Source organism: Lissotriton helveticus, chromosome 2_2 (assembly GCF_964261635.1).
Source record: "Lissotriton helveticus chromosome 2_2, aLisHel1.1, whole genome shotgun sequence".
Taxonomy (NCBI): Eukaryota; Metazoa; Chordata; class Amphibia; order Caudata; family Salamandridae; genus Lissotriton; species Lissotriton helveticus.
The window spans coordinates 486647916-486792094 of record NC_136060.1 but is presented as its reverse complement, the minus strand read 5'-3'; the positions used below and the strand labels follow the sequence as shown (position 1 = coordinate 486792094).

The 144179-nt window shown below is 45.5% G+C and overlaps 2 protein-coding genes across 4 annotated transcripts in view; both read right to left on the bottom strand.

The window, feature by feature from the left end:
• Positions 1-598, bottom strand: part of LOC144821906 (uncharacterized) — a 545035-nt gene extending 544437 nt beyond the window's left edge. The window contains exon 1 of one of the 2 annotated variants that reach the window (XM_078679053.1): positions 501-598. The gene's annotated coding sequence lies outside the window, so the exon portion shown is untranslated. The remainder of the gene's footprint in view (positions 1-500) is intronic. The other variant, XM_078679054.1, reaches the window with a different exon arrangement.
• A 38769-nt stretch (positions 599-39367) lies between these two features.
• On the bottom strand, positions 39368-130189 carry LOC144821556 (uncharacterized). Of its 2 annotated transcripts, none has more exons than XM_078678741.1 (4): positions 130046-130189; positions 117966-118018; positions 83738-83794; positions 39368-41790 (listed from the first exon to the last, which is right to left on the bottom strand). In XM_078678741.1, the coding sequence occupies exons 3-4, from the start codon at positions 83757-83759 to the stop codon at positions 40109-40111; spliced, it is 1704 nt and encodes a 567-aa protein (XP_078534867.1). In that variant the 5' UTR covers positions 83760-83794; positions 117966-118018; positions 130046-130189; the 3' UTR covers positions 39368-40108. The 2 variants fall into 2 exon arrangements, with proteins under 2 accessions (XP_078534867.1, XP_078534868.1); XM_078678742.1 differs by having other exon boundaries at positions 117966-118152; positions 130046-130120.
• Positions 130190-144179: the final 13990 nt, after the last annotated feature.

Sequence of the window (144179 nt, the reverse complement as noted above, 5' to 3'; positions counted from 1 at the left end):
TCAAACGCTGGTATCCCAAAACTGTGAAAAGAGAAGAAATGCCTCACGGTTCAGCGCAGTGCTACAGGATGACGAGGTTTCCAGGAATGCAGTAGCAGATCAAAATTGAGGTTAGCGCGGTGCACACAAAAATTGAAGGTATTTAAGAAGGATGCGCAAAAATGGTGAAATGCTGGTAAAATCGCCGGAGTTGCCGAGATGCTTGTCGCCAATATGTGAAGAGCGATTGATACAGGAAGCAGACGGTGAAAGTATTAGGAAATACTTTATTTAAGTAATACACAGCAGAACACAGGAGCGCAGCCTGTTCAAGTTAATTCCAGGTAATAACTGACACAAACCACTAAACATAAACTGTATACAGGATTGACTCGAGGGGACGCACTTTTGAAGAGAAACATTCTCTTCAAGAGTGCGTGCACAATGATGGAACACTGAGCGGGTGCTAAAACATGAGTGCGCCGTAGCGTGCTATGTTGACAATCAAATAAAGAACTTACGTGTACTTTACAGGGCGACGCGCAGTTGCTTCCCGGACGCGTGTGCGCTCTTCAGGGTGGGGGCAGAGCTGTTGACCAATCCGTGATTTGAATTTGTCTGACTCCAGACATGCGTATTGTGCGCGCGCAATAAAAAGTGCGTGTGAGGCATCCCAAGAAGACCAAGCCACGCAGCCGCTCTTAGACCGGACTGTCGAAGTCCGTCACCGGCGGCCATATTTTAAATGAATTTATTAGCTACCCCCGCCCCTGCCTGGCTAACCCTGCCCTGCTGCCTGGCCGTCCTGCTCGCGCCTACTGAAGTAAGCCCAGCCCCAGCCCTCAGGTCAGGTGAGTTAGAGTCTGCGCTGCGTCCGAGACCGAGCCTAGTAGCAGGAGAGTCCATGGGTGGCGACCAGCCTAGCCGCCTCTGCTTGGATGAGACGTGCGGGGTGTAGAGATATGTGCAAGATTTGTGAACGTTGAGAGACGTGTGACCTGTGACCATGAAGTCCGTGTAGAGAAAGGTGCAGGCATAGCGAGAGTCAGGAAGGGCCCCAGGTTGGGAGAGGGTGGGCAGGTAGAGGCGCGGGAAGGGAGAGAGTAGAGGTCAGCGAGGTGCAGCCTGGGAAAGGTATGGAGAAGGAGTCATGCAGGCTGTGAAGGGAATGGGCTGCAGACTTAGAAAGGAACGGCCAGGTAGAAGTGCAGACAGAGATAGCAGAGGTGTGGGCAGGACAGATGCTGATGGGTGCAGGCTGAGAAGAACTGGGGACAGGGACAGACAGACTGTGTAGGACGGCAGCTGGCTGAAAGATGTGTGGGCAGGGAGACGACGTATAAGCAAGGAACGAGCAAGAAGCAGGACGACCAGAGAGTTACAGGCAAAAGATGTGCAGTGGAATGAGCAAACTGCATATTCAGAAAAGAAATGTCAATAATAAATACCTAAAAACACTTCATTGCTGAAATGTATCACATACGTAGAGTGTGATGCTTCGAGGTATGCAAGCCACATTAGCAGCGTTTCCACATAAGCTGGAATACAAAACTATGTTATTTTCGAGAAAACTTCAAACAAATGGCAGTTTTGGTGCACTTTACATGAGTCGAATTTGCATGCTCCTTTTTTTTAATTAAAAAGATGTATGTTTGGCTTTTAATTTTGGTTTAGTAGCAAAATCAAAATGTGGAAATCGTAATGAAACACAGACCAGAAGCCAGTTTCTGATGCATATTTCAGAGATCCTGTGTAGCGTCTTGTTATAAAAGAACACCAAATATTCGTCTTTTTTTAAATCATCAAAACATTTATTATAAGCATTTCTTCCCATCATACTGTGGTATCCTCAATATGCCCTTATCTAGCTATTTCCATTCTCCAGGGTACACCAATTAAGGAAAGATAAACCATGGCAGTGTCTTGCTTATCCAGTATGTAGCACCATTACAAGCTAAGCTCAAAAGTTTAAATTGGGTGTTGAACTTTGATGTACTTTAAATTTCGAAACTCCAAGTGCATCAGTAATTACCGCACCTCCTCTAACTCTCCGCTGGTTTATTTCCGCAGCTCAAACCTGGGGAAAACGTGCAGTAAATAGTCATGCTTTCATAATTTGACCTTTTTAATGAATCCCCTGTGGTCAAAGATTAATTTCAGAATATTAGACATTTAAGTACGCAATAAATACCTCCTAGCATGTTGTCAGAATTTACTGGATGCTGTAAATGCCTCCAACCTATCTCAAACCCTTGGAATCGGAGGCAATGTTCCATCTGTGTGACACATCCGGCGCAGACGAGGAGCCGTTTCCGTCACCTCCAGGCACATATGTGCCATCAGTTCTTTCTGGATTCCGTCTGACGCCTGTGGAATATTCTAAGGTAAGAAAAATGCAGTGCGATTGAGTCTCTACCAGAACAGGCGTTAGCAAAGGTAAGTAACTTGTTTGTTGTTCTGCTTGTTTTCTTGTCCTGTGTTTCTTCTCTATTTGGCATATGAATTCTATGTAGCATTTTACCGTATTTTTGCAGGGGGGGGCCCCCTCAACTTTCATTACGCCACTAGCTAGCCTCAGGGGCCACTGTGCAGCAGTTGTGAAAATTGCGTACCATTTAATAGATATTAGCTTCTGAGGCCCGGCGGGGGGCCAGGCATGCATGCATGCCTTGCGCACCATTTAATTTGTTAAAGCTGCCGTGCGCACTGCGCACCACGCACCATAACCATTCAATTCATGATGAAGTAAGTGAGGAGGCCCCTGGAGCGTGGACCCCCTGCAACGCGGGAGCTGCAGGGGCCTGTGTTACGCCCCTGGTCATTGCACGTTTTGGAGTGTGATGGTTTGTAGTTGTGTTGTTACTTTCATTGGCAGCCTGGCAGGGGCAATGGGTGGTGCAAGTTGCGGTGTCTTCCTGACAGGGCCCAGGAACTTCTTTTTTTTATTTAATATTTTATTGAAAAACAAAAAGCAGAGTCATCATCCAATAATCAGTCCATACTTTTCTTTTTTTAATTTTTTTTAAATGTATTTATTTTTTAAATCTAGCACTGCGAAGTTCACAGCATCTTCTCTGTGCAGGGGATGGCGTACTGTGAGTGAGATGGATTCCGCTCTGCACCATTTCCTGACTCCACATTGACACATGTTTAATAGTGGGTGAGAAAGATTCATTTCTTTTGTCACCCTGTCTGTTTTCTTCCTAACAGGCGAGACTTCCCCCGAATAACAATGTATTGATCAGGTTTGTTCAGATCGTTATTGTAGCGTGACTGACGGCTTGAAAGCGTGGGGTTGATGGGTTCGTTAAAGTGCTTTGGGTTGGTCTAGTTTGATTCGTAACTGGAAGTTCCCACTTTAAAGTGTGATAATGCGGAAGAAGAATAACGTTGATATGCAGTTTGAATGGATGGGATTGATCCAGCGCGAGCAAAAACTCGGGGACACATTTTTAAATCTCAACAGCAGAGTTTCTCATGGGTAAATAATCAGTCACCAAGCCCATCCGCATGCGCTCACACTCAATGTCCCTGAATGATTCATGTGCTGGATTTTTGAGTTGACACTGAATGCGGTTATCAAACTAAGCAAACCTTTTTTGTATCAAATAAACCTGCAGATCAACTCTTATTTTTTATTTATTTATAACGTTTTATATAGCGCTAGCTAGACCCGTGGGTATCAGAGCGCTTTACATACACAAAGGAAAAGAAAAAGAATTGCATAACATCGTTGTACATGCGGATGCATAAAGGCAAAGACAAAGTACTTATGTATCCAGAGAGGGGGAAAGGACTCGGGTGGCTGACACAGTCAGAGAATCACCATCCTGGAAGGAGTCTACTAGGTTATTGATGCCTGGAACGGTTGCCTTGATCAGTAAAGTATTGGTTGAGAAGAAAGAGTTTCAAGTCCTTTTTGAAGCAAGAGAAGGAGGGGTTGCATGTGAGGTCAATCGGAAGTGCGTTTCACATCCTCGGTACGTTGCCAGAGAAGGACCGGTACTGGGTTGTTTTCTTTTTCAGTTTCGGAGGGATGAGCAGAAGTGAGTTGGCGCTTCTCAGAGTTCTGGATTTCCCTGCTTCTACTAGTATGCTGTTTAGGTAGTTTGGGAATTGGGTGTGAAGGGTCTTGTGAGTGATGCAGGCCAGTTTGAAAATACATCTACCTTCCATGGGAAGCCAATTGAGTGCGAAGAGGGTTGGTAAGATGTGTTCAAATCTTTTTACATCAGTTATGAGTCGGGCTGCCATGTTAAGGACTGACCTTAGTGGGGCTAGTTGAGCTTTTTATGTCCCTGGTGTCTTCCTTTGGTCGATGGACCATTAGTTGAGAAGTTGATGGCAAAAATATGAACTCATCTAACTAATACTCATCTAAAATAAACAATTTAAGCTAAATAATCACAGAATTGTATAGTAATTGTATACGTTTATCTCATTAATAGTCAGTTTGTCTCATTCTACATTTACTTAATTCAATGCAAACATAGGAGATCACGAGAGAATTTCATTCATTTAGAAGATTTCAGAAAACATCACAATTATAAATGCATTGATTAGTGGATAGATAAAGAGACATAAGGTCCAATGACTGCCAAATCCCATGGTCGGACTCTTCAGTTAGCAAGCTGTCAATGGCTTCCACGGGTAAACCTTGACACTTCCTTCACCGGGCGCTTTGAGTGTTTCACCACTTGTCCAGCGCGCTCATGCGTTTCAGATCCTACTCATTCTTGCTCGTGGTCAGGCTAAATTAACGAGGCCTTTTTTCTATTCTCTATAATAAAATTAACAAATATAGCCATTAATATTGTAATTTTCACTGTTAAATCACATCTTCCATGCTCACCCATGTTATTCTCTTTGCAGTGTTAGTTTGCCTGCAGTATTTTCATATTATTAGAGTAAAACTCAAAATGTGCAACGTACTACATAGCTTATTCATGCACTGTTATGTTTTTTCGTTGCACAAAGTAATAAAATGTGCTCTAGTGTTCTTATACGGTAAATACATTATTTGCACATATTCAGCAATCTACCTACGTGTTTGTGTTTGCTGCAAGTTAGTATCACATCACTTGGATCAATTAGATTACGTGGTTTTTTTTTCAAGCAGGTTGCTTTTCTGCATCCCCGCTCCATCAATCCCTCCTTTGATGGCATATGCCATCATAAAATACCCACCATACCATGTGCCTTCAGTTTTAAAAATTAGTGACCTTTTCTCTTTTAGACTCTAGATTGTTCATTGTTTCATAATATTTTCCTATCACCTCTTCTTGTTCTATATCTTATATCTTCCTTTTTCTTGCCTTTTGTTTATTTGTTCCTATTATTCTTTTCCTTTCATGTTTTCCCTTGCAACATTTGTAAGTCGTCATTATCATCAATATTAATCAAACTGTTGAGTCTACTGGTAATAATAATGAACTACCAAAAGTTGTAACCCATTTACTTATAGACGAAAAACCTTTACTAAGTCTGTCCATTCTACCATCAACCTCCAATTGGGTTAAGTCTTCATGCAATATTCGTAATATTCTTAATGTATCCTTCAATACCTTTGCTTTTGTCAGGTATATAATTAAAGCAGTGTTGAATTTTCAACATTCCGCAGACTCCACCCTCTTTTGCCAATAATATGTCAAGGGCAAGTCGATTCTGTAAAACCATTGATATAATAGCAACCATTTCAGTATCAATCATCAGAAATCCTCTAGCAGTATCAGTTGATAGATGATTAACTACTGTAGACAATTTTCGAATGTTAGATATTTTTGGTGCCCTGATACCAGCAATAGGGGTTACTCTGAATGCACATATTATTTCCGTGAAACTTGCTCTTTTCAAGCGTTAGTCCTTGTCATATTTCCTTCATTCCTTTAGTTTTCTTGTCAACATGGTATATCTTAGGAAAAACAATCCCCAAATAACAACTTGGATAAAAGTGATCAAGCAATTTGTAGTATGCTTTCTTACTGCACACAAAATAGATTCCTGGAAATACAGGATCATGTCCCCCTTTGAATCCCCACCCACCTGTAATTTCGTAGGTGTGTTCACATTCACTAGAACCAAGGAAATAATGATCATAAGCAGTTTCTTTTCTAAGGAGACAAAGCTTTCCTCTCTGTGCTCGATCTAAAGACATTGCAGCATATTTCTCTCCTTTTTAGGTCGAGCCTAGCGCAGCGCGCATGCGCTGCCCTAGGAAAAATGACCTCTTGAAATCGCTCTAGACTTCCAGCCTATGGTTTGCCCACATTGAAGTGATTAGCTCCCTTCCCTTACTCTGGTCAAGTCACTATGCTGTCCACTTTGCTATTAATATCTTTAACACTGCTCTGTGCCGTAGGAATAGACCTCCTTTGGTCAAATTGCGATTGTGGAAGAAAATATCTCAACAAGAACTGACCACGCCCTTAAAAGAGAAACCTATCAGTAGTACAGATCCCAATGAGGCAGCAACTGATTTTAATAAGTAGATTACTCAAGCTGTGAATCTTCTCGCACCAGTAGTGACCAAGATGGCCAGGAAAAGACTTGTATCATCTCCTTGGTACCGTGCAGAGCTTAAAATAATTAAAATCAAATGCAGACTTAAAGAACGCATTTGGCGATCCACGTATACTCTGGCGCATAAGAGCGAACACTGCTCAGCACTAAAAGAATAGAAGGGAGCAATAGTATCGGGTAAGACAGCCTATTTTACTTCCAAAATTCAGGAATCCACAAATTCCTCTTAAAAAACTGTTTAAAACAGTAACCGCCCTGTTGCGCTGCCCGCGGATACCATCTTTGCCCCATATCAAACTTTTGTTGATAAACTTGCGGTCTTCTTTCAGAACAAGGTCCAGATGGTTCACGAGGAACTTCTGAACACATCGGAGGCTAACAGCACAAACCAGTTAGAGACACACTAAGAACTTTCTCTCCAGTGTAGCCTAGCTCAATTCGCCGTCCTTAGCGAAGAGCAAGTGGAAGATTTACTCTCACTAACCAAGTCTGGGTCCCCACTTGACCCCTGTCCCCCATATATCTTACATCTAGCTATGGATGAGGTTAGTACATCGCTGAACCCTCTATTAAATCTAGTTATAGGATCAGGGACCTTCCCTTTGGGCTGGAAAATGGCCTGTATCAGACCTATTCTAAAAAAAAACCTCGCTGGAGCCCTTGGAGGCTAAAAACTACCACCCGATCTCCTGTTTACCTTTACCCTCTAAAATCTTGGAGAAAGCCATAAACCTAGAGCTGACGACCTACCTTGAGGCTAATAACATCCTTGATTCCACCCAGCATGGTTTCAGAGCCTGGCATTCAAAAGAATCAGCCCTAATCTTGGCTACAGAGAAGATACGTAGGGTGATGGATAAGGGCGGTAGGGCGGCCTTGATACCGTTAGACCTCACGGCAGCTTTTGCTACTGTAAATCATGCAGTGTTAATAAATAGGCTGTAGTCCGTGGGAGTCAGTGGCAAGGCCTTGGCCCTTTTAACATCTTTCCTCTCCCCTAAGGACCAAATAATATACTGGGAGGGTATGAGGTCGGTACGGTTTACTCTTCCAGGTAGAGTCTTTAGGGCTCGGCCATGTCCCCTACCCTGTTCAACATTTATGTGGCCCGCTGGCTAGTCTAGTCAAAAGTCATGGTTTAGCGCTCATGTCCTACGCTGACGACACGCAGCTAGTGGTGTCTGTTACCCAAAACTGTAACATGTCAGCTGAGCGGTTTTGCAACTGTCTCTCCTCGCTGATGTCATGGATGAACGTGATTTTTTTAAAACTCGATACTGAAGAAAACGAGATCCTAGAATTTGGTCAGAAAGCTTCAATCTGGAGCCAACTTTGGTGGCCCTCTGAAGCCGGAACGTGCCTGTTGCCGGTTTCTAAGGCCAGAAATCACGGTTTTCTCATTGATAAAGATCTCACGTGTGCCCCCCAAATAAATCAAGTGGCCTCATCCTGTTTTTTCACATTAAAGGTAATGCATAAGATTCTCCCATTTATCCTGTTCTCCTTGAGGAAAACGGTGGTTGGAGCTTTAATTCTATCAAGGATAGATTATTGTAATGCCCTTTATCTTGGCGCTGGAGTCAAACAGCTCAATAAGCTTTAGTCACTGCAAAATGTACCAGCGCGAGTCTTGTATGGTTTACCCAAGCACCATTCCACCTCGCCCAGTAGAAAGAAACTTCACTGGCTTCCGGTGAGACGTCGGGTGGAGTTCAAAGCACTCTGCCTAGTGCATAAAGCCCTCTATGGAGGTGGGGCGGCAGACATTCAGCCACTACTCCCGCCGCTACATCCCATCTCGCTGTTTAAGGTCTATGGACATTGGGCTGGTTCTTCTTCCTAGGATGAAAAGGGTGAGATGGGGAGGGAAACTTTTTTCATTCCTAGCAGCCAAATTATGGAACTCCCTTCACGCCTCACTGCGACTTCAGCCCTCGCACACCCTTTTTAGGAAGGGTATAAAAACCTGGCTCTTCATGCAATGTTAATCTTAGGGCGACTCCCGGCTCACTCTACCTAGCGCCAAGACGCCTCGGCATAAGTGCGCTCTATAAATATCGTCAGTCAGTCAGTACACTTCACTTTGCTCCAGACTCATGCAAGTAGCTGCTACTCCTTTCAAACACCCAGGCAATGCCGCAGCCACTGAATCTAGTGTGGCGGAAAAGTATGACACAGGACGTCTTGCTATTCCATGATTTTAGGTTAATACTGAAAGTGCACATCCATCTCTATCACAACAATTCAATGCAAACTCCTTTGCATAATCTGGTATTCCCAACGCAGGTGCTTGACACAGACTGCTTTTCAGTTGGACAAAAGCTCTCAAACTTTCCTCATCCTTTATATTTGGATCTTTCACATCTTTTCTTGCCAACCTCTACAGAGGTTTTGCAATCAGTGAAAATCCACTGCCCACAATATCCCACTATTCCTAAGAACATTCGCTCTTCTTTCTGAGTTTTGTGGGGGATTCATTTCCTTAATTACACAAATTTGTTCCGGTGTCAGTTTTTTGACTCCCTTCTCTATTTTGTGTCCTAGATATTGGACTTCTTTCTTGCAAAATTGTAATTTCACTGAGGAAACCTTGTGTCCTCGTTCAAGATGGTTCAACAAGGCAACAGTATCAGTGACACATGCCTCCTGTGGCTTTGATGCCACCAGTAGGTCAGCAATATGTTGAACCAATACAGAATTTTCCGGTATAATGAAGCTTTCCAGACATTTTTTCAAGGTCTGGTTAAAGATTGAGGGACTCTCTGTATACCCTCGAGGGACTCGGCACCATGCCAAGATACGGTCTTTAAACAGACACCATCTTTCACTGGAATCGTGTATACATTTCATCAAGCCATACAGTACTGACCATGGCACTTCATGTTCGCTATGATCCCAAACACAGTACCTGCACACATACTGCCCAGACCCCGCCTTACTTTGTCAAGGGTGGTGTGCCTCAGGAATATTGTTCTGCCCGGTGCGCCGTAGGTACCAGGACGCAGCCTTCATGGTGCTGCCTTTGAGTCTCTACTTCTGTCATGTGGCCGGGGGCACGTGACGTCATGACTCTGACGTGTCAACACACGTTTAATAAAGCTGAAAGGCTAACACTCTCGGCCTTTCACTGTTGTGTGTGCGCAAGAGGATATCGGCCATAGGCTTATTAACCAGTTCGGAGCTCCAGGTCGCCGTTTCATTAAACACGATCCGGTAATTGTGAGATATCGGCCTGGTATATGCTGTCCACTAATTAAAGTGGGCACCTTGCACCAGTCCAAACAACCCTTATTGATGATTAGGTTAAAGATAACCTTTATTGAAAGCTATCCTAGTGGCAGCTATGGAGAGCAGCCTTCAGGCTAAGTCTCGAAGGAATGTAAAGCAGCTTGTTTTACCAGTATATAACCTCATGAATGACCAAATGAAAGGAGAACCAGACCAGGTATATATATAAAATATATGTATTTATTTCTAAACACTCTCTACTAACCTCTTTATGAGATTAGTGTACAAAGCACACAATATACAATCACTAGAACAACAGTAAATAGCACAATACACAATGGGCCCCAGGGGGAGACCAAACCATATATTAAAGTGGTATCACAACCCCGACTTGACTAGACCTAGTGCCTAGAGCACGTAGAATCGCTGGGACCCCAAGGAACAACCCAAGGTAGTGACACAGGGGACCCACGAAGGACGTGTGCAGTGTGAGAACACAGACACGAGTTCTGTACAACTCTATGGGAAAGTCACAGTTGGAATTTTAATGATTAAGGACACTTAGGAGAGGATTTCAAGCAAACCCAGCTAAACATAGAATGTTCTAAGGCCAGCACCCTTGAGAGTACAGAGGAACCGGTTACCTATCCCAGAGGAGCCGGTTGCATAGGGGTCAAGTGATGTCAGAAATCTTTGTCGTTTTCTATGCCGTGTTGCAAGAGAGTGTTGCTGCCGGGAAGGTTAAAAGTGTCTGGTATGATCCAAGCCTGGATCGGAGTTGAGAAGAACCTGAAAGCAGAGGGGACATAGTCTGGGTCACTTGCCAGTGACCAGGGACACATTAGATAAATGCCCACCGATGTCTGGTGCTTCAGGTACGAAGAGGTGAAGATCTAACTCAGGATTGAGATCTGTTGTTTTTTTTACTTTTTGTTTTTTGTTATCATCGACTTCTTTTAAGAAGATGTAGGTGTCTGCTTGGATGTCTCCTTCTCGGGACTACCCATCAGTTGCTGTTCCACCCAAACTATCCCTGCCTAATTCCGCATATGCAGTTTGAAATATTTTTGGTAATTCGTGTTCCTGTTGTAAAGGACTGAACTTCCTTAGGCGTTGGATGATAGCCACTGATGCTGCCTCCCCTTTAAAATTTGCTAATATTATTGCTGATACCTGGGCATAGTTACCTAGTAACTTCATCCCTAGGTTCAGAGCAGGCTCTTATCTATACTCATTTTGTATTTGCCTCAATACATCTGGTATTACAGCTAATGACGGGATACCATGAGTTCTGGTATATATGACTGCGAAAACTGTACCCCACGAGGTACAATCCTCTATTTGTGGTGTTATCCCCGGGGGCAAGCAAATTGTCAGCATTTTGTGTTTTTCATAAGTGCTAGTATTTGGGAATACTTCTAGCTGTGTTATTTCCTGAGCTATCCAGAATGGCATGTGTTCATGTTTTGCGGGCATCTTACCCATTACTGTATGTAATGTTTGTGTTGTAATTTTAGTTGCTGTGTTTTGAACGTGAGCTGCATTTGTTGTTACCATCGCTGGCTGGACTGTAAGTGTCCTCATGACGAATTGTGTCATGTTTCTGTAAAGTTTTATTAATTCTTTGTGAAGTAGTATTAGTAAGTCTGGTCCTGGCATTGTTTCAATGTCAGGATGTGGTGTGTAGGCTGCTAATATTGGCCATTTTGCTCCTTCTCTTCTGAGCCGACTGAGTCTTACTCTGCCTCTTATATGGGGTAGGGTGCCTTTAAACTAGTATAAGTGTTTCTGGTACGGGAGCGGAACTTCAAAGTCCTCATATGGACAGTATTGCTCTGGTGCATCCCCTTCTGTGTAGAAGTGAACTGTTTTTGTCCTTGCATTTGCTGCTGGGAATGTAACCCAAGAATAAAATACCTCTGTTTGGTATGATTTGTGTGCCTCTATCACAAAAGCTACTATGCCATCCCTAGGTGTTAAACCATGCGCAAGCAGTTTTAGGGTGACTGCATTTCTAATATTTTCTGCAATGTGAATTGCATTTACATTTTCGTCTTCATCCAAAAGGTGCAAGTTTTGCACGACTCTTTCTGCATTATCTGATTCTTCAGTCATTGTTTTAGAGAAGAACTTTTCAAGGAAATTTAAGATAAGGTGTTTTCCACAATTTTAGGAACACTGTGTCCTTCAAGCTTGATTAACCACCAACCAATAAATAGGATCTTTCACCTACTCAGCTGCGGCGGAGTTTAGCTCACCTGCTCCAGACATCTTGGGTGTTTTGTGAATAGGGATTTCTGAGAATGGCACAACTGAACTACTCAGATTCTAATGTTAAATAAGTACCCAACCAATGTTGGTGGTGCCATATTGTGTAGTTCCTATAAAAAGTATACAGGATATGCGTGTTATGAGAACATATACTGTAGGATTGGTGTCAGATGAACTCTGATCACCCCCACCGGGTATGTTGGCCCTTTTGTACCAACTAGCTCCCAGTGCCACTATAATCTCCTCTTACCAAGGAGAGAATAGTTCTTGGCAACCATCGAACATGACAGCCCTGATCCCTCAGGACTATGGAAGCAATCTACTACCTTTCGCTTCAGTCACTCGTGCTTACTTAGTGTGTCTCAGAGAGATACACCGAATAAAACAGGCTGGGAGTTTTCAATAAGCATTTATTGAACAGTTGTTATTCTGGTGTAGAATAGATGTGCTACAACAACCATTAGACAGTATAAGATATAAATGATTAGCAGTACTATAAAGGTAAAAGGATGGTATAGTTCCATCATCTTACTATATTCATGAATATAGTCAAGTATATAAAACACATGATAAATGATGCATACTCCAAATATGCCTCCCTAACTAGATGTACCTAAGTGTACCTAGCATGGATGTAGGTGTTAAGCCAAGAATCCCTCTAGGATTTAGTCAACACTATTTCCTGAAGTGCTAGACTATGGGACCCCGTCCTGGTCTCGAGCTGAACACCCTGCGAGGGATGTTAGACCACTGCGAGCTGGAGTGTCTGCATGCAGAAACCTCAGCGTCTCTGGTCAGTGTGTCGGCCGGGAAGTCTCGGTCTCCTCTGTCTTTCTACGCAAGATGTGATGTTTATATACCGATAGGTCTACCCAGGGTTCCTACATTGCTGTATTACTGTGTCTGCCTAAGGATGACGTTGGGCATGAACTTTATTCATAGATTTTATACAGGAGATGGCAGTCTTGCTGTACTTCCAAGAATCCTTATGCATAATGTATGAGATATCGAACTAGGGAAAAACACGTTCTGAATGCAGTGTAATATCTAGGTAAAAGGTCAGTGCTGTAAACCGTGACAAGTGTAATGTAGGTAGAGAATATAGGTGAATGGTAACAAGTTTACCGAGGCCTATATTATGGTACCTATATGGAATTTAACAAGGGGTCATCCTCACCCTCCACTTCTACCTCTTCTGAATCATCCTCTGTGTCAGAGGTGATCTTGCCTACCTGAGCCACTCACCAGGTTACTAGGGGCTTCACTAACTCTGCATTCGTCTGAACACCTCAACACCACCCTCTTCCACGACCCCCCTCCATTACGACCGCCGCCAACTCTGCAGCCAAAGAACTACACAGCTGGATCACCAGCTGCGCAGACAATCTCGCACCCCTCTGCCACCCCCCCAGACAACGCCCCCTGAAGGGCACCTGGTTCACCACCGACCTCCAAGAAGCCAGGTGCTCCTTCAGACGCCTCAAGATACTCTGGAGGAACAGAAAAAGCACTGAAGACCAGAACACCTACAGTAACGCCATGACTGAATATCACCAGCGCCTAAGAGCCACCAAGAAGACCTTTAGCAAGAACAGAATCCACACCAATGCCAGTAACGCAAAATAACTCTTCAATGTACTAAAGCAGCTCACCAAACCTCCCAGTGAAGCCACGGATGTCACACCATCCCAGGACCTCTGCAACAAGCTCAGCTCCTACTTCTACTTGAAAATCAAGGCCCTCTATGTCAACTTCAGCGAACAGGCTCCAGACACCACCCTCTTCTCCACCACTGACAGACAGCCCACCCTCACCACCTGGAAACTGGCTACCACCGAAGACACCGCAATGACTATGAGGAATACCCTCTCAGGAGCCCCCACAGACCCCTTCCCGCAGCACATCTACCACAGAGCTGCTGCCGCCATAGCCCCCGAACTATGCCGGACCATTAACACCTCCTTCAAATCAGGCATTTTCCCCGACGACTGGAAGCAGGCAGAGGTCAAGCACCTCCTCAAGAAACCCTCAGCTGACCCGACAGACCTAAAAAACTACCGGCCCATCTTTCTCCTTTCCTTCGCGGCCAAAGTCACTGAGAGATTTGTCAGCACTCAGATGACCACCTACATCGAAAAGACCAGCATCCTTGACTCCTCCCAGTCCAGATTCCGCAGCAACCACTGCATCGAGATTGCCCTCCTTGCTGCCATGATGATCATGCGGCATGCTAGTCGACCAAGGCCACACAGCGGCCCTCATCCTACTAGACCTCTCCGCAGCCTTCAACACTGTCTCCCACCACAATCTTGCCGCCAGACTCCACGATGCCTGCATATGGGGGACCCACACTCAACTAGATCCGCTCCTTTCTCACCAGCAGAACCCAAAGAATCAGACTCCCACCCTTCCTATCTGAACCCACAGAGATCAACTGTGGAGTACCCCAAGGATCCTCGCTCCGCTCCACCCTCTTCAACATCTACATGGCCCCCCTTGCTATCCTCGTCCTTGGACCCTCCTCTACCGCCTGGGACAACACCTTGTGGCCTTCCGCCCTTGGAAACCCACCCACTCCATCAGAACACGCCAGAAACCTCGGCATCATTCTAGACTCCTCCCTCTCCATGACCCGCCGGATCAACGCCGTCACCTCCACCTGCTTCAACTCCCTCTGCAAGACCTTCAAGTGGATCCCCCCTGAATGCAGAAATACCCACACACTCCTAACCAGCAGACTGGACTAAGGTAACACACTCTACGCCGGAATCAACAAAACCCTGCTACATAGACTCCAAACCATTCAGAACACCGCAGCAAGACTCGTCCTCGGAACCCCACGAAATGAGAACATGACCAGCACCTACGAGACCCACCGAGAAGAGAATAACCTTCAAGCTACTCACCCACACCTACATAACGTAACATGTGTATTTGTAAAGTGCACGTTTACCCAGAGGTATCTTGACGCTAGATAACAGATGTTTCTCGTTACCAAACTCAATGGTACTCCTTTTATCGACCTCAGATGGATGAAAGGCTGAGTGGACCTGCCGGGATCTGAACCTGTGACCATGAGGTTGAACACAGGCCCCTGCAGTGGATGCATTAGTCCACTGAGCCACCAGCCATACAAATCCCTCCACAACATCTGACCGTCAGTTCGACCCGACGATGGCCTCTACCTCCCCCCGTCCACGGAAGGGGATGGGTCACTCACCTGAAGGAGTCCCTGTTTGGGTGCCAACTACAGGAAGTGACTCGTTTCGGGTCACCCAGGTCACACAAAAGACCACCTCTCAGCCTTCCACACAAAAAGAAGAGTCAATCAGACAGTAGAGAATATAAACCAATAATTATTTATTCACGCACCCTCAGAGTGGAGCCCTGTCTGCCCTGTCGCTAGGACTACTGCAAAGGGCCTGACATCAACAAGCATAACAATACATTATGTGCATTCAGTACTAGGTGAAAACACGCCCACTGTGGAATTTTCCAGAAAACTGCAACTAACAAAGAAATGCAGAGGATACGTTTAGATTCTGAGGCCGGGCACACATTATCTACTAGCCAAGGTCATTCTTCCTGGGCCTTCCAATAGACAAGTGAGTGAAGGCCTTTATCTAGCTGAAAACTATGCACTAATGAGGATGATCAATTCACTAGCAAAGCAAAACCTAACATCTGGGAAATGAAACTCAACTTGGGTCCTTTCTCGGAATACACGTGATATTAGTTTCGAGTAGGACTTACAATGGCGGCTCTACATAAAATGGTGCGTCGAATGCTAACTTATATGAAACAACATGCAAATATACTTTTTCTATTCTACACAGTGGAGACAATGAATAAAGCCTAACTGAAACCACCTGGAGTCTGTACTTCTTCCACCTGTTGACCAACTTTGTAATTCCGCCGACGAGCTGGCTTGCGTAGGGGGGCAACCTTCGTCTCCTCCCCTTCTCTTTACTCCACGGGTAACATGCTGTTGTAATTGGGGGGGGCGGAGCTTGCCGGCAGCTAAAATGGCTGCTTGAACCCAGAGCTCCGCGTTGCACCGCCAATCATCCTCCACTATCCTGCCCCAAACCCACTGCCCCTGAAGCAGGAGCACACCAGGTCTGCAGCGACCTCAAAACTGCGGCGAGCTGATATTCCAGCTCCCGACTGCGTCCGAGTGTAGGGCCCCGCAGGCCGGGCCAAGAAGCCGCGGCCTCTGGTGACGGTGCCACCAACCGACGTAACCTTGCGTGCGGCGGGGGAGGAGGCGTTGGACCCGTCCGGCTGTGAGGGTGCCCCGGCAGCCGCTGTGCCCCCCCCCCCGCTGACAACGCCTGGACTTCAGGGGGGCTCAGCCCGGACTTTGGACTGATCGCGGAGGGAGACCCACCTCCAACAGCACCCTTGAACTAAAATTCGGGAGAGAAGGAGAGGCGCCGACCGAGTCACGCTGTGGCGACTCGTGGCAGTGGGGGCCCTGTGATCAGGACAGCAAGGGAGCTCACTCAGGACATTGGTGGCCACTGCAGGTGAGCGGGTGCCATCCTGCAGGTACGTGGGGAGCACCCCCCCCCTCGGGAGCATGACTGGGACTGGCAGCGTTGCAGCCCTGTGCCCTTGCAGGGGATCACGCGAAATAACAGCGGTGAGGGGGACCCAGAGAAGTAGATTTGGCATCCAACTGTGCCCTTGTGGGAGTGACGCTAGCCCCGGACATGGGCAGGGTACCCCCCGAGTGCTTACCACCTTGCCGAAACTTGCCCGCGTGAAGGTGCCGGAGCGGCCTTGGCCGGCTAATAGAGGCATCACTCAAAGAGTGGAGGGGGAACATCGCAGTGGCTGGGATTGGCGGCGGAGAGGCCCGGGCGATACACTCATCCCATCGCTCCTGTGAGCTGATCGCTCGCTGACGTGCTTCAGCGCCGGGGCAGACGTGTGTGTGCCGCAGTGGACAGCCGTGCTGTTTACAGATCCCCTGGCCTGGTCAACATAGAACCAACACTCTACAACAGGATCCCCTGGGGTACTACTGGGTGCCATCTCCTGCAGAAGTGCGACTACACGGCTGCGACGATGGGGAAGGGGGACAAAACACAGAGCAGACTCCCATTCGCGCAGAGGCGAATACAAACGCAAAGCTCCCCAGTGGAGCATGGAGAACCTACGTCACCTGCGGACGAGCAGGCCCCTGACAACGATATTAAGAATATGCTGCGCTCCATGGAACAAAGCATACAAACCAGCATATCGGCGCTGGGCGCTAAAATGGACGCCATGACCTACAGGATGGATCGGATGGCAGAACGCCTAGATAAGCATGCTGAGAAACATGACATGGCTGAGCGTAGGATAACGGAAGTCGAGGAGGCGCAGACCGAGTTGGACACCGCGCACAGGAAAATCGAACATGATTATGCGCACCCTACAAGACAAGTCGGAGGACTTGGAAGCGCGCTCGCGACGGTGCAACCTTCGCATAACGGGGCTTCCGGAAACCACGCAAACAGGCAAGATGGAACTCTTCGTTGAAAAGTTGCTCACTACACTTCTGGGAGATGGTGTGTTCTCTTCGATGTTTGTGGTGGAGCGGGCGCACCGGTCCCTGGGCCCTCGTCCGAAACCTGGAGCGCCCCCCCGTCCGATTTATAGCGAACTTGCTTAATTACCGGGCTCTCAGGCTTGCCAGATCACAAGCTTCACTCCAATTCGAAGGATCGGCAATATCCATCTATCCTGACTTTACGGCGAAAGTTCAGGAAGCGCGCAAGCATTTCCTTCCTCATAAGAAGAAACTCAGAGAACTAGGATTGGACTACGCCATGCTGTACCCTGCAAAGCTGCGGGTCAACAGGCAGGATAGTTCACACATATTCACAGACCCGAAAGGACTTACGCAGGCGATGAAGCGGTGGTCCAGGGACCAGAGAAACGAAGGCGCGGATAAGTGTTATAACCAGTTGGTACATTCTGTCCACCCCCGTTCTCTGACCCAACCTGGTATCTTCCCCATGAAGCTGTTGATAGAATGTTGGGAAGAACCTTCAGTGAGGAGAGTGGATGGCCAATTAAAGAAGTCTTAAATCAAGCTCGTGTCTTACCTCTTCTTCTTTGCTTCATACTTCCAACACTGGCGACGGACCTGTGCAGGGGACAGTTGTTGGCCATCTCCCCTTTGAGTACTCTCTCCCCACGGAAGCGCTCCTTGGTGAGGAAAATTAAAGACAGAGATCGCTCCCTCTAAGGTACACTGCGTGGCAATTGTGTGGTTGGTGTTGCTCTTATGAGAGGGGTTTTGACAAGGAAGCGCTGAATACTACATCGTTTAACACCTCGGAGGACTTACTTGGTGATGTAGTTCCTGTACATCTGAGGAGATCCTTTGTCCATCTCCGGTTCTGAAGGGGCCATCTGTTGTTTCCGTCTGTGGGTTCCTTATCTGGGCTATCGTCATGGCCGAATGACTGTATTTGGGTTATCGTCATGGCCGATGGATTAACCTCTGTGCCCCGCGCTATGCCTTGGTTGTGCTGACTGAAATCCTGTCAGCGCCCGGCGAGAACGTGCTGTGTGGCGCTTTTGTGGTATCACCGGCCCCCAAGTGTTCCTGCGATCTGCTGTGGCCTGTCGGAGAACTTCTGGCATCGTCCGTTGTGGGTGCGCAAGGAGTTGTCAGTGGATTCGTGTTCTGCCCGGGACCCGTGTGAGAATTTCCTGTCAGTGTCCGACGTGTGCGGAAGCAGCTGCGCTCAGGCGGCAGTGTCTCGACTCTGCAGCGCGCCAGGATCGTCATCTGCTTTCTGTGTTGAGGCGGTAGTGTCTCATCCCTGCAGCGCGCCAAATCGTCATCTGCCTCCTTTCTGAGGGAGGAAAGCAAGAAAGTAGTGTTCCAGTCACGCAGCGGCCCCATTACATTTCACCGCATAGTGTCTCAGTTTCGCGGTGGTTCAGTGTGTGTGCTGGCAATTCCTTTCAGTTTCCAGTTGTTTTTTCTGCTGGGGTCAACAGAGTGTTTTTGGCCTCGCATTCGACTGTGTTTTTCACCTGAAGGAAGTAAGTGATATTTAGAGTGGTCATTATTTCCGCGCTTCGCCGTCATTTGGAACTGGTTCTTCACACCTTATTGCCTCAAGTTTTGAACAGGAAGGAGAGTCTACGGAAATTGGTACTGTAAGAACTAATTGGTAAAATTTGTGACTGGTTGCTCCTCCTTTTTGAATAATTTTTTCATTTACAATCTTTCATTAATGCTATTACAATAGGTATTCATAGTGTGCTGTTTTTCACTTTTAGCTAATTCAACCTTTGTATGCTTCACCATAGGTAATATATAGAGTCTAGTTTAGTTCACCATGGCAGCTGCAAGCATGAATCAACCACCCCCTTTTTTAAATGACATAGGGGAACCTGAAATAAGCTGGAAGGAATGGGTGAAACTTTTTGAATCCTACCTTATAGCTATTGGGGGGCAAAGGTTCAATTCTATTAGGAAGCAACACATTTTACTCCACAATCTGGGGGTGCAAGGGCGCAAAGTATATGAAAATTTACCCATACCTGAGCAGGATGCTAATGCAGTGGGTGAAGTGGATGTGTTTGTACAGACTATGGAGAAATTAGAGAAACATTTTGGGGATAGAATCAATGTAGTCCTGGAGCGTCATAAATTCTTTAAAAGATGTCAAGGGAAGCAGGAGTCAGTACAAAACTACATTGCAGTCTTGTGGGGGTTGACCCAATTATGTGAATTTGGGGATCTCACTGACTCCCTGATAAGAGACCAATTGGTGAGGTGTACTAATAATCCACGCATTCAGGAGAAGTTGCTGGCTAAGAATCCAGGGTTAAAGGAGGCTGTTGAAATAGCTAAGTCAGTGGAGCATACGGCTAGATGTGTCAAAGAAATGAGGCCTGAAAGCGAAGTTGTAGCTACCATAAGTGATACTGAAGAAAGTTTAGATGTCTACAAAATAAAGTATAAAGAGAATATTAATACAAAAATAGAGCACAGGGAAAAAGGTCCGAAATGCTACCGTTGTGGCAGTAATAACCATTTTGCCACTTATTTCCAATGTCCTGCTAAATATGTCACTTGCAAGAAATGCAATAGGAGAGGGCATTTCGCCAGGGTGTGTCGCGATGGTGAGTTACATTTAAGAGACAATGATAGAGGAACTGAGAGGGGATCTAACAGAGAAGTAAAATGTATTGAACAAAAAATGGAAAAGTTTATTTTGCAAGTAAAAGATGTGGATGATTCTGTAAACTTTATTTACCCTAAATGTGATGTACTAATTGATGATGAATGCATTGAAATGTTCGCCGATTCATGTTCTCCTTTCACTTTGATCAATAAGGATGATTATGTTGCCATGGAGGGTAATAAGATGAGCGATCTTAAGAATCCTGATATTTCTCCTTCAGGTTACAACAAGGGCAGTATACCTATGCTGGGAATGAAGGATGTGCGGATTCAATTTAAAGATAGGAAAACCTATGGGACAGTTTATGTGGTCAAGTCTGGTTCTAATCTGTTGGGGTGGGTTCACCAGAAGGAGCTGGGAATCATTTTGGACCCAAATAGTCCTGAGCAAGTTTTGCTTACTGCGAATTTTCCAGGTAGTGAAAAAATTTGTGATGAGTTCTACCCCCTGTTCAAAGAGGAGTTAGGTTGTCTGCACAATTTTCAGCATAAGATCAAGCTTAAATCAAATGCCAAACCCGTAGTGCATGGCCTGCGCACTGTGCCTCTCAAATTGAAAGAACCTCTAGAAAAGGAGTTGCGTAAGTTATGTGATCTAGATATAATTCAGCCGGTGAGTTGTTCTGAGTGGTTGGCCCCTATTGTTCTTGCAGCCAAATCCAATGGGGATGGTATCCGCCTCTGTGTGGATTTACGCAGCCTAAATGACTGTATCTGGGTGGAAAGACACCCCTTGCCAGTTATAAATGAGATGCTAAGTACCATGGGCCCTGCAAAATATTTCAGTGTCATAGACTTATCCATGGCGTACCACCAGATAGAGCTTCATCCGGATTCTAGGCCACTCACGGCGTTTATTACGCCGTTCGGAGCTTTCATGTTCAAAAGAATGCCGTTTGGGCTTGCGTCAGCGGCAGCCATTTTCCAAAGAGTCATGCAAAAGATCCTTGAAGGCGTGGAGCACACTATGTGTTTCCAAGATGACATTTTAGTTTATGGTAAAGACTCTGAAGAACATGATACCGTTCTAAAGCAAGTGTTCAGGAAACTCATGGATGCAGGGCTTACGGTAAAAAAGGAAAAATGCAAGATCAAAGTGACACAAGTGGAATACCTGGGACATTCTATTACAGAACAAGGTTTCAGACCAAAAGGCAGTTTAATTCGCGCTGTGAAAGAGGCTCCGAGTCCTCGTAACAAAGATGAACTAAAATCCTTTTTGGGGCTCATGGAGTACATGTCAAAGTATGTCGATAATTTTGCAACTAAGTGTGAAACAATGAGGGAAATGTTAAAAAAAGACAAGGATTTTGTCTGGAATGAAGAGCAAGAGGCTGTAGCCAATGCACTTAAAGAAGATCTAATCAATTCTCCAGCACTCAGTACCTTTGATCCTACAAAGAAAACCATTCTTGCCACTGACGCATCAAACTATGGGTTGGGCGCCACCTTAGTCCAGAAGGATGGCAACGAAGAAAAAGTGGTTGCCTATGCGTCTAGAAGCCTTTCTGCTCCAGAAAAAAACTACTCAGTAATTGAACGTGAGGCTCTGGCATGTTTTTGGGCGGTCAGACATTTTAAATTTTTCCTATGGGGGGTGAGATTCACTATAAGAACGGATCACAAGCCTCTCATATATGTATTCTCGGTGAAAGGCCTGGAAAACTGTACTCCACGCATCAGCAGGTGGATTTTAGGTCTCGAACACTATAATTTCAAGGTCGAACATGTGCCAGGCAAAGAGAATACCATTGCTGATTTCCTTTCGAGATTACCATTGCCAGAGGAAGAAGGATCTGAGGAGGTTCTGGACAGCCCTATAATGATGACATGTTTTCCTGCTATCACAGAGGTAGAGTGGGGAGACAATATCAGTAAAGACAAAGAACTTAAGATGTTGATGGAGCAGATCAAAGGAGGATGGCCGAATAAGAAAAGAGATGTACGTGCAGAACTGGAAGAATTTTGGGAAGTACGTAACGAATTAAGTACTATCGGAGGAAAAGTGTACCGGAATAACAGAATAATTCCGCCAAAGGAATTACGGAAGAGAGTCATCGATTTGGCGCATGAAGGTCATCTTGGACGCAGTGCTACTAAAGCTAGAGTAAGAATGAATTTCTGGTTTCCCAAAATGGATACCATGACTGAAGAAGCTGTAAAGGAATGTGGAGCGTGCGCCAAGAGCGACAAGTCAAAAATTATACACAAAGCGCCACTTTCGCCAGTTGAAGTTCCGAACAAGCCCTGGAGCAAATTGGCTCTAGACATCATTGGACCCATGCAAATGCTAGGTGTGCAAAGGAAGTTCATGTTGGTTCTGGTTGACTACACCTCTCACTGGGTTAAACAAAAGTTTGTGCACAACATCAACACCAGAGCTGTGATTCAATTTTTGAATGAGGTGTTTTGTGAGGAAGGTTTACCTTCTACGTTAATCACAGACAATGGTGTACAATTCACCTCTGAAGAAATGAAAAGTTTTCTGGAGACTTCTGGAATTAAACATGAGACCACTGCTCTCTACTGTCCCAAAGCTAACGGCATGGTGGAGAGAGCTAACAGAATTATTAAAGAAAATATTCAGCTAGCCTTGGTTAATAGACAAGATGTTGAGGATTGTCTGAGAGAATGTCTATGGGCCTATCACACGGCACCCAACAAAATCACAGGGGTCTCTCCTTTCGTGTCTTTACGCGGAAGGGAACCTAGTACCAAGTTCAATCCCTGTTGGTTAAAAGGGGGTGATGTCAGTGTTGTTGATTGGGAGGGGGCAGGTGAGAAAGTTAAACAGCATCAGGTGAAATATAAACAGTGGTATGATAATAAACATGGTGTGAAGTCTCAAACATGGAAGGTGGGAGACATGGTGCAAGCCAGAAGGAATGTTAAATTAGGGTCAGACATCAGCAAGTTCTATTCTCCCAGCAGGATTGTTAAAGTGTTAAAAAATGTTGTACAATTTGAAAATGGTCAATGGTGGAGTTTTGATCATATTGTAAAAGTACAGCCATAATCCAGGTTGTGTCTGAAGGACTGTATTGCTTTTATGCCTTTGTTTACCGTTTCTTATTTTCACTATAGGAAGGGAGATGTGTTATAACCAGTTGGTACATTCTGTCCACCCCCGTTCTCTGACCCAACCTGGTATCTTCCCCATGAAGCTGTTGATAGAATGTTGGGAAGAACCTTCAGTGAGGAGAGTGGATGGCCAATTAAAGAAGTCTTAAATCAAGCTCGTGTCTTACCTCTTCTTCTTTGCTTCATACTTCCAACAATAAGACTGTAGACGAGGAGACTAGCCACCTTGATGAACAAGAATGACCAGGTCGCGAATTCACTATGGGGACCCTCCCCTGAGATGCTGATGGAAAGACTGAGAGCAGTAGCGCACTGACCGCCCGGAGGTGGTTGGTGCCCGAGCCAGCTCTTCGGACGGAGGAACTCTGTACAGATAAGTTGCGGGGATGGCTGCGAACCATGGGGGACATTTGGTTGATATAGCTGCGCTAGCGTGCCCACTGGGGCGAAATACGTAGATGTAGATTGAGCAGACCATGATTGAGGGGTTCGAGGAGGGATAGCCGCACGATAGGGGGATAGTGCGGACACATTTGGACAATTGGATGCACTGGTAGGATGCCCTATTTCCATGTACGGCGGTGCAGTGGGGGGTAGGGGGAAAGCACGACATAGTGCCTGGAGGACATTGGATGTCGAGAGCTGTTGGTCAATCTCGACCCCTGAGCGCACTGCACTACTGTCGTTCTGTTAAGTTGAGGGAGTTAGTAAGGGGGCGGCGAGGGTGGAACAGGGATCTGCATGGCCGAGTTGGGGGGGTCAGCTGTGGGTGGGGGGTGGAGGGATGGGGAAATGTTAGGAGATGTTATGGTTTGCTCTGCCTGATTGCTCTGTCTTCATTGGCCACTGTATTTTACTGCATTACCCCACCACTGCGATGGCTAACTCAGAAAGTATAACAGCGGATAGGGAGGCTGCGACGCTTAGGGCGTGGTCTGAATGATTATAGGAAACTCAGGAAAGTACTGCATTATTTACAGCGACATAACGTGGACCTGGCTGTGATACAGGAGACCCACCTTCCGCTCACGAGTAAAATGCTTCTTAGCAGGGGTCTGGCGGGCAACTGCATTGTCGCAGGTTTCACAACCCACTCCAGAGGGGTTTTGACTTGGACTAACCCAAAGTCGAAATTGACAATTGACTTCGCTGAGGGCAGACCCCGAGGGCCGATTTCTAATCACTCGATAATAATAATAATAAAGGAATTTCTAAAGCGCCTGGTGACGCCATCACGGCGTGTCCCCGCGCTGTGGAGTAAGAGTCAGAAAGGAGGAGGGGGCACCTATCCCTACATGGCAAACAGATGTGTTTTCAAGAGTTTCCGAAACATGGTTTCATTGTTGGCTAGTCTGATCCCAAGTGGAAGGCTATTCCACTGGGTGGTAGCCAACACCCGAAAGGAACGGCCTCCCATCCTGGCCTTTCTAACACGAGGAACTGTCAGGAGACCCATACCCGCCGAGCGAAGTGCTCTTTGGGGTAGATAGGGTATGGCCAGATCCATCAGATACCCTGGCGCATCTGCAGAGGCTATCCTGTAGCAAAAGAGGAGAGCTTTAAAAAGGATTCTTTTCTTTATAGGCAACCAATGAAGGGCAGCCAAAGTAGGCTTGGATGCAGTTCTTTTAGGGAGTCTAAGGGCTAACCGGGCCGCCGTATTTTGCAGCACTTGCAGTCTCCTCAGGTTCTTCTCCGTAGTACCTAATAGCAGCACATTCGCATAATCCATGCGAGAGGTGACCAGAGCTTGGATCATAATACGTCTGGCCTCCAGTGGCAGTAGGTCCAGAGTGCGATTTAGGGTCTTCATAACCCCAAAGCATTTCCCCACCACTTTGTCCACATGACTCTCAAACGAGAGTTTAGGATCTACCCAGACCCCCAAATTCTTGGCCTCCCTGCAAGGGATGGGCAGAGAGCCAAGGCAGGGCGGCCACCATTCCTGAGTCCAGCTCGCCCCATCTCCCCCTATCACTAACACCTCCGTTTTAGCCCCATTGAGCTTAAGGCAGTGTTGGTTCATCCAGCCCGCAAGCTCCTGCATGCAGGTTTTAAAATTGGCCGCAGCTAGCTTAGGTGACTGTGACAGGGAGATGAGCAGCTGCGTGTCATCGGCATAAGATACAAGATCTATGCCGTATGACTGAACAACCGCTGCCAATGGAGCCATATACAGGTTGAACAGGGTGGGACTCAGGGCAGAGCCCTGAGGCACCCCCTGTTCTAAGGCCACACTGTCGGAAAGGAACATACCTCTCTGAACCTGGAAACTCCGGTCAGAGAGAAAGTCCTTGAGCCACCCCCAAGCTGCCTTTGTAACCCCAGCTCCGCTCAGACACCGTAGCAGGGTGGAGTGTGCCACGGTGTCGAAAGCGGCGCTGAGGTCTAGCATGATAAGTGCCATAGTGTTCCCCTCATCCGCACCAATCCGTAAAGTTTCAATAGCTCGATGTGTGGGTAGGGGCCACGATTTCATGGTGGTTAACGTTTATGGCCCCAACTATGATTCCCCAGATTTTTATGGTGCACTAGCACAGCACTGCCATACATATTCTACTACACAAATAGTATGGGGAGGCGACTTGAATTTAGTGTTAGATCCAGAGCTAGATAGATCCACAGGTCCTGCGCGCAGACCTACAGCGGCAGCATTAAAAATACACTCTGAACTAATTAAACTAGACTTAGTAGATGTTTGGAGAAGTAGGCACACTACTAGAGGGGGGTTCACACACTACTCGGCTTTTTATGATATACACACCAGAATTGACTACTGGTTGGCATCATCCTCGATTATGCGACTCATAAAATCCTGTGTTGTGCTGCCGCGTACTCTCTCCGACCACTCACCGCTCCTCCTGGTCTTCAACGCCTGTGAAGTGAATTCCGCCATTCACGTGGCGTTTCCCTCCGCACTCACTGCTGGATGAGCACTTTCGGGGTGAACTTGCGGTGGACATCGATCACTTCTTCGACACTAATGTGGGCTCGGTGGACAGCTTCCAAACAGTGTGGGAAACCTTTAAGGTTTACATCGGAGGTATTGCTATGACTAAGCACTCGAGTGTCCTCAAGGCTATACGCCAAAGGCTGTTACATTTGGAGTCCAGACTAACTGAGCTGGAGAAGTCCCAATTGGAGAGCTCCAACTCCGCGGTAGCAGAAGACATTAAGAACCTCATAGCAGAATACAACGAGGAAGCTGACCGAGAAGTACAGCACATGGGAAAATATGCGATGGCCCGGTCGTATGGTGAGAGAGAATGCCCAGGCTCACACCTGGCCAGAATAATGCGTTACTCGTGACGCCCGCAAGTAATATCAGAGCTGGAGGCAACCGATGGTCGTCTCCTCATGGAAGAGTCAGAGATTATTGAAGAATTCAGGGAATATTACTCCAGGCTCTACTCTTCACGCACCGCTAATAATGAGGAGGCTATGGACGATTACCTGGGCCATATACAGTTGCCCTTTTTGAAGAGCTGTGACCGGGAATTCTTGATGCAACCCATACACAGGGACGAGATCGCGGATGCACTTGCGTCCATGCGATCGGCTAGTGCCCCTGGAGCGGACGGGCTCACAGTGGGGTTTTATAAGGCGTTCAAAGATCTATTGATTCCACATTTATCTGCTCTTTTTGACGACATTGCTGTGGAAGGACGCATGGCACGGTCTATGCCGGAAGCCCTGATAGTAACTATTCTTAAGCCAGGCAAGCCTTCTAACGCTTGCAGCTCCTATAGACCGCTGTCTCTCCTGAACGTAGACGCCAACATTTACGCCAAGGTCCTTGGGACGCGACTGGCGTTACTAACCCCAGAGCTGGTGGCACCGGAGCAGGCTGGATTCATCCCTGACAGAAATCTCACCTATAATGTCAGAACAGTCTTGGGGACTATGCAACACGTCAGGCAGGACACCAAAGCCTTGGCCGTTTTCCTAGACATGGAAAAAGCATTTGATTCTGTTGAGTGGCCCTTTATGCTCCAAGTGTTGAGACGCCTGGGACTGGGCGAACCAGTTTTTACAACTGGTGGGGGCACTATACTATCATCCCACTGCCCGGATCCGCGTAGGGGACCGGGTCTCGGAATCCTTTGCGATTGGTAGAGGCACTAGACAGGGCTGCACACTTTCGCCACTGCTCTATGCCCTGGTGGCCGAGCCGCTGGCGTGTGCTCTTCGGGAGTATCATGGCAACGAGGGGGTGAATTTCCCCACGTACAAAATTGTCATATCTAGGTACGCGGATGACACCTTGCTGTACGTCCGCGACCTTGAATCGAATCTCACCTCAGTATTATGGGAGGTGGTGCGTTACAGCGCTCTCTCGGGCCTTCGAGTTAACTGGCCGAAATCAGTGGCCATCCCCCTGACTCCGAAAACTACTCAGTTTGATATGGAATACCGGTTGCATTGGACTACGGAGCCGGTCCGGTATTTAGGGATTATACTCCACTCAGATCCGGAACTCCTGATCCGTGAAAACTATGGAGTAGCGTACAGCAAGCTGGAGGATGAAGTAGAAAAGTGGATCAACCTACCGCTGTCCTTAATGGGACGTGTAGCAATCATGAAGATGGTGATCCTCCCTAGATTCTTGTTCCTCATCCCGATAGTGCTTTCCAAGTCCTTTTTTAATAGCCTGACACAGCTCCTTGTTAAACTCGCTTGGGGGGGCAAACAGCCGAGAGTGAAATGGACGACCCTAACACTACCGTACGAAACGGGAGGATTGAAAGCCCCTGACTTGGAAAAGTACTACAGAGTGGCGCATGCATCACATATGCACACGTGGATACACGGAAAAGTGGAGATACCGCATGTCCTGTTGGAGCGACTGTTCACTGCTCCGCTCCCTGCCACGGTGTTTGGCCCGACTGACCGCAGAATTGGCATGCTGGACTCGATCAAGTCCACAAACCACGCCTGGAATACTCTACTTCTAATGCAACAGGGTGCCTTGTTGTACTCCCCCCTAATGCCCATTGAATGGACACTATGGCTGTCCCTGATAGCGGAAAGAGGAGTGATCCAAGCTTTGCGGACATTGGGGTATCGTTAAGGCGGGGGATCTCTTCCTGAACGGAGTTGCGAAGACCTGGGAGCAGGCCGCAGGGGCTCCGGCTGCTGCTACACTAATCACACGTTTTCAATATTGTAGGGTCCGCGGCGCCTTGCAGGCTCTCCTGGGCCCTGGGCTGGCGGAACCGACAGAGGTTCCGGAACTCACCTATGTTATTAAATCCCCCTTCTCCCGCAAATTGGTCACAAACTTATACCGGATGAATAGAGAGTGCGACAAGCAATGTCACTCCAAGGCCAGGACAGCCTGGCGAAATGACCTCCACATTGCAATAGATGACGGCATGTGGACATATTGCTGTCAGAACACCAGGAAATTGTCATTGAATGGCAGACATAGACTGATCCATTTAAAATTTCTCCAGCGAGTGTATTACACCCCGGAGAGGCTGCATAGGTATGGGCTCCGTCAGTCTGCCGAATGCGAACGCTGTCATGCTCCGACTGCGGACTTCTTTCATTTGTCGTGGCGGTGCCCGGGAATACAGCACTTCTGGGACGGGGTATTCACTGTAATGAGCGGGATACTAGGAATAGAGCTGCCGATCGACCCGGCCTTGGCACTCTTAGGTCACTCCAGGGGCCTTCCTGTAGCGGTGCGGCGACTAACCGACATGGGTATGCTGATGGCTAGGTGTGTTGTAGCAATGTGCTGGATGAGAGGTCCACTGCCGACCACTGCGAGATGGGAACGGGACATGCAATATTGCTGCACGCAAACTGAATACTACAGTGAGTTACTCCCTCCTACGAGTCGTCCAAAGAATTTCTGAAGCCTATACCGAGATTACCTCAGGGTTAAGGATGCGGAAAACGCATTACCCACGGAGGTCCTGGAGAGACCGGAGACTTCCAGTGGTGAGACCCCAGAACCCGAAACGCCCTGAAGCACGAGGGTGAGACACTGTCCTCTGGCGCATGGAGGTGCAGCGGTCCTAGATGGCGGATGCAGCACGCAGAGGTAGCAGAGCAGACAATATGTGACTCGCTATGGGAGCGATGACTAGCCAACCGGCAGAGCAGTTGCAGGTCTCAGACATTAGACACACACCATACTACAATTCACCACGAGGGTGGACGGCGGAGCTTAGAACCACTTTTTAGATAAGATAGAGTAGGGGGGGGGAGGGGTTTGGAACAAAGCTTATGGGTTGTTGGGGAATTATGTTTGTTAGGATCCTTATGGTTACCATAGCTGAACAGGTGACGGCTGAGCGGCCTTGGGGGCGTGTGCAGTGGGGTGCGGATTGCACTCGTGCCTTCATGGTACAGCGCATAGTGCGCGATCAAACTCACGCAGAGGCCCGCAGGGGCAAACATGATATTGCTTAAGGTGCCGCCGGACCCCCGGGTTGTCGGCTAACAGGCTGTGTATCCCCGATGTTACAAGTGACCTCGTTCCTGTTCCCGCTGCCGTCCTCCGGGTTGTGGCTGTAAGCTGTGTATGTCAATTCTGCACAATAAAGGTTCTATTAACTTTAAAAAAAAAATAAAGGGTCTAAGCTGCAAAAAAAAAAAAAAAAAACATGCTGTTGTAATCTTCAAATAAGGTAGTTTTTTTTCCTTTACGTCTGGCTGCCTAATAGTTGAACCTTGTGTCAGAGTCTTTGTATTTCGACTGACTGCCCTCTGCTGTTTTCAAAAACGGCCGATGATCTACTCCGGTCACGACTAGACAGCAGATTTATGACAACTGGCGCATCCCTGCAAATCAGCAAAGATGCGCCAGATAAGAAACGTCATACAAGTTTACCCTTGCTCCACCACAGATGCGCCGCATTTTATGGCGCAAGGATAAACAGATGGGTGATGCACCGCCCGTCGGAAGGGTGGCGCATTGCTGGAGTTGTGTCACAAGCGCGACGCAACTCCAGCAATGCTTGTGGCCTGCCCATACACAACGTGGTGCGTCAAGCCTTACGCCTGCTTCAAGCAGTTGCAAGGTTTTGACACAGCGCGTCAGAAAAGTGACTGAGTGAAATCTACAAGATTTCACTCAAGCACTTTTCCGAGGCGTTCCTGCCCCGGAACGCCCACCCTGCGCCGGAACGCCCACATGAAAACTGATGCAGGTTTCATGTGGCCCAGGGCTTTACAACGTGACGCATTTCCCTAGATGCGACACGTTGTAAATCCGTTGCAGCATGTCGCTAGCTTTACGCCACCACTGCATCACAGAAGTGACGCAACGGCGGTGCAAAAGAGGGCACGGGGCTTGTAAATCTGCCCGAAGTGTTCAAGGGGAACGTGACCACCCAAGGGACGTTGATGGGAAAGATTGATAACTAGGTCCCTTAATTACAATTGGGTAGGCGTGCGCGGAAGAATAAAGTCCAATAGCTAACAGGTTATTTTTACTTGAGTTCCTTTATTATAAATTCAATATCAGTACAAAACTTTAAAATCCAGCCTAGGTCGCTTAACCTTGAAGGTGGTACGATTTTGTCATAGGTGAGTATAAGGTTATTGCTTATACTTATTTCGTGCCTCACTTCCCAAAACGCTTTCACCACTTCTTCAAACTCACTCCTGCTGTTTGGCCACCCCTGAAGAGCATAAGCTGTGACTTTGGCAAGCACCAAGTGCTCTGAAATAGCTGAATTCCACTCATCATTGGTGGGGGCTGGGAGATTGATAGCCAAGAAAGGGTATTCACATATTTCACATTCTTCCATATCCTCTAAGGGGGATCTGGAGAGGAAATCTGCAGCCATGTGTTTTTTTTTCTTTTTTCTAAAAAGTTTTTAAAAACCTTTATTGAGGAACAAAATCATGGCAGACACAATACACCGATCAATTCCGCAGCTCACATCAGCAATATACAATTCAAGTCAGTCATTTAGTAACATGCAGAGTACATTGATAGCACATTAGTAGACCAGGAATGTTGAGATCTCAGCTCCACTGTACCAAGGACACATCTGCAGCCATGTTTAGGTTACCTGGCATGTATTCCAGTTTGTATCAAAAACTTTGTAGACCCAACACCCATCTAGCTATTCTTGGTGTGCTGTTGCAAGATCCTTTGGTGGAGAACATGTGAATGAGGGGTGTATGGTCTGTCAGGATGTCAAATTGGATGCCCCACATGTACAATTTGAAGTGTTTGACTGCCCAAAATCATCCAAGGGCTTCTCTCTCTACCACTGAGTAGTTCGCTTCTGATTTGATTAGGGCACAAGATGCAAGATTCTCTCTTTACCCTCAATGACCTGTGAGAGGGTAGCCCCCAGGCCCTTGCTGCTGGCATCAGTGGTGAGTATAGTTTTCCTGATATGCTGGAAGTTACACAATTATGGGGCAGAAAGAATGGATTTTTTGATGTTCCTCCAGCCAAATTAATTGCGCATGGTTCTTATGTACAATGAGAAAGATCTGAAAATTTCAAGACATATTTTGTCACGAACTCTGCTAGTCCCAAGAAAGACTCCATCTCCTCTTTGTTTTTAGGAGGGACTGCCTCTTGAACAGCCTACAACAGGCACATTTTTGGTTTCAATCCGTCTTTTGAAATTGATTGACCCAGGTATTCCACCGTACTCACACCAATTTGGCATTCCTCTCTTTGTAGTGTGAGTCCCGCATCTCTGAGTTTACCGAGGATCTGTCTTAGACACATGTCATGTTCTTCCACTGTGTCCCCATAGATTCAAATATCATACTGGAAGCAGAGAGGTTTAGGAAACCTAAAGCGCAGAGATACTCCTCCGGGAGTTGAATCAAGCGCTATACAAACCCGCAAATAAATAAATAGGAATTCCCTCCAGGATGCTTTGTAAGATTTTTTGGAACACTGCAGCAGCAGACGCAAGACCGAACGGCATTCTGCAATATATGAAAGATCCCATCGGAGTGGTGAAAGCCGTCGAGACAAGTCGAGTACAGAGAAGCACACTGCATCGCGCATGGTGCTCAACATTTTGTGGATCAGAGAAAGTGGGTGTCTTGTCAATCAAGATGTTTCGGTTGAGGTCACGCAGGTCCACACACAGCCTGATCCCTTTGCCCTGGTCTTTCTTAGCGATCTCAACCGGTTCAATAATCCCTTGACTCAGCCTTACAGACTGGATAGTTGACAGCATGGATCGTGGTGAGCTCTCCCACCTGTAAAGTTATTTTATTGACAGATTGAGTGACGACCTCCTTTTCTCTGCATTTCTCTTTGTGGTAGGAATCCCTGCAGACTCTTGAAAAATGACCCCTTCTGTTGCACTTCCTGCAAGTGGCGGATTTGGCCTGACAAAATGGAGAGTTGGGGAGGTCATTGTTACTCCCACAACTATAACATTTGAGTTTGCTGTTCTCGCTTTCGAATTTGGGTCTGGCACCATTAGGATTCCTTAATTTATATATCTCATCTTCTGTATTCAGCTCTTTTACTACTGAAAGCGATTCATTGGAGGACGTGGATCTGATTTTTTTCAGGCATACTTCAGTGTGCTCAATCGATTTGGCAATTTCTACCACTTCTTGCAAGTAACAATTGTGGTTGTTTTGGTAATAATTTCTCTTGGATTCTTATGTTGGTACATTTTACTATTTGGTCTCTGAGAAAATCATTCCAATCAACAAAAGCACACAAACTGCTCAATCCTCTCCGAGCAGCCAAGTAGTTCAAGATACTGTCCTGCTTACTCTGGGTGCGGCAGAAGAACTTATGCTGTTATAAAACAACATTAGTTTTGTCTCCAAATCCTTCTACAATTTGAGGAACTCAACCCTGTATTCATCAGCCTCATCCCCCTCCTCAACATCGTCAAACACAGGTTCGGGAAGAGAATTGTACACTTTTCTCCCATGTGTCCCCACATTATGAAGGAGAATGTGTTTTTTCCTGATGGGACTGAACTTTTCTCCCCCAGTTACTATTACATTTTTTAAAGACTCTTTTTACTGTGAAGGGATCCCGGCCAATATGATAACAGATAAAGGAGTGCAATTTACGTCTTCTGCCATGGTGGATTTTCTGGCCCATCTCAATGTTTCCCACTTTAAGACTTCTTTAGGTCCTCAGGGCCAATGGACTGGTGAGAGAATCAACCGCATGGTTAAGGAATGCATCCAGTTAGCCTGCGCAAATCATTTGGATGTAGAAAACGCTTTGCAGGAGATGTTGTGGGCTTACCATATCACTCCCAGCTCTGTAATGGTAGTCTCGCCCTTTACAGCCCTTAAGGTAAGGAAACCCTGTACTAAAATGTTTCCTGATTGGTTGGGCGGGGGGACAGTTACTTTCGATTCTAACCTGGTCCAAGACAAAATTACAGTCTTCCAAGCCAAGTACGAGAGCCAATACAATGCCAAACATGGCACCAAGTGTCAACTATGGAATGTAGGGGTCTAGTGTATGTAAAGAAGCCTGTTGGCCGGGAAGGGTCTATGTCCAAATTCTTTCAACCTATGCGCATTGCTGCAACTAAACTAAATTTAGCCATAATGGATAATAGACAATTTTGGAGCTTAGACAGACTGGTTCGCCACAACCCTCATCCATTGCCCTCCAGTAGGAGTTCTTCAAGCGGAAGGGAGTCTAACCTCTTCAGCAGAGAGGTCACGGCACGCCAAGAAGCCAAAGTGCCTGTCTGGCATAAAGACTATGCTATGGACACCTGAATTGTTTCCTTTGGAATTGCCAGCTATTCTCTGTGGTTACCTTCCTGCTTCTCTCTTCTCCTGTCCCTGTTCTACCCCTCCTTTTCCATTTTCAGTGCACCGAGTTTCTTCTCCTTCCTTTTTAGGTCTCGCCCTGGAACAGGGACAGAGACTCTATAGCCGTCGGATGGCGGGGAATGAGGGACACAAAACTGGCACTATTTTTAGCAGTCGGATTTGGCTGCGTGAACGCGCACGTTCCGTCCTGCGCCGCCCTCCCATCCTACTGCGCATGCGCCGCCCTCCCAGCCTACCGCGCATAACACACACACACACACACGTCGCAGACAGACACTCGCTCACACACACACCCCCTCCCTCACAGTCACACACACGCACTCCAAGACACATACACACACGCACGCACACACATACACACACATACCCAGCCCGCCTCCCCCCGCGCCTACATGCTCCTCTCCCTCCGCCCGCCCGCCGCTCAGCAACGCACTCACCGGCTTCCTCTCCTCAGCTGCAAGGCCCGGCAGCAGGACTCTTCTTCCCTCCTTCGGCACCGGGGCGCAGGGTAGGCTCCTGCCTGCTCCGGTGCTCCCTGCTCCCAACACGGCTCCAATCGCGGCTCTTCCGTGGGAGGCGGGGTAGGCTCCCGCCCTCCTACTTCCTGTTTCCGGGTGTCGCGCCGGCCTGCCTGACTTCCTGGTCGCAGGCCGGCAGAGTAACGAGGATGTTTTGCGGTATGTGTTTATTTATTTAATTATGCATTTTTATATAGCGCAGACTTTACCCGAAGGCGGTATTTATTTTTTTATGTATTTATGCATTTTTATATAGCGCGGACTTTACCCGAAGGCGGTATTTCTTTATTCATGTATTTATGCATTTTTATATAGCACGGACTTTACCCGAAGGCGGTAATGCTTGCCTTTATATACTGCATAAATAATTTTAACAACAAATACTTTATATGTAGCTTTTTATGTACATAAGAAAACTATAGCATAAAGCAAAAAACATTGCCATTTACAATAATAATAGCTCAAAGTTAAATAATGCGAGACCTATTGCATTGCAAATGCTTGTTTTTCCCCTATGGGGAAAGATATGTTGTAATTTGGAAACTTCCCACTTGGAACCTTCCTTCTCACATCCCTTTTTATGTTGAGTAGAACACTCCAACTGAGGGTTTTGAAGTGTGACTGGGAATGTTGGGAGATGGTTTGAGGCATGTAGGCTGTGACAGGAGTGGAGCAGTGAGGATGATAAATAAAGCCTACCTGAACCCACCTGGAGTATGTACTTCTTCCACATGATGACCAACTTTGCAACACCATACACATTCAAGAATAAACTTAGCTGTCCCACGTGCAGGTGCGGTCTGATCTGTAGACTTATGAGAATGTTGTCCAATATATTCAGTTGCAAACGTTTCTCTTTTGCTTTATTTTCATGGGGTCAGAATCCATGAACCATGCCTATTGCAGAGAGTGAATGTATGTCCTGAACACTATATATGAAGTGGGATTCCTTGGTGCAGAGAGAGCCCTTTCCCTTTACTTTAGAAGGGGGTTTCTTTCTCAATTCATACCTTAGACTTTGCTGATCTGAACTTTACTGAGTTCTGCTCTCTAGCTGAACATTGTATTACGATTTATTGATTATGACTATCATGATTAATTCCAATATGACAATATTTTCTTAAATAATGCATTTAAGGTTGAGACTTCAATGTCAGTCATTGTTATCTGACTAAATGTGTTCTGCATTGCTGCTATTTGAAAATGTCCTTTGAAATTTCTTAAACTGATACAAGTCCAGCTGGTAGCACCAAAGTCCATCTAGGGACTACACCGATCAAAATCCATTTAAGTAACATTTGGTGATTTGACATGCCGACGCATAAGAGATCTCTGGAATGTAAAGAAAGTTCTGGCGCATGTGCCCTTAAATGACTGATAATACAGGCTGTTTTGGGACCGAATATTTTATAATTTTGTATAAAATGTTGGGCACATGTGCACTCTCCACTACTCTTTTTTCAGTCCCAGTATGTAACCCTCGCAGTCATATTCCTCATTGTGCCTAACTGTCTTTTTCCGCAGCAATGTGGACGCTGTAGATCTGGCAGACATATGAGATATGGGAGTTTAAACAAAGTCTCTGTCATTGCCTGGGCCCTTAAAAGGTTTGGATGCCCAGTCTGCACTGGGAGGGCATAAACTTAAATGTGGTATGAAATGTAAAAATCTGAGGCAAGTGTGTGGATTTTTATATTCTTATGTGTACATAACTGCTTCTTCCCCAAAGCAATATGGCTGCCGGTAGTGCGTGACTTGGAAGCCCAGGCTGCACCAGGAGGACATGTTTATGTCAACTGTTACATGGTATTGAGACATTTGTATAGTGCTCTTGTTGTGGTTCCAAAGTGCTTGTACACCAGGTGCCAGTGGTTCTGATTCTGAAGTGCCTGGATGAGAGAAGGGTGTTAAAAGAGGTATCATCTAGTGGTGTTGAGTGCTGGTGTGGAGAATGGTATGTCTGATTTCTAGGTAGTTTGCTCCAAACTTGGCGCCTCACTGTGTGCGTGAATTTTATGCACTTGGTGGAAAGTAATGAAGGATAGGCTTGCATGCATTCCAAGGTGTTTTTTAGCACTTCCACAGGTGATAATGTTTGTTTTCAAGGGAACTGAGTCTGAGCTCATCACTAGCACCTAAAGAGCCACAGTCCATAGTCATTCACTGGCTCCTGAAGTTTTAGCGTGTAAGGATTGTTTACATTTTAAAATGATCTGATTGTCATCAGCGTAGTTGTGTTAGATGAGACAGATGTGGAAGAATTCACCAGTTCTGGAAGGCGCCTACATAAATATTGTAGAGCATAGGTGAGCCCAGAGGGACACCAACTGAACGGAAGTAGGATTAAGACATTTTGGATCAGTGGCTTGAGGAAGATGTTTATCTATCTGAGAAATGTAACTGTTATCCTTGTATCACACAAGAGTTTGCCCAATGAGGGGCCACTAGCAAGCGGTCTCTCATGATCTGAGTCAGCCTGGTCGAATCCCTGCTTCTTTAGAACAGGTTTATAAAACAAAGTTTTTCTGTCACATGGGAATTCACCAGTTGCTTCATCAACACAGTGTGGCACACCTTCTACGCACCACATCGCCATCCTTCGAGCGACGGCTCTATCAAGCCCAACGCGGCCATTTCTTCCCTAACCAGCTGCAATCGTATTGTTTGAAGACTTAACTTCACACAGTAGACACTTGTCTCTTGCTGGGTCCTCCTCATATATCACTACACACCACACCCTCAAACCCCTCACCATACTCTCAGACCCCTCACCACAATCTCCCATCCCTCACTAAAGCCTTGCCATCTGTAACAATCACATTGTTGTAGGCATCATTTCTCAACAGAGCCTCATCATCGTAATCCATCGCATTGTCACAGTTGTTGTCACTCACAAGACTAACTATTGCTACCCCTCACATTCAAATCACTCACCCATCAACACATCCCCTCTTTCACTAATCACCACAGACTCATCATCACACTTCCACATTCACTATCACTCACTATTACTACCCGTCACATTCACATCGCTTACCATCACAACACATCCCCCTCTTGCATTACTTACCACACTCATCATCACACTTCCGCACCGCAGTCACTATCACTCACCATTAGTACCCATCACATTCACATGGCTCACCATTACAGCATACACCCTTCTTACAATACTTACCACAGACTCATCACCACAACTCAAAACTCATCCAAAGTCACTATCAATCACCATTACTACCCATCACATCACTCCACACAGCCTCACTATCACAACACATCCCCCTCTTGCAGTTATTACCACAGACTCATCACCACAAACCATCGCACTTCCACATTCACTAATACTCACCATTACTACCCATCACGTTTCACATCACTTACCATCACTAACGCCCCCTTGCACTACTTACCACAGACTCATCATCACTACTCATTGCTCATCCAGAGTCACTATCACTCACTATTACTACCCATCACGTTTCACATCGGTCACCACAGCGTCACCATCACAACACATTCCATTCTTGCATCACTTACCTCAGCCTTACCATAACCACCCACCATGTAGTGACTTCACTCACCAGTCTCTCACCGATTACATCACACACGCATCACTCACACCCTCCTCAGCCCTGAACTCTCACATGATTTTTCACGATCACCAAAGCTACCAACAGCACTCTCGTATACTCACTGGCCTCCCCATTTTCAACTATTCTCACACCACTCACTGCAGTGTCACCCCTAATATTCCTCACAGTCTCGTATTACTCAGCAGTCTCACCATCGCTAACCAGCACACTCTGACATTACTCACCGCTCTCTCTCCATTGTGGTTCCTGTGCTCAACACCCTGCTATCCTAGTCCAATCACACTGCTCCTAGTACAGCCTTGAGAGTCTTTGCTGTGCCCTGCCCCCCTTGACACAGTAGTGCATTGTCCAGCCCCAGCCTACTCTGGCACCTTGATGCAATGTAACACAAGATTGCCTCTGCTCGCACTGCACAACCTCAGACACCGAAGGAGATTGTGCAGTTCACGAACTGCAGTGTAGACCTCTCGCCTGCCACAGGACCCTTGTGTAGAAACATGCAGTACCTCTGTGACCATGCCTGGCCTCTACAGGTGAGCAGTATAGCGCCTTCATCACAACTCTCAATGTTTTCAGCTGTATTAACAGTACAGCCCATTCCCCATTCACCCATTCATGCACTCAAATATTCATCTAACCACCTATCCAACCATGACGTCACCGTTACACCCTTGCACTCAGTCACTCATCCATCCATTATCTTACTCTCTGTCTAACCCCAGTGCTTCAGACTCACTCCCCAACCATGCCCAAGCATGCTTCCTCTGCCTCTTTAGTCGTACATTCATTCACCTTTTCATCTCTCCTCAAACCATGCCCTCAATCACTCATTCTAATGTGAGTCGCCCAACTACACAAGCACTTAACAAAGTAGCACTTTGCCTGATAAACCTGACCTACAGGCTTTGCCAGTGGTTGCTCACATTTAGAAGTGATATTTATTAACCCAACACCCTCCCCCTTCCCTTCCTGCTCCTCTCACCACCACTTCCCCCTTCCCCTGCTCTTCCTTTCCCTTACCACCTCTCCCTCCTCTTATCCTGTTCGGTTACAGTCAGCTTCTCCCCACCCACCCTCTGTTCTTATGTTTTGTACAACTCCTCTCTTTTATCATCTGATCACTTTCTCGTGTCATTCTTGTACTTGCATGCTACGGTCCTCCTGTTTCACTCAAATCGTTTCCAGTGAGCTACAGATGTTTAATGGCCAGTCTTGTGCCCTTCTTCATCTGTTTTCTTTTTATTAGGACATTTTATTGCTTACATAAATTAAGTTATGCCTATATCATAAAACCAAATTCAACAAAATCACTATTGGGAATTTTGACAAAATATCGGAGTATCGTTGGTGATTCTACAGGTGTAAACAAGTAATAAAGAAGACAGATCACAATTACGATACAATTTCATGTCCGATTCAATTACATGTCAGATACGATTAAATAACTGAGAAAATATGACTCAAGATATAGGTAGCAAAACAGATAAAGACAATAAGTTGAGAGATTCCTGCAGCCACACCCACGCTTCTACTGTCATAGTAAAATTAGAAATATCAGTCTGCAACAAGATGTCTTCACCTGGCTTTTCCTACTCTGCACTCTTTCTTTCCGGATCCTGCGACCCCTACATTTACCTGCACTCCAGATGTCCTTAATGAATCAAGCCAGGGCCTCAGTAACCCATGTTCATGTCTTAGAGGCAAGAATCAATAAGTGTTCTGCATTCGAGACATGTGTTTTCTGAAGCTGGACTAACCATAACCCGAGAAGCCTTTCTTGGGATGTAAGTAATCACTTTAGAGCTGTGACACTCGGCTTTAAAGTTAGCATTAAGAACATTGACAGACTAGTAATATCTATGTTGGAAAATACACCATTTCTGACTCTTCAGTTATAAAACCTTCCGGGGAGAATTTGTTTAATTTACAAATGTGTCAATACCATAACCCAGAAATCCTTATTTATAAGTTATCCAATTTACAACATTCTGGAAGAAACCCCTCACAGTGTTTTTCCCAGAGCTTGAAGGCCCGCGGCCTGTTGGCATTTCTTTCACTCCCGCAGAAACTTTGGTAATCAGCACAGCCCGCTCCCTCATGGCCTTCAGTGATTGGATGCGCTCCATGAAGCCCGGTTTGGCTTCCTCTTTTTCCGACAGAATCAGCAGGTCAATATACTCTGGTGTTGAGAGCGGGTTTGGCTTCAGAGCGATCTCTTCCAGTCTCTGGAGACACTTAGACAGCGCATCAATGAGATCTGAAACTTTCTCTTCAACGCTTTCAAGCTGCTCGTTCAGCTGCTGAAATATCCCTTCACTCGTCATCACTTCACCTTGTGCATTCTCATAGTTCTTCTTTAACTCCTGGTAAGTTCCTTTATGAATCTCAGTTACATATTCCCATCTGTATTTCTGATTGAAATGAATTTCCCAGGTGCAGCGTCCTGGACACACTGTGCAGGTCTTATTGCCATCCATTGCCGTACACCCATACTTCTGCCTGTCATCAGCAATCCCACATGGATAGTGACAGGTGTGGCGACATTTCTGACAATTAGTTATGTACTCGGTTACTACTTCTTGTTTTGCTACGGTTTTTGGCACTTCATACTCAAAGTTCTGATTGTCTTTCATCTTGTCCTTGTTCAGCTCCAAGATCTCCTTTATTTTCCTGATCGCCTCCTGCTTTGTCAGACCAGCTCTGATCTGTGGCTGCAGACCTTCCACGAAGACCTCCAGCCGCTTGCGCTCATCAAGAACTTCCTTGGTTAATCTCAAGCTTTTGGTTTCCAGCTTGTTCAGTGATGTAAAAAACTTCTGGAGACTCTTCACGCTCATCTTCCAACACATCTTGTCGAAGTTGTCATCCTCTTCTGCATCCTCTGTGGATTCATCGCATCCATTAGAAGCAAACAGGGCAGAATTGTTAAATTTGAAATGGACAGGGGCACCGTTGACCATCGGACAAGGGATCTCTTCAGCTCTAATTGCTTCCAGCACTGGAGGTTTTTGACCATCAGCAAAGGTGACCAGAATGAGTATGTTGTCGGCCACATCCTTCCCAAAAATAGAGAGGATGGAATCAAATATATATCTCTGTTTAGGAGTGAGACGAGCCAATGTGGACTGGACTACGAAGCATACTGCGTCTAGATGATCAACACCACCGGGTGTAGAAAAGAACTCTCTAATCTGTTCAACGAGGAACCTGTCTCTGTCGATGCCCCTAGTGTCGCCGAATTCTGGTGTGTCTATGATAGTGAGGCTGTAGGGCACCTGGAAACCCTCCTGGTGAATGAGGCGATACGAAGTTATTGAAGAGGTCTGGCTCTCCGCTTGTGATCGATTTGTCTCTTCATCAATTAATTTAAATCGGAAATCATCCTCCCACTTAACCCCTAAGATGTAGTTAATCATCCCATTGATTAAAGTGGTTTTTCCTGATCCTGCTGCTCCAAGCATCATGATCACCTTGTCATTGTAATTGGGTTTCTGTGGTCCAAAAGTGAACTTCTGAAGACGTCCATCCCTGTCAATCTTCTGTCTGTGAAGCTGAAGTTGGTGAATGGATGGCTTGCTCTTTTCCTTCTCAATCTGAATGCTTTTCGTAAGAAAGTCCTTTGCTGAATGGAGTTTACGACCTGTTGAGAGAAAGGAGTACACACGTTTACATACTTATTAAAGTAAATAATGCCCAGCAGATGAATATGCAGCATAAGTTGTCAAATTGTTAATTCAGTAGCTGTAGTTTCACATATATAGCTGCTTTGCTATGTGTTGCATCGCTATACCTTGCTGTATTGAGCTCAATACACAACATTTTTTTTATCATCTTAATTAAATATTGAGACACAAAATATCCCAATTGAGGGCATAATTCAGGATTTGCAGCAATTTATATCCACTGAATTTAGTGCAGTGAAACATGCGCCAATCTGGCTGAATTTTCATTGTTTGACTTTTAAGGTGTGGGCTAAGGACATAGGTGGCATCAGTGCAGGGCGGCCATTAGAAAGATACGTTGCATCTGCGGAGTGGTAATTGATTGGACAGTCACCTCATTTGTACTTCCAAAAAGGTTGGAGTGAGTGTATACATTAGGCAGAGTGTCATAAAACCTTCATATTTGAAGACAAGGACAATATAACTATAATAAGTTTTATTAGGAAAACAATGAAGGGTAGAATTGTAGATTTTAGAAGATTGCTGTGGTCACTTCAACCTTGAGAGTTCATGGTGCTATCTATCTGTCTGTCTGACTATCTATCCATCCGTCTGCCTATCCATCCATCTGTCTATCCATCCATCCATCCATCCATCCGTCTGTCTATCTATCTATCCGTATGTCTGTCTGTCTATCCATCCGTCTATCTGTCTATCCATCCATCCGTCTGTCTGTCTGTCCATCCGTCTGTTGGTCTGTCTGTCTATCCATCCGTCTCTCTGGCTGTCTGTTCATCCGTCTGTCTGTCCATCCGCCTGTCTCTCTGCCCATCCGTCTTTCTGTCTGTCCGTCTGTCTGTCTATCCATCTGTCTGTCTATCCATCTGTCTGTCTATCCATCTGTCAGTCTGTCTATCCATCTGTCAGTCTGTCTATCCATCTGTCTGTTTGTCTATCCATCTGTCTGTCTGTCTATCCATCTGTCTGTCTGTCTATCCATCTGTCTGTCTGTCTATCCATCTGTCTGTCTGTCTATCCATCTGTCTGTCTGTCTATCCATCTGTCTGTCTGTCTATCCATCTGTCTGTCTGCCTGTCCATCTGTCTGTCTGCCTGTCCATCTGTCTGTCTATCCATCTGTCTGTCTATCCATCTGTCTGTCTGTCTATCCATCTGTCTGTCTGTCTATCCATCTGTCTGTCTGTCTATCCATCTGTCTGTCTGTCTATCCATCTGTCTGTCTGTCTATCCATCTGTCTGTCTGTCCATCTGTCTGTCTGCCTGTCCATCTGTCTGTCTATCCATCTGTCTGTCTGTCTATCTAGCTATCTCTCTATCTAGCTATCTGTCTATTTAGCTATATGTCTATCTGTCTCCCTACCGATCTATTGCACACGAGGCCGTGGTATAAAAACCCATATATAAAAGGGAACCATGAAATACAGATTTTATCAGCATAACAACAATCCCCAAATCACTCTGCAGAGTTTTAACATTTCCAGGGCTACTAGGATTTTGCATCATGGAGAACCAAATTACATATCAAGGTTATCTAAATTATGAGGCAGCAAAATTCCAGTTATGCAGCACATTTTGTGGCAGTATTTTTTCATCCATTAAAGTTAGAAACAATATGTTGGGTTTCATCTGCAAATTATGTGGCAAAGGGAGGAAATCTAATTATACAGTAAATCCTGTGACCAAATGATCACATAAATCCACTGACATCACCATTGCCCATGTTTTTTCAACAATTTGTTCATGAGGCCCAGACTAAAGCATGAGAAATCTACCACTCAAAATGCCCATTTATGGGGCAAAAATGCCCAAGATAATGAACAGCGTACGCTGTCAGCGAGCGATCCAGGCATAGCCACCGTAAGCCAGCACGCCGTGGGCCCTAAACCAATGTTCAATCAGTTCAGCCCCGGCACGCATACAAGCCTACCAACAACAAATGCTAAGGAAGCCTGTGCGGCGGCAGTCGACACAGGGGGGTACCCACTAACTAGAAAAGCATCACAACTTGGGTATCAAGTTGGGTATAGGTCAGCTTTTTCGAACATCGCACGCAAACCATCAGTCTAGGCCCTTTTCGATCCCAAACTATGAAGCTTAGCAAGGGGATGCCCCAGGGCTCCTGTCTGAGCCCTACTTTGTTGAACATCTATGTGGCCCCCCTTGCTAAAGTCATCTGACAGTACGGCATTACACCGTTCTCTTACGCTGATGATACACAATTACTCCTGTCCTTTGATAAGGACATGGGGTTCGTCGTTCAGCTTTTTGCTGATGGCATGTCTGCGATAGCAGAACACTTTCTGCAGCACAATGCGGCCAAAACTGAAATCCTGCTGTTTGGTGCTGCACTAACTTTCTGGTCCCCTGACTGGTGGCCGACAGTGCTAGGCCCTGCCACTTTACCAACTTCGGTGGCAAAAAAATCTAGGGATCCGGTTGGAAGCACAGTTATCGATGAAGGATCAAGTTATGACCACTACTGGGACCTGCTATCACACCTTGAGCCTGATCCACAGAATGTTCATGTGGCTACCCCCAAACTGTAAGCAGAACCTTAGTTCAGGCTTTGATTATAGGTCACCTGGACTATTGTAATGCTTTATTGGCATCCGCAAACGAGTCTTCTCTTAGCAGACTACAGATCATCCAGATTGTGGCTGCACTCCTAGCTCTTAACAAGCCACTCCACATCTCACTGGGCCATTATTGAAAACTCTCCATTTACTTCCAATACGCCAGAGAATAAAGGTTAAGCTCTGTTGCTTTGCTCACAGAGCTATTTGTGGCACTAGCCCGAGTTATATGGCGGACAAGTTCAAACTGTAATGCCCAAATCAATGTTTCAGATCGGAACGCAAAAAGCTGTTGGTTGTCCCTCGTTATAAGAAAAAATCGATCCAGAGGCAAAACTGTTGCCTATCTGGCACCAATATATTGGAACTTTCTACCAGAGGACTTACGTAAATGTCCCATTCTTCCCCGCTTCAGAAAACTTCTGAAGATGGAAATATTCAAGGCTTGAGCTATGGGAATCTGTGCCGGACTGACCTGTTTCTGTGTTAGCGTGGAGATACCCCTTTGGGGGTGATTCCAGCGCTCGATAAATTCCCTACATGATACATACATACATCAATATCCAACAAAGCTCTTAACACCCCAGGGTGGGAAATCAACTAAGAAGCCCCATCAACAAAGAAAGCTCAATAGAACAGCCCCATTGGGCCGACACTGGATTCAGGAAAACAGAACCCACAAGAAAAGCCCAAGGGACCATTGCTTGCACCTCAGGTCACCTGCAAGATCTACAAAGCACTCATACACCAAGGCCCCTTCACAACTATTTCAGCCTTGGGCCTGATATCTTACCTCTAGGGGGAGGCCAACCATCAAAGATGATTATGTCTCAACTACACACATCGAAAGGCAACATAGACATTTTCAACAGACCAAATATCCTGAAACAACTACAACACATCCAGCCACTGTCTCACATCACCAGCAGGGAAACTTCCGAGTAGCCGCGCGCATTACAAATGCTGGCTAACATTGTGAGGATGTAATTTGTCTCTTTGACCTCGCAGCCAAGGAAGGAACAAACCATTATAACTCCAGCACAGCAGCAAGAGTGTTCAAAGAAAAAGACCAATTTGCAGAATGGGGGAATCGACATTGGGTGATCGAAAATGAAAAGTATCCATTTCTTTTACATGCAACCTCCAAGAACACACCCACAGTCTGTGTCCTGAAAGGGACCAGCCAAAAGAAACACTCCATAGATCAAGTAAATATGAATATTTAGTGCAGAGTCGACAGCCAGCATGGGGGAAGACAGGTTATTACCACCGCCATAGCCTCCACACCCCTTGGCACCCCACCCGCCACATATTCGGCTTATTGGGGTTGTCGCATCCAACTTGATAGACAAAATTCAGGCCCACCCCTTGCAAGGAACCCTTCCATCACCTCAACACAGCAGGAATCATCCAAACTTTGAACATCATGGCATGGAACGTCACAGGCATGTATAGGATCTTGCAAAGCGCGACGGTGACCACAGTCCTCAAAGGGGATGATCTCATCTTCGTACAAGAAACGTAGGCAACCACAGCCAATCCCTTAGGCTACGTGGAATTTTTTAAATCAAGCTCAATCTTTTGGGGAGACCCTCTAGGGGCATTTCCATATACATCAAGCATGCCCTAAAGCTGTGCTTTACAGAGATAAAAAAAGACCTCCGACATAGTCCTAGCCGGCATTCTGTAAGGCCTCAAGTCTGTGGACGGCCCACTACCCATACTTTTAATTAATGTATACTACAACCCCCACAGCCATTGACACAAGGACAAGCACACCCGGCTGGTCAAGCAGATCAAAATTCTGATCACACAACATGCAAAAATTATTATCCACAGGGACTTTAATACGCACCATCTAGGGATATAGGACTCCTATGTCAACACCTTTGGGGGAGTCAACATCCTCCTTTGGACGTACAACTTGGAAACAGAGAACTTCTCATCCACAGTGTCTGACCCAGGAATAACCCACGCACCTACTAATAACAACTGGACAACTATAGACTATATCTTATTGAGCAAGTAGCTACGAAAAATATGTTAAGCTATGCAGTGCTCCCAAGGAGTGAAAGTGATAATGCTGCCTTGCTGCTGCACTTAATAACCACAGCGGAAACCCGCCATATCCTCTGCCCCCTCGGAAAGTACAATGTGTTGTGTATTGGTCTCGAGACACTGTCAATGTTCCACTTTGATGTCATCAGAATGTAAAGAATGTGGGAGATTAGATGAGACAGAGCTGCTTACAGATGGTTGTACCTACTTCTCTTTGTTACTTGAAGAGGGTTTAAGTAAAGGAATAAACTTAGAAGAACACTACCCGTGTACGGACTTCCTTTGCAACACAATGGCGAAGAACAACACAGACTTCTGAGGAGAGTTAAATAGGTGCAGGCTACCATCAACAAATATCTTTCATGGAAATCCACATGTACTGGATGGCCATCTGGGCTAAATAAGCCAGCTATAATAGGCAAATGGGAAAAACTCACACACAATTGGGCGTGTTGCTCCGAGGGAGCACTATCCACAGTAAAACAAGTATGTTAATCCATACCTTATGCCCAGCTCCACTGATCAAGCAAAGCGTGCAGCAATTAAAAATTAAACAAAGGGCACAAAAAAAAGAACGCAAGCCTCCAAAAAGTAGCTGAAATCAGCAGCAAAGACTCACACACATCTCGTTTGGAAACTAAAATGGGATGCTACCGAGGCACAATGGATAGAGATCTTCAAGTTGCTGGCACTGTGCAATACCCAACTGTGCTTTGTCTAAATTGACTCTGTAAATTTAATCGTTTTTTATTATATGTTTGTATGTCCTGCTTTTATGAGTAAAACTCGAATAAAGCACTTTGAACTTGAACTTGCAATACCCAACAATTTTGTGCAATACTTAAATAATTTTATTCATGGGCTCTCCAAAATGGAGAATCTGGTCTCTGTGGAGACCTGGAAAGCTCACATGAAGTCTCTGTACACCTGAAATCTATTTGCACAAACGGACACAGCTCATGAGTAAGTTGAAAACATCAGAGCTGAGCCTCCTGGGCCACCGTCGGAATCCATAGTTCCAAGCGATGCAGTAGTCCGCACTGTTTTGAAAAGGATCTGGACAAAATGGAGCCCCAGGCCCAAAAGGCCTGTCCGGCTCTCTTTCCCAGGGAGGACATACATTTCTGGTATTCAAACCTTTCATTGCTATACGCAGAATGCAGGCTCCTGGAGGATTTTCCAAACTCCTGGAGGTCCTCACTGTTGCAACAAATTTTTAAAAAAGGTGTTAACACTGAACCAAAGCACTATCAGACGATTGCCCTATTGGACATCAAGGGAAAGTCTTACGCAAGCACACTCTTGCAGGAATTAGCAGACTGGGTACATACTGAAGGTCTACCGGCATTCTGCCAGACTAGGTTTAGACCAGGGGGCTCAGCTGTAGACAGTAGCACAGTCCTGTCATATTTAGTCCAACAAGTAGTAGCCCGATGCTCTTCCCTGCTTTTCACCTGCTTCATCGACTACTCAGCAGCCTTCAATGGGGTAGTCCACAGTACCCTCTGGAGCAAACTGGCAGGGAGGAACATCTGCACAAAATTACTACGAGCCAGCTCATCTCTGTACTCGGGAACCTGGGTAAGGATTAAACTCTTCAGGGAGTCTGCAATGGAAACAAATTGCCACAGATTGGGGGCTAAAGCAGGGATGGGTCCTGGCACCATTTCTATTTAAATTTTACACTGCCGACTTGGGGCCGGCAGTGTACGGGACGGGACCTCTCTCGCTACTTCAAAAATTAGAAATGCAAAAATCCACCTGATGCAGTATGCCGATGACTGTGTTCTTTTGGACCACACTAAAATAGGCCTCCAAAAATCCCTCTCCGCCCTGTCTGAATAGAACACCAAGAACGAGCTGGTAGCTAATGCAAGTGAATCCAAAATTGTAATATTCGCCTGCTACCCAAAGAAAAAACTCACTATGTGGTGCTTGGGTTCCTTGACCCTTTACTGTATACAAAGTTATAATTATCTTGGTGCTTGGCTAAGTGAGACCAGCTGCCCATTGCTTCATCTACAAAAAATGCGGCTGAATGGGAAGATGGTCACCTACGCCTCTGAAAATTATATGGATGCCACCCTAGATTGCCCAACAAAAGACCAATAGGCAATTCCAAGGGTATTGCAGGCCATACTATTACCGTCACTCAAATATGTGCAACAGCCATTTCCGGGAATGCTCTGGAAATAATACATTGTGCAGCATACAAAAAAAAAACTTGTTTGCCTGCTTGCACAAGAAACATCTTGATCCGCCTCGAATTTGACTTCATCCAACAGAAACTAGAAGGGCTGACCACCGTGGCAAAATATTTCTAACTGCGAACTGTGGCCCCTGAGAACTCTATGAAGGCCCTCATAAAATTCATCTTTTTAAAACCAAGTAATCCTTGCTCTGCCAATCTTTCCACAGCAAAAAAACTGCTACTGTTATGTTTCATAGTATACCCCGATATAGTCGTCTGACACTTCACCTACATTTACCATACCATTACACTGCATAACGGGTTTTGGTATTGACCTTTTAACTAGTTAAGCTCTGCATAAGATGTTGTGTGGTTTTTCCTGAAAACTAGTCTCATTAATTATGCATGAAGATTCTCAGAATCACAGCAGGATTACCATCTTCTGCATAATGACTATGTCTAAGAGTCATTCCTTCCGTCATCCTCGAATGACATGACTCCGCAAAGTAGAATCCCCTAAGGGTACCTTTTGAGTATATATACAGCATATCTTTGCCAAGGATTCAGAGGAGAAAGACTTCAGTGCTGACACACTGGCGTAAGACGCTGGGGTTCCTGCATGAATCCACTCCAGCTCGCAGTGGTCTGACATTCCTAATGGGGTGTCCATCTTGAGACCAAGTCGGGGTCCTACAGTCTCTCACTTCAGGTAATGGGGTTGGCTTCAGCCTAGGGAGATTCTTGGCTCTACACCTACATACATGCTAGGTACACTCAGGTACATCTAGTTAGGGTTGCATCATAGGAGTATGTATTATTATTACTGTCATGCATTTCTATGCTTGCATATGTTCATTGTTCTAGCACTGTGGTAGAATCTACGATCTATTTACTCTATTGGTGCCTATAATAATTTATATCCGATTCTGACTTATGGTTGTTTCAGCACACCTATTATACACTAGAAGGGTGCTGGTTCAATAAATGCTTATTGAAAATGTCCCCACCGTTTATTCTGTGTTGCTCTCCAAGACAAAGTGAACATGAGTGACTGAGCAAAAAGTACTGTACTGTTTCGACAATCCCTGATGGGAAGGGTTGTCATGTTAGATAGTTGCCAAGAACTATTCTCTCCTTGGTAAGAGAAGTTTATAGTGGCACTGTGAGGTAGCTGGTATACAGGGGAAAACATGGTGGGGGTGTCTGGAATCAGTCTGGACATCAATCCCACAGTGTATGTTGTCTAAACGCGTAGATCCTATATAGGTTTATAGGAACTGCATGACATGGCACCGCTAACGTGATTTGGTACTTATTTAACAGTCAAATATGAGTAGTTCAGTCGTGTTTTTCTCAGAGACCCCTACCCACATTTACCCAGGATGTCTGGAGTAGGAAGATAAAATCTGCCGCAATGTAGTAGGCATATCATACGTATTGGCTGTAGGTATATTCAAGCTTGAAGGACAAATAGTTACTATTGTACATAAAACCTTATCTCAGTTTCCTTGAAACTTTTTCGACAATGGCTGACAAAGACCTCACTGTGCCAGCACTATGTGCAAATGCACAAGTGGACGAAGGAAAACAAGAAGGAGAAATAAACATTTCAGAAAATGTCAGAACTGCCCTTACTTTAAAACTAGCAGATTATGGAGTCACAGCAAGGGGCAGGACACTAACTTTCGTGATTGAGGCACACCAATTATATAGAACTGAAGTATTCTATTCACTGGTTAAATTTCCACAAGCACATGTACGCACAAAAACATTTCATTATTATGCTCAAGATGAAACTCCAGAAGAATACTGCCCATTTGAGGACATCATCCGTCATCCCCTTTGGTATCGCTTTGTTCACCCTGAGTTCGCAGGGTATGTCCAGATGTGGGTCCCTTGCTCAATCTACCACTGGATTCAAAATAGCCTGGCTGATGAGGATTATGAATCCGAAACCGGTCCCAGGATGCTTGTTTCTGGTCCAGGGAAGACATGGTTTGGCAGTTCGGGCTGGACTGTTCCCATGAGGCACAGGGTCAGACTGATTTTCATATGGCCATGTCTGAACCGGGGTGGTGGAGTGAGCTAAAGAATGATGATGGATTAAACCCAGATCAGTTGACTGCGGGTGAGTGTTTGATTTGCTCAAGCACTCCGTCCGTTATCCCCTTTGGTATCACTTTGTTTGCCCTGAGTTGGCAGGGTATGCCCAGACGAGGGTCCCTTGCTCACTCTACCACTGGATTCAAGATAGCCTGGCTGATGAGGATTATGAATCCGAAACCGGTCCCAGGATGCTTGTTTCCAGTCCAGGGAAGACATGGCTTGGCAGTTCGGACTGGACTGTTCCCACGAGGCACAGGGTCAGACTGATTTCCATATAGCCATGTCTGAACTGGGGTGGTGGAGTGAGCTAAAGAATGATGATGGATTAAACCCAGATCAGTTGACTGGGGGTGAGTGTTTGATTTGCTCAAGCATTCCATCCGTCATCCCCTTTGGTATCGCTTTGTTTGCCCTGACTTGGCAGGGTATGCCCAGACGTGGGTCCCTTGCTCACTCTACCACTGGATTCAAGATAGCCTGGCTGATGAGGATTATGAATCCGAAACCGGTCACAGGATGCTTGTTTCCGGTCCAGGGAAGACATGGCTTGGCAGTTCGGGCTGGACCGTTCCCATGAGGCACAGGGTCAGACTGATTTGCATATGGCCATATCTGAACTGGGGTGGTGGAGTGAGCAAAAGAATGATAATGGATTAAACCCAGACCAGATGACTGGGGGTGAGTGTTTGGTTTGCTCAAGCACTCCGTCCGTCATCCCCTTTGGTATTGCGCCAATTTAGGACATTGACATCCGCTCACCTACCAGGAGCACATAAACTGGTTTAAAGGCGCCCTCCAGAAAACAAAAGATAAAGTAAATCTTGGTCTGCTCAGCAGACATGGAATGACTTGGCCGGTCCTAGTGGTTTGCACACCGCACCCAGACATTGACGTAATGCCAGTAGCAGACTTGCGTCCGCTACACAAAGAAATAATACAACTTTACAGAAACTGGACATAGTTCAATCTGAGAACACTTACACTTCAGCCAACAAGGGCTACACTGACAGGACAAATTTAGGGATCTATAACTAAAATAATTCCAAAAATGATACACGCATTTATGGGTATAATGCCCACTAGATTTGAGCAAATGCCATTCTGGATAGCTCAGAAAATAACACAGATGCAGTATTTCCACACAAAAGCCCTGTAGTGACCGAAATATTGGTACTTTTTGGCTCGGTTATGACCGCTGCCCACCACCATCTCAGTATATGCTACTGTTATCCGAATATGTACGGTGTTCTGCCCATTCTTGACCTTTATTTTACCTGGTTGGTAGGGCTTGCCTATAGGCTTTGACAGCTTTATGTCCCATTATATGCTGTTTTTCGCTCTTTTTTGGGCCTAGAGGCCTATGCCTGAGAGATGCCATGTTATTTTCTGCCACTCTTGCTCTGGGTAGCTTGTAGGTGAAGGGTGGTGTTTTAGTTATAACTTGTTATTCGCTAGCTAAGAACCAGCATGGACTGGATCTTATCAGAGGAATGTGCTTATTCTCTGTGCTTCAGACGCAACAACAGCTGCCCACTGGGGGTGCGTTGGTGGCGCGGAGTCTGGTGCAGGAATCTGGTGGGAGGCGGGCTGCTTGCTGGAAATTTCCATGAGAGAGGGCATTCCATATTAACGAAGGGAGAGAGGAGCTGAAGTCAGTTTGAAGTCAGTCAGTCAGTTGTTGGAGTTGTCAGTTGGAGGCAGTTGGAGTTGCAGCTGAAGGTGTTGGAACTTGGACAGTTGGTGCTCAGTTTAGATGGAGATCACTTGGTCTGCTGCTTAGTTCCAGTCAGTTGTGCAGTTGGAATTCAGCCAGTTAGTTGGAGAGTTGCAGAGCTGAGTCCAGAGATGGAGAGCTGAGTTGCAGTTGGAAGTCAGAAGGAGTTGCCAGTCAGAGCCAGTTTGTTCAAATGGAGAGGCCATGGGTAACATCAGATTCTGGTGATAACAGAGAATCCTGATCGTACCAGAGAGATGGGCCCCTTGATAAATATTGTGAGGTGTTCTAAGAATGTTTTCATTATATCTGTTTGTGCTTAATCACTTTTCCTTTCAGCTTCTTATATGTATCTGTATATGTTATGTTAGATGGGGTTTTGTAAAGCGATCAGCTACTCAGACAGAGTGTTCCGGCGCTGACAATAGACCGCCGGGGAACCCGTCCTGGCTTTCTCTGTGAGATGGTCCCTACTGGGTATCTCCAAGGTGAAACCAGGCATCCCCGGCGTATGTGGGGGGCCATTGTGGAGATGAGGCAAGCTAATGCCCAGAGTTGCCGAGTGTGATCTCTGGTTAGAGTAGGCACCGAGGTGAGAATTATCGAGTCCGCTGACCCTGGTCCACGACCCTGCCGCGTCGGGAATTGAACCCTGGTCCCGGGCCGTCCTCTGCTCCCGGGTCTGCCGCCTCTAACCAGTGAGCCACACCACTCCACATGCAAATGATCTATTATTGTGTTGCCTAATTATTTTCTTTCCTTGTCATTCTATCATTATGTAATAAGGAGATCCCAGTTTGCATTGATTCCATTTGTTTGTTGTCACTAAGAGGGAGTGTGGGCTCTTCTTAACCAGATGCTCACAGGTAACTGATGATGGGAAGGTGCGCTGCTTCTAATTAGGGATAACTGCCTTATTGTTTGTGGAGCAAGGTCGGGACCCTTTTTTCACCAAGTGCTTACAGAGGGATGGGTAAGTTCCTGTCGCGATTGTCAGCAGCGCAAGAATATCTAAAGACGCCACTAACCTGTCTCTTGTGACCATCAGAGACGATGGCAGATGATTATCCCCCCAATTCCCCCCGACGCAACTCCCTGCAGAGGAGGAAAACCTACTGCTTGAAATTGGGCCCAAGGGGAAAAGGGAAGTGGATAAAATAATAAACTGGCTGTAAATCCTGTAATCCCTTCAGGGTCTGGTCTGGTATACAGCACGGCAATAGTAGGGATGTGTGTACTGCAGGACAGGGAGACAAGTAGACAAGTATTAGGAAAAGCTCTCTTATATGTGTAACATATCTCAGCACTATCTTTCCCCCCAACTCACCAGAATTTTATACAGCTCAAGCCCATCAATAAGTAAGCAAAATACGATTCAATCCAAAGTAGATTAACTTTACTTTTGGGGCACTGTCATCAGAAGGTCCTCTCAGAATTTGAGTAAAGGCAAGTTCCTAGTAGTAATAAACCCTAGAGAGAATCATATATATATATATATATATATATAGGTATCGTTAATGTCACAACACCTAAGGCAAAGAAACATAATGGTAGGATCTCAAGGTCTTGTACTCGATCAAGCGAGAGCCAGAGGACTAACTTAGCCTATGAAATTATGAAAATGTCAAGCAAGTAAGGACCAAGTATTTCCTTCAGAGCGCTCAGTGGAAATTGTGTGTACTGGCATTTCCCACTTACAAGCGCTGCACGCACGAAATCCTTCCGTGTAAGATAAACGCAGACAATATACAAAGTCAAATAAATTAGTCGCGGAACTCCTGGGTGTTTCAGCGCATTCCGAGTACCGCGGAAAACAAACAAGAAAAACAAGATGAAAGATAGAAGGTGGAGGCGAGCCCGCACTCCTTCCTCGATACCTGGAATTCACGAGGTTCTCTCCGGGGACTTTGAAGACTCTCGGACAATGAGGGAATCGAAGGTAAGAATCGCGGCAATTGTACTAAAGAAAACTGCACACGCAGGCTCTTGATCATCCGCTGTTCTCTTCTAGCTGAAATCCGGCGGGGAAACACCATCCGCCAATTCTGAATCTGCGGGAAGATTGTCAAGCACTTTTCCCATGTGGGGGAGGTGCTAATATAGGAACCGCCCTGTGTCTTGCTTTCATGCGCCCCATGGCCTGCTGGTTATAGTAGTTTTTCATCCCTTTCTGCAGCGTGAAATAGGGAACTATTCTGGGACATTTTCTCTGCCTGTAGGAAATCGCTGCAGTACCCCCTCTCAAGGACAGCCGACTCGGCGGTCGCCCAGGTTTACTGGGGTGATCATCATGAAAACATTCAACCAATTTGGGGCAATGGAGATTGTCTTTAGGTTCCCAGGTTCTATTCTCAGGCCCGAACCTTTTCCAGTCTACAAGGTATTGGATCCTGCCCCTCACCATGTGAGAATCCAATATTGCCTGGACCTCGTACTCTTCTTGCCCATCCACCTCTACTGATCGAGGTCTATCCGGCAATCTCATACTATGAGGAGAAGGTTGAAGCAGGGAGACATGAAATACAGGATGTATTTTCCAGGACACGGGCAGGGACAACTTCATAGCTACGGGGTTGATAACCTCACTGATACCATTTGGCTCTACATATTTCGGCTTCAGCTTATTAACGCCTCTCGGATGTAGATTTTTTGTGGAGAGCCATACCTTGTCCCCCACACGGTACTCAGGTTCCTGGGACATCTTCCTATCTGCAAACAGTTTCTGAGTAGCCTGAGCTGCGGCTAGACTACGCTGCGCATCTAACAATACAGCCTTAAGATGTGCATGGTGTTCGTGTATGCTGGGTACTGGGGAGCGGGCAGGCCATTCGAATGGAAGCATGTTTGGGTGAAAACCATTGAGGCCATAAAAAGGTGAGCAACCTAGGATGGCATGTGAAGCATTGTTGAGGGCGAATTCTGCCATCCATAAGAGAGTGGTCCAGTCCATGGTGTTCTGCAGGGTGAAACAGCGGATTTACTGTTCGAATGTTTGATTTAGACGCTCTGTCTTTCCATCAGTCTGTGGATGGAAGCTAGAGGAGAGTCGAGCTTCAATGTTCAAGACCGTACAGAGGGCTTTCCAGAAACGTGACGTGAATTGAGTGCCCCTGTCTGTTATCAAAACACACGGAATTCCATTTGCTCCTACAATGTGTTGGAGAAAAACCTTGGCTAATTCCGATGAAGTAGGCAAGCCATGTAAGGGAATGAAATGTCCCATTTTCGCTAGGTGATCAACCACCACCAAAATTACAGTCTGATTTTCACAGGGTGGAATTTCAACAATGAAATCCATGGATAAGGTATGCCCTGGACGAGGAGGGATCGGTAATGAGCGAAGTAATCCCGAAGGTTTAGCATGGATGGTTTTTCCTTGTGCGCAAACTTCACAATTCTTCACGTAGTCTTGTATGTCTTTGCGTAAGCCAGGCCACCAGAAGGAGCGTTCCACACAAGCAGTAGTCTTGTATATACCCATATGTCCACCCAACACCGAATCATGTGCCCAATTTAGTACTTGTTGTTGCAGTAGCTCTTGCGGTATATACAGTGCATGGTAGTGATAGGCTAGATCCTCTTTTTCGTATCGATGTTCCGGTTCGTCCTGTATCCAGGCTTGCATATCCACATCTGCTAAGGCTATTTTCACGTCCTCCAAAAAATCCTGCGAGGTGATTAAGGCTAGAGTCTGCTCTGGAGGTTCTGCCTCCATTAGGATGAAAGGAGGTTCGGGTTGTATGGTTCCATTCTCTTCCCCCAGACGGGAGAGAGCATCTGCTTTTCCATTGTGGGATCCAGGTCTATACTTAATCACAAAATCAAAGTCAGAAAAGAAGAGGGTCCACCTTAGTTGCCGTGGAGTCAAGGCTTTTGCTGTCTTTAGAAATAACAAGTTACGGTTGTCAGTATAGATTTCCACAGTATGTAAAGCTCCCAGAAGGTAATGTCGCCACTCCTCACATGCCCTCTTTATCGCCAGCAATTCTTTGTCTGAAATAGTGTAGTTAACTTCACAGGGAGTGAGCTTTCGTGAGTAGTAGGCCACAGGGTGAAGTTGTCCTGTTGTGGGATGGCGTTGGGATAACACCCGGCCCAGGGCATATTGGGAGGCATCAGTCTCAAGAACAAAAGGTATCTGTGGATCTGGGTGACGAAGGATGGGTGCTTGAGGTAACCTTTTCTTAAGAAGTTGAAACGACTTATCGGTTTCTTCTCCCCATATGAAGGGAGCATTCTTCCGCAATAGACCCGTGATGGGTTGAATGATTTTGGGAAAGTCTTTGATGAATCGCCGGTAATAATTGACAAAGCCAAGGAAGCTTTGCACAGATTTGACGTTCTGGTATGTTTTCCATGTAGTGATTGCGTTGACCTTATTCATGTCCATCGGAAAACCCTGGGCATTGATAACATAACCCAAAAAAGCAACTTCCTGTACATGAAAAAGGCACTTCGCAAACTTGGCATACAGTGAGTTTTGTCGTAACTTTCCAAGTACTATTTTCACATGGGCTATATGTTCCAGTAGGGTTGTTGAATACATCAATACATCGTCTATGTAGACGATGCAAAATGTCTCTAAGCAGCCTCTCAAAACCTCATCCATAAAGAACTGTAAGGCTGCTGGGGCATCGCGGAGACCAAATGGCATCACCCAGTACTTAAAGAGACCAAATTTGGTTCTGAACACCGTCTTCCATTCATCTCCTTTCTGCACCCGACGATAGGCTCCACGAAGGTCGAGTTTTGTAAAGTAACGAGCACCCTTCAGTTGGTCCAGTAACACTGGTATCAATGGAAGTGGGTAACGGTTTTTAATAGTTACCCTGTTTATTGCTCTGTAATCTATACAGCTCCTCAATTCTTCGCAGTCTTTCTTCAATATGAAGAAAAGAGGAGAGGATGCCGGAGATGAGGAATGTCTGATGAATCCAGAGGCTAGATTGTCTTCGATATACGTTTTCAAATACTGTCTCTTTCTCTGTTAATGCATACACTCGACTGCAAGGGATGTCAGCTCCCGGTGTCAATTCGATCTTACGGTCATAAACCCTATGGGGTGGTAACTGTGTGGTCTTTCGTTTGTTAAACAGAGCGTGATATTCGCGATATTCCGTAGGTAGGACAGTGGCACAGCAATAGTGGTCTTGGGTGCAAGCAGTCGCCAGATACGTAGCAGGTGATGGTTCTTGGTTTGCTAACAAGGATGTCCTATTTTTGCAATGCTCTCTGCAATAATCCGATGTCATGTTTACTGTGCAAGAAGCCCAACTAACCAAAGGATCGTGCAATGTTAGCCAAGGCATACCTAATATGAGACAAAATTGGGGTGCATTGATGAGGTCAAACTGGATGTATTCATGATGGCACTACCAAACTTCATCAAGAGGAAGTGAGTATTGTAGATCACTGGACCAGAGGAAAGGACCGTCTCGTCCACCGCCTTCACCATTTCCGGCGTCTCTCTTTTCACAGGGAATCCCTATTTTCATGGCAAAGTCTTGGTCAATGTAGTTACCGGTGGCACCAGAGTCGAGTAAAGCGTCCACCTTCAAGCTATCCTGGGGCGTGATCCAGAGAGAAACACTGACATTCATGTGGGCTAATGCCGGGTGTAGGGTATTAGCAAGGACAGAGGAGACCATAGTACAGTGTTGCCCCAAATCAGAGATCTCCTTCTGATTCGGGACCATTAGTTTTCCGACGGTTCACCGGTTTTCATGGTTGCTTGTAATCGCGGAACAAAGGTTCTTCCTGGAACGGAATTTCTGGCTCGGCATTCTTTAATAAAATGTCCCCTTTTACCACAATACAGACACAATTTGAACCTCCGTCTCTTGTCCTTCTCTTCAGATGTGAGGGGCCCTCTTATACATCCGATTTGCATTGGTTCAGGCCCTTCAGGGTTTTTGGGATGTTCTTCCGCCAATACTTTTGGTCTAGGATAGAAGAATCGTTTTTCTCCTCTTGTCCCCTTTTCTTTCTTGTAGACGATGGTCCAGTTGAACCGTCAAATCTATGAGCTCCTCGCAGGTCTGTGGTAGTTGTACCACCTGAGCTAGTACATCTTTAAGTTCTCCTCTTAACCCCTGATAAAACAAGGTAATCCTCTTTTCAGTAGGCCAGTCTGTCTCAACCACTAGACGATTAAACGTGGTGATATATGTCAACAGATCTTGTGACCCTTGACGCAAGGTAAGCAGTTCTCAATCGGGTGTCATCATATGAGATTTCCTGTCGAACAATTTCCGCAACTCCAGACGGAAATCAGAAAAGTGTTGTAATACAGGATCGTTTCTTTCCATCAAGGGAATGGTCCAACTAGCTTCATTGCCACCCATAGAGGACATCATAAAAGCCGTTATAGCAGCCTCATCTTGGAAGACAACGGGCTTACATAAAAATGAAGATGGCATTGGTTGAGGAATGTCTCAAACATTTTTGGATCCCCGTAAAATCTCTCAGGGGGAGCCAAAGGAATTCCTGTGTTTTGTATGATCTGGACTGTGGGAACAGTATCTGCTGGGGTAGGGGTGTAGGTGCTGTGGCAAAAAACCCACCCCCTTGAGCGCCTGTGGAAGGGGTATTTGTTGCTGTTGTTGGAGGAGGTAGGGTGGCTGGTCTGCTGTAAGAATCCCGTCTAGGACCCCTGTGGGTGAGGCCTGCTACCTCTCTACGCAATGTGCCCATTTCTCTGGTATGGTCTGATTCTATCAACGCGATGTTTGTACCTCCTGCTGCAATGCATTGACGCTTTCCAACAGCAAGGCCAACACCTCATTGGTATTCATCGTCTGGGGTGGGCGTTACCTTGGACTTGACAATCTGTTGCGATTGTCAGCAGTACAAGAATATCTAAAGACGCCACTAACCTGTCTCTTGTGACCAGCAGAGACGATGACAGACGATTATCCCCCCAATTCCCCCCGAAGCAACTCCTTGCAGAAGAGGAAAACCTACTGCTTGAAATTGGGCCCAAGGGGAAAAGGGAAGTGGATAAAATAATAAACTGGCTGTAAATCCTGTAATCCCTTCAGGGTCTGGTCTGGTATACATCACGGCAATAGTAGGGATGTGTGTACTGCAGGACAGGGAGACAAGTAGACAAGTATTAGGAAAAGCTCTCTTATATGTGTAACATATCTCAGCACTACTTTCCCCCCCCCCCCAACTCACCAGAATTTTATACAGCTCAAGCCCATCAATAAGTAAGCAAAATACGATTCAATCCAAAGTAGATTAACTTTACTTTTGGGCCACTGTCATCAGAAGGTCCTCTCTGAATTTGAGTAAAGTCAAGTTTCTAGTAGTGATACACCCTAGAGAGAATCCTATATGTATATACTAGCAGCCCGTCCCGACATTGTCCGGGTCAGTATTGTAAATGTTGTTGTGTTGTTAATGAATAAGAAGACATTTATTTTATTATTTTGTGATAAACAACATTTTGTGTTTCATTAGAATTGGGATTTAGAGTAAATTGATTTTCTACATTCCCTGTCCGAGAGAGTGCAACATATGACTGCCCATGAGTGAAGCAGGCTTCTCTTAAGTCTATGCCTATAACTTTGTATGTTTGACCTTGCGATTTGTTAATAGTGAAAATGGTGACTTTTAGCAGCCCATTCTTCACGTTGCAAACGGTGACTTTCAGAAGGGCATTGGTCAGAGTGTTCGTTTGTGTTCGGCGGTATTGGTGGTACTATAAGTGCGTTTTTAATCCCGTGTATGTTTTTGGTTTTGTAGTAACGTCCGCGTGCCCAATTTGTTCACCTTCAAAACGGGGACTTTCGGAAGCCCATTCTTCCCCTTGCAAACGGTGAGTTTGTGAATGGCATTCGTCCGTCTCTTCCTTTCTGTGCGCCCGTCTTGTTGTTAGTGTCAGTGCTTTTTTCGTTCGTTTCGCTGAAGCACTGAAAGCTTTTTAATGCGTGTATTTAGTTTTAGTGAAGGCCATTCGTATGAGTGTCCCCCCAACTTTGTCCACCATTGAAACGTTCATTCGCTTATGCCCTGACCCGCGCCTCTTTCCGAGTGTAAGTAATTTTTGTAACGTGTTCTAAATATTGTGCGCAAGCCGTGCAAGAGTTGTGTTGCGTGATTGGTGAGTTGTCCAAGGCGCGCCCCTTTGTGTGAGGTAAGCCGCGCCCCATACATGATGTCAGCAAATGCTGTGTGAGCCACTGAATTGTGTAGCTTTCAAATACGCTGCACTGCTATTTGTACGGATTTCTCCGGTTTTACCTTACTGTTCTTCCGGTGTTAACGCTGTGGCTTCATTCCGTGATTTGTAGTAATGTTTTTAACATTTTAATATTCCCCGCAAGGCCTGCCAAAGTAATGTGGCGTGATTGGTCGGCTGAGCAAGGGGTGCCCCTTTCTGTGCTCGAAGCCGCGCCCCGTCCATGATGTCAGCCACGGTAATGCCCACGTGAAATGCTGTGTGTGCGAGTGAAGCGAGTGAATATTGCGTGTTTGAACCACGTTGCATTTCCATAAAAACGCTGTAATTATGTGTTTTCGTACTGTTGGCTATATGAACTGGTTTCTTTGAACGCTGTGAACGACGCCCACATTGCAGCAGCGTGAAGTTGCCTGCCACTCTGACACTGTTAACGCCCACATCCTGCCCCTGTTAACGCCCACTTTTTCTCACATGTCAACTCCCAACGCCCCCAAGGGACTACTTTACGAATGAGGGCGCCCCCCCTTTCTAATGTATATGGGGTCCATCTATATAGCCTATGTCCATCTCCTGGTGCTCCCCTTTCCAACGCTGTATTGGGTGTTGAGATTGGTGGTGTAGTTTTTGAGTTTACCCGGCTCAAAGGACACAGTTCTCTCTTTATAATAGTAGTATAGATAGAGGTATCGTTAATGTCACAACACCTAAGGCAAAGAAACATAATGGTAGGATCTCACGGTCTTGTACTCAATCAAGCTAGAGCCAGAGGACTAACTTAGCCTATGAAATTATGAAAATGTCAAGCAAGTAAGGAGCAAGTATTCCCTTCAGAGCGCTCACTGGAAATTGTGTGTACTGGCATTTCCCACTTACAAGCGCTGCACTTGTTCTGCGCACGAAATCTTTCTGTGTAAGATAAACGCAGACAATATACAAAATCAAATAAATTAGTCACGGAACTCCTGCGTGTTCCAGCACATTCCGAGTACCGTGGAAACGAACAAGAAAAGCAAGATGAAAGAGACAGAGGAGTCAAGTCAAGTCAAGTCAATAAATTTATATAGCGCGCTACATACCCAGAGGGTCTCAAGGCGCTTGAATAAGGGTGGGGAATTACTTGTCAAATATCCACGTTTTAAGTTGCTTTCTGAATGCTAGGTGGTTCTGAGTAAGGCGGAGGTGAGTGGGAAGTGAGTTCCAGGTTTTAGCTGCCAGGTAGGAGAAGGATCTACCTCCCATGGTGGTTTTGTTGATGCGAGGTACAGAGGCAAGGGCTTGGTTGGAGGATCGTAGCTGGCGGGTGGGGGTGTAAAAAGACAGTCGTGTGTTGAGGCATGCGGGTCCAATTTCGTAGAGTGCTTTGTGTGCGTGGGTTAGGAGGCGGAAAGTAATCCTCTTATTGACGGGGAGCCAGTGAAGGTTTTTCAGGTGACCAGAGATGTGTTCTTTACGCGGGATGTCCAATATGAGCCTGGCTGAGGCGTTCTGGATGCGTTGGAGTTTTTTCTGGAGTTTGGCGGTGGTACCGGCGTAGAGGGTGTTTCCGTAGTCCAGTCGGCTCGTGACTAGAGCGTGGGTGACTGTTTTTCTAGTTTCGGTGGGGATCCAGCGAAATGTTTTTTTGAGCATGCGAAGAATGTTGAAGCAAGATGAAGAAACGGCGTTGACTTGTTTGTTCATCGAGAGTGATGAATCCAGGATGACGCCCAGGTTCCGTGCGTGGTCCGTTGGGATGGGTGCTTTTCCAAGGGCCTCTGGCCACCAAGAGTTATCCCAGGCGGAGGGGGAGGTGCCTAGGATGAGGACTTCTGTTTTGTCTGAGTTCAGTTTCAGACGGCTGTGATTCATCCATTCGGCTACTTCTTTCATTCCTTCGTGTAAGTTGGTTTTGGCAGTGTTAGGGTCTCTGGTGAGTGATAGGATCAGTTGAGTGTCGTCGGCGTAGGAGATGATGTTGAGGTTGTGTTGGCGTGCGATGGCCGCGAGGGGGCTCATGTATACGTTGAAGAGGGTGGGGCTGAGAGAAGATCCTTGTGGTACGCCGCAGATGACTTCAGTGGCCTCTGACTTGAATGGTGGAAGGCGGACTCTCTGGGTTCTTCCGGTGAGGAACGAGGTGATCCATTCCAGTGCTTTTCCCTGGATTCCGACGTTTCTGAGGCGTTGTAAAAGGGTGCTATGACAGACCGTGTCGAAGGCTGCGGAGAGGTCGAGGAGGATGAGGGCGACTGTGTCTCCATTGTCCAGTAGAGTTCTAATGTCGTCTGTTGCTGCGATGAGGGCGGTTTCGGTGCTGTGCTTGGCTCGGAAGCCGGATTGTGAGGAGTCGAGGGATTTGTTGGTTTCGAGGAATGCGGCGAGCTGGTTGTTGACCGCTTTCTCAATGACTTTGGCCGGGAATGGAAGGAGTGAGATAGGGCGGTAGTTTTTGAGTTCGGTGGGGTCAGCTGTGGGTTTCTTCAGGAGGGCGCTGAGTTCGGCATTTTTCCAGCTTTCTGGGAAGGTTGCGGAGTTGAGGGAGCAGTTGATGACGTCTCGGAGGTGCGGTGCTATAATGGAGTCTGCTTTGTTAAAGATGTGGTGAGGGCATGGGTCTGTGGGGGATCCTGAGTGGATAGAGTTCATCAGACGGATGGTGTCCTCCGTGGAGATTGGCTTCCAGTCATTGAGGATGTTCAGGGGGGGTGGGGGTCCTGCAGGGGGTTGGGTGGGTTGGTCTTTGGGACGGTTGTCGAAGCTGTTGTGGATGTCTGCAATTTTGTTGTGGAAGAAAGAGGCTAGGGAGTCGCAGAGGGCTTGGGAGGGGGTGATGTCATTGGAGTTGGCTGAGGGGTTGGTAAATTCCTTGACGATGTTGAATAATTCCTTGCTGTTGTGGGCGTTGTTATCTAGTCGGTCCTTGAAAGCGGCTTTCTTGGCATTCCGGATAAGTTGGTGGTGTATGCGGGTGGTGTTTTTGAAGGCATCCTTGGTGCTGGTGGTTGGGTCTTTTTTTCCAGGCCTTCTCAAGGGAGCGACAGAGTTTCTTGGATTTCTTAAGATCATCGTTGAACCAGGAGGCCTCCTTGCTGCCTAGTTTGATTTGTCGTTTTTTCAATGGTGCTAGGATGTCGGCGCTGTTGGATAACCATTGGGTGAGGTTGGTGGCTGCTTGGTCTGGGTTAGAGGAGTGGGCTGGGGGGTTTTGAAGAAGCGATGATGAGATCTGGTCGATGGTGATTTTGTTCCAGTTTCTTTGCAGAGTGGGTTGGGGGTGGTTGTTGGATGTGGGCTTGTTGTAGGTAAAGTGAACGCAGCTGTGGTCAGTCCAGAGGAGAGCGGTGGTGTGGCTGAAGGAGACATGTTTGCTGGAGGTGAAGATAGGGTCGAGTGTGTGACCTGCGATGTGGGTGGGGGTAGTGACAAGTTGTTTAAGTCCGAGGTTGGCGAGGTTGTCCAAAAGGGTGGTGGTGTTGCGATCGTTGTTCTTTTCAAGGTGAAAGTTGAGGTCTCCCAGAAGGATGTAATCCTCGGAGGAGAGCCCGCACTCCTTCCTCAATACCTGGAATTCACCGAGGTTCTCTCCAGGGACTTTGAAGACTCTCGGACAATGAGGGAATCGAAGGTAAGAATCGTGGCAATTGTACTGAAGAAAACTGCACACGCAGGCTCTTGATCGGCTGTTCTCTTCTAGCTGAAATCCGGCAGGGAATCTGCGGGAAGCTTGTCAAGCACCTTTCCCATGTGGGGGATGTGCTAATATAGGAACCGCCCTGTGCCTTGCTTTCATGCGCCCCATGGCCTGCTGGTAATAGTAGTTCTTCATCCCTTTCTGCAGCGTTAATTAGGGAACTATTCTGGGACATTTTCTCTGCCTGTAGAAAATCGCTACAGTTTCCCTCTAATGAGTAATTGTTTATACGGGAGGGAAACCGACTCTAAAGCAGGAATATCCAAATTGTAAGTAAACCAGCCTAACATAGTGTAAGAGGTATGTACTGATTTTCACCGGAAGGTGTTGCTCGTGCAGATGCGTGTTGCTTCGCCGGAAGGCGTTGCTAAGTCCGCACCAGGGTGCGTTGCTGATCTGATTCACCAGAAGGTGTTGCTGATTCTTGCCGTGCAGTGGCGAGTTGCTGTCTGATTCTTACCTGTGGTAAGTTGCTGATCTGATTCACGGGAAGGTGTTGCTGGTGCAGATGCGTGTTGATTCGCCGGAAGGCGTTGCTAAGTCCGCACCAGGGTGCGTTGCTCGTGTAGGATCGCGTTGATTCGCCGAAGGCGTTGCTGATTCGTCGGAAGACGTTGCTACACATACCCTCTGAGCTATGATTTATTGTATCTTTAGCTGTTAGTATTATTCATTTCTCAGGTTGGTATTTTATATGTTTATGTGTGGTGTTGTTAAGATTCCTGGGAAGGGCTGTGGTAAGTAATGGCCGTGTGTTTGTCAGAAGCTCCAAATTGCGCCAAACATCTGGCATCACAAGCCCTCAAGAACAACACAGAATGCAAACAATCTGCTTGCAAATGGAGATAGTTCCCCAGATAGAGGATTGTACCTCTTGGGGTATAGTTTATGCTGCCATCTATACCAGAATTCAGGCTATCCCTTCAATAGCAGTAATACCAGATAAATTAAGACAAATACAGAATGAGTATGGAGCAGAACCTGCTCTGAACTTCGGGTGTAAATTGTTAGGAAATGTTACCCAGATATCAACTATTATATGAGCAAACATAAAAGGTGAGGCAGCAGCAGTGGCAATACGCTAACGCCTGAGGGATTTCACTCCTTTACAATAGGAGCATGAATTACCTAAAATTATTGAGGACACATATGCTGAATTAGGCACAGATAATTTGGGATGTATGGCAATAAAACCTCAATAAAACCTCAACTCATGAGTGGTCCTGAGTAGGATAACACCACACAAGCACCTAATTGTTCCTGAAGAAATGGGATAATAAAAAACAAAACAATAGATCACAATCCAGGAGTGGGACTCCTCCTCAGGATTCCTCCAAAAGGAGGTACAACCTTAGGAATTGTGATAACATTAAAATCAAGAAAGCTATCAGGATACTAGTACACGTTCCTCTCGTTCCTTTCAGGATTCATAAAAAAAAACTCTAAGAGAGAAAGACGGTCAAAGCACAGACAAGAATAACGGACAAAGTCCAGAGACACACAGCGTACTTTGGACTATAATATCAAAAAAGAAGATGAACAAAAACAAAAATCAAAACCTCAATTCTAGATGAGGGTAGTAGGTCTTAAAGTTAGACATGCCCATAATTCTAAGAACTCAATTTCTGAACAGGCAATGGGCTCTGACAATGCTAGACAGCACAGCAGAAGCAACAATAGCTCGCTAGAACCTGGTGGAATTTCTGGTGACAGAGGCGTTGAATGAACACCAACGACATCAGGACCCTGCTGGACAACGGCAAGACTGCAGCACTCATCCTCCTAGATCTTTCTGCCGCCTTCGACACCATATGCCACCACACACTACGCGCACGCCTCCACGCCGCAGGGATCCGAGACAAGGCTCTGGATTTGACGACCTCCTATGGCAGAACCCAGAGCGTCCGCCTCCCCCATTCCGTTACAAAGCCTCTGAGATCATCTGCGGCGTACCCCAGGGATCCTCCCTCAGCCCTCAACATTTACATGGCCCCGCTCGCACACGTAGCCCGACAGCACGACCTCAACATAATCTCCTAGGCCGACGACACTCAGCTGATCCTCTCCCTTACCAAGGACCCCATCACGGCCAAAGCCAACCTCCACGAAGGAATGAAGGACGTCGCCGACTGGATGAAGACCAGCCGTCTGAAGCTGAACTCGGACAAGACGGAGGTCCTCATCCACAGCTCCAACCTTTCAGCCTGGGACGATTCCTGGTGGTCGACGGCACTGGGGGCAGCCCTGACACCCACCGACCACGCACGCAACCTGGGAATCAATCTGGACTCAACGCTTTCAATGACCAAGCAAGTCAACACCGTCTCCTCCTCCTGCTTCAACACCCTCCGCATGCTCTGCAAGATCTACAGATGGATCCCGACAGATACAAGAAAGACAGTCACCCAGGCCCTTGTCAGCAGCAGGTTCTACTACGGAAACGCCCTCTACGCGGGAGCCCCGACCAAGCTCATCAAACGACTACAACGCATCCAAAATTCCTCGCCATGACTGATTTGCGACATACCACGCCACGGTCACATCACCCCCCACCTGAGAAACCTGCACTGGCTCCCCGTCAACCAGAGGATATCCTTCAAGCTCCTCACCCACGCACACAAGGCACTCCACAAGACTGGCCCAGCCTACCTCAACAGATGGCTCTCCTCCTACATCCCCAACCGCCAGCTACGCTCCGCCGACCTCACACTCGCCACCGTCCCGCGCATCCGAAGAACAACCACCGGTGGGAGATCCTTCTCCCACCTCGCCGCCAAGTCATGGAACACCCTCCCACTAAGCCTACGACAGACCTGCTGACCTGCTGACCTTCAGGAGGATACTCAAGACCTGGCTGTTCGATCAGTAGCGCCCCCCGCCCCTCCCCAGTGCGTTGAGATCCTGGCGGGTATGTAGTGCGCTTTACAAATGATTGATTGATGGTGGAGACACCTGATACCAGGGTAAGTGTCCCACACCCGTTTAAATGAAATAACACTCCAAATAAAGGCGGATAAACCCAGAAAAATTAAAGTTCTCTTTTAGGAGAACCTGACTTATGGCAATGACATTATTTTGGCTGAAAAAGACTGGCTGCCTGAAATTGTTATGGAGTGCCCAAAGGGAGAAACAGTAATTTTATCTGCCTTTTCCAACCTTGTTCCAATATACTTAAAACATACATATGCGCAAGAGTGGGAGGTAGCACTTGCTCCAGCATTATATTGCAACCATATAGGGTCACCTCACCATGAAATCCCAGTAAAAACTACTACAACTCCACAGAGACAATACCCTATTAAACAAGAAGCAAAAAAACAAGTCCTAGATAACTTGAATACCAAGGTGTAATAGAAACTTGCTCCTTTGTTTCCGGTAATGAAACCTAATATTTCATATTGTCTAGTTTAAGACTACAGACATCCATGTCTATGTCTATGTACTGGTCCTGGTTGAGCGCATTTATCACCCTGAGGTCTCATAGCGCTTTTGCAGAGACTCAGAAACAGAAAAGAAGGATGACTGGAAAGAGAAGGTAGATTAACATAGCCAAGTCTTGAGGGATTTATGGAACTTCTTGTGGTCGTTAATCTCAGTGCGAAGGTGGAGTGGCAGGGAGTTCCAGAGAGTAAGAGCTAGTTTCGAAAATGATCTACTGCCGTTCTTGACTGTATGAACCTTCTGGATTGTGAATAGATGTTTATTAGCAGAACGAAGAGTTCTTGCTGGCTGATGCATTTTCAGTTTGTTAGCCAAGTAATGAGGAGTCCCTGTCCATTGAGAGTTTTATGGACAAGACAGCAGATTTTAAAATTAATCCGCTTCTTGACAGGCAGCCAATGGAGAGCCTTCAAGCTGGGTGCAGAGAGGGAGCGAGGGGGAAGGTTTAAAACCAGTCTAGCAGCTGTATTCTGCTGAACCTGGAGCTTAGTTAGGAGTTCTTCGTTTATGGACGCGAATAGAGAATTCCCATAATCCAGACAGCTGATGAATAAGCCCTGGATCAATGGCATACGGGAAGGTAGTGGGACCCAATTAAAGATTTTGCGGAGGGCATGCATTAGCCCGTAGCAGGTACACGCTACATGATTGACATGGTCACACATGGAAAGTTGATTGTCAATCATTACGCCAAGGTTGCGGGCTGTTACCTTCGTAAGGGGGCAAGTACCCAAGGTAGAAGGCCATCAATCGTTTGTCTAAAATGCCTGGGCATTTCCAAAAAGAACACTGTCCGTTTTATTTGCATTTAGCTGGAGGTTGTTAGTTAACATCCAGTTGTTTATATCCAGCATGCATTGCCTGAATCTATGTTTAGTATCAGCAACGTCCGGTCCGAGAGTAATTAACAACTGCGTATCATTGGCGTACTACAATGTGTTGAAGCCGTGGGCCATGATAAATTTGGCCAGAGGGGATACATAGAAGTTGAAGAGCGTAGGGCTCAAGATGGATCCTGAGGGACACCCCTGTTGATAGATTGGCTCGTGGAGGTAAAAGCACCGATTTAAACTCTGGAAGCTCGACCACTCAGGTAACACCTGAACCAAGCCAATGCGGGGCCTCCGACACCTGACTCCCATAGGCGCTCCAAAAGGATCGGGTGGGAGATGGTGTTGAAGACGGCCAACAGATCCAAAAGGACCAAGATGGCGGATTTTTGGTTGTCCAGAGAGAGTCTAATGCTATCCACCACTTCTAGTAGGGCCGTTTCAGTGCTATTTAAGGCCCAAAATCCTGACTGAGAAGGATCAAACACTTTATTGTTTTCCAAGTGTTTGATTAATTGCCAGTTTATTATTGACTCCAGGATTTTACTGAACAGGGGAAGAAGGAAGATTGGTCGTTAATTGTTTGGCAGTTTAGGATCTAAGGTGGACTTCTTTAGGATGGGTCTAACTGTAGCCTCCTTCCACCTAGCAGGTACCGAGGACTGTAGTAACGAGAGGTTAAAAAGTCTAGTTAAGCTGGACATAACAGCTAGACTCATTTTTTATAGAACCTGAGAGGAATCTGGGTCAGTGGGATTTCACCCTCTTATGTGCCAGAGTGACTTCTTCCAGAGTGAATTCAGAGACATCTGAACACATGCACAAAGACGTTTGCAGTACAGAATGCACACAGTGCTGCATTGATGAATAACATTGTGCTGAAAAACAGCAACACTAGATATCTCAAATGGATATTTCTACCAAAATATAGCGCCTGAAAGCAGATATTTGACTGCATTCTCAGCCATCGCCTCTCAGCGTAAACTCTGTTAACTCCCATAAGGGTATTAGAATAGTTGTTCTCAGCTAGGGTAACAGAGTTACTTCAAAATTTGGATGAGGACGCATTATCCATTACTGATGATATTTTTCTGATGGATGATGAGTTAAAGGATCATTTGACCAGGGTGAGCAACATACTTTTGGTCTTCGCCTCTGAGGGTTACAAATTCAGCTTTAAAAAATCAAACGTAGCCCCCCACCTTAATGCCCTATTTTTGGGATATGAGTTATCAAGTGAAGGGAAAAGCCTGGCAGCTAAATTTCTTGAAAAGTGTGCCCTGCTCCAACCTCCACAAACCCTGAAAAACTTACAATCCATATTGGTATTCTTAAATTTTGGCAGAACATACATTTTGGATTACACTGAAAAAGTAAAACCTTTCTATAATTTAAACAGATCTGATTTTTCAATTAGACATTGGACACAGGAACACACAGATATACTTTGTTCCTTACAAGCTGACATGATAGCTTCTAAACACTTACACACGTGTAAATACCACAAATTTGGGGATCTGTGTATTCGCTGGTCAATCAGTATACACTTACCCATAGCATACAAATCACACTTGTACACAAGCGCTGAAATGTGCTTTGATTCTACAAAAATAATTATGACAGCAGTATAGATTGCCGTAGTGAGAGAAAGAGCACTGGCACAGGGGAAACAAATAATTGTTGTATCTCCGGTACCGGCCTTTAGAGGCTGTTAAAAAGGCAAGCGTTCCAAATGTAAAAGCTTTACATCCGAGATGGATTAGATAATTCTCTCACTGCAACAGATGTACACTACAATTTTGATCCTACACTAAAAATGCAAGCATTTCTGCAAAACAAACAAGAATATCCTCTCCCAAATGAAATATTGCCTCTAGATCAGCATGAATACATTATTTAAACTGACGATTCTGCTCAGCCTGCCATGGGTGGTAAACTGCAATACAGTGCGGCTTGTGCAATTGTAAAAGGATGTATGCAGGACGGCAAGTTCCATCCTAGCAGTACAAAGACAAAGTGTCTAGGAGATTCCACGGCACAGCTGGCAGAATTAAAAGCCCTATTACTGGCACTAATATAAATGGATAGGGAATTCCCCACATTTATAGTGTGCATTTCGTTTTACTGTGTCCACTCTTATAATGAATATATTCCCTATTGGGTTAAAAATAAGCATGGGCGTAAAATCCGTTCCGCTCGCGGATTTTGCGGATTTTCGGCAAATTCGCAATCCGCGAACTCTCGCGAACTTGCCGAAAATTCGTAAATCCGTGCAAAGCGGATTTTTTGCTTGGTCGCACTTGCCAACTAGAATACTATACAATTTCGCGGGAGTAAACACTTGCGAACACGTAGATGCGGCGGGCAGCGACAAGCTTTGCAATTTCGCACAAGAAATCCACCAGCAGGCAGCATAAACCTTGAAAATTATGATTTTTATCAGAATAACTCCTCAGGTTGACATTTGCCTGCACTTTTTTTTGCAAGGAGTCCATTTTGGGGGGGGGGGGGAGGAAGGAAGTGCCCCACAGTCTCCAACTTCCTGTTCCTGTCCAGCAGGCTCCTCCCAGTGTTGTCTTCATGTGCTGGTCACTTTGATTTGGATCTTGACCTGGAAGGATTACTTTTTGTGGATGCTGCTGGATATTTGGATTTTTGCAAAACTGAAAGCACTCAGCAGGTGCAAAAGTTCAATCTTATCATTAGTAACCATTCCCTGTAGTGCCTGGAAGGATTACTTTTTGTGGATGCTGCTGGATATTTGGATTTTTGCACAACTGAAAGCACTCAGCAGGTGCAAAAGTTCAATCTTATCATTAGTAACCATTCCCTGTAGTGCTTCCTGAGGGGCCCCTTCAGAGTTCAGTTGCCTACTTGCAACTATTCTATGACCCTGCCCTGGCCCTCACAGCAGGCTCAGAGAATAGCTACAAGTATACAACAAAGGTCCTGTTAAAAAAATTACACTGCAACAGAAAGCAATTACAGATAAGGAAGCAGGTGCCAGGCTGGATGTTCAAATTCAGTGACACATTAATCAGCCCCTAATTCATTCATGTCAGTTGCGGTAGGGCAGGTGTGCTTTTCCCCCCATAGTGATGAACTAGAGGGTGGCATGGGTGAGCCAGAGGGTGGCATGGGTGAGCCAGAGGGTGGCAGTGGTGAAACAGAGGGTGGCAGTGGTGAAACAGAGGGTGCTGTGATGAACTAGACGTAGAAACAACATGGTCGCGACCGTTCCTACCCGACAAGTATGTTCGCGTTTGCGAACTGGTAAAAAACCCTTGCGAAATGGCAGAAACACTTGCGAACACAAAAAAAAGGAATCCGCAAAATTCGTGAGAGTTCGCGGATTTTGCGGATTGCGAATCCGTAGATACGCAATTTCGCGGATCGCCAATTCGCAAAATCCGCCCATGCTTAGTTAAAAATGGGTTTGAAGACTCAAAAGGTTGCACAATAAAGCACAAACAGGCACATGCATCATTATTGCATTTTTCGATTCCTTAATTGCAAAAAATAAGGAATCGCAATTAAGGAATTGCAAAATGCAATGCATCAAAAAATTGCTTTAAAATTGGCGATTTCTTATTATTCCTTAATTGCGACTCGCAATTTGCGAGTCGCAATTAAGGAATACCTCCCCATTCATTCCTATGGGCCTAGGCCCATAGGAATGAATGGGAAGAAATTCTCAATTTGCGATTCGCAATTAGCGAATCGCAAATTGAAAATGCGATTTCAAGGGTGTCCAAAGGACACCCTTTTACACCCCTGAAATCAATCTGTGCACCTATGTTGTGCCCACACATGCCCTTAGGGCATGTGTGGGCACAACATGAAACTTTGAAAAATGCACAAAAGTGCATTTTTCAAAGTTTTCGCAAATTACCATGAGGTTCAACCTCATGGTAATTTGCTCCCCTTAATTGCGAAATCGCAATTTTTAAATGTTTCATGCATTGCATTTAAGGAATCGCAAAATGCGATTCCTTAAATGCAATCGCAATTTGAGAATTCGCAAATATTTGCAAATTCTTAAATTGCGAGGGCCTTGAACCTTCATGCATTCCAAAAGAGGATTTTGCGATCGCAAACGGCCGATTTTTGCGATTCGCAACGTTTGCGATCGCAAAATCCTTTGATGCATGTGCCTGAAAATGCTTTGGGAACAAGTGGCACAGTGGAAAAAAGACTTGCCAAGAGCTCACGTGATACACATGCTGAGTCATCAACGTGATGACGTTCACGTTGAAGGGAATTTATTGTCTGATGAAGCCGCAAAAGGGGCAGTATGAACTGCTGCCATCGCTGCAATCACAAGTTCTAGCTCAAAAATAGATGGAAGCATAATGGTAGCTGTCATTGCTTCACACAAAAACAGCACAGCCTTGCCGAAAGGTTTTCCACTCAACTACTCCTACAAGCTAGATGCAAATAAATATTCTGTATGCTCAAATTGCAGGAGTGGGGGCTAGAATAATACCAAACATGGATCGCAGGTGAGGTTTAATTTTAGCTGCACACGAGGGTCTGGGATCTGTACACGCAGGGGTTAATGTGACTGTTTCACTGCTGAAACAATGCGATTGGTGGCCAGGTCTGACCAAACAGACAAAAGCTTTTGTACTTAAGTGCGACATCTGTCAGCAGATGAAGGGTTTGACCGTAGCACGCCCACTACAAACACCATTACTAATATCAGGCAGACCTCTTAGTTGTGTCTATTTGGACCACTGCAGCCCCTTACAATGGGATGGGGTTTACAACTACATCTTGGTGGCAGTGGATTCATGTTCTAGATTCCTTTGGGTTTGGCCTGACTCTCGAACTGTTATAAAAGATTTTTGAGTCTTCATAGGGACATACGCAGCTGGCACATTACAGTGTGGCCATGGACGCATGTTTAGCTCTAGGCTTACAAGGAAGCCATGGGAAGTTTGGGTGTTGCATTGCGGTACTCCTCTCCATACCATCCTGAGGAAAATTCGGTCAATGGGAGGAAAAACCAGGACTTAAAACATTTTTTAACAGCAAGGGCATTAGGTTTGGGTGGTAATCTGGTCAATTACCTATATGAAGTCCAGAGGGCACTAAATAATATGCCAAGAAGTTCCTTAGGAGGTGTAACCCCTTACGAAGTTCTATTTGGAACGAGAATGTGGGTACCTGATCTCGATTATGAATACACAGTTGCGGATGAAAAACCTTTTGATATCGATAAACGTTTGGCTGTTTTACAGGATCTTAATCAATTCCAGGCACTACAAAGCAACATGCAAGTAAAACGCACCAAAGCTGGGGAAGTAAAATGAATAATGGCAAGACCTGCCTGGAACCCTAAAGTTGGGGATCTGATTGGAGAACATTTTTGGGACAAGAAAGAATTTGGGCCATCATACAAAAAGCCTGTACCTGTACTCACTGCCAAAGGGACAAGAACAGTACTTCTTCCACCTCTTGCCAGCAAAAATGATCTGATCAAACCACAATATGTGGGCTCCTGGGTAGCCGCCGCTCTCCTCTTGCTACCATACAGAAAGTTCAGACAGAAAGACTTATAACATTCGAAGAGTCCATAATACGAAGTATTGGGGTAACCAACAACAAAATGGAACATCCAAACTCTAATGAAACATAGATATCAATTTGGCCTACCATCAACATCTACATCAATATGCCTCTACTGGAGACATCTGCAAGTTCATCAAAACCTGCTGAGCTATCAAAGATAGATCGAACTGCATCTGGCCACTTCATCGATTGACACATTTTCTCTGGATCCAAGTGAACCTGAGTCACCGCCGGCTCCAGTTTCCCACAAAAAACAACTTCATAATTTCTGCATTTTTCTGAAAAAGGCTTATCAATTTTCACCATGGCTATAGCTCTGGATAATCACTGGAATACTGTTCCTACCTTTCTGGATAGGTTTAGTGGCTGTCTTTTCATTGATCATGAATGGATACTATCTCCCAGAACGCTCTGCAGTATCAAAAGAGAACTTGGTATTGAAACGTCATACTTCATCTCATCGTGAACAAAGAGACCTTTCATATGTGAACATTACAGCAGTTCCAGTTCCTTGTGGAATAGTTTGGGATATGGTTTCAAATGATGTATTTGGTCCTGCTGAACTTCTAAAAATACCACATGTATACAAAATATCTTTAAATGATATTATCACCTCAAGTACATATTCTGGCGATTGGGATTTTGAAACTGTTAATAATATGTGGTCTGATTTAGAACGGTCTGCAGCATTTTCAACAAATGAAATGTTTGATGACTCTTCTGATTCTAACGCAATGTACTGTTATCATCATTATGGTCATCACTTTCTGCATAAAACAAGTGCACCACGTACTGTTTTCACATGCCACCAATGGGAACATTGCCCAATGCCACCGAAAGGTAGTGCGCAAACATTTGCACAAATTTTGCTTATTCAGTACATCAGCTCCATGCTCATATTATACGCTTGCACCTTTATCTGCAAAGAAAAGTCTACTCACTATCACAAAACAGATATACTATGCATCCTTTATTGCCCAACTGTCTGAACAGGGTTTTGGCTTATGGAAAGACACGATAGACATTAAATCAGTCTGGGGAACTAAAGAATGGCAAGTTCAGGGAACCAAAGGCTTAATTCCACAACAATGATTTTCCTGAACGACATTGTGCAACAGACATCCTGTCTTGGGCTAGCCAAGATTAAGGACTTGAACACACCTTGCATTCCCTCGCTTTCACACTTGGGGGGATGGCAAAATGATACCAAAAAAAGGGAGGGTACAATCCATGACATCATACATGGTGTATCATACAATTCAACAGACCCCAATTAGAAGGGATCGTTAGTCAGGCCTATCGACACAAATAGAGGTCAGTCCAGATTCAGGGGTACCACCGAAGGGTTTAGTATCTTTAGGCCCGACTTACGCTATGTACAATAAGAACTTCCGGGGTGCTGACATCATACCGTGTTGGGAAGTTATGCCTCGATTGGCTAAGAACCTCAACACTGTCTCAGGTGAAGCAACACTTGTCCCAACTGTCAGATGACATGGAACTCAGGGATTTTCTACTAGGTCCCGGAAAGCCATGTCAGAAACGCTTCTTATATGCTGTTTATAATGAAATCTAGATAATCTCCCAGCAGGAAGCTGCAGAGAGAATGCATGAAATTGATAGAATTAACTTGGAAAAGGCCTTAGCTGTAGTTGACAATGGCATGACCACACTAACATACAGAATGCATTCACTGTGCAACATTGTATCTTCGTGTATAGATATAATGGAACAGGATCTGTCCATCTTACAACACGGACAATCACAGTTACTCTCTATTATGTTATTAAACTGGACGCTACAACCACTGCGCTCTGGTTATGTGCCCAGGAGATATTTTTCATCAGTATGTCTCTGTTCTCTCCATATCATTTAACTGAAAAACAGACAAAAATGACACAAAAAGATGCAAGATATACAAAGCTGCGCATTGAAAAATTAGACCAATTACCTTTTACTGTGGCAGAGTCACCGTCTACAGAATAGTTAATTCATGGCCATATTACATTACCAGTAACAACTTTCCAGTTTTAATATTGCCTAGAACACTACCAAGTAGGCGGGTATGAAGCAATGGGTAGGGAGTTCATCCATGAATCTTGGGAATTACCATAAAGATTTGGATGAAGGAACGGGGACCCTGAAGTGTTTCTCAGCGGTACAGACTGCGAGAATTCTTTGAGTGGATCTCTCATTTGCCACAATATTATGCTTCATGCGGGCTGTAATGGTTCAGTAGCTAACTTATCGTGTAATTTGAAAGGTACCCAGCTGCAGTGATTAATCCAGTGTTCAGGCGGCTCTTGAATGGGAATTACTTAATGTTGAATGATCAAGGTTGTTGCTGGATGCTTCCAGGCAGTGCATATCTTGTCACTGTAAGTTCCAGGGTTACTTGTTGTATGCAAGCTTTGTTTCCACCGACCAACACAGTCAGGGAGGTGCTGTTATGGCCATGGTTGAATGTTTCCTCTATACGGTTTGATACTCTAAGCTGAATGAAAGCCATGCTTTTACGGAAAGATGTGCTCTTAACCTCAGCCCGAGAGACTTTTTGATCTCCAGGTTGCAAGGTCTTCAGCTAAGATACAGGCACTAATACGGACTAACTGCCCTTTCCATTTTGTAGAAATGGCACAACGTATCTTTAACATGTCTGATACGAAGGGTATAGTACACCTATTTAAGGCCATAGATTATGTACTGTTAAGCACCTTTCAGACAGTCTTTGGAGTGATTCCAGCTTTCATACACTCTGTATTCGCAAGCATTTTTGGAGTACTTACGTTAATCCTGCTACTGGTAGTGGGAATCCCGATAACAAAATTTGTTCTACACAATGGACGTTCCAGTCACCAAGGAAATGGAAAAAACGCTCTTGGAGCGGGGTTACCATGATCGCATTGTACTCCATTTTAGCACACCTCGAGTTTGGGAGCTAAGCGAATCTTGGTTCCTATCATTTCGACCAGTTTGGATTGACAGTGTTTTGCCGGTCCTCCACTGCTTGTTCTGCAGCAGTTGCAGAACACTGCTTGTTCTGCAGCTTGACCTCTGTCTAACACTTCCATCGGTTGCGCCACTGGACGTGTTTGCATTGCTGGACCAGTTAACAACCAACGTACTGCAGTGTCCTCAGCGTATTCCAAAGTTGATGTCGACATTCTTAAAGCCACCGCGGGATGCTTATGCGCATGTTGGATTGGACACCAAGCTCTACTTAAGGCACACAGGCTTTGGATGTTTCAAATGCTTCCTAAGCATCGGTTGTGGGTACTGAGGAAGATCATCTTTGCTCAATTGACCTGATCTGTGAGGTATTACAGGGACTGTCGTCTGCAGAAGCAAGCAGCAGTGAAGTTGCGTCTCCCACACAGGACACCTAAACATTTGGCTCTGAATGCAAGGAAGAATTCGCCCTTTTTCCAAAACAACCGAAAATGGAATTGTAAACCACATTTTTTATTTTCTATACTAATGCTGAGTTGCATCGCTTTCAGACGTACTCAGTGGCAATTTTAAAGGACTTTTTAGAGTTTCTTTTTTAGAGATTTTAGAATACTTTTTAACGCATTTTTAAAAATGTTTTATGCTTAATTAGAAGGGCATTCCCCTTTTAGTATTTTGTCGGGTTGGATGAGGAGTGGGTGTTATGTTTCATAGGCTACCCCAATATAGGCCTGAGTATTCTTCTGACCCTTCACCTACATTTATTGTACCATTACACTACATAACGGGTTTTGGTATTGACCTTTTACCAAGTTAGCACTGCATAGGATGTTGTGTGGTTTTCCCCGAAAACTAGCTACATTCATTATGCATGAAGATTCTCAGAATCACAGCAGTTTTACAATCTTCTGCATAATAACTATGTATAAGGTTCATCCCTTCCGTCATCCTCGACCGACTTGACACAGCAAGGTAGAATCCCCTAAGCGTACTTTTTGAGTATATATACACCATATCTTTGCCAAGGCAGGCAGAGGAGAAATACTTCCATGCTGTCACACTGACGCAAGACGCTGAGGTTCCTGCATGAATACACTCTAGCTCGCAGTGGTCTGACATCCTTTGCGAGGTGTTTATATCGAGACCAAGACGAGGTCCCACAGTCTCTCACGTCAGTTAATGGGGTTGGCTTCAGCCTAGGGAGATTCTTGGCTCTACACCTACATACATGCTAGGTACACTTAGGTAGATCAAGTTTGGGTTGCATCATAGGAGTAAGCATTATTATTGTCATGTATTTATATGCTTGTATATATTCAATGTTTTTAGCACTATGGTAGGAATCTACCATCCATTTACTCTGTTCGTGCTTCTAATCATTTATATATGTTTCTGTCTCATGGTTGTTTCAGCACACCTATTTTACACTAGAACGAGGCTGGTTTAATATATGCTCATTGAAAACGTCCCCACCGTTTATTCTGTGTTTCTCTCCGAGACAAAGTAAGCACGAGTGACTGAGACAAGTACTGTACTTTTTCCACGATTCCTGATGAGACAGGGTTGTTATGTTCGATAGTTGCCAAGAACTATTCTCTCCTTGGTAAGAGGAGTTTACAGTGGCACTGTGAGCTAGCTGTTATACAGGAAAAAATACCCGGTGAGGGTGTCTGGAAGCAGTCTGGACACCAATATCACAGTGTATGTTATCTAAACGGGCAGATACTATATAGGTTTATAGGAACTACACAACACTACAATTAGCAACCAAGAACTGGGATCCACGTTTAATTAACTATGTAATCATCAAATCATCAATAAAAAGGCATTTGCGTTCCCGCTCTAGCACCTCAAATATGGAAACCTTGGCAGCCAGAGCCTTTCATGAAACCTTGTGTTCTACAAACTCACAAGCCCCACCTTACGTAGATAGTGGGGAGACAGGCACTTAATTGGATCCTAGGAGCAAGACTGTATCCGCTACCCTTAAAAGAATTATATCCCAATTGGAAAGCACTGTCAGACATCACAGAGTGTTGCTTATGTAACTATAAAAAGAAGTCCAAGGCACACATAATGTTATGCTGCCCGGCCTTGCGGCAAGCTCGCCAATCCCATCTCAGACCTATCCTTCTCCAACTGGGAACTTGCACAGCAAAGGAGGCCATTCATCAACTTTACACGCTGGACATTGTGAAGAACATGGACAATTTTGGCAAATTTGTACACCATACGCGCACACTTTTCAAAGACAAGTTGGTACAGGCAGAGATCGACTAACAGCCTGATGAGCCTTATGACATCAGGAACAGCCCCCCTGTGGAAGGCGCCATCCCAGAACAGCCGATCCCATCAATGGACAGCAAAAAGCCTCAATTTTGATTCCTTTATTTTAATTATCAAGATTGCTTTGGCTGTTTACATATTTTCCTGCTGGTCTGTTTTTAAGCACTAGGAGCTTTTAACCTTTATCTTTGACATGACCTTTACCTTGTGCTGTATGCCTTTTAATTTTGTACATTGTAATGGTTTTAAGTAATCATACAATAAAAATGTATTCATTCATTCATGTATATTTGTATGCAGGATATTTGGGATTGCTTTACCTCTCTGGGATGGGCGATGGTGTAGGACCGGTTTGCCAAATTATTGGATGCGACAAGGCTTTTTCAATTAGTGGTAGTGATGCTGTTTGGGGCAAAGCATTGGTGAACGCAGAGGGACATTCAGTGTTGATAACCAGGATGTGGTTACATTGGTAAATGGTCAGAAGGCAAGAGGTGACTGTTATGGGTTTTCATTTTGCGTGGTTTGAATTGTAATGTGTTGTTCAGAACAAGATGTGTGCCAGGTGTGAACAATAATACGGGGTGCTTTATATCATTTACAGAGTAAGAGGTTCTGTAGTCTGTGTCATAGGTGTTCAGAAACCTGGCATTGATTCTGTTCAGTCCTCCTGTGCAGTTTGTGCTCTGGAATATGGGCCTCTCTTGAATCATAAATCCTTCCCCTTTGCTCCAGTCCAATGTTTTCTCTCTACAAAGAGTTTTCATGAAAATCATGTTCCTTAAGGCTCACCAGGACTTAATGGTTGCCAATGGGTCAGTGCTTAATTTGTAAATGAATAAGTGCTGGGGCTCAAAACTTTGCTCAAAATCTCTCGGCTGGAGCCACTGAAAATCAAGAATGTCCAGTTCCCAAACTGTATCTTTATTCCACATAATGCATTTTCCATCCATAACCCTACACGCCCTGTCACCACACACTCTTTACCTAACTCTTGCATGGTTTTTTCACACTGTATTTCTATCTTTTTCTTCCTCCTGCTTTCTCTGTCTATTTCTGGGTCAACTTTGATAATGGCCCCCTACAAATGAGTACCAGTGGGTCCCATTTGCCACCACCAGTTCAAAATAAGCACTGGCTGATGACCTGACCAACATCTGCATTCAGTAAGGTGAAAGGAGGACAAGGGAATCGATAGCCAAGAGCTTTGTGTTAAGCACTGCTGCTGCTGCTGCTAATGGTAACTAATTGTAATCTGTTACTGTGGTGCTAAGAAAGGATGCAAAATGATGTGATTACAACGATAACAGATATAGGAATGTCTGCCCACATACTATGCAGTCTGCTACAGCATTGCCAGAACTCTAGATGCTTTGTGAGGAATGTAGTAGTGTCCAGAGCATTGCTTCATTAAATTGAATGTATGGTATGTTATTATTTTAATTTCATATTGTTTTATCATAAGACTCCCAAAATAATTTTGTTAAACTTTATAAAAAAATAATTCAATGAAGCTTCTAGATATGCTCCTAAATTTATGTACATTATTATCTTATAAGGTCAGTTTTCCTGACTAGAAATGGAAATTATTTCCTTGACACATACTTCAACATAGGCTTTATACCAAATATTTACTGCGAGATTGCCAGTTTACAGCCCTTAAGGCCCACAGCACTTCACTTTCCTGGAATGCAATATAATTTCTAGTACAAACTACAGTGTTTAGACACCAATCCAAGTTCTCCCTATGCAAACAGTAACACTGCAAAATGAAAAAGTCATGAAGCGCTCCTCGGATTACATAAATTTTTAATCGTGTACACCTTGCCAAGTAACTTTGCTCCTACCTTACCTGCTCAGTGAGGTGTGAGGTGATGTTGGATGGTCACAGCAGGTCACATCACTGTCGTGCTCAAATCTTCTGTGCTGGTCACAGGGGCATCTAAAATTCAGCCTGGACTGCCGTGCCTGCTACCCAGATGCTCCCTGTAATGCTGCCACCTCCAGGCTCACGGACGCAGCACAGCATTCAGGGGGCTGGTGCATTTTTAGGTCTCGCCTGAGCCAGTTCACATGCGCTGCTCAGTGAGGCTTTAGTAAGGATTTCCAAGTTTGACCACATGCTCGATGCGTGTGTTTTCTTTTTGCTGACAGCCTATTGCGTCGCAGACAGCACGCAATTGGGCAAAGGAGGGTTTTTGTCCCACCTTTTCTTAGAATGTTGACGCCTACGGCCTAGACCTTGCGGTTACGCGCACAGGCACGCTGTGTGCCATCTGCTTCGGGTCACATTTCAAAGCTTGGTTTTCATCGCTTTCACTTTTGCGGCCGCATTCTTATAGTGCGAACACCACTCTGGGGACGCTGCAGCTGCATTCCCCGCATCCCACAGCGTTTTGCCTGCGGGAGCGAGCAGCTGTAGTGCCTCCTTGTTCTTGGTGTGATCAGGCGCACTGACTGTATGGAGGTGTTTGAATTAGTTATCTGGCGTGGGGCCTTATAGTAGCTTTATGAAGTGCAAGAGACCCGTTTAAAGCGCGGTTTACAAGGACACCCCAGGGGTTCCGTGGTTAATCACCAAGCCCAGTGTGTGAGTTGCCCTCTTAGGAGCAAGGGCGCTCTAGCGGTTTTTCTTCTTCTTTGAGTTGGGTATAACTGCCTGTAATTTGCACGTTACAAGACAGATGGTTTATCTCGTCTGGTATGACATAAATGCTTATTTTTATTCCCCTCTGGGTCAGGTAGGGTGAGTTGGGGCCTCGACTTGGATTTATTTACGGTTCCAGAAGTGGTTACTGAGGCCTGCCCACCCACACCCCTGTGGCTTGCACAGCTGAGTGCAGTCATTTAGACACCACCAGAGCGCCCGCTTTTGAACTCTGCTTCTGACCCTCCTGGTGCCCTGGTGGGAGGCGGGGCCGCCCCAACCTAATGTCCACTCCCAGTACCCACCTGCATCCGTTCATCGCAGATCTTATCCTCTGCAGCTGCGCAGAGGCGTGCAGTTCAGATCCGCTGTCAGAAGCGCCGTCGGAGGTTGCATGTGCCTGCTGCAGGGAACAGATCCGAATCAAGATAGTTCGCCAACCTTGGGGTAGATTCAGTAAGTGTCCTTTCTATATGAACTCTTACAAACTTGGCCTTTGAGGACAGACGTGTATGGATCTTGGGTGTCTGACCCACCATTTTCTGTTGTCCCTACAATTTTCTGTTTTTTAAATTTATTTTTGCCATAGTGCACCGGCTCAGAATCCAAGCCATCACATGAATACGGACCCCAGTCAATGGTTGTTAGCTACATAAGGTAAATAACCAGCAACAATGGCTTGTTGTATATAATATTGAAAACGCTTCCACTTAAAGCCCTAGTGATACCACGAAAATGCTGCTGCTCCTTAGTTTCAACAAGCATTGGCATAGCGAATAGGTCTCGCCTTTGGGACCTTATAAGTGTTTAGTTATCCAGCACAATATCCTTGGTGCAACAACATCAACTGTTGCATGGCTAAACACTTATAAGGTTCCAAAGGCGAGATCTATTGGCTATGCCAATGCTCGTTATATAGTGCTGCAGACTGCAGTACACCATCCATCTGACATGGACTGCACTTGGTGGTAGGCCCAGGCCACGAGCATGTAAAAGACAGGCAGAAAAAATTATGTATGGCCTGCTTCAGCTGGATTCTGTTCAGAGCAAGCGAGCAGTTAAGTATGCTATGCTACCTAGCTACGCACTTTTAATTTACTCCGACTTTGCAATTAGTGTTTCCTGAGACTTGATCTTTCCCACCCTGCCTCGTCCCCAGTTCATACAGCCTCAGCCTGCCATCAGCTGTGATTATTCAATAGGAATACATGCTACTTGGTGAAACACAGACGAGCACTACTGACTTCACTAAAGTAAGGCAGTCATCATGGCTAGACCCGGGTGGGCCATTATCTGGAGACCTACCAGGCAATACCAAACAGACAGACAAACCAAAGGAGGGCAGGACAGACAGGTACATTTATTTTTATTAATTACTGGGCCCACCATCCACGGGTGATACACTCAATAGACCTGGCCCTGTTTAATAAGTCCCAGAGCTAAGCACGGGAAACTACAGGCACAAATGAAGCACTGCGAATGAGTTCTTGTCTGTTTCCCCAGCTAACTTAGTACTTAAATTCCGCAAGAAAAATGAGAGCCTAGGAAGTCGAGTGTCTTCGGTAGATATCTCAGCTTGGGCGCGGGTATTTTTCCCACACCCAAGCCACAAGATCTTCCTTGACTTTGCACTTGCATGGAGAGAAAATCAGAGAAGAAAAGCTAGAACCCTTCATACCGTGGTCAGGCAGCATCGTCATCTTGGAGTCTGGTCAAGAGCATTCACGTCCTGGACCTGTAAATGAAATAAAAGACTTAGAGTGAACATCCGAACATCCACATACAATGAAAGGATTCAAAGGTAAGGTTAGTGCACCAACTCTAAAGTACAATTTGGAGAAGTAGTAGTTTATGTCAGATAATTTTTTAAGGAGTAAGTGATCTTATTTCATGAAGAGAAGGAGATTATCTGGACTCAGCAATTTTGAAGAAAGAATGTACAATGTACAGTGTGATTTTCAATGATAAGTTCCATTAGTGTTGACAAGCGTTTTGACATAATGTTCTTTTATTTCTCTCTTTTAGAAGATACAGAGAAAGATTCTCCTCATGTTGCTGAACTCTGGAGCAACCAGAAAGTTTTGAGATTTACTTGGGTAACCACATTGAACATTCAGCAGATAAAAAAACAAGAACCGGACCAGTGCCAGTGGTTGACTGCTCAGAGCTGACTACTGGTCTGATCCAATATAAAACAATTCCCTTATCATTAGTGTGAGAAAACAGTCATACCCAGGATCAATTCCTTGATCTAATCGACTCACCGACTTTTGAAGCCATCCTCAGAGTGACCTAGTTGGAACTCTATAACCCTCAGATTGGGTCTTGTGCCTGGTGACCCTAGATTATCTGAACTGCAGAACCACTTGTTGTTAAAATGCTTGTGAACTTATAAAACTCTTATCCTGTGCAGTTGCTCAAACCAAACTGATACACAAACTACACATTAAGGGGCCCATTAGGATGGCGGGCGGATTGCCCCCACCAGGCTGGCGGTAGCCACTGCCCGTCTGGCTGGGGCAATCCGCCCGCCATCCTCTCCTGAATGCCCCCCGCCATATTAGTATGGCAGGGGGGACCGCGGCGGGCGGAAAGACAATCCGCCGCCTTTCCGCCCCGGTCGCCTTGCGGCCGGGGCGGAAAAGGTTTAATATGGTGGCGGTGTCTATTAGACACCGCCAGCCATATTACGATGGGCTGTGTCAGATGCCTTTCCGTTGTCTCTTTGTTCATGTAAATGCGTCACATGCATGTTTAGCATTGTGGCGGGTGGTGCTGAGTGCACCGCCCGCCACAATGCTAAACATGCAGGATGCCCCCGCCACAGTGGTGGGCGCATCCTAATACCCCCCACAGGACCCCCGCCCTTATGGCGGGCGGTCCCATTCACCGATGGGATCCGCCCGCCATCCTAATGGACCCCTAAGTAACAACATTTGAGAAAATACCTCAAACAGTTGTTAGAAATTAGGTTTACTCGCCATTCTTCCTTGCTCATATTGTTACCGTTGTTCTTTTGTTCTTGAAAAGCACAGGGAAATGCACCAGTGTATAGATTGCAAGTCCCTTGATAAGATCACAGTAAAAATCATTACTCTTTACCTCTCAAACCGGTCCTCTTGGACCGGATATGGTATTTAACTATCCACACAAAATTGGACCTCCAAGACATTTACCACCAGAGTCAGGAAAGGTGATGAGTGGCAGGGCACGTTCCGTACCTATTCAGGTCTTTTTTAATATATTGATATGCCTTACAGACTCTGCTGCTCCCTCATCATTCCAATTTTTCAATGATGAAGTACTGAAAGTTCTTGGATATTTGTATCTTTGTGTACATTGTCAGCATCCTTATTTATTCTCAGAATCTGACAGAACAGGTTTGTCGTGTGAGAAACATTTTACAATGGTTACGAGAAAACAACTTATTCGCTAAGTTGGGAAAAAGTACCTTTCACACCACCACAGTGGAATTTCTGGGGTATTTCTTTCACTCAAAGGTATACCTATGGATAGGGAAAATCCTTTTGGTGCCCAAAGTGGTTACCTCTGGAGCTCAGCACATTCCCTACCCCACTCACAAATGGTCAAGAATCTAGGGGTGGTTTTCGACAGAGATTGGCTGACCCCTTCCTCTATAAAGGAATTACAGAGCTTTCTTGGGTTCGCCAACTTTATAGAAAATTCATCAACAACTTTTTCCAAAAGAGTGACTCTCATTGACAGAATCTTGAAGAAAAATATACTGTTCTAGTGGTCTACAGAAACAGACTGTTCCTTTCATTTACTCAAGACAAAATCACTTCAGCGTCCATGCATTCCGATCCCACTTAGCCCTTACTGTGGCTGTTAGGGGGTTCTATTGCAACATGGTGCTTCTTCTGGACACATGCACCCAGTAATTTACTTCTCAAATTAACTTCTACTGGCAAACAAAACTATATGGAAGAGGTGTGGCGCAGCGGCCACGGTGCCTGACTCTGGACCACGGGGTTCACAGTTCAATCGCTGGCGCCAGGTTAGCCCAGCACCATGTGACTCTAGGCAATAGCTCGCTTAATCTTCCCGACGGCCCCCAGCGCCGGGACACCTTTCCGGCGCCAGGTTAGCCCAGCACCATGTGACTTTAGGCAATAGCTCGCTTAATCTTCCCGACGGCCCCCAGCGCCGGGACACCTTTCCGGTGGTAGCTGTGCGCTTTACAAATGCTGGGTTTTCATTTAATTTCATTTATGGTAACTGAATGGGAACTTTTGGTCATCAAGTTCAGTTTTCAAGGCTTCATCACAAGCAGACTGGACTACGGCAATGCCCTCTAATATGGCATCTCCGCACACCTGCTACACAAGGTGCAAAGCATCCAAGATGCTGCTGCCAGACTAATCCTCAACCTTCCTTGCTGCACACACATCACGCCTTCTTCTGAAAACTACACTGGCTCCCCATTCTGACACACTGTCAGTTCCAGATTCTCACCCACACCTACAAGTCACTTCCCAACCAAAGTCCCACCTACCTCAACCACCGTCTACACTAGCACAACAAAACCAGGAACCTCTGCTCTACATCACTCACACTTGTCCACACTTCCTGTATCCATAAAAGCAAGACAAGAGGTAGGGCCTTCTCTTACCTGGACGTCAAAACCTGGAACGGTATACCCCAGCACATCAGGTCAGCCTGGCCACCCATGGACTTCCACTAATGTATTTCCTCAAGTAACTGAAATCGGATTGATCCTTCTTACAGAACCCGCACCTATTCAGCGCCTGGATACTCTCAAATGTGACAAGTTTCGTGCTCCACAAATTTTTTTTTTTAAGACTTATAAAGGGCACTTATACCATGACGTGCCTAGGTGCAGTACTAAATACAACAGGTAACCAACTGAATTGGAAAGCAGTGAAAAAGGAACATACTGATTGAAAAGCCATGTTTTAGGGTTATTCTGAATGCCAGCAGATCTGTTATCTGTTTCTGTTCAAGGGGAAGGGAGTTCCAAAGTCTTGATGTAATGCCATCAAAGCTCCTTCCACCCCATTGAGGTTAGTTCAAAATATTTTATTACATTTTGCAACAGAAAAGTACAGTGGTAAACAAAATTAATCTACAGTAGGAAAGGAAAGTGACACCAGGGAAAGGGGGAGGAAGCTGTGCATACGATGAAAAAGTAAACATTCTACCATAGGAGTTAACAAGTAGAATGTTTAATGGGTGAAACAAGGCATATAGATGTAAGTATCGCAAACATTCTACATTAGGAGTAGATCAGTACTGATCATAAGGAATAATACATAGGCATGTAGAAATGAATATCACAGGGTTACATAGCATGATATCACATTTCGTATGGAGTCCGCTAACATGCCATACAATATCATTTATACAAACATGAGTATTAGAAACAGGCATGTTAAAAGTCAGGTAGTGATATTTACCTTAACATCTATGACATATCAGAGGGCACAGGGGTGAATAAAATAGTAATGTCTCACATGAATGTGGGAAAGATAGTGGCGCATATGGTAGTAGGGCCTAGTGTAGAGGAAGCTGAGGTGCATGGGTGAGTCAACTACAGTGTGGACATAGAGAGTTGAGGGGGAGGAGAGTTTACTTGTGAGATGGTCATGGAGGTTTATAGATAAAGGTGCTTAAGTCTAGCGCGTTCCAAATTGAGCACCGTGAGTATCTCCTCGGGGAGTACTGGAGAGCAATGTTATCGGCGCATCTAAGAAAAGTTAGCCACTCTAGCCATTTAGAAAAAGAGACCGCTTTGAAGTTTTTCCAATTGTTTAGAATTAGTTTGCAGGCTAGAGTAAGCATTAGATCCAGGAGGAACCGATCGTTGTCGTTCTTGAGTTGCTGGTCCAAAGGCCCAGTATAATGTATGAGAAGTCCTTCGTTGGGAGAATCTTAAGGGTATGTGTGATGAAATCGAGCACTTTAACCCAATAGTCGTGGAGTAGGGGGCACTCGAACAGCATGTGTGCGAGGGAGCCCTCGTGTGTGTTGCAGCACCAACAGACCTTTGGTAAGGCCTTCCTTGAAAAGTCTAGCGGGAGTCCAGTAAGTCCTATTTATTAGCATAAATTTAGTTTGTGAAAGGATAGGTGAAATTTTATGTGAAAAGGGATACTTGTTGACGACAGACCAATTGAAAGCAATATATAACTTTGTAGAATCGCCTTCCCACTTCCGTTGGTTACAAGAAAGAGTTTTGTTTTGGTTTGGTAAGAGAATTTTATATATGCACGAGACGAGATGTCCTACTTTGGATAGGTGAAGCAGGAGGATAGTGATAGAGGGATTAGTACCAGATAGATTCAATTTGGTAAGCCCTACTTTAAGCTGAAGGAATTTGTAAAAATCTAGGTTTGTAATATTGAACCGATTTTGCAAGGTTGAGAATGGTATCGGAGAAGTGTTTTTGTAGATGTCTTGTATTAGATTAATGACCTTTCGTGACCAGTCTGTCCAGAAGAATGGAGAACCGTCAATTTTGAGAATGTAGTTGTACCATAAGGAGGATAAGTAAGATTGTTTTATCTTCACCTCCATGCTGGAATCAAGGAGTAGGGTGGCTCTTTTGGTGTTCTGTATGGTGTTTGAGTGCGGTAAATGGGATATATCCATCATAGCTAATGCAGCAAGAGGGATGTTTTGTATGAGGGACTTCTATATCGCTACCAAGGGTGGTATATATGGCGTGTCATTCATAAACCAATTTGCACCCTGTTTGCAAAAGAAGGTGTTTGATAGTTTCTGAAAATGGGTAGAGATCTTGGACAGCTTGAGTTTTTTCATAGAGATTATGGGCTTTTTGCCCTACCATGGGAATTTGGTAAAGTTTTTGTCAATGTTAAGAATTCTTCTGATAGGAACATGGGCAGCATGCTAATCAGATAATTGTTGAGAGGGGTTATCATCATCTTCATAATTTCTGCTATTCCCCACCAGTATAAGAATTTGGGAGACCAGTTGTCTAGAAGGGAGTCTATTTTTTGGTGCAAATCTTTGTCGTTAGTATGTAGAGTGGTGATTAGTTAATTTGTGAACTTAAGACCTAGGTATTTTATCGAGTTCTGTTGCCAGGTTAGACCTGACAAGCCTAGAATACATTTATCACCGTAGCGATTGAGTAATTTCACCTCGGATTTATCTTTGTTAAGGGAATATCGAGATACTTCTGAGAAATGGTAAATATTATTCATCAGTACTGGGATTGCATGGGGGGCTTCTTCAGTGATAATTAATACATCGTCTGCGTAAGCATCAAGTTTTACGTTTGAATCACCAAAGGAGACACCAGTAATGTTTACATTTTCCCTAATATGTGGGAGGAAAGACTCCAAAGCCAGGAGAAAGAGGGGGCGAGAAGGGGCAGCCCTGCCATGTCACCTGGTTCAGGTTGAAAGCAGGGGAGACTATACTACCAGCTCTAACCTTAGCGGAGGGATTGTGGTAGAGAGCCATTATCATTTTGAACAAGTTATCGCCCAAATTAAACTTCTCCAAGACAGCCTTTAGGTATCTCCAATCATCCTTATTAAAGGCTTTTTCAGAGTCTGATATGATGGCAATCGTGGGAGAGTCAAGAAGTATAGCCTTTTCTATGGTACACAGACGTGTGTTGTCACTAGAGAGCCTGTGTTTTGAGAATCCCACCTGAGATGGGTGTATTAGTTTTAAGACATGTTGTTGAACTCTTTTCGAAAGAATTGAGGCATAGATTTTGCAATCCAGATTTATTAGTGATATTGGTCTGTAGTTTTTAGGAAGGAGGGGATGTTTACCTTCCTTTGGTAGAACGATTATGGTTTCTTCCGCAGGTGTGCCTGTGACTTTGCCAGTTTCTGAGAAGTGAGTAAATAACTTCAAAAGTGGTGGCAGTAGGGACGGAGCAAAGGTTTTGAAAAATTTGGGATTAAATCGGTCAAGGCCTGGGGCTTTACCCATTTCCAACTTGTTGATCGCTATCAATATCTCATTTTCAGTGATTGGGCCATTTATTGACGATTTATCTTGGTCTGTTAGGCTAGGGAGAGTAATACTGTTTAGGTAGTCATGAAATTTTGAGTGCATTACGTTAGTGTTTTCTTTGTATGACTCTTTATAGAAGTTCATTAAGGTGTCAGCTATTTTTTGCGGGTCAGTAATAATATTCCCTACCTTATCCTTTATGACGTTAATGGCATATATCTGTATTTTAAATTTTAGATAAGAGGCAAGGGATTTGCCAGCCCTGTTAGACTCGCATAGTTTCATGCTTTTTTGCTTATTGATCCATAACACGCCCTGTTGCTAATGATTCTATTATATTCATATTTCAAGTTGAGGATTTTATTAAGTGTATCATTGTTTTTGTTAGTAATATGTATTTTTTTAGTTCTGCAATATCTGTCTCTAACTTCACTAAATTAAAGTTAGTTATTTTGTTCATTTTTATCCTGATTATTTCTCCCCTTACTGTAGCTTTCAGGGCCTCCCATCTTGAAAGGTATAATGTCTCACCAGCCTTGTTCTCAACAAGAAAATGATTAATCTTGTTTTTAATTGTCTGTAGACTGTCTTGATCAGCTAGTATCTCATCATTGAATCGCCAGGTTGATTGCTTTTTTTGTGGTGCTGGGTCAGTGATAGATATTGTGATAAAGGAATGGTCGGAGATCACCCTGGGTTCCATTGATGTGTGCTCTACCTTGCAAAGTGTGTTGTTGGAGATCAAGATATAGTCTATACGGGAGTACAACTTGTGGGGAAAGGAGTAAATGTATAGTCCCTTTCTGCAGGGTTTTGGATACTCCAAGCGTCAGTCAGGTTGAATTTCACGCAGATCTTCTTCAGGACTTTGTGTGATTTATTTGGAACAAATGGATATCTAGAGTTTTTGCCTAGATGTGGGTCTAGAGGTATATTGAAGTCTCCCGCTAGGATAATGGTAGCTGTTTCAGGAATTTGTTCTAATTCGTAATACAGATCGTTCCAAAAGGACGATTCGTCCTTAGTTGGAGCGTAAATGTTAGCTACATAAAATTTCACCTTATCTTTGTCAAACTTCAAAATGACCCAGCTGCCTTGTGAGTCAGAGGATTTCGAGAGTAAATTGATCCGGTTTCTTTTCCTCAAGGAGCATTATCTCACCGTTAAGCCTATGTAGATAATCAACTATCTTACTCCACTTTACTAGATGATTCAGGCCTTTCCCATTTACGGAGACTACCCTAATGCATTGGTTCACACCTGCCAAATGATGTTTGAGGGAAGGGTACTACAGGCCAGTGACACCCTTAAATACGGTTGCAATGAATGAGGCCACATCTGGAATAGTATGTGGTATTTTGATATTGGGCATGTGAGACATAAATCAAAAAACAAAACAGCAGGCAAGGAAGTCAACAGAATGTACAGTAGGACATACCGTGAACCCAACCTGTATTTACCCACCCCCCCACCCTGCCACACCCCATATTCACCAACAGCCATAGCGATAAGTGGAAAGTAGCTCCTCTGCAGGAACAGATGTTAAGAAAGTTTCTCTCTTGCAGTGCCTGTTCTAGATGAAAAACACAGGCAGACCTACTCCATTTGGCACCATGGACATGGTCTTGCAGTGCGAGTAGCATTATGGGAATTGCAGTGGTTAACCTAAATCACGTGACTCAAATATCATTTAAACATCTGTGGCCGGTGAAGACGTAATTTCCTATGATTAAGGCAATCATGCCGAAACGCATCAGGAAGGAATTTCAGCATCATGCTGGGAGTTGTTGTATTTGTTGTGCACCATTATTTCCCTCCAGTGGGACCTGTGTTCGTTGCAACTTCATTTAAAACATTTTCCTTGCCCACCAGTGGGCCTCAGAATATCAATTGGGATTGCCTTTAAAAAGATTCCTTGTGCTGTTCCCAGGCTTAGAGTAGTTCAGAGCCCCAGCCCCAACAACCTTTTTCTTGGTGGTGAAGTCATCCACAGCAGGACTGCCGTGATTTATGTTTCCAAAGTGTTGTTCAAAAATTGAAGAGGCACTCAGCAAAGGATGTTTCATCAGAAACTTTACTTTCAAACAAGCATTTCATTCCAAACATTTTCCATAGCCCGAGCCTGACTGGGCAAAGTCACTTGTGGAACGTGAAAGACATAAAATTAATATTTTACTGGCAAAGTTGACGGCCCACTGGAGGGCAAGGAAAATGTTTTAAAGTTTGACATCAACAAACTCCCACTGGAGGGAAAGCAAATATAGAAACTACCAGCACCACAATGCAATTGGCAGTGAACCCACCTAAGGGCAATAAAAATCAAAGTGAGCTGAGGTTTCATTTGTTTGTTATGTCGAAATATGCAGCCTGTGATCAAGGACACTGTGAGAGTCCGAAACGCGTGAGGAAGAAATCCATAGATTTCAAAAAAAGTATGGTTTGCTTTTTTCCCCCCTGAAAATTTAGAGGTAGTTGTTTAATCATACAACATTATATATATATATATATATATATGTTCGAATTAACCTCAGGCAGGATTCACCACAGCCAGGAAAGAAAGACACTCGCACACCAGGATCCGTGAATTGAAACACAAAGAACGGCCACTCCGTGAAGAACAGGTAGAGGCCACTCGGGAGAGAATGATGGAAGATCTTTATTCAGTGACAGTGTGTGCATAATGCATTTCAGTCCTACGGCCTTCCTCAGATGCTGCTGTTTAGCAAAGAGTAACTTCACCCCCACCTTTAAATGTCCAAAGGCACTACCATTGGCGGAAGTCCACTGACAACAGGTCACATGGATGCAACTCCACTGCAATTCTGCCACAACTACATCTCCCAGAATGCTGTAGAAACGGGTAAGTGTTGCTAGGTAGTGGCTGAATAAAGTACCCCCATAAGTATAGGGTATGTGTACTGGAACCTTGCGGAGTGTTCCAATTGAGAGCCTTCGCTTTAAAATGATTGTCGAACTTCCTCTGGTCCCCTTCAACATTCCAGCCTCGTTATGCGTGTGCCAGCTGAACCGTGGGACAGAGATACAGTGAACCAGTCTCCTTGTCAAATGATAAGCTGCACCACGCAGCGGTCCAGGATACAGGCATGCACTTCGGAACGGACCGGAGTCCATTCAATCCCTTGAATCACAAAGAAGCTGCACGCAGCAGATGCCAGTGAAGCGCCGGCCTCTTTTCGGAACGGGCCTCCCACGCGCTTCTGACCGGTGCGAACATATGCAAAGAACGCCCACTCTGTGAAGAACAGATATAGGCCACTCGGGGGAGAACGAAGAAAGATCTTTATTCAGTGACAGCGTGTGCATAATGCATTTCAGCCCTACAGCCTTCCTTAGATGCTGCTGTTTAGCAAAGAGAAACTCCACCCCCACCTTTAAATGTCTATATAATTTATATATATATACAAACAGCTTATGCAATGGCGCAGGGAAGGACATCTCATTTGATGAATTTAAATTCATGAATAATGAAAATCCTGTTTTACCTTTCTTGTACCTTATACCACAAATTCATAAAGCTGTTTCTCCCATTCCGGGTAGACCTATCATTTCAGCCATGCGCAGCATGGCAGAACAAGTTGGCCAGTACATAGATTTTTTCCTTCAGGATCTGGTAAAACTATTGCCGAGCTTCATCAAAGACACTGGAGATTTCTTGTCTAAAACAAGAAATCTCCCGTGGTCTGAAGGCATGTTCCTCAGATCACTAGACATAGAATCGTTATACACGAGTATTGATCATAGTGCTGGTCTAAATGCAGTCAAATTCTTTTTAGGCCAAAGATCCAGTGAGCTTTACCAACACAACAAAGCCATTATTAAGTTAATGGACTGGTGTTTGAACAATAATTTCTTCCTTTTTGGCAAAGATCTGTTCAGGCAGCTAAGAGGCGTGGCGATGGGAGCCTGTTTCTCCCCCAGTTACGCGTGCTTGCACGTGGGCTGGTGGGAGAACCAGGTTTTGAAATAAGAATATAAAAATTTCTTTGGCAATAACATCAAATGCTTCCTTCGATATATTGATGATATTTTTATGGTGTGGGATGGAAGCAGAGAAGAAGCATTAGATTTTATTAAAAAGATCAATGTCAATAATCTCAATCTCCATTTCACATCTCATATACATGAATCCAATATGGAATTCTTGGATGTTAATCTCTATATCAAAAATAATAAAGTAGAAACAACTTTATTTAGGAAGCCAACTGCTGGGAATGTAACGCTCCATGCCTCTAGCTCGCATCCTAAACATCTGATTGCGAGCCTCCCTTACGGGGAGCTCTTACGCCGGAAGAGAATTTGCAGTGTAGACAGTGACTTTGAAGTTTGTGCCAACGAATTGTTGCAGACTCAAGGTTCGTGGCTACACAGATAACATGCTAAAACTAGCTATGTCAAAGGCTGCTACAAGTCCTAGGGACAGTCTGTTACCTGATGTGTCGGAAGACAATATTCAGTCCCAAGAGCCCTTACCCATTGAACCGGTTTCTTGTAAAGACCAATGTCCAAGGTTGATTACTGCCTATAGTGAAAACGAACGGAAGATCAGGTCCATAGTAAACAAGAACTGGGCAATTGTACTGACGGATCCTGTCCTGAAGATGAGTTTACCAGCGACTCCAACTATGACATTTAGCAGAGCTAAAAACATGGGCTCTATTCTGGACCAACCCAGTCCAGAAATTAGAACAAATTCTATCTGGTTGAAACCTACTCCAGGTTTCCACAGATGTTCTTCGTGCAGAGCATGCAAATTTGGTGTAAATAAGAACGAGTACTATACATCTTTTAGCTCTGTAGCTAACAAAATAGTAGGGAGTTATAACTGTAAAACTGAATTCGCAGTTTATGTCCTCACGTGCTCCTGTGGCTTGAATTTTATTGGGAGTACCAAGTTACAGGCACATGTGAGGATTTTACAGCACCTGCGTGCAATTTTACACAGCCACCCTGCTTATCCAGTGGCTCGCCACTTTAAGAAGGTTCATGATAACAACTTAAACTGTTTGCAATACTATGTTGTGGCTTCTGTGCCTAAACCGCGCAGAGGAGGCAACAGAGATTTACAGTTAAGACGGCTGGAAACTAAATTTATCTTAGAATTCGACAGCAAATGCCCTAATGGATTAAATAATTCCGAGGATATGTATACTTTCCTCTAATAGTCCAGTCACTGTTTACATTTAACTTTATTTCTGAGATCAAATTTTGGGTCATGGATCTATTTCCATCAGGCTTTGTGTATTGTTACTAACTGGGCATTGTTCCACTCTGTTTTATCTAGGTTATGAAATAGATGCAGTCCTTGCAAGCTGCAAAATATTTTCTCGTCAGTTTTAGATTTAGAAGGTATGCTATTTTGATCCAATTTTAAGACTTAGTAAACCGATACACTTTTCGGCACCATGTTAAAAGTATGATCAATTAGTGTTTTTAAACAACTTCTTAAACAAAAGTTTTTTTTATAAAGTGAACTTTATAATGATGCATTGTTTGTAGCACATGTTTATATTAGTTCATACTTTGTCATTTTAAATTCTCTAAAGTTGAGATCCTATTAGCACTATTTTGCACATTTCCTTTAAGCTGCTATGCATTGCTTTGCACATCCTAAATTACACTAGATAATCATGTATTCTGTAACCAAATGGAATGAAATTAGCCTACCTAAATTTTGCTAAAACGGATTGAACCGGTTATAATTGCAGCAGCCAAATTATGGGCATGTTTACAATTGAAGTTATGCTTGATTTGATGGTATTCTCATGATTCTATTCTATATGAATTAGAGAACAATTACCAATTATAACTTATTGCATTATGCAGTAATAGGCACTCTTAGGTAGTTACATTTGTAATTTTATCATTTATATTGTTTACATAAGGTCTAACATATGTCTTTTATAATATAAGACTGCAAAATTTGTAAATATAATGAAATTACAAAAGTAACAGATAAATGCACGTAAAAAGTTAGCTAAGTCTGTTTTTTAGCTTGGTTACAGCATAGCAAATCACGTGTTATGGGCGGGATGTCAAGCAGCATTTAAAAATTGGCTAAATTCAGTCAGCCTTTATGTGATCAAGGGCTCTCGAGCCCGAAACGCGTCATCTGTCCATGCTCGACTGGATATAAAAGGTTAAATAAATCATCTTGCCTGCAAAAAGTGGTCCGTTTCTCTGTCTTCGCCGCTGCGTTGTGGTGGAAGTAGCTGGAGAGTTTTGTTCAAGATATATATATATATATATATATCTCGTGAGCAAGATGCTTGGAGCATCGAAACGCGTAGATCTGCTTTTCGTGCTTAATAGATCGAAATAAATTAACTTGTGGCAACCAAAGGGAGTGCGCCCAATATCTTTTCCAAACCAGGAGAAGAAGTGTGATGATAATTAACGGCGTGGTTCTGCCGTAGATGACCGCACCCACAACGAGCGCTCAGCGGCCGGGGAACCTTGAACCAACGTGTGGATATATATATATATATATATATATATATATATATATATATATTTATATTTATATATTTATATAATGTCATGAACCTGCCACAGTGTACTGCATGGAGTGTCATTTGTGGCTTCCTGTTGTTTTTTGGGGTTTCCATACTACTGGTCATGTACCTTTACTTCCTAAAGCAGACTAAAAACTATAAAAGGTAGCCACGCCCTCAGCTGGATGCGGAGTATTCGGAAATCCAGTCGGCAGTTCGATGCGCTGCAAGTCTTAGTTGTGGTTTCTTCCAGATCGGGGAGAGCCAGTGGATGCCCTCCCATTGTGGTGGTGAGCAGAGTGAGAAAGTAGGTAGGAGACTTCAATCCTGTTCTTAGTTGTGCCAAGGTCGCACTGCGACCTTGGAACAACTAAGAACAGCAGTGTTGCAACTCCAGCAGTGTTGTGAACCAGATCGCTATGTACGCTGCCCTCTGAGCAGTGTATGTCATTTTCATGAGACAATATTACGTAATGTTACTGTAATAGACAATGGAAATGATTCAAACCTTGTTTCTTGGTAATTGGATTTCAAGGACAGACCAGAGAGGTTTCCTTTTTATATTTCCTGAGCAGTGGAGGCAACAATAGTGTATTCAAGTGAAGGATATACATGTGTGTCTTTCCTAAAGAAGAATATTACAATTGGACAGCATGTGCTGAACACAGGAAGTGAATCTAGAAGTCAAACAAAAGACTATTGTATGGATCGGAGACTAATGTTTAACGATGAACAAATGATATAGAAGCAGTTCTCTTTTACAGGCATTGGTCTTTTCTAATTATGACTTGAAGTCTATGTCCCACAGCGGTAAGGGATGACGGTGGCAGCATCTCCCGACCCCGCTTGGCGCCTACCACATAGTTAAGCGGAAGCGGGGCTGCACTTCGTTCTAGCGCATGATTGTGATTGAAATTGAAATTGGATTGAGAATTTTAATTGTATCCAGCACTGACCCCGCTCTGATTGCACTTTTAAAATTGATTTTAGAATTTTAAAAAGTCCCAGCACTAACCCATAGAGAACGTGTTTAAAATTGATTTAATAATTTTAAATACTCATAGCGCTAAGTGTGTGATTACTTACTCGCTATTTAGCCCTCGTCGGCCCTAGCACGCAGCGGTTGTGCGAAGTGGGGCGCCTTTGCCAGCGCCGAAGACAAGCCAAAGACCTGCCCGTCTGCGCCCGTCCGCGACAGGACGAGGCTAGGGGCTGTGGGACTATGGCGATACCCTTACATGCACGAAGATCCTACACCTACACCCCACAGGTACTACTAGACATCCAAAGCCTTTTACCTATGGAGTGTCCCAACAGGATGGAGGGAAATTTAGAGGGCCCTTTCACATGTCGACACTGCAACAGGCAATTTGAAATCGTCACTGCGGCTAGACACATCTCTGATATTCACCCTGAACAATGTGCACGCAGGAATGTTATACTGCCCAAAAAATCCTCCCCCATAAACAAAAAGGTCACCAGTACACCTCAGAGGAATAAAAACCTACTATGCAATATCAGATCGCTATCCAAACACGCCATAGAGGTGTGGGACCTGAGTTCATCAGAGGAGCCTGACCTATGCTTCCTGACGGAAACATGGCTCAAACCCCACTCAGTAACCGCTATAACGTTAGGAATCCCAGTGGGGTATAAAATCATCAGGCTGGATCGTCCCACTAAAATTGGAGGTGGAATTGCGATAGTCCATAAACAAGAAATTAACGTTACTGTCCTGGATGAACCGTGCACTCCTGAGTTAGAACTTATGATTTTTAAAATCCATATCTCACCTAAAAAAAGTAGAAGGGGAGCATTGGTCTACCGCCCCCCGGGTCCATGCCCCAATCTATCCATTGCGTTGATAGAGGCATTGGCACCCCATAAATATGAAGAGAGGGTACTCAAAACTATAGATAGAATTGTCCCATTAAAAATCTTCAAATCTAGACCTGCCCGTAAACAGGAAATCTGGTTTTCAGAGCATCTTAGGCTGATCAAACAAACCACTAGAAAACTAGAGAAAAAATGGAGAGCTTCCCGTCAAGACAGAGACAAACAACTTTATAGGAGCTTCTTGAGAGTATATCATAAAGCTATCCGCGATGCGAGAAAAAACCATATTGCATCACAACTATCGGCGGCTGGCAACAACCCTAAACCCTAAAGTACTATATCAAATCTTACAGACTTTTACAAAACCAACAGCCTGTGAAAGTCCGGAAGTGGCCTCACAGCAACTATGTGACAATATTTCTAAATTTTTCACACCAAAAATTGAGGCCATTTACGACAAAATCATACACTCTAATCAAACCAGCAGGAATGATAATGTCAATCTCTTGACACACACTCCCTCTCTGTATTTCCCCCTATTTCGATTGAGGAAGTATCATCACTCATCACTCAGATAAAGAGTGGCTGCCCCACGGACAATATCCCTGCGCGTATTATGCCTATGCTAGTAAATGAGTTGGGACCTGTAATCCAAAGGCTTATAAATCTATCTTTAAGCACAGGACAGGTTCCGCTAAAATGGAAGAAGGCGCTGGTTAGGCCGCTCAGGAAAAACACTGCGATTCCCTGGAATGAGCTGACCAACCTTAGGCCGATATCCTTGCTTCCATTTTTAGGCAAAATCATCGAAAAGTTTGTTAATAGACAGCTGTCTAAATATATTGAATCCGCAGGAGTATTAGACTGCTCACAATCGGGCTTCAGGCCTAAACACAGTACCGAGACCACCCTGATGTCAGTCGCAGACGATCTACATATGTACCAGGACAGGGGTTATTCCGTTATCCTGGTGCTGTTGGATCTGTCTGCGGCATTCGATACCGTGTCACACTCCATCCTGACTGCTAGGCTAGCTAACATCGGCCTGAAGCACGAAGCTCTGACATGGTTGAGGAGTTTCCTAACAAATCGCACACAGCAAGTAACAATGGGTGCATACCGGTCAGAGGAAGTTGAAGTCTCAAAAGGGGTGCCACAGGGCTCATGTCTGAGCCCGACGCTCTTTAACATCTATGTGGCACCCCTAGCAAACATCATGAGAACTTTTGGATTCATCCCGGTATCTTACGCGGATGATACTCAACTCCTCTTTCCTTTTAAGATCTTTACCCCCGAGGTTAGGAACTCCTTTTCTCAGGGCACGAAAGCAGTGGCACACTGGATGTCCTCCAACTATTTGCAGTGCAATGCTGGAAATACGGAAGTCATGTTGTTTGGTGAAGCGAAAATTCTTTGGAACCCGGACTGGTGGCCACAAGATCTGGGACCAGTACCCGAGCCCAAACAAATAGTCAAGAACCTGGGAGTTCGATTAGATCAAGAACTCACTCTCAAACAACATGGCAACCAGGTGGTGGGAGCTTGCTTCCACGTAATTGGTATGCTGCGTAAGGTCTTCCCCCTACTACCGGACACTACCAGGAGAATGTTGGTTCAGGCTTTAGTCTTGAGTCGAATAGACTACTGCAATGGCCTACTCCTGTCCGTTAATGAGGGGGTCACGACAAGACTACAGGTGGTTCAGAACACGGCTGCCCGCCTGGTCCTGAATGCCCCTCTTCGCACACCTTCCAAACCATTACTGACAAAATTACATTGGCTCTCGGTCAAACAAAGGACTAGGTTCAAAGTATGCTGCACAATACATAAAAGCCTTAGCGGGATGGGTCCAGCATACCGGACCTCCAAATTTGTCCCCTACATACCCTCCCGGACACTTAGATCGAGTGATCAAGGTCTTCTTTGTGTCCCCAGAGCAAAAAAGCCAGACATGGAACTAAAGCGCTATCTGTAGCAGAATAGTCTCCCAATATCACTTAGGCTATGTGCAAAACATCTCCCTTTTAGAAAAATGCTGAAGACTTTCCTATTCAAACACTAGAATGGCTGCCAAACTAGCGCTTCCGTAAAAACATATGCTGTAGATGCCTAAAGGCGCGGAGATACTCCTCTGGGAGTCGAAACCTGCAAATAAATAAATAAATAATATATGTGTAGTGGTTAATAGATTGGTGAGACTCATTGTTCGTCTATTCAATTCCAGATCGCCTGCCCCACAGTATCCTCCCTAATTCCCTTCCTCTCATCTATTTGGAACCAATAACTGAAATTCTACGCATCGTCAACATCTCTTATCACATGAATGCAGACGACACCCAGATCTACATCAGAATTTCATCCCTAGAGGAGATCAAAACAATGAACGGAGCTCTGATACTGACTGTTCAATGGCTTGCTACCAACCAGCTCAAACTTAATGCGCAAAAAAACAAATTCTTACTAAATTACCTTCAAAAAGCTCCCCTGACATACTTGAATGGACCAACTCAATAACCGTTCTGAACTGCACCCCAACCATAGTGGATTCAGCAGATCACTGGGAATCCCACTGCACAAAAACCTGAGTATGCAAACCCACATCAACACCCTGGCCAAAAATGCCAGGTTTCACCTAAGCTACCTGAAAAATCTTGAACCATTCCTAGATACATCGGAACTAAAAATGACAATTCAGGCTTTAGTTATCTCTAAGATCGAAAACAGATGCTCAACTTTATCTGGCCTACCCAAAATCTCACCAGCTCCCCTAAAAGCCTGTCTTAGCGCAGCCACAAGATTCCTAACAGGCTCAAAAAATGTAACGACATTTCACCGCACCTAAAGACGCTGAACTGGCTTCCATAAGAAGCCAGAATCTGGAACTTGCTGCTGCCCTACATCAGAAGAATACCAGCTCTATCAAGCTTCAAAAAAAGGAAGCGAAGACTTTCCCTATGGGAAAATTCCTACCTTAAACTCTTTCAGTGCTTCTACAGTTTCAGCAGTACAGTGATTTGCTATTGTTCTGTTCTTAAACTTTACAAGGGTTAGCCGATTTTCTTCTCATATATGTAAACCACCTGATTCTTTTTCATTGACATTGCTTACCACGCTGCATCTTTTTCGCCTCAATGTCATTTTAAGGGGCAAAGGCTGGTGTAGTGCAGTCTTTCTCTGCTCCTGCCAGCGTCCTATTTCTATCTCCCTCAACTGTACTCTTTGATCGCCACTCCTACTCCTTGTGAATGACCTGTTATCTCTGCACTGTTTTCTCATGATTACCTGCTCCAATCTTGTATTTAACTTGTTATTGCTGAATCTTGTAAATATCTTGCTTTCACTGTAAAGCGCTCTGATACCCTAACGGGTCACGTTCGTGCTTTACAAAACACTAAATAAATTAATTAATCATCATTCTGCTATATAATGTGGGTTTTTTATTTGTGTCTTTTACTCTCATTCATTTACTAATATTTTGTAATAAACAATAATAAATAGTTCATTTTTCTAACTCTTTGAATGTTTTTCTTAATAAATGACTTCATTATTCTAATAAGCATAAATACTTTTCTAATTATAATAATTCTTTTTTGGGATAGTTCTGCTTTATAAGCCTACCCTATAATTACAAGAACTATTAAAAAGCATGTTGTTTTTTATCCTTATTTCTTGGCCAGTCTCTCTTACTGTGTATGTTAATAATAGCTCACAAATTAAAAGAGATAAAAAAACAAAAGAATTCAAGTTCCATTTTTCTAAAGAGCTATGATTAAAGTTCAAGTTTTTTAAAAGTGCATAGTGCTGGTAAACATTATGAACCCTCTTAATTGTGTAAAAAATTAAGATTTTATCCATACTGTTCTCTCGGAGGAGAATTTGTTATGAAGCATCATTTTAATACAAACAAGTCGCTAATTCTTCATCAAGGCTTTTTACTATCTAATTCCAAGATGAAAAATGTTTCCTGTTTCCTTAGCTCCTTTTTCCTATCCGCTCCTCTTTTTTACTTTGATATTTGTGCAATGCAACTGTATCTCAGTGTTGTAGGGTTGCTATGATGGTATTTCTTGAAATGTCTGGCTATTGGATAACTATGATCATTATTCACACATGCTGTATAATTCTTTTGTTTACAGGTAACGTGTTGCTTCCTACATATACGTTTTCGCAGGGGCATTTCAAAATATACAAAACAAAGCTTGACCTACATATTATATTACCCTTTACTTTGGTGCTCTTACTGAAGGCTCTTGTTAAGATAGTGCCCTCACTCCATCTAAACCACTCCTCGCCACTAGACCATCAAAGAGCGGCCCTGTCCCATATCGATGTGCCCCAAACAGGAAGCCCTCTCTCCATATAAACCACTCTTCGCCACTAAATCTTCACAGATTGGTTTTGTCCCCGGTTGACTTGCCCCAACCAAGCTAGACCCTTGACTCAGAGGATGAGAGACTCCTCTGGCTAACAAGGCGCACATCCAGCCAGTCCGATCCTATCCGTTCCTCGACTGGAGAGATCCCAGTGTGACCGACTGACACCACTTCCATTGCTTGATCCCTCGTCCCTCAGCTTTCTCCCTACAACTCAAACTAGGCTGGAATCTGGACAAACGCCCACCACCGATCATGCTCGTTCAACCCCACTCATTGCGGTTTGGACTGTACCAAACCCTCAGCTCATCGATCACACCCCCATTGTTAATGCTCCAACCTCACTATTAAAAGGACATGGAACTCCGCTAGTCCCAAATGATCAACTTCCTCCCCAAGAACCATTCACCACCTCTGCGGACCCAACGGTCCGACACCAAGACCCCCCTTCCCCATTCGCTTTCCCTACACCCCCTCTAGTCCAACTCCCTGACTTGGGAGGGTGCCTAGATGACATACCTTCCAGTTGCACCTTCTCACCTCTGAGCTGCATGACCTGAAATCCCTCTCCAATGATTTTTCCACATGGATCAGCTCTCTCCTCACATCTACGAATGTGTCCAGCGCTTCCACAAGTGATAGTGATTGCAGGGATCAGCCTTAGCCCCCTCCATCCTGAAATCCATTCCTCTACCTGATGATCCCTCCCGGCCCAGAAGATGTGTGACCCACCCGCTGTCCATTGGTCAGCCATTAGCCCCCTCTATCCTGAAATCCATTCCCCTACCCAACGATCCCTCCCGGCCCAGAAGATGTGTGACCCACACGACGTTCATTGATCTTCAGCACCCTCACAACTCTTACCCTACCTGATCCAATCCAATCATGATCACGCCGAGACTAATACAATCCATCAATTCAAACCCGTAGAGAGAACCTCTTAGCAATCTTAGAGGCAGTAACATTGACAACCTCACTCGTGTGACCGTCACCCAGATGCCTTCCTCCACTAATCCGTTACAACTTAAATTTGTATTACTTAATTGCAGATCAGCAAGTAAACATGCCTCCGATATCTTCGACCTCATCCAACACAAGGACTTAGACATTATCATGCTCACTGAAACTTGACTAAACCCCTCTTCCACTCCTATCTTAGACCTCCTAGTTCCTCCCACTCACAACATAATTAGGATAGACAGAATCTGGAAGTTGGGTGGTGGCCTAGGCTGTATTCACAGTAACATACTCTTGATCTCTCAATTAAGAGTCCTCTACCCCTTCGTCCTGTGAATACATTTGTCTTAGCATCTCAATCAAGAACCTACAGGTCTGTAAATTTCACACAATCTACCACCCCCGGGAGACAAGCTCCCCCTCACCGAGCAACTAATGGAAATCATCTCTGCCAACGTTGATTCAACCATGGCTCAAATCTTCCTTGGTGATTTCAACCTTCACTGGTCTAACCCCAACAACCTCACTGTATCCTGCCTTAAGTCATTCTTAACTGATCAAGATCTGACTTATCACTGTGACCAATCAACTCATATTAAAGGAGAAACTTTTGACCTCATTATCACGAATGAGCAGACCATCACCTTGGATTCCATTACCCCGTGTGACTGGTCCGACCACCACTGTATCCTCTTTTATATCAACAGGGAGATGTCGGTGAGGATGACTCAATCAATGAAATTAAAGATATGGAAAAGGTACCTTAGATCAATAAACTCCGATGAAATAGCGGCCCACTGTACATTGGCCCTCTCCTCCCAAGCCGACTTGGTTGAAGTGCAGTCACTCACCGACTCCTACAATTCAACCATCTCCAACATCATGGATGACATTGGTCCAATCCAACAAAAAAATGCCTCAATAAAAATATCCAAACCCTGGTATAATGACAACTTAAACACGGAACCCCGCAACCTTAGAGCACTCGGACGTCCCTGGCAATCCAATTCCTCTTCGGACCAACTAAAATTCCTTAATGAGGCTAGGAGCCTCTACAACAAACAAATTAAGAGTGCTAAGGCAGACTACTTCAGACACCATCAAGGATCAAGCGGCAAACTGCCCCAAGAAACTCTTCGAATTGGACAAACGGCAATCAGCAGTAGGTCCTAACCACTCTGACCCTGGTGGCAGCCTTCCCTCTTGCGATGAACTTGCTGCTTTCTTCACGGAGAAAGCAAGACTCATCTCCATTGACCTCGCCTCTAAGAAGGCTCTATGGTCTTCCTCCAGGGACATATCCCTCCATGACCTCTTAGGAAAGCACAGATCTACCAGTCCAATCACCAAGAACAATGCGTCATGGTGCACCTTTACCCCACTTAATGAAAAAGACATCAACAAGATCCTTCAGAATATCAACCCATCCAACCAGTTCAGTGATCCGTTACTCCCCGGCCATCTTCAAAGAAATCAAGAATGTACTCATCCCCACCTGGACAAGGATTGTAAACGCTTCGCTTTCACAAGGCACGATCCCCAACTGCCTAAAAGCAGCTCAGGTATCGCCTATACTATACTAAAAAGAAATAACGCAGACAAAGCGGATCTCAATAACTTCTGTCCTATCTCCAACATCCCCACCCTAGCAAAACTTGTAGAAAAATGCGTACAATCCCAACTCTGTGCTCACATAGAGAATTTCTAACTCCTTGGCCAGCATCAATCAGGCTTTCGGCTTGTTAAAAATGCTTGACCAAACAGAATCCAGCCTCTTGATCCTCCTTGACCTTTCCTCCGCATTCGACACGGTTAATCATGACAACCTCCTCGCCATTCTGAAAAATAGGATGGGTTTTTCCGGTCAGGTGCTACAATGGTTCTCGTCCTTCCTCCACCACAGATCTCAAAGGGTTAAGGCAAACAACTCCCTCTCCCAGCCCTCTCCAGTTCTCAAGGGGGTTCCCCAAGGATACACCCTATCTCCGATCCTCTTCAACCAGTTCTTGGCTCCATTAGCTAACTCTTTAAACTCCACAAACACTCTCTTCCATATGTATGCGGACTATATGCCACTCTATTTGAAAATCTCTTCCCCGGAAAATATCATCTCACTCAACACGACCCTAACGTCTACTCAAAACTGGTTAACTGAGAACCATCTCCTGCTCAACACCTCCAAAACATAATTCCTGGTCATCTCCCCTCCAAACCACACCCCCAAGATTGACCTCTGTTGAATCACCTCACTGCCTTTAACTGCACTCCTCTCATCATAGACTTAGACAAATCGCTCGGAGTCACCTTGGAAAAGCACCTGAATATGAAAAATCACATCAGTAGCGTGTGCACGAGAGCAAACCACTTGATGACAAACCTTTCCTTCCGCAAAACGACTTCAAGCAGGTGGTGCAAGCAGTTGTCCTGCTGAGGCTTGACCACGGCAGTGCAACCCTCTGTGGCCTTCCCAAATACTCCCTGGCTCCATTAAGAGCATCACTGAATACAACGGCTAGACTGGTTTCAGGCTTCAAGAGAAACAAGCACATATCCCCAGTCCTAAAGTCTCTCAAATGGTTGCCTTATGAAGCATGTATTCAGATAAAGATCACCATTCTGGCACACAAAGCCCTTCACTTCAATACTCCTAGGTACCTTGTGCAACTATTTCTGAATCCGCAATAATTCCTGTCCTTCCTCCCATCCTATTGTAAAGCGCTCTGATATCCCTCAGGATCTCGTTCGCGCTATATAAAACATAAATAATATAAATAAATATTTTCAAAATTTTTGCAACCTTTACATTTTGAGCATTTCCTAAAGCCTTCCCTCGGACTGGGCCATGTCCTATTAGGGGTTCCTTCAGTCAATCCACTTCTAACAAGATATTCTCTCAGAGATCTTGATTTTCTGTAAGTAATCTGCAGTTGCTTTTTTGTCACCAGGCCTGTTATTGGATCTTCCCTCACTAAGTGCCAGTGTTTATACAAGATCTGACAAACTTTTGTATGTTCTGTATTATATGAAGTGATAAATCTGTGAGAATTTTCTTTTTTAGATTGTTCCCTCTTTTTTGCCCTCTTTGAAGAGTTGAACAGAGCACCTTCCCAGTTGAATCCCCTTACTTTCTTTGAGGCTTCTTCTAGTGTAGGCTGAGAATACCCACTCTGCATGAAATGTTCCTTCATCTCGTTCTGAACTTTATTATATTCTTTTAATGTACTACATGCTCTTCATAGGGATCAATACAACAGAGTACGAGGGCCCATTCAGTGAAACCCCGATAAAAATCGAGGGGGGGGGGGCTTTCAATTGCAAAATGGAGTATGCTTTTTATGTCTTGAGCTGTGCATGTGGACTTACCTAAATAGGCAGCACTGTAAGCCCATCAGTGAATTCTACAACATTATGAGGGAAGTAGATAAAAAAGACCAAACATAGCCAGTAGCTTGTCAAATGCTGGAAGAGGCAAGAGATTTGCTGAATGAAGCAACAGAGGTACAAATAGAGACAAGAGAGGTACATAAAAAGGTAGGAGATGTGCACAAAGAGGCAAGACAAGTACATAAATATGCAGGAGGGGTGCAGAAAAAAGGAATAGAAGTGCAGAAAGAAGCAAAAGAGGTGCTGAAAGAGGTGTGAAGGGTGCAGAAAGAGCAAGAAAAGTGCACAAAGAAGCAGCAGAGGTACAGAAATAGGCAAGAAAGGTGCAGAAGCAGGCAGGAAAGGTGCAGAAAGAGGGAACATGGGTGAAGAAAGGCACAAGAGAGGTGCAGAAAGAGAAAAGAGGAGTGCAAAAAGAGGCAGAAAGAGGCAACAGAGGTGCAGAAAGACTCAAGGGGTGTAGAAAAAAGCAAGAGAAGTGCAGAAAGAGGCAAGAGAATTGCTGAAAGATGCAACAGGTGTGGAAAGAAACAAGAGAAGTGCAGAAAGAGGCAGGTGAGGTGCAGAAAGAGGCAAGAGAGGTGCAGAAAATGGCAAGAGAACAGCAGAAAGAGGCAAGAGGGGTGCAAAAAAGGAAAGACGGGTGCAGAAAGAAGCAAGAGAGGTGCAGAAAGAAGCAACAGAGGTACAGAAAGAGACGAGAGGTGCAGAAACAGGCAGGAATTGTGGAGAAAGATGGAAAAGGGTGCAGAAAGACGCAAGAGAGGTGCAGAAAGAGAAAAGAGGGGTGCAAAAAGAGGCAAGAAGGGTGCATAAAGAGGCAAGAGAATTGCTGAAAGAAGCAACAGAGGTGTGGAAAGAAGCAAGTGAGGTGCAGAAAGAGGCAAGTGTGGTGCAGAAAGAGGCAAGTGTGGTGCAGAAAACGGCAAGAGAACAGCAGAAAGATGCAAGAGGGATACTAAAAAGGGAAGAATGGAGCAGTAAAAAGCAAGGGAGGTACAGAAAGAAGCAAGAGCAGTGCATAAAAAAAGGACAGAGGTGCAGAAAGAGGTAAGAGGGGTACAGAAAGAGGCAAGAAAAGTACAGAAAGAAGCAAAAGAGGTGCAGAAAGAGGCAAGAAAGGTGCAGAAAGGGGAACAGAGATGCAGAAAGAGGTAAGAGGGATGCAGAAATGTGCAAGAGAGGTACAGAAAGAAGCAAGAGCAGTGCAGAAAGAGGCAATAGAACTGCAGAAAATGGCGAGAGGTGCAGGAAGACGCAGGAGAGGTGCACAAAGAGGCAAGAAGGGTACAGAAAGAGGCAAGAGGGGTGCAGAAAGAAGCCAGAGAAGTGCAGAAAGAAGGAACAGAGGTGCTTAAAGAGGCAAGAGGGGTGCAGAAAGAGGCAAGAAAGGTGCAGAAAGAGGGAACAGAGATGCAGAAAGAGGTCAGAGGGGTATAGAAATGTGCAAGAGAGGTACAGAAAGAAGCAAGAGCAGTGCAGAAAGAAGCAAGAGAAATGCAGAAAAAAGCAAGAGAGGTGGAGAAATTGTGAAGAGGGGTGCAGAAAGAGGCAAGTGATGTGCAGAAAGAGGTAACAGACATGCAGAAAGACACAAGAGAATTGTAGAACCAAGCAAGAGAAGTGCAGAAAAGGGCAAGAGAATTGCTGAAAGCAGCAACAGAGCTGTAGAAAGAAGCATTTAAAGTGCAGAAAGAGGCAAGTGAGGTGCAGGCAGAACCAACAGAAGTGCAAAAAGAGGCAAGAGGGGTGCAGAGAGAGATAGGCGAGGTGCACACAGAGGCAAGAAAGGTACAGAAAGAGGCAGGAGGGGTATAGAAAAAAGGAAGAGAAGTGCAGAAAGAGGCAACAGAGGTGCTGAAAGAGGTGTTAAGGGTGCAGAAAGAGCAAGAGAAGTTCAGAAAGAAGTGATAGAAGTGCAGAAGCAGGCACGAAAGGTGCAGAATGAGGGTATAGGGGTGCAGAAAGAAGCAAGAGAGGTGCAGAAAGAGAAAAGAGAAGTGCAGAAAGAGGCAAGAGAAGTGCAGAAAGAGGCAAGAGAAGTGCAGAAAGAAGCAAGAGAAGTGCATAAAGAGGCAAGTAAGATGCAGAAAGAAGCAAGAGCAGTGCAGAAAGAACCAACAGAGGTACAAATAGAGGCAAGAGAGGTGCGTAAAAAGGTAGGAGATGTGTACAAAGAGGCAAGACAGAAAGAGGCCGGAAGGGTGCAGAAAGATGGAAGAGAGGTGCAGAAAGAAGCAAGAGAAGTGCAGAAAGACGGAAGACGAGTGCAGAAAATGGCAAGAGAGGTGCAGAAAGAGGCAAGAGATGTATAGAGAGAGGCAATATAAGTGTTTACAGAGGCAAGAGAAGTGCAGAAAGAGGCAAGAGTAGTACATAACGAGGCAAGAGAGGTGCAGAAAGAGGCAAGAGAGGTGCAGAAAGGGGCAAGAGAAGTGCAGAAAGAGGCAAGTGAAGTGCAGAAAGAAGACACTGAGGTACAGAAAGAGGAAGAAAGGTGCAGAAAGATGCAAGAGAAAAGCAAAAAGAGGCAAAAGAGGCACAGAAAGAAGAGAGGTTTGTGCACCATTAGGACCAAATTAACCCCCACATTTAGCAATAAGTAACACAAGACCATTCCAGCTTCGTAAAGGTCCTTCCACTACACTGTAACACGTGAAACTGCTTTTTCGGGAACATTTGAGCCATTGAGCTAGAAACAAGGCTTTTTTTATTCAAATCTGCAGATTAGGCAGCAAAAGAGAGAATATTTGGCAAATGCGGAAAAATTGTAATTATGTGAAAATTGGTGCAGCCGAACAGTCACATAATTCCAGTGGACCTACTCATACCTCTGACTAGGCCCAGAAGTGCTCCTCAGTGGTTCCCTCTTTTTTGTGTCTCATTGAGTTTATAGTTTAGCTTCTATGGAAATGATGAGGACTAAACCTGAAATTACCACTCCACAACATAGACTACAATACCACATAACCACATAATTACTCTCCAAAACACATAATCTCACTATTCATAATTCCTATACACTATATAACACATACTTTCTAGTCACATAATTTCACTGCACAACATACCACATAATTCAACTACACACCAAAAAACATTAGTAAAAAACTTTTATATATTCAATGCCAATAGCTCTCACTCTCGTAAATGCGAACCCTACTACATTGCAAATTCTTCTTTAACTAGTAGTCGTGTTTGCAGAGTGGTAGAGAAAGGGTGCTGGCCTCCGACCAGCGATCAGGAATTCCACTGCTTAGGACTTACAGCAGGTACCAGGAGGGCTTCTTGGGCCCCAAAGTCCCTCAGGAGTAAAGTGGACTTCATCCCCATCTCGCAGTCTGCCAGGAGGTGTGTTTGCAGAGTGGTGGGAAAAGGGGGCGTGGCCTCCGAAGACGTTTTAGCAATCCCACTGTGTGGGACTTACTGGAGGTAACAAGAGGCATAGTTGGCCCTCCAAGGACATCCGTGGGGCCAACTACCCCTCATATTACCTTCAGTAAGTCCCAAACAATTGCTAAGTTCTTATAGCTGGCCACGGCCCCTTTGCCCACCACTCTGCAAATGCACTCCCTGGCGCGCTCTTGGATGGGGATTAAAGTCTCCTTTGCTGCTGGGGGTCCATAGGGGCCAACTAGCCTACCTCTTAACTCCAGTAAGCCCAAGATAGTGGGATTGCTGATAGGTGGACACAGGCCATGCCCCCTTTGTCCACCATTCAACAAATGCGCCTCCTGGCGCGTTCTAAATTGGGGAATTAAGTCCCCTTCATTCCTGAGGGTTCCTGCGGGCCAGCTAGCCCACCAGGTACCTCCAGTAAGACCCTCACAGCTGGATTGCTGAGAGCGGTCCGAGGCCACGCCCCCTTTTTACACCACTCTGCAAACTAGGCATCCTGGTGCAGTGCTGCTCGGGGGATGAAATCCACTTGTGTCCTAAGCACCTCAGGACACAAGAGGACCTCATCGCCCCACCAGCAGTGCACCAAGAGGTGCATTTGCAGAGTGGTGTAAAATGGGGCGTGGCCTAATCTCTCAGCAATCCCATTGTGTGGGGCTTACTGGAGTTACCTGGTGGGCTACTTGGCCCCCAGGGACCCTCAAGAATGAAGGGGACTTAATCACCTAATTTAAAACGCGCCAGGGGGCGTGTTTGCAAAGTGGTGCTAGGAGGGGGCGGGGCCTCCGGCCCGATGCCGGCTTTTCTTTTTTTAAAATATTTTTAGAAGGGCCTCCCTCCTACTTTTAGTATTTTTTGGGCTTGGGAGACCCCGTCCCTCAGGGACTGAGCATTTCTTTTCTTTTTTTTTTAAACAGGAAAGGGTCCGAGTGGCCTCTCTTCTCGGGCCACTATTTGGCCCAGGGACCCCAGCCCCCGGCCAGCATGTTTTTTAAACATTTTTGGGAGGAAGGCCTCGTGGCCCCCATTCCCTTGGCCACTTCTGGCCCCGGGGACCCCTTCCCCGGGGCCTGGCCAACTCTGACTTTTTTGGGGGAGGGGGCTACGTGGTACGTGGCCCCCATCCTAAGGCCAATTATGGCTCCGGGGACCCCATGCCTTGGGCTGCCCTTCCATTTTTTTTGTATAATTATTTTTCCTGGGAGGGGGGCCGCCTGCCCCCCGGGACCCCGTTCCCCGGGGCTGGACCTCAAGTTGGGGACTGTGGGGGAGCCACAATGACCCTACGGTCCCTGACGGCTCCCCTCCTCCTGAGGGAGCCGGCAAGGGGAGCTGTTGATATGCAGCTCCCCTTGCACAAAAGCAATTCTGCTTTGCTTTTTGGAAGTGTTTGCTATGATGGCTCCCACCCTGCCACAGCAAACGGCAATGTCCCCGGGGTGGGCACCCCGAGACATTGCAGGAGCCGGCCCTGGGGGCGTTGAGGTCCCCAGGGCCATCCAAAGCTCCAAGAGGAAGGCCGTGCGGCCCCCCTCCCATCATGTTTGAAGCCCCAGGGAGATTGCTTGGGGGTGCCTGCGGGGCCCCCCCTCCATAATCAACAAAGCCCCTGGGAGATGGTGGTTCCCGGAGCTTGGGGGATCCTGCGGGGCCCCCGCAAATAATTAATGCAAACCCAGGATAGGTGATGGCCCCCAGGACTGGGGGGGCCCTTGCGGCCCCCCTTGATATTTTATGAAGCCCCGGGGAGGTGGTTGTCCCCAGGGCTTGGGAGCCCCAATGAGGTGGCGGTCCCCGGGGCAGCGGGGGTCTGTGCGGCCCCTCGCATAAATGTATATATTTCCCCTGGGCCTGGCCCACCTGGGAGCTCATTAAAATGAAGTGCGGGAGCCTGCACTTTGTTGTTTTTTACATTTTCTCGGTCAGATTTGCGCATCCAGCAGGATTTTTGTTTTGCTCTTTTGGGCCCTGGGGGTCCTTGTGGGGCCCCCTGAGCAGGCCTAGGGGGTCAAGGTGTTTTACCCTGCCCCCTTTTCTTGTTTTTTTTATAATTTTTTTACTGTTTCCTTGTGACTCAGATATTGAGTCAGAAGATGGCGGCCATCACATTTTGGTTTGGCGTGTTGGCTGCCAATCAGAATGAAGCTCGTGCTCGGGAGGGTTTGAGGCTCTTCCTCGGTGCTCAGATAAATGCATTTTTTTTAAATTTCTCAGCAACTACTGAACGAAATTACACCATTTTAAAAAAAGTCGCTTTCTGGACCAAGTCCTATCTTTTTGCCAAATTTGGTGTCATTCCGTTCAGCAGTTCGGGCTGTAGCTTTGTCTAAAATTCCTATGGAAATTAACATGGGGAAAACGTGTTTTGGGACCCCCCTTTTTTTGTCTCTCCCCGCTTGAAGAATCACCCCGATAGTAGCTGACCTGAGTGAACCATTAGTTTTGAAAATTTCACGAAGATTCGTCAATATGGCGCCAAAGATATTGGCAAAAGAAAAAATGCTATCTATACTAATATAATAAAGAGAGAGCCCAAACCTTTGAGGCAGGTAATCTCAGGAACCACAGCACCAATCACAACACCCAATACAGCGTTGGAAAGGGCAGTTGCAGCAGAGAAGGACATAGTCTATGCAGACGCCCACCATATACATTTAAAAGGTAAAAGAACCGTGCCAGCAAAGTAGTCCCTTGTGGGCGTGTCTGCGTTGTGCTGTGGGCGTGTGCTGGGGGCGTGACAAACGCTGGGGGCGTGTGGTACGTTCCGGCCAGCATGCCATGTCTCATATTGTGTGCTGTGGGCGTGTGCTGGGGGCGTGGGCGTGTGCGGGATTACGGCGGAAAAAAAACGAGCGTTGTGTCCAACATTTCATAGTTTTTTCTTCCCAGGTTCTGTACATTCCAGCTCTGGGTGTTCACCCTGCTCCCTTTAAATGCCCCTGACCCCATAATCATAACCCACCCTTACTCCTTAAAATACCCCAACACCCTTAAACACTAACCCATCTTAACCCTATAAATATACCCTGTACCCCAAAACCCAAACCTATCCCTACAAATACCCCTGTACCCCAAAACCCAAACCTAGCCCTGAACCCTATAAATACCCCTGTACCTCAAAACCCAAACCTACCCCTGATCCCTAAAAATACCCCTGTACCCCAACACCCAAACCTAGCCTTGAACCCTAAAAATACCCCTGTACCCCAAAACCCAAACCTAACCCTGAACCCTAAAATACCCCTGTACCCCAAAACTCAAACCTAGCCCTGAACCCTTAAAATACCCCTGTACCCCAAAACCCAAACCTAGCCCTGAACCATAAACATAACCCTGTACCCCAAAACCTACCCCTGAACTCTAAAATACCCCTGTACCCCAAAACCCAAACCTAGCCCTGAACCCGAAAAATACCCCTGTACCCCAAAACCCAAACCTAGCCCTTAACCCTTAAAATACCCCTGCATCCCAAAACCCAAACCTACCCCTGAACCCTAAAAATACCCTATACCCCAAAACCCAAACCTAGCCCTGAACCCTAAAAATACCCCTGTACCCCAAAACCCATACCTATCCCTAAACCCTAAAACTACCCCTGTACCCCATAACCCAAAACTATATCTGAACACTTAAAATACCCAAAGCCCCCAAAACATATACCTCAGTACCCCAAAACATATACACCAGTACCCCAAAACATATACCCCTATACCCATACTTACTTTATCCAAACATTTAAAAAAAACATGCTTTTACCATTCAAGCATTTACAACTAATTTCGTTGTAAATGTATGCGTGGTAAAAGCATATAAAATGTAATGCCATGCGTTATAATGGCATTGCGGAGTCATGGTACTTTCGTAATGAAAGTATGCGGAGTTATGGTATGCGGAAAGAAAGTTGTGGAATAATGGGTGTTTACCCTCCGCCGGTAAGTACATTGGTGGCACGGCGGCCCACATCTCCAGCAACATACTCATATTTTTTCACCACCGATTTGAAAAATGCACAGGTCTCTCTCATGGATGGCCAGCACCGACATACACTTTTAGACACACCTCCCGCCACAAGTTCTAGAATTGCGAACTTTAGAGCTGGGGAGCGACGTTCGAATCTCGGCATCAGCTCAACATTCTGTGCTTCCAGGCAAATCGCTTTGTCTCCCCGTGCCTACCACAAATGAATGTGTTCTTCTGTAATGTAAATTGTGCTCATGCCATGCTGTCGAGTTTGCGCTATATAATATTGCAAGGAAAAATAAAGTAGGGAAACTCGAGTTCACACACTACTGAACGCACACTCTTAAGTGCATCAGCAGTGCACTGTGAATCGGAGCGTTTCACAGGCCTGTCACAGATAAGAAATGCTATCAAAACGAAATCCTACAAAACAATATACTACTGGCCGGCAGCAATTCATACCCGGACAACGTCGGGACGGGCTGCTAGTTTTAAATAAAAACAAGGTCCTAACTATAACAACCTACTTGTGACCGCCAGTAGGATATATATATATATATATATATACTTGAAGATGAAGGATCACAAGAAAACAACAGCCAGCCAGGGCAAAAATCTGGATCCCAAAGAATACAATGAGTCACAAAGAAATAAAATATCCAAGAAAGAAGTGACTCAAACAGATATATTCACCAAAGAACAAAAATATATTTCCACTACAACGTTTCAGCTTCTGCCTTCCTCAGGTAGTTTCGAGATGGTAAGCTCAGTGGCTGCACAGATGACACAGCTGAATTTTCAAAAAGCATCATGAGTGAAGATTCCATTTGGAATGTGGAATCAATGCAGTCCTGAGAGTTCTTGAGATATGCAGTAATCAGGATGTATTGTCAGTAATGTTCAGTCCATCTGGATGCAATGATTTTAAACGATACATCCAGAAGTTTTCCCTGGAGTCCAGTAGTTCTTCCTTTGAGACATGTTCCACGGGAAAAATCTTCAAATCTGATAGTGAATGATCCACAAGGTTAAAATGATTGGCTACAGGCTGGTCAATTTTCTTATTAATTATTGCTGATTTGTGGTTCCTGATCGTGTGCGGAGGTCATTCATTGTTTGGCCTACATATTGTTTTTTACAGCTTTGCCGTTGGCACTGAATCACATAAATAATGTATGTTGAGCGACATGTAAGATGCTGCCTTATTGCATAGGTCCTTCTGGTAACATAACTAGTAACTGATGATGTTTGTAAAAGGTATTCACACGTGATGCACCTTTTAGAGTCACAGCAATGAACCCCTGCATTTGTTACAGCTTGCTTGAGTTCAGCTCTCACAATAAGATCGTAAATTTGGAGCTCTGCGGTAAGCAATGACTGGCGGTTTTGGAAAAACCTTTTGCAACTTTTCACAAGTGGACAGTAAGGGAAATGTTTTTTGCATTATATTTCTGTAGTTGGGAGCTGATGGATGATAGTCAACTACAAATGGAGTTCTGTCACATTTGTTTCTGGCGTTGGTATTCCAAATAAGTGCTTCTCTGGGTAACTGCAAAGACTTGTCAATTTGTTGCTGTATGATATGCAGAGGATAGCCTCGCCTTCTAAATAATGTAGCAAGCTCCTGTAGATGGTCTTTACAGGCTTCTTCATTGCTGCAGATGCGTCTTATTCTGAGTGCTTGGCTGTAGATGATGCTCAGTTTAGTGTGATGAGGGTGACATGAAGTCCAGTTTAGATACAAATGAGCATCTGTAGGCTTGTGGTACAGATCAGTTGTAATTTTGTGTTCATGAATGGTGACTAGCACATCCAGAAAAGGGAGATGATGCTTCTGTTTGGTATTGCTGCTGGTAAATTTGATGGTAGGATGGATATTGTTGATATTAGCTGTAAACTGTGGCCAAGCGCCAGGAAGCCGCTTGGCCACAGTGCGCTCAATAAATATCTTATTCATTCATTCATTCATTCATAAATTGTTCCAATGTTCTACTTCCTGCATTCCATATTATAAATATGTCATCAATGTATCGTAGCCATACCAGTGGTTTGATGCTAGAAGTAGCAAGTATACTGTTCTCTAGTTTGCCCATGAGACCCAGAGAAGCACTTATTTGGAATACCAACGCCAGAAACAAATGTGACAGAACTCCATTTGTAGTTGACTATCATCCATCAGCTCCCAACTACAGAAATATAATTCAAAAAACATTTCCCTTACTGTCCACTTGTGAAAAGTTGCAAAAGGTTTTTCCAAAACCGCCAGTCATTGCTTACCGCAGAGCTCCAAATTTACGATCTTATTGTGAGAGCTGAACTCAAGCAAGCTGTAACAAATGCAGGGGTTCATTGCTGTGACTCTAAAAGGTGCATCACGTGTGAATACCTTTTACAAACATCATCAGTTACTAGTTATGTTACCAGAAGGACCTATGCAATAAGGCAGCATCTTACATGTCGCTCAACATGCATTATTTATGTGATTCAGTGCCAACGGCAAAGCTGTAAAAAACAATATGTAGGCCAAACAATGAATGACCTCCGCACACGATTCAGGAACCACAAATCAGCAATAATTAATAAGAAAATTGACCAGCCAGTAGCCAATCATTTTAACCTTGTGGATCATTCACTATCAGATTTGAAGATTTTTCCCGTGGAACATGTCTCAAAGGAAGAACTACTGGACTCCAGGGAAAACTTCTGGATGTATCGTTTAAAATCATTGCATCCAGATGGACTGAACATTACTGACAATACATCCTGATTACTGCATATCTCAAGAACTCTCAGGACTGCATTGATTCCACATTCCAAATGGAATCTTCACTCATGATGCTTTTTGAAAATTCAGCTGTGTCATCTGTGCAGCCACTGAGCTTACCATCTCGAAACTACCTGAGGAAGGCAGAAGCTGAAACGTTGTAGTGGAAATATATTTTTGTTCTTTGGTGAATATATCTGTTTGAGTCACTTCTTTCTTGGATGGATATGTATATATATATATATGTATATATATATATATATATATATACACACACACGCACACGCACACACACCCTTCATTAACCGCAGATCTTACCATTATCTGCGGACAAGACAGCGGGTGAGCACCAGCCCAAGTTGAAGCTAGATCTGTTAGCATCTCGCCTACTTTGGATATGCAATTCATCTACTGCTGCCATAGGTGGGGACAAACTCATTATGGGCAGGAATTACTGGGAACTTCATGGGTCAAACATGTCACTAGGCAAACAATTTAAACAGTGGTGTAAACCAACTGAGGAGAGCTGAATTGTTTAAGCAATCTGTAACACAATGAATTTAGAAGGTTGTCTAAAGATTCAAGCAAATATGTCTCTTTTCAAAAACCTGGGAAGAATCAGACAATCTAAACAAGAACATTTTATATTGGAAAAAGTACGAGGGCTCCAGCCATGTTGGACTGATCGGCTCAAGGGATTCACACAAAATTCATGAAATTCTGTTTGCACCGATTGCTTACCTAAGAGGCGGCTGGCTGAGGGATACCAAACTTTCTTGATTCTGTTGAAGACTCTGTAGGGACAAATTGGAATCTGTATCACACTTGACTGGACATCTGCACCAAACCAGTAGAAGATCACAAACGCTCACAGAGACCAGGGCTTCACAGACTGATGGCTGCTGTGACACAGTCCAAGAGAGAGTGCCTTGAAGGAGATGAGCAACAGATCAGCCGCTTAACCACATTTATTGACATAATGTTGCCAAAGCTGGACAACGCCTCACTTATTCCCCAAACCACATCTGGAAGAAAGAACAGTACGCGCCGTCAAGTGTTGCTGGACATCCTACTCCAAATGCTGTTACCCAAACTTCTGAACTCATAATTATCCTGTCCATGTGTTATCGGTCTAAACTCACCTAGCGAGGGTAACAAAAAAGGAGATAATTTCTTCCCGATACCACTCTATATAGTATATACTCACAACAAGTACCGAAAGAAAGATTTTTTTCTAGAGAGTAATGAATGTAGCGACAATTGTTGTCTTAAAGACGAGAACCCTCACTCACCCAAAGGTGACATGTTTCATTATTGGGTCCCCTCTTACACACTGCGACCGCAAGGTGCACAGTGCGGGCTACAACTCTCCCGTAGGAGAGGAGCGAGAGGTGTTCTAATCATCCAATGGTGGTTGGAGTGAGGGGCAGAGTGCAAAAAAGAATTTATAAACGTATGAATTAAAACTATCTCTTGAGAAAGACCAAAAACTTTAATCGATGTCTTCACAGGATAAGTATTAAAAAACTGTGTGAAAAAATAGGGATATAGATACTCCCTATTAGAAGATCAACATGTTTCTGACTGAATGACCTCAAAGGTTCAGGGCATTCATCAGGACCATATTATGTCACTCTGCTAATATTAGTGAAAATGAAGAGTTTTTTAAATTACCATACTTGAATAAGATGGACCTTATCACAACCAGCTGCAGTCTGGTCTGTGTTCAGAACTAAACACCTCTTCTGCTTCCGCCTTCATTAAGGTCCATTACACTTGGATCTCGAGAATTGACTGTCCTGAATCATCGGTTCATGGTGTTATCGGTCACAGTGTCCTTTTGGTCCATTCTCCATGTGTCATGTAGTCAATGGGATTCTGGCATCTGAATGGCACCCTGTCTCACTGGTCTGTGAGCACCCAGCCACTTGTGTCCTATAGAACCCCCCTCTTGCCGTGTAGAATAGGAAACATCCAGCTCAGCGCATGCATTACAGCGCATGCGTTTAGATCGCGTGCACCTACAACGCACGCGATGGTACGTCGCGTGCATTGTCTGTGCACGCCATTATGTCACATGCGCATTTAGAACGCATGCATTCACAACGGGATGGGATGTAATGGCGGCCTCCGGGGAACACAGACGAGAGGGAGACAACGCGGGAACAACGGCGAAACAGGTATTGAGGTGCTGTTTTGGGGTTGCGTTAGGGCTACTAGGGCTACTTAGAAAATGGGTGCTGTTTTGGGTGGCGTTAGGGCTACTAGGGCTACTTAGGAAATGGGTGCTGTTTTTGGGTTGCGTTAGGGCTACTAGGGCGACTGAGGAAATGGGTGCTGTTTTGGGGTTGCGTTAGGGCTACTAGGGCTACTTAGAAAATGGGTGCTGTTTTGGGGTGGTGTTAGGGCTACTAGGGCTACTTAGGAAATGGGTGCTGTTCTGGGGTGGCGCTAGGGCTACTAGGGCTACTTAGAGAATGGGTGCTGTTTTTGGGGTTGCATTAGGGCTTAGGGCTACTTTCAGTATAGGGGCTGTTTTAGGCTTTAGGGTTGAGGTCGGAGTGTAGGCTTGTATTACTGTTTAGGGCTTAGGGATTAGGGAAGGATTAGCGTGCCATATTGTAGGGTACAAGGTTTAAGGTTTAGGGTTTAGGGTCGAGTACGTCGCGTGCATTAGGGCTTAAGGCTACTTTCAGTATAGGGGCTGTTTTAGGCTTTAGGGTTGAGGATGGAGTGTAAATTGCTATGTAATACCATGCGGGGTGTCTGTATGCGATGTTGCGGTGTTTCACATGCATGCCTATACCAATGCGACGTAATGGTATGCGATGTGATTACTCACGATGTAAGGGCACATGCGGTGTAATAATTCCGATGTAAGGGCATGCGATAAGAGTGGTTGCAATGGATCGTCATACAACCGTGTAGAATACAGCTTCCCTCTCCCATGTGCTCTTAGCTGGCCTGTGCTATGGTCCCTGAGACCACACTGATAGATATGCAACATTGCCAATCTTATCTTACTCAGTCCAAGCAGCCCACGTGTTCCATGTGCGCTAAGGTTACCCTGTCCCTGGTGTCCTAAGATCTGCCTCCCCTACTAACAGTAAGGCCACCAAATATATATGTTGTGTATTCACCCTGCTCTATTTGATGTGCTTTGAGACGTTAAACCTTCTTCAAGAGGTCAAGCATCCGTAGATCTGTCTACGGGTAGGGTAGAATGTTATGGGGCCTTCTTAGCCCTTGTGTATGCTGAATTACCTGCCCCATGGGTCCTCCCCACTCATAGGTACTTGCACCCTTTAGTCACTATCCCTTGAGTCTTATGGACACACTATGGCACCCTGATGTTCTGTACTGTGCCCTACTTCACCCTGTCCCTTGTGTCCTGCATTGGCTTTGTGCTGTGCACCTATGCCATACTTGCCCCTGGTGTATTTGCGATACAAAAGGGGATGATGGACGGAGTGTTTGAGCAAATCAAACACTCACCCCCAGTCAACTGATCTGGGTTTGATCCATCACCGTTCTTTAGCCCACTCTGCCACCCCATTTCAGACATGGCTAAATGCAAATCAGTCTGACCCTGTGCCTCATGGGAACAGTCCAGCCCGAACTGCCAAGCCATGTCTTCCCTGGACCGGAAACAAGCATCCTGGGACCAGTTTTGGATTCATAATCCTCATCAGCCAGGCTATCTTGAATCCAGTGGCCAAGTAATAAATAATAATAATCCACATTTGTAAAGCGCACAATCACCCATAAGGGTCTCTAGGCGCTGGGGGCCGTCGGGAAGATTAAGCAAGCTATTGCCCAGAGTCACATGGTGCTGGGCTAACCTGCCGCCGGAGCCGGGGATCGAACCGTGATCCCCAGATTCCAGCGTCAGTCGCCCTGGCCGCGGCGCCACACCTCTCCCACAAGTGAGCAAGGGACTCACGTCTGAGCATACCCTGCCAACTTAGGGCGAACAAAGCGATACAAAAGGGGATGATGGACTGGAATCAAGCTATCCAGGCTGATGAGGGCTGAAAGCCCGAAACCGGTCCCAGGATGCTTGTTTCCAGTCCAGGGAGGACCTGGTTTAGCAGTTCGGGCTGGACTGTTCCCATGAGGCACAGGGTCAGACTGATTTGCATATGGCTGGGTTCAAACTGGATAGGTACGGTGAGCAAAAAAACGATGGATTTAGGCCCAGATATCTGTACTGGGGTGAATGTATGACATTGTTCTGCATTCTGTCCATCACCTGCTGTTTTTGCACTGGTGTATTTGGGCACCCTGTGCCATCTGCTAGATGTATTCTCCACTCTTTGAACAGTCATCCTGCCGCCTGTACCCCTTTCCCCATGTACTCTCAAAGCACCCTTCCTGTGCCCTAAAGTCACTGTACCCCAAACACACGCTTCCCTCTTGCCCTTCTGTAACCCTGTCCCATGCCCTCATGGTGCCCCATCTGCGCTGTGCCACCCTGTGCCAGGTGCCTGGGCTGGTAGCCACCGGTCCCTGTGCTCTTGAACACCCTGGCCCATGCATCGTTACCCTCCCTGTCCTAGCACCACCACCGTGCACTCACTGTTCACCATGAACCATGTGTGAGTGAACATGGCGGACAGCCTCGCCCATGAGGTGGGTGCACCGGGCAGCCCTGTGCATTCAGTACTTCCGGAGTCTGCTTTGGTGCCTTCTCTCCTCCGGTTCTCTACTCTACAGCCCCTGCACGTGCTTCTCTCTCAGGTCCGAGGCTTATACCACGTGTCACGTGCACTCTACAGCATAACGCACCAGACACTGGGACATCCGAACAAATTCAGATCCTGGAAGTCACGTGAGCTCCGTGCTTTACATGGGCCGGTGCTGTCCGGTACCCGTACCTACACATCTTAACCTTGATAGGCCGAGGGCCAGTACTTCTTGGCACTGGTGCAACGCACTGATGGTAGAGCACCGGCAGTCCTCGGTAGCAAACAGTACTCTGGATACTGGGTACCTGCACTTCCACATTTCCATTTAATGCACCCACCGTCGGGTAACTGGGATTTATTTTAAATCTTCCATCCGTCGCCTGACTATGAAACCCATATAAACCTCAGCTATAAAATAAAGACGGGCATCTTTGGTGACTTGAATCTATTCCATCCCCTCCCTCCGCAGCGTCACGAGTGGACACACTATGGCCTCGTGTGTTGTATTGTTAGCTCAAGGGGTTTGCACGAGGGGGGAGCCTCTGGAGGGGCTTTTCATGCAGACCATCCTGTGGACCTCTGTCCACTCCAGTATATCCATGTGTATCCCTTCCCTATGTATATAGAGATAACTCTAATCACTAGTATATGCGGTTGACCTTGGTACTACCTACCATTCCTATGTGACTCTTAGAGTATATCCATTTGTATCTCCTCCTTATGTGACTTGTACATTTGCAAATTTTTCTGTTTGTATCCTTTATGTAAAGCATGTCATCTAAAGTCCTTATGTTTCTAAACTGGTTCTTAAGTAAAGCGCTCTGACACCTTCGGGTAAAGTTCGCGCTGTATAAAATCGCATAAATAAATAAATAAATAAAAAACCAACAAACCTCGCGTGGGGCTTGGTGGGTGAACAGCAGCCACTACTGCAAACCAAACCACAGGCGCTTTGTCGCACTTCTAAGCGCTACAAGCCTGCTACCACCATACCTGCCGACACACGGAATCGGCTCCCATCACACGGTCTCCAGGTGAGGAGCCGATATCACACGGTGGCAGGGAAACGAGCTGAAAACCACTGTAAATAGTGGATTTCCAGCTCGGTGTCCGAGGCTTTGAAATGCCCAAGTCCATGATTACGGTGTGTAACCCCCACCCCCCCTTCCGGACATCGGCACCAGCCTCAACAGGCTTTTTTTTGGTTGGGAAGAGGGGGGGTTGGAGTTCCAGAGTGTATCGTAGGCCCCGCCCCCTCCTCACACTGTGAGATTGTGCTCCGAGTTGGCAGCAGGTATGCTACAACTTAAAACAGGATCCGAGCACCACGCCCCGCTGGTCAATCACACACAAACCACAAAGATATCATAGCAAATAACCTTCAAACCAAGCACTAGCCTAACCCACAGTATAGTGCTTTGGACAGTGATAGAAGTGGGCGGGGACGGAAGGGCACGGCGTGCCCCTACTTCTAAAAAATTGTTCAGTCCGTTCCCCTACTTCTTGCTTTCAAAAAAGCGTCCCGGGGCGGCAAGAATAGTCCAACTTTAAAATGATAACTTTTTTCTTTCCGCTTCCAGGGGCTGCTCGCACTTCTCTGTTGTACTCCAGAGGCTGCAGCAGCCCCCGCCCCCCCCTGACCTCGCACAGACCGAGGGCAGGCCATTGTCATTCCGATTGAGGCAGATTAGCCCCTTTAGAATGACAATGCGCCCGCCCTCTGCCTTTAACATTGTATTGTATTGTGATTTGTAAAGCGCGGTTGCTGCCCAATGGGCGTCCAAGCGCTAAAGCATAAAAAACAGAACTGATGAGTGATGGAGAACGAGCTTTAGGTGGGCCTAGCAAACAAGTAAGTTTTCAGCTGCTTGCGAAATGAGAGTAGGTTGGGATTGGACCTGATTTGTAACGGGAGTGTGTTCCACATCTTCGCGACGTTTAAGGAGAACATCCTTCCTCCGGTCCTGGCTCTCCGCACTCTTGGGACCACGGCCAGGAAGGCTTCCGTAGATCGGAGGGTTCTGTTAGGATGGTATTGAGTGACCAGATTGTTAAGGATCCTTGGACCAGACCCCCAGAAAGCTCGATGGGCGATGCATAGTGCCTTAAATGCCACTCTCTGCTTTACTGGGAGCCAATGTAGGGTGACCAGGGCGGTTTTTGCAGATTGCGTCCTTGGAATCTGCAGCAACGCGCGGGCTGCGCAGTTCTGGACCACCTGTAGCTTTCGCATGGACGTCTCAGGGGCTCCCACATACAGAGCGTTATTTGAGTCCAGCCGGGAATGGATCAGGCCCTGAACTGCCACTTGTTTGGCTTCCATTGGGAGGAGGGGGAGGACCTTCCTTAATGTTCTGAGTAAGCCAAAACAGATGGCAGATAGTTTAGTTGCCTGGGTGGAGAAGGAGAGGTTTTTATCCAGCCATACTCCCAGGCTTTTTACACTCTCTTTGGGGGTAGGTGGTGTGCCCAAACAACCAGGCCACATGGAGGGGAGTAAAGTGGGTGGAGCAGAGCCTAGGAGCATGAGCTCCGTTTTGTCTCCATTCAGTTTTAATGAAGAGCCTGTCATCCACTTTTTTATGTCCTCTAGGCAGTTCATCAGGTTTCCTGAGGTGTGGCCGGTGCTTTCCTGAGTCAATGAAACCACTAGCTGGGTATCGTCGGCATATGATACAATTTTTATGCCTGACGGTTCGACGAGCCCAGCCAATGGTTTCATATAGACATTGAAGAGCACAGGGCTCAGAGAGGAGCCCTGTGGTACTCCACAGTCTAGGGGTTTTCTGACTGATGTTATGTCCCCATCGAAGATCTGGAAGGATCTGTTATGCAGGAATGATTCCAGCCATTTTAGTGCATCGCCTCCGACACCGATGTTGTGCAGACGGTTCAGCAGAGTGGCATGGCTGACAGTGTCGAAGGCTGCACTTAGATCAAGGAGGATCACTGCCACTGATCCCCCCTGATCCAGTATCCTTCGAGACTCCTCGACGACTGCCAGCAAAGCAGTTTCAGTACCATGTTTTGGCCTGAAACCTGTCTGGGATGGGTCCAGGAGTGCATGGCTTTCCAGAAATTGTGTCAACTGGGTATTTATGTGTTTCTCTAGCACCTTGCTTACCCAGGGAAGTAATGAAATTGGACGGTAGCTAGAGTGATCTTCTGGATTAAGGGTGGGTTTCTTTAGTAGAGCCCGTACCATGGCTCTCTTCCATCCGGTTGGTACTGTGCAGGAGGATATGGATAAGTTAAGGAGCTCTAGCACCACTGGGAGGATGGCTTGGCCTGCCTGGAGCAGTATTTCTGGAGGGGCAGGGTCGAGGGGGGACCCGGATTTAATTTGGACTGCCAATTGTTGCAGTGTCTCCAGGTTTAGAGGGGGAAAATGGTCCAGCATAGGCTGTCCTTGCAGGGAGAAATTATTCAGGGGGCTTTGGTTGGTTGAATTGTTAGCTGTTATCGGGAAAGCAGAATAAATCTGACTGACTTTATTGTGGAAAAAGTCTGCAAGTTCATTACATTGCTCTAACGATTTCGGGACTGGGGGGGCAGTATTGACGGTAATGCATTTTTTAACCAGATGGAAAATTTCCTTGGGCTTAGATTTTGCTGTCATTATTTGGTCTGCAAAGTAGGAGGACTGAGCTGTTCTCACCCCATTTCTGTAGGCCTTAATAGCCTCTTTGTATTGTTTTTTTTTTTCCGGGAGGAAATCTATTCTCCAGGCTCTCTCTTTTTTCCTCCAGAGGCGTTTCAAGTCTCTCAGGGAGTCTGAAAACCAAGGAGCAGACTTGTGTAGTCTCTTGGGAGCGGATTTCCGTAGAGGAAGGATCATGTCCAGCGATTTCCTGATCCAACCCTCATAGTTGTTATTTGCTTGGTTGGGGTTTGTACAGGGGGGTGGGCGAGAGCCTTCAAGGATAGTTGTCCAGGGCTCTATGGAAAGTTCTTTCCAGTTCCTCCTGGTTAAAGGACGGGGAGGCAGTGAGGGAAGTTTGGTGGTAGACCAGGTAAATGGGATGAGGAAATGGTCTGTCCATGGGAGGCGAGTAGGTTGCCCGACCGTTAGTCCGGTGCAGTTACTAAAGATTGGGTCGAGCAAGTTTCCCTTTTCATGGGTGGGGGACCTAACCAACTGAGTCAGTTGCAGAGCTGCTAGGTCCTCTGTTAGTTCCCTGGCTACAAGGTCTGTGGGGGAGTCAAAATGGAAGTTAAAATCTCCTAAAACTGTGTAGTTAGCCGGGGTTAGAAGCCGATTCGCGATGATATCTGGTAGAGACCTCAGGAACAGCTTTCCTGAATCTGGGGGACGGTATATGAGGGTACCAGAAAGAGAGCTGTTCGCAGAGAAGTCTATTCTGAATGCAATGCTTTCGCATTCAGGAATAGCTTCGGTAGAAATGCGGCAGCAGTATTTCTCTTTTAGAATGATAGCCAGGCCTCCCCCTCTTCCCTTGGTCCGGTCCATTCTATGGATTTGGAACCCGGGGGGTAGGGCGGTGATTATGTCTGGCTCTGAATGGGACGTGAGCCATGTCTCCGTCAAGAAGATAGCGTCCGGGTTGTGATTCTCTAGGAGTAGACATATCTGCGTGCTGTGCCGAGGAAGAGATCGGCAGTTTAACAGGTACATCTGGTATTCCTGTGGCGTGGCTGGTGACTCACTGGTGTCAAAGGAGTGTTTGCAGCCAGGGCATTGAATAGGGAGGTCGGCTGGAAGGAAGGAGTGCGGACATTGCGCCATAATAGGAGGCCTTATCTTTTTTATGGCGGCTGAGCTGTATGTCCTGACCTGGATGGTAAGGGGGGCAGGGGTTGTGGCCCCTGGTCCCGTCAGGTCGCGGACGGGCGCAGACGGGCTTGCCTTTGGCGTGCCTTCGGCGCACCGCCGGCGCGCCCGCTGCGCCCGTCCGCTGCACCTCCGGAAACAGCACATTCTTAAATGTGGGAGATGGGGGGGTGTGGCCTAACTCAGTGGGCGTGTCCCTGGGGTTTCACGGCGGCTGTCCTCAACCCGCCTCAGCGCCTAGCTCAGCTGCGCGAGGGGTCGATCGTCAAGGGGCAGTAGTTAGGCTTCAGGAGAATACAGTTATAAAGCACACTCAAACAGTTTTAAAATCAGTCTTTAAAAATGAAGAGCCACAGTATTCACACACACAATGGTTAAAGTAATCTTAAAAATTGCGTTTTTCCCTGCTCTCGGCTTCCGCCTCAAGAGCTCTGTCTTTTATCAAGCGCTGTCAGGAGAGCGCGCGCTTTTATAGCGAGAGCGAAGGGGGCGTGGCCTAACTCAGTGGGCGTGTCCCTGGGGTTTCACGGCGGCTGTCCTCAACCCGCCTCAGCGCCTAGCTCAGCTGCGCGAGGGGTCGATCGTCAAGGGGCAGTAGTTAGGCTTCAGGAGAATACAGTTATAAAGCACACTCAAACAGTTTTAAAATCAGTCTTTTAAAAATGAAGAGCCACAGTATTCACACACACAATGGTTAAAGTAATCTTAAAAATTGCGTTTTTCCCTGCTCTCGGCTTCCGCCTCAAGAGCTCTGTCTTTTCACATATCAAGTGCCCCTGAGATCGGAGTCGGTGATTAGAGAGGAGCTTTCCCCAAGCAGAGTACTGTGGGGAACTTGACACCTTTGTCAATGTTGTACACGGAGTGAAGTGAACTGGGCAGGACCAGTGACCACAGTGACCGGACAGAAGAGGCGACAGGAAAGGAGAGGTACTAGGGCAGGAGAGGTGTCGGGGCAGGAGAATTGACAGGGCAGGAGAGGTGACGGCACAGCAGGAGAGGTGACTGGGCAGGAGAGGTGACGGGGCAGGAGAGGTGACGGGTCAGGGGTGGTGACGGGGCACGAGAGGTGACGGGCACGAGAGGTGACGGGCACGAGAGGTGACGGGGCAGGGGAGGTGACGGGGCAGGGGAGGTGACGGGGCAGGGGAGGTGACGGGGCAGGGGAGGTGACGGGACAGGGGAGGTGACGGGACAGGGGAGGTGACGGGGCAGGGGAGGTGACGGGGCAGGGGAGGTGACGGGACAGGGGAGGTGACGGGACAGGGGAGGTGACGGGACAGGGGAGGTGACGGGGCAGGGGAGGTGACGGGGCATGAGCTAGAGCAGTAACTGGGCGTGAGCGGTGAAAGGACAGGAGCGGTGAAAGGACAGGAGCGGTGAAAGGACCAGGAGCGGTGAAAGGACCAGGAGCGGTGAAAGGACCAGGAGCGGTGAAAGGACAGAAGCGGTGAAAGGACCAGGAGCAGTAACAGGACAGGAGCAGAGAACAGGACAGGAGCAGAGAACAGGACAGGAGCAGGGAACAGGACAGGAGCAGAGAACAGGACAGGGGCAGGGAACAGGACAGGAGCAGGGAACAGGCCAGGAGCAGGGAACGGGACAGGAGCAGGGAACGGGACAGGAGCAGGGAACGGGACAGGAGCAGGGAACGGGACAGGAGCAGGGAACGGGACAGGAGCAGGGAACGGGGCAGGAGCAGGGAACGGGGCAGGAGCAGGGAACGGGGCAGGAGCAGGGAACGGGGCAGGAGCAGGGAACGGGGCAGGAGCAGTGAACGGGGCAGGAGCAGTGAACGGGGCAGGAGCAGTGAACGGGGCAGGAGCAGTGACGGGGCAGAAGAGGAGACCTGATAGGAGAGGCGACGGGGCAGGGGAGGTGACGGGGCAGGGGAGGTGACGGGGCAGGGGAGGTGACGGGGCAGGGGAGGTGACGGGGCAGGAGAGGTGACGGGGCAGGAGAGGTGACGGGGCAGGAGAGGTGACGGGGCATGAGCTAGAGCAGTAACGGGGCGTGAGCGGTGAAAGGACAGGAGCAGTGAACAGGGCAGGAGCAGTGAACGGGGCAGGAGCAGTGAAAGGGGCAGGAGCAGTGAACGGGGCAGGAGCAGTGAACTGGGCAGGAGCAGTGAACGGGGCAGGAGCAGTGAAAGGGGCAGGAGCAGTGAAAGGGGCAGGAGCAGTGAACGGGGCAGGAGCAGTGAACGGGGCAGGAGCAGTGAACGGGGCAGGAGCAGTGAACAGGGCAGGAGCAGTGAACAGGGCAGGAGCAGTGAACGGGGCAGAAGCGGTGAACGGGGCAGGAGCGGTGAACGGGGCAGGAGCGGTGAACGGGGCAGGAGCGGTGAACGGGGCAGGAGCGGTGAGAGGGGCAGGAGCGGTGAGAGGGGCAGGAGCAGTGAACGGGGCAGGAGCGGTGAACGGGGCAGGAGCGGTGAACGGGGCAGGAGCGGTGAACGGGGCAGGAGCGGTGAACGGGGCAGGAGCGGTGAACGGGGCAGGAGCGGTGACGGGGCAGGGGAGGTGATGGGGCAGGGGAGGTGACGGGGCAGGGGAGGTGACGGGGCAGGGGAGGTGACGGGGCAGGGGAGGTGACGTGGCATGAGCTAGAGCAGTAACCGGACGTGAGCGGTGAAAGAACAGGAGCGGTGAAAGGAAAAGGGCAGTGATTGGAGCAGGAGCGGTGATCAGGACAGGAGCAGTGAACGGGGCAGGAGCAGTGAACGGGGCAGGAGCAGTGAACGGGGCAGGAGCAGTGAACGAGGCAGGAGCAGTCCATTCTTTTAATTAAATAATGTTATAAGCTGTAACTGGTCAGTGAAATGCTAAACGTACTAAAAATTGGTATGTTTTGCTATTTCTAGCCACACCCCTGACTCCGCCCACTGATTCAATCTTCGGTTATTCCCGCCCCCTAATTCTCCACCCACAGTTCCCCTACTTTTGTTTTCCCACTTCGACCACTGGCTTTGGAGCCTGGCAAGGGGTATGAAGCGCTACACAAATGCAGTTATAGTTACTCCTATTTTTCATCGGTACTTTTTTTCTATATGGCTTGTTTTGACTCCTCGAGTCTACTCCCAATATTCTTACCCCTCCCTCCCCGCAAGCCCCCACCCGGCCGTGCCATTAATCTTTAGTTTACTTCGCATTGACACTCTTTCATTCCTGTCACCGACAGCCTCAGAGTAACGCGTACACCACACGAGGACTGGGACTACAACCCCCAGAATGCACCGGGTCGCTAATTAAACCCCCAGAACTGGCACAGGTGAGTCCGTGACCGTCTGGTCATGAAACGTCACTGTATAAATAACAAGTGCAGTAAACAAGGCATGCAACTTACGGAATCTCTCTCGTCTTTCTCTCGTTTTCTCTCGTCTTCGTTGCTGCTTCGGGTTTCTCTCGAGTGTCCCAGATAAAAGCCCCCAGCGCACCTTTTTATATCTCTAAACTTGGAATAAACCTAAGTTCGTGCCTTCCTCTGATTGGCTGATTAAAGCGGACAGTTATGCGACCCCTTCATCCGGAGCCATTGGTCAGCGGAGGGGCGGCTCCGAAGGGGCTTTCACTTTCTGCCCCCCCCCTCGGGGTCCGCCTTCATTTCACGGAAAGCCGCGTGTAATAATCCAGGAAATCTTGAGGTATTTAGAAGGTTTATTGAACAGCACAGCATCAAGTCCTGACACAGCAGGATACAGGTGACAACTGACAAACAGTGGAGAATGCTGTATGAGCAAAGCTCTGTTAGGAATGTAGAATCAAAAGGAAACACAAACATGGCACATGCTATTAAAGGAGTAGCAGCATAGATAAACTATGTACAGAGATGTGCAGGATGTAACACACCTCCCTCTTTAAATGAAAGTGGAAGGTATAAAACTTAACGCAACTAAACTTGGTAGAACATACTATACAAAATCTTGTAAAGAAATAGGTCTTCTTCTGATGCGCCTATCATCCTTAATTCTTGAGGCTACTGAGTCAGAACCATACTCAGACCCACCGTCAGAGGTGTGATCTCTGTTTACATTGAGATGAGGTTGAAACCTGGAGGCATGTTGTGTAGGACACTTAGCAACCCTACTTAAATTCCAGGCCTTGCCGTCCTGAGTTATTATAGAGTTACTGAAGACTTTTTTTATTTGAATGGGTCTGCCAAACTTACTCGTACCTTTGCTAACAAAGTAAGGTTTTGCAATTCTGACCCAATCACCAACACACAAATCATGTTCTTTAGTCTTCCACTTCTTGTTGTACCAAACTGCAGACTTATCTTGTTTCTCACATACTCTCCTCGCAACTTCCTTGACATCAAAACCATTCTCCACCAGGCTTTCACATTTTTCTTTGAGCCACCAGGGGCACATGTCAGTTGCAGGATTCCTACCTTTAAGTAATTTGAACGGACTGATCTCAGTGGTGGTATGAGGGGTTATACGATAAGTCCAAAGTTTCTGTCTAATGCGGTTCAGCCAATCCCCCTTTTCTTTGATAGCATCAGAGACAAAACCCTTCAGAACACGGTTAAAGCGTTCAACTTGCCCGTTCTCATGTGGCTCGTAAAGTGATGTACAAATGTGTTTGATGTTGCAGGATTGTAAAAACAGTTTCATTTCAGTGGAGACTAACTGCACACCATTATCTGACACTAAAACTGAAGGACAGCCTTCTCTAGCGAAAACTTCTTTGAAAAAGGAAATAACAACTTCAGAAGTGATTTTAGCTACAAATTTTACTTCTGGCCATTTAGAATGGTAATCTACAATGACCAACGCAAAACGTGAACTTTCAGGTAAAACTTGGAAAGGCCCCGAAATATCAAAGGCTATCTTGCTCCATGGACACTCTGGCCATTTAACTGTCTTAAGGGGTGGAATATGTAATTTTAGCATCTTATCACTATTACAGCACTCATCGCATTCTCTAACAGTGCGGTCTATGAACCTGTCCATCCCAGGCCACCAGAAATGAAGTCTTATAATACGTTTCATGGCTGAGATTCCTGGATGAGTCTTGTGTGCTAATTTGAGAATGAGCTCTTGTACACCACTGGGTGGGATGCATTTCTCAGATTTGAAAAACAAATCACCTTCACACCATAATTCTTCCGCTATGTTATAAAACGGTAGCAGCTCATATTCAACATTATTCTTACTAGGCCAACCTTCTGACAGGTATTTCTTTAACTTAACAAATTTTTCATCTTTATTCTGGCATTCTATCCAAAATTGTTCAGAAATATCTTGATATTGGGAAGAAACTAGATCTGTAAGGCCTAATACAAAATCAACTTCAGTAAGACTATTCACACTGTCAGCTTTACTTTCACACGGAAGGCGTGATAAGCAGTCGGCAGTAACATTTTTCTTTCCTGGAATATATTCAACTTTAAAATGGTACTCCTGTAACTTGGATGAAAGACGTGCAATCCTAGCAGTCGAGTTCCAACCACCACCAGCTGATAGGATATGCACCAAAGGTTTATGATCCGTTCTTAAAATAAACTCACTGCCCCAAATGTAAATTCTGTAGTGTTCAATGGCCCATACACAAGACAGCAATTCACGTTCAATAACCGCATATCTGCGCTCAGTTTCATTCAATGTTCTGGAAGAAAAGGCTACATTCCATTCTAGCATACCATCTGTCTGAGATAGCACACACCCAAGACCGTATAAACTTGCATCAGTAGTAATGATGCATTTTTTTCCAATTCTAAAGGGTTTCAAAGTTGGGGAATTAACAATATCATGTTTGATTTCAGTGAAAGCTTTTTCTTGTTCAGTCTCCCAAACAAAATCATTGCACTGTCTTAAAAGTTTCCTTAAAGGTTCCATTTTGGTGGCAAAGTTTACAACAAATTTACTGTAGTACTCACACATTCCGGAGAAAGAAAGAAGTTGTTCCTTATTCTTTGGGGATGGAGCACTGAGAATAGCATCTACATTTGATTTCTTTGGAACTAGACCTTCCCCCGACAAAGTGTGGCCTAAATATTCAACTGACTTTTTAAAAAGTTTGCATTTGTGTGCCTTGAGAGTAAGCCCAGAATTTTCCAATCTTTTGCACACAACACTCAAATGTGAACTATGTTCAGTTTCATTTTTTGAGAAAATCAAGATATCGTCTTGAAAGCATTTTACAAACTTGTCAAGATCTCTGAAGATTTGAAACATGACGCGTTGGAAAACAGAGGCAGCGGACGCCAACCCAAACGGCATCCTTCTGTATTGAAACAGTCCCATGGGAGTGATGAAAGCTGTGTATTTCTTAGAATCTTCAGTAAGCTCAATCTGATGATACGCAGATCTAAGGTCTAAAGTGGAAAAAATGTGCGCACCATCAAACAAGGAAACAAGCTCATTAATATTTGGAAGGGGATGACAGTCTATAACAATATTAGAGTTTAAGGCTCTCAAATCGATGCAGACCCTTAATTTTTGGTCATGTTTGCGTACCAAAACGATAGGAGAAACCCATTCAGACGATTCAATGGGCTCAATAATATTGTCTTTAAGTAGGTCATCCAACATTTCTTTTAGCTCGTTCCTAACATTTAAAGGAACTCCTCTAAGTTTTTGTTTGACTGGAACTGCACCCTCTTTGAGAACAATTTTGTGTGCAAAATTTTCCAGTCTACCTAAACGGTCACAGAAAACTTTATTGAACTTTTCACTCCATGAAGTAATAACATTATCCTTCCCGTTTACATCAGAAATAGAACTAATCATATCTTGTTCACTACATAATGAAATGGGATCTTTGGCACGTGGATTTAAAGTAATGCCAAGTTCCCATTGATCATGCCAACCCAGTACATTGATTCCTTTGACGGCAATGTAAAGCTTAATTTGAGCTGACCTTCCTCTGAAACATAAAAGAACATTAAATAAACCTTCAATGTCAATTGCATTACTATTGAAACTTTCAGCTAAAATATCTGAGGGTTGTAAATCAGAACTGTTACATACTGTAGTTAACTTTTCATCAAAGTATTCCCTAGTAATAATCGTCCATGGAGATCCAGAATCTACCATGAGTTCGATAGCGATGGATGAAATGTGGAAAGTACATTTAGGAGATTTCCTACTGGTTGATCCAAGGATAGAAACGACATATCCACGTTCAACCTCCTGTTTAACTTCATCTACAATGCTAACAGAAGATACTTTAGTGGGAATGGGCATAATAGATCGTCCAGAGCGACCTTGGGAATTGTACCTTCTTTCCCTACATACATTACTAAAATGTCCTAGTTTGTTGCAAATATTGCAAGTTCTGTTTAAAGCAGGACAGCCCTGAAAGGAAGCTATATGTGATTTACTACCACATCTGTAGCATGAAAACGATGAATTTCCAAAATCTGATCTTCTGTTATTAATACTCACAGAATTTTTATATTTAGACTGAAAAGGGATAACATTTTTATCATCAACCTTGGGTTTAACAGTACAAACTTCTTCCTCTACAATAGTTTTACTGGAATTAGAATTTGAGGTTTGCTTAACTACTATGTTCATCCACTTTTCTGACATTTCAGTAGACTTAGCGATGGCTATGGTTTCTTCTAAGTTAGGATCACCTATACACCAAAGTTTATCTTGTACCTTCTTGTTTTTAACATGAACAATAATCTGATCACGGATCATCTCATCTGCCATAGCACCAAAATTGCAATGTAAGGTCAGAGCTCTTAAAGCAGTGAGAAAGTCATCAAACGATTCCTCTTGTTTCTGTGCTCTAGTATAGAATTTGAAACGATTTAAGGCAATATTAGCAGTGGGCTTGAAACGTTTCTCTAATCTGCCAAGAGCTTCGGTATAAACATTCACAGAATCACCACTTCCACTAGGTACAGTAAATTGAGGTAAAGTTCTAAAGATTTCTTGGCCTTCAGAACCTAAACAATGTAACAAAATGCTTTTCTTTCTTTCTGATCCCATGCGCTCCCCATCAATGGCTTTCATATAATTGAAAAACTCCTCCTTCCACCTTGACCAAGGCATGGGAGGGTCACCTTTAACTTGTAAGAACTTAGCAGGGGGGTCAAATTGCATGGTGAACGAGATTAAGTAGCAACAATAACAAAAAATTGAATGAAATAAATAAACCAAAAGAAAAATAAATGAAAAAAATAAATGCAGAGTACTCAAATAGATAAGAGTAATAGTTGAATAAAATGTACTTATGCCAATGTGGAATCACTTAGTTTGTGGTGATCGAGTTTGTAGTGCTGTGGAAGTTGAGACTTGAAGAACTGTTGCTGGAAGTACACTTGCCGGAAAACTTGAAGAAACGGAGTGTGAATAAACAGCAAAATAAAAGTTAAGGTAAGCGCTAAAATGATGGTTCACTTTTAGAGCAAGCGCTAATAAAAATGGGGAAAAACAGCAAGAAACGCGATTAGAAACGGACTCATTCCGTCGTCGATGTGTTGCTAAGCAATGAAATAACAAAATGGCGGCACGTAACGTGCGTGAAGGCGTTGTAGCGTGATGACGTTGACACGCTAGATGAAACAGACGTGAATCCCGAAGACGTGGTTGTTGGGCAATGGCATTGCGGTGACGTTGTTTCTCCGCTTAGTAAACAATGCCGATGGTTGCCAGGCGATGACACTCCGCTTCACGATGACGAACAAAGAAGGGGTTGCCACGGAGATGGAAGTACACAGAAACGTCGCGCTGAGATTGGCAAAAGTCAAAAGATGCAGGCAGACTTAAAGGTCAGGAAACTGCAATAGTTGGTATTTTGAAGTAGATAAATGAAAATAAAAGGTAGTTCTTGAGAAATACTTGCAGAGAACGATGAGCAAAGTTTCACCAAGGCAGGAAGTTCTCTTCAAAGGCAGGAAATCCAGTAGTATTGAGATAAAGATGTAAAATGATCCAAAATGGGTTCAAACTCCGCTCCTGTGCTGTAGATGGCTGGAGTAAGGTTGTCCTCGTCGCCAAAATTTGTAATAATCCAGGAAATCTTGAGGTATTTAGAAGGTTTATTGAACAGCACAGCATCAAGTCCTGACACAGCAGGATACAGGTGACAACTGACAAACAGTGGAGAATGCTGTATGAGCAAAGCTCTGTTAGGAATGTAGAATCAAAAGGAAACACAAACATGGCACATGCTATTAAAGGAGTAGCAGCATAGATAAACTATGTACAGAGATGTGCAGGATGTAACACCGCGATTTACAGGAAAGAGAAACTAAGAGATAACAAGCATTGGAAAAGGCAATGCCTGTGCGAAAGCCTGTATGGCAATATCTTTAAGCTAAGCTAAATTGTAGATTTTTATTGATTTATTTATGCGTTTTTATATAGCGCGGACTTTACCCGAAGGCGTCAGAGCGCTTCACAAAAGGAACAGAAAATTACAAGTGAAAAAATTACAAAAGCAGACGATAAGTTACATGAGGTAAACGTGACAATTCTGAGCAACAAAATACATGAGGTAGCAAACAGTGCATTACAGGAGGAAAGAGTGACTAGTGTGCAGGTTACAAGGGAAAACAAATTGCAATTAGAGGTAATATACTGCAATATATGCTAGACACTGAGGCACAAGAACAAACGTTACGTAGGCAATGGTGGCACTTGTGCAAGTATCTAAAGCAAACAAAATGTGAGAGGAAGCAAACAGTGTGTTACAAGAGAAAAGTGGCGTGTGCAAGTTACAAAAGGGTACCATACACAGGTACAAGGATAATACTGCAATAAATGGCATACACTCCAACCACACGAACACACTGGGAAGGCACTTCTATAGTCATGGAGAATAGAGTTTTCCGTAATGGGAGTGACTGTGCAGCAAGCTAAAAGTAAAGATAGTAAAAAGGCGCAATGATGGGGTCAGATCTTTTTTTAAAGGTGGGTGGGGTGACAACGAAAGGGTGGGAAGGGGAACAACGTGAGGGTGAGAGTTTACAGCCAATGGGGCAGTAAGATAAAAGTGCTATAATGCGGCCGACGCTGGCCGCCTCATAGCGCTGGTAAAACATGGACAACAGTGGGGGGGTCGGAGAGGAAGAAGCAACATGGATTTTATGTGGATGGAACTCGGAGAAGAGGGTGGGAGGGGAGGAAGCACTACGGGCAATGGGGGCACGAGAGGGGAAGAAGCAGTAGTACCTCAATCACATGGCGAGCGGCTGCAGCGAAAGGACACTAATCATGATGAAGCAATCAGTACTTGGTCCATGCTCCACACAAAAGACGAGGAATTTAAGCCGACATGCATGGCCCAATCAGAAGGCAGTAAAGATGAGTGACAATGAAGCCATGCATGATAAGCAATAGGTAGGATCAAAGCCCCTTATAGTTGGTGTTAGAAAGTCACCCTTTTGGCCTGTTCACCCCCCCGCCCCCCTCTTTTGGTGCGCTGACTGGTACTGATGGTAGTGGACTCTGACTGTGCCATGCCCAGGGCCAGTGCTATGGTAAGCACACGCACATGCATTGAGTTACACTTCTAATTGTTGTGACCCACATTATAAATTGCTAATAAGTAATAGGGTAGGGGGATGAAAAACTAATTATAAGTCCTTCGTATATAATAGGGCTTGGCATTGTATGGCGTAAGGGATGTATGCGTACATTGCTGAGAGCCTGAGGTAATTTTAAAAGTAGCCCTGGGTTGCAGTGCTGCTTTTAAAAAGTAAATTCATTGCAAGCTCGACTTTGATTGCAGAAGCACTATGAAATAGATAATCTACATTAATGTTGCATTTCAGGTACCCCGTCTCCCCTAGGTGTTCCAGAGGTGGGGGGGCGGGTGGGGGTCATGTAACTACAAGCAGGGCCCTATGAAATATGTTTTTTAAACCCTGGTGAGGGAGAACTGCTCATTTTATTTTTCCCCATTGTAGGAATTCCTATGCAAAGTAGACTTTGGTGCTGTGGGCACTGTGAAGTACTATTCTACATAACAAATGGGGGTGGGGTCGCACACTACTCACACACCGACGGTATCGCCCCTAAGGACTATGGTTAATGTAGTTATGTGTTCCGCGATGCATCTTCTTTCGATTCTCTGCTATCTTCGCTGTCTTTGCCATCCCTGGATGGGGCAATACCGCTGGTGTGTGAGTAGTGTGCGACCCCACCCCCAATTGTACTATTCTACATAGTTTTTACATATTAGGCAACCCCCAGGTCTCCCCATCGGTGTTACAGGGGTGAGGGACCTGTAATTATGAGCAAGGACCTGATAAAAGAGGTTTTAAAAAACCCTGGTGCAGGAGGAATTACACATTTCATTTTCCTTATTGTAGATACTTGGCCTCATAGGCCAACATGGCAATATTTTATGGGCACAAAACAATTGCTAAGAAAGTATGAAATATCATTCAAAGACTTAACGTAATGGTATTGATACATCCAACAGATTGCTCTTGTTGAATTTACCCTAACTTGTACAGAAAAGAAGTTATAACACATTCTTGTCTGTCAGCCAAAATCCAGCCTTCATGCAGTATTCCCTGATTGGTCAGTGCTAACAGGCTCAGCAAGGCTATCTTGATTTGGTGATAAGTGGCTATCCAGGGGGAGGCTATCTGCTGGAGAGAGCTCTGCAGCTACCCAGAAATGCCAGGACAGGGGAGAGGGGTCATAAAGCATGAGGCTTCAAAGGAGGATAGAACAGACAGGGAATGCCAAGCCTACCCACCCCTGTCCCCTGTGCCCCAGCCAGCTGGCAGGCTTTAGGAAGGAATTTGCAGATATTATAGGGAGGAGAGCAATGGAAACCAGCCACACTGAGAGTTGGTTTAGTTAGCTCTTACCGCTCTGCTGAGATTTTAGCCAAGATGGATTTTGGAGGAATAGTGCTCTCTGGAACAAGAGATGCCACACTTTGGAGGAAGTGAGCATGCGTCTGTGTGGCACCTTGCATCCTATTGGTCAGGAGTGCCCCTCTCCTGATGCCCAGAAGCTGAGATTAAATATGTGAGAGATACATAGCCCCTGAGTTTTGCAGCCTGAAGCTACAAGAAGATGGAGGATTGTCCTGCTGGAATCTTCATCTGTACACAAGGGCTTGCCTGGTGAAGACTGCGCCTGCTGCACTATCTGGGACCGCAGCTCTCAGGATTTTGCCTTGCTTCAAGAAGGAGTAAGGAGTTGACTCCCTGCAGCTACAGGTTAACAGAGCTTAACTGACCCTTCAGCAGCCAAAGTCCCCGTCCTCGAGTGCGCCTAGTGGAGTTTTAAGGGGTTGACCAAGTGTATTGTGGGAAGTGAAGTCCCGGCCTGCCAAGGACCATCTAGGAGAGTCCAGATGCTTTGATTTGTGTTTTTGATATGTGGAACCCGCCTTCTGGAAGGACCTCCAGATATTTGGAAAAGTTTGGGAGACTTTTTAAGAAAAACTCTTTAAGGTGGCCGACCTGACTATGAGAGGCAATCTGGTCACCTTCCACTGCGACCCGGCTCGTGTCCAGGCTCATCCCACTGAAGGGCTCCGTAGGTCTGACTTCCAGAGTTTGGCTGGGAACTCATTGAAAGTAAAGCCAGCAAACCCTCACCAAATCTAAACAAGTGGTGAGCAGCGACGGCCACGGCAGGTCCAGAAAAGTTTATAAGTGCAAAGGTAAAGTTTTGACCGAGGCAATAGGCCTCAAACTTTGACTTTGTCCCGGTGAAGCAAAACCAGATGTCCAGAAGTGGCACTAAGTGTTTATTCTTTGAAAATTCATATCACCGTTCCCTTCATTGGATTTTGGTCATAAGGGGGCCGATTCCGATCCTGGAAAAACGCTGTACAAATCGTGGTATGGAGCGTTTTCCCCATACAACTTGTACTTGTAAGGAGACCCCTACAACCTAGTAAGTACGATCTGTACAAATAGACGCACTCGATACAAATTGTAAAAAAGACCATACAACTCGTATATACAAGCGATTCCGATTCGGATTGCTCTGTATGCGACGTTCCCATGTATTCCCGGCAGCAGTTTACAACCCGGAAAGTACGATTCGTACAAACGGCACTCCAAACAGCTCTTTTTTTACAAGAGCCAAAAAGTGCTGGAAAAACCTTGTACGCCCCGAAAACAGTACGAGACAGACCCCCTCATGTACACGTCGTACACCCCATGAATACAGGGGTACGGTGCGTATGTATGGTGCGTACGGATGGCACGGAAAGTGGGGTACGGTACGTACATATACGCGATGAAGGGGTACTGGTTGTGTACGCACCGTACAAGCACTGTACCCCAAAATCTCGTATGTACGCAGCATACCCCAAAATTGCGTACGTACGCACTGTACCCCAAAAATCACGTATGTACGCACCGTACCCCAAAATCGCGTACGTACGCACTGTACCCCAAAATCATATATATACGCACCGTACCCCAAAATCGCATACGTACACACTGTACCCAAAATCGCGTACGTACTCACTGTACCCCAAAATCACGTATGTACGCACCGCACCCCAAAAACGCGTACGTACGCACCGTACCCCAAAAATGCGATTTTGGGGTACGGTGCGTACATACGCGATTTTGGGGTATGCTGCGTACGTATGCGATTTTGGGGTATGGTGCGTACATACGCGATTTTGGGGTACGCACCATACACACACCTCTGTGTGGGGGGACCCCTGTACGCCTCATACCCCTATACGACCCATACCCCGGTATGAGGCGTACCCCCAGAACGAGTCATACCAGGGTACGAGGCATATAGGGGTTCGCTTTGTGGCCCAGTACGAGTCATTCCCCGTATACATGCCATTTTCCATACAAATCGTATGCTGACAACCCGGTACCAATCGTACTTGATGGGTTGGACAGCCTTTTTACAAATTGTATGGTCTTTTTTACAAGTCTGTGTCGTACAGCTTTTCCCGATCCGATTAGTAAGGATCGGGCCGATCTGTATGTATTTTTCCCGTACGAATCGTACTACACGGGTTGGAAGGAACTTTTACAATTTGTATGGAAAAAAATACAAATCCTATTTGTATGGAAAATAAAAATCCAGGATCAGAATCGGCCCCCAGATGTCCAGAAGTGGCACTAAGTGTTTATTCTTTGAAAATTCATATCACCGTTCCCTTCATTGGATTTTGGTCATAAGGGGGCCGATTCCGATCCTGGAAAAACGCTGTACAAATCGTGGTATGGAGCGTTTTCTCCATACAACTCGTACTTGTAAGGAGACCCCTACAACCTAGTAAGTACGATCTGTACAAATAGACGCACTCCATACAAATTGTAAAAAAGACCATACAACTCGTATATACAAGCGATTCCGATTCGGATTGCTCTGTACGCGACGTTCCCATGTATTCCCGGCAGCAGTTTACAACCCGGCAAGTACGATTCGTACAAACGGCACTCCATACGGCTCTTTTTTTACAAGAGCCAAAAAGTGCCGGAAAAACCTTGTACGCATCGAAAACAGTATGAGACAGACTCCCTCATGTACGCGTCATACACCCCATGAATACAGGGGTACGGTGCGTATGTACGGTGCATACGGATGACGCGGAAAGTGGGGTACGGTGCGTACATACGCGATGAAGGGGTACTGGTCGTGTACGCACCGTACAAGCACCGTACCCCAAAATCGCGTATGTACACACTGTACCCCAAAATTGTGTATGTACGCACCGTACCCCAATATCGCGTACGTACGGTGCGTACATGCGCGGTGTTGGGGTACGCACCATACACATGGGGGGACCCCTGTACACCTCATACGAGTCATACCAGGGTACGAGGCGTATAGGGGTTCGCTTTGTGCCCGGTACGAGTCATTCCCCATATACAGGCCATTTTCCATACAAATTGTATGCTGACAACCCGGTACGAATCGTACTTGACGGGTTGGACAGCCTTTTTACAAATTGTATGGTCTTTTTTACAAGTCCGTGTCGTACAGCTTTTCCCGATCCGATTTGTAAGGATCGGGCCGATCTGTATGTATTTTTCCCGTACGAATCGTACTACACGGGTTGGAAGGAACTTTTACAATTTGTATGGAAAAAAATACAAATCCTATTTGTATGGAAAATAAAAATCCAGGATCAGAATCGGCCCCTTGGTGTCAATTTAAAGGTAAAAATATTTCCTATATTTATACATCGGTGTGGTATTTTTATTGCATGTAGTGTCTTACTTATTAACTGTATTGGTGTTTTTGAATGCTTTACATGTCTGTCTCCTAAGCTAAGCCTAATTGCTCGGTGTCAGTTACCAAGGGTTCTGAAAGGGACTAATATACAGAGACCCTATTTAGGACCCAGCACTGTGTTGGTGGACTTTTTGCTGGTGTTAGGTGCCCACCTACCACTGCCAATAAAACATCTTTCATAACTAAGCAATACCCATCTCAGAAAGATCGCATTCAGTGTTCGCAGGCGAGACATAAAAAAAGACCTGGACACAGATACATGGCTCCAGGTCCAGACTGGGGACCAATAGCATGCCTGGTCAACATATTCAAAGCAGAACTGCCCCTATCCTCCTCTGTCTCAATGTCTCTTTTTGCTCTCCCTCCTGAAGACGCCTCTGCCTACTGTTCTTACTAGATGAAGCTGTAGAAAGTGGCAGAGGGGGCAAAAACAGCCCCCTGCCATAAACAAGCATGGGCAAAGGCAATACGTCTTGCTAATGCAAGAGCTATTGGATTTGTCAATGTTTTTCAGCCATCTTGTACAGCTGGATGGCTGATGTGCAGAAATGCAGAAAGTTAGATTAAACAAGCATTTGCAATGCAATAGGTCTCGCATTAGGAAAGTTTGAGCTATTGGTATTGTAAATGACACATTTTTTATTTATGTGTTGGTTTTGAAAATAGCGAAATTAATAGCTTTGTCATTTACAATGCCAATACTTATAACTTTCGCAAATGTGACACCCATAGCATTTGTACTGCAATATGTGTGGTATTTACGTGACTTAGATGTATTGATATTACAAATAACAATGGCTTTTATATTTTTTTATAATTAATACTTAGATAAAAGTTATTGTAATTTATAATGACAATAGCTTAAACTTTTGTAAATAACTTTTGTGAAGATTATAGTCAGTGTATTTTATTGTGACGAAAATACAAGAACAGAAGTGAAATATTAACATCTTTTTGTGACATTTGTAATAAAGCTTGAAACATTGAGAGAACATATATATATATATTTTTGTTTTATTTTTTTTGCTAATGATAAATGTCTTAGATTTAATTATATTTGTATTCATTATGAGAGTTAAGCAAGGTGGCTAATGACAGATAAGTATAACATGGTTGATGGATCTAATTAACAAAATATCGTACATGCACTTGCACATTTTTACCTGTATAGTTTTTGAAAGAGAGTCAATTGAAAGTATAAATCTTCCAAGCAGCTATAAGAGAGCCATTGGACAGCTTCATAGATAATAAGAGAGTGCATGTGATGACACTGCTGAATTTGAAACCACAAAAGCCTTTTTAGTAGAGACTTTGAGAGAGAGAACATATTTGAACCAGTTGTTGTTGAATGGTTGCACAGTGGTGGCGCTGAGTGATGTTGTGGTGGCGACGAGTGATGCTGTGGCGTTCAGTGATGGTGCGGTAGCGCAGAGTGATGCTGTGGTAGCGCAGAGTGATGTTGTGGTGCCCCTGAGTGATGTTGTGGTGTCCCTGAGTGATGTTGTGGTGCCCCTGAGTGATGCTGTGGTGGTGCGATAGATAGAGTGAGGGCTATAGTTAGAGTGAGGGCGATAGATAGATAGAGGGTGATAGATAGATGTGTGTGGTTGTGTGTGTGTGGTTGTGTGGTTGTGTGTGTGTGTGGTTGTGTGTGTGGTTGTGTGTGTGTATGGTTGTGTGTGTGGTTGTGTGGGTGTGGTTGTGTGTGTGTGTGTGTGTGTGGTTGTGTGTGTGGGTGTGTGTGGGTGTGTGGTGGTGTGTGTGTGGTTGTGTGGTTGGGTGTAGGTGTGTGTGTGGATGTGTGTGTGTGTGTGGTTGGATGTGTGTATGTGTGGTTGTGTGTGTGTGATTGTGTGGGTGGGTGGTTGTGTGTGCATGTGGTTGTATGCGGGTGGTTGTATGTGTATGGTTGTGCGTGTGTGGTTGTGCGTTTGGTTATGCGTGGGGTGATGTGTGTGGGGTGATGTGTGTGTGGTTGTGTGTGGGGTGTGTGTGTGGTTGTGTGTGTGTGCGTGGTTGTATGTATGTGTGTGCGGTTAGAGAAGATGTATGTGGAAGAGAGCAGCAGATCAGCACAGCAGAAGAGAACAGGGAGTTCTAGAAGGAGGCGGGTGGAAGAGCAACAGATCAGCACAGGAAAAGAGAACGGGGAGTTAAAGAAGGAGGTGGGGTGGAAGAGAGCAGCAGATCGGCACAGGAGAAGAGAACAGGGAGTTAGAGAAAGAGGCGGGTGGAAGAGAACAGCAGATTAGCACAGGAGAAGAGAACAGGGAGTTAAAGAAGGAGGCGGGTGGAAGAGAGCAGCAGATCAGCACAGGAGAAGAGAA

Bases quoted from the DNA above. Each gene is read 5' to 3' on its own strand.
- LOC144821556 (XM_078678741.1), bottom strand. From the start codon at position 83,759: ATGACGATGCTGCCTGACCACG. The intron at 41,791-83,737 runs GTATGAAGGGTT...TTCTCTCAACAG, and splicing joins GACGATGCTGCCTGACCACG to GTCGTAAACTCCATTCAGCA.